The 144179-nt window shown below is 39.1% G+C and overlaps 4 protein-coding genes across 6 annotated transcripts; 3 read left to right on the forward strand and 1 right to left on the reverse strand.

Moving 5' to 3' along the window:
* Positions 1–39188: 39188 nt before the first annotated feature.
* On the forward strand, positions 39189–85251 carry LOC114314610 (uncharacterized). Of its 3 annotated transcripts, none has more exons than XM_082906548.1 (14): positions 39189–39614; positions 41215–41874; positions 42461–42664; positions 42778–43089; positions 46107–46231; positions 46745–47944; positions 62214–62355; positions 62453–62618; positions 62808–62971; positions 67397–67482; positions 69578–69677; positions 71315–71376; positions 83816–83972; positions 84505–85251. In XM_082906548.1, the coding sequence occupies exons 1-14, from the start codon at positions 39441–39443 to the stop codon at positions 84676–84678; spliced, it is 3726 nt and encodes a 1241-aa protein (XP_082762674.1). In that variant the 5' UTR covers positions 39189–39440; the 3' UTR covers positions 84679–85251. The 3 variants fall into 3 exon arrangements, with proteins under 3 accessions (XP_082762674.1, XP_082762676.1, XP_082762677.1); XM_082906551.1 differs by having other exon boundaries at positions 39195–39614; positions 46745–46861; positions 62208–62355; XM_082906550.1 differs by lacking the exons at positions 69578–69677; positions 71315–71376; positions 83816–83972; positions 84505–85251 and adding an exon at positions 68489–68675.
* On the reverse strand, positions 77767–79199 carry LOC145807757 (uncharacterized). The gene has a single exon (XM_082906552.1). It carries the CDS (start codon positions 78645–78647, stop codon positions 77922–77924), a length of 726 nt encoding a protein of 241 aa, XP_082762678.1. The 5' UTR covers positions 78648–79199; the 3' UTR covers positions 77767–77921.
* Positions 85252–130960: 45709 nt separating the features above from the next.
* LOC145806806 (uncharacterized) lies at positions 130961–132273 on the forward strand. The gene is made up of 2 exons (XM_082904623.1): positions 130961–131392; positions 131469–132273. The coding sequence occupies exons 1-2, from the start codon at positions 130961–130963 to the stop codon at positions 132192–132194; spliced, it is 1158 nt and encodes a 385-aa protein (XP_082760749.1). The 3' UTR covers positions 132195–132273.
* A 9443-nt stretch (positions 132274–141716) lies between these two features.
* Positions 141717–143986, forward strand: LOC114319648 (uncharacterized). Its single transcript, XM_082904624.1, has 3 exons — positions 141717–142074; positions 142135–142800; positions 142941–143986. Exons 1-3 carry the CDS (start codon positions 141717–141719, stop codon positions 143984–143986), a joined length of 2070 nt encoding a protein of 689 aa, XP_082760750.1.
* The last annotated feature ends 193 nt before the right edge of the window (positions 143987–144179 follow it).

The raw sequence follows: 144179 nt of genomic DNA on the forward strand, positions 1-144179 counted from the left end.
AACCATTTTTTAGCCTAGAATTACTATGTTATGCGCGCAGCAAACAAGTATAGACCAAATCGCCCAAATTGGAACAAAACATTTTATATTCGTTTTGAAAAATGGTTTGCTACTCGCAAGTAGGCTCAAATGCAGATTTTGCCACCCTCAAGTGGGCCTTTGGAAAAGATGGTTTTGCCACTATCTAGTGGGCTTAAAATTCACAGTTTTAACGCATTATCCCAATTTAAGCAATTTGACCTCCACCCACAGGCATTCAAGCAGTTTATCTCATGTAAGCACTTAGCCGCATGGCAAGCATACTATTGTGGCAACACTCACACGCATGCTGGATGCTAAAGCAAAAATACTTACATCGTACTCCGTGCCAAAATAGTAAACTAGTTAGCAAACATGCGTGTCCTAGTTCATGTTAAAAATGGCTAATGCATCACATGCAAAAATGCAATCTAGGCAGGCTCGGCTAACCCTGAAACATGGTATGTGAAAATGCACAATTAACAAGTACTCAACTTGGGATTGAAATACAAGTGCAATTAGCATGATGTGCCGAGCCCGGTGCATGTAAGACAAATGTATGGATGCACGCATGCTATCATACTGTTATGCTAATTTAAATATGCCCTAGTCTACCATCATAAGCGGGTAAATAAAAGGGAAGAAAGAAATGGGGATTGGAAGACATACACGCCACCCACACACACTTATTACATCTTTACCCTCACTCGGAGGGATCAAATAAATATTACAGTCCCAAAATAATAAACGAATAAAATTATTACAAGATTTCTAATTTAATTTAAAAGAAAAGATGGCAAAGGAAAGAAGAGGGCAGCCGCAGCCTCTGCCTTGGGATGCGCGAATGGTGTATGCTCGAATCCGTCTCGTCCGAAAAACCCGTACTGTACTCCTGCCGCCTCTATTTGTACTGCCTTGTCTTTCTGAAAATTGCCAAAGTACTGGAGCAAGTTCCTTGCATCTTGCAGAGCACCACCGGCCGGACAAAATTACCACCGGCACTTCACAATTCCCATCGGCATTTGTTGGATTCCTCGGCACTCCAGATAGTGCCGGTCGGCACTAAATTCTGCCGGTCGGCAGAAACTTCCTGCAGAAGACAATTTGACAGCAAACAGAGAACAGACAGTGCATGGCATGGAGTTTTTGGACACATGTAAGCATGGTCATACTTCCTATCATGTTTTGAACTCAAAGAAGCATGACCTTCGATCTTTGAGCCATCAATGGTGCATGATGACTCAAGGGATCAAATTTGCCACTTAATGTAAGGATGTATGCAACAAACACAATGAACTCCGAAACCTTATCATGGCGAAGTCAAAGGCCTCGGGGACCGAAAGTTAAGACGCATTACATCACTTGTGGTATGAACGCCCCTCAACTCTCACACTTGGTTTGACACCCCAAACCAAGTAATGCAATGCATGTTATGCAAAACATGGCTCAAGATGCAACATGATATCAATGTGCAAGGTATGACAAGAATCATGCAACTAGTATGGCAAGCATGCAATATTAGACATACAAGACACAAATGTGATGTAAACACGGACACTTTGAGTAATAGAATTATCATGCTACAACAACATATGAAGCAACCATGCATCAATCATGAAGCAATCATGCAAAGATGGCTTAAAATGGCAAGGGGGCAGACCCTCACCCTCCTCAAAACAGTGGCCAAAAGTGTCCGATAGATGGGCTAATGTTCATGCCAACATGCAAGCCAAAAGTCCTATGGTTAAGGCACAAAAGGGAAACATTTCACTTTCATCAACATGACTACTCATGGCATGATTAAAACAAGTAAAAACAGAATTTTTACATGCAAAATGGGACCCCAAAACCTCTTAATCTGACAGCTAAAGTACCTCCCATGAAACAAATGCACTAAGGCTCACTCCTAGGCATGAGAGGACACACCCTCAAGGCATGAAAGAGGTCATGCATGCACACATACAAACATGATTCTTGGGCTAAAATGTGGTCCTTTGTGATGTTAAAATCATGAGGGTAATCACAAACATGCATGCTAGAAGTCAACATGCTCAAAGCTTTCAAGCCAAAATACAAAGCAACCCTAACAAACATGTCAAGCATGACCAAATGGATAACCAACAAACTTTAAGCATAGAAAAACAATACTAAAAGCTTCATGGAACTAAGCCAACATGCACAAGAATCATGGCCTAATCATGAGATGTATTTCTAAGCAAAATGGAGCAATACAAAACAAGTATTACAAGCATACAAGGAGGCACAAATCCGACCAAAAACAGAGGTTACATATGACCTAAAATACCTAAAAAAATTCTGAAATGAGGCCAAGGATCATCAAGCACACATGCTACCCTTTTGAGCTCAAAAAGCATGGAAACAAACCATGAAGGGAGAGGGGTGTCCCTCCCCTATGCAAGACTTCAAACCATTTTTTTTTTACACTAAAATACACTGATTTTCAGTGGTCAAAGGACCAAAACACTGAAGTGAACAAAACCTTATGAAAGAGGCACCAAAATGGATCAAACAAGGCTTAGAAGGGGGAGTTTGCACTCAAACCACAAAATGACCTTAATGAAAGTGCTAGAGAAGGAAAATACAAGCCATTTTTATGTTATACACAAGAGCTAAAACAGCAAGCTAGATAGGTAAAAAACTATTGCAAGTTTGGGGAATATAAATCAAAATGCTCACCCTTGAAGAACCTTTGAAGAACAAATGGTCTAGCCTCCTTCTTTGGATCAAAACCAGTCCAAAAACTCAAGAAACAACCCCCCAAGTCCCTCAATCTCGGAGTAAGGTGTAATGGTGTGTGTAATGGTGCAAAAGTAAGGTAAAAACCACCTTTTGAGCTAAGAAACACACACAAAGGAGGAGAGAGGGGGAGGTATAGAGATAATATGTATCTATATCTCAAAGGTCTGGTTTTTGGTTGCAAGAAGCTAACCTGGATCAAAGAGGAAGACCCCCCTCCTATAAGACTCCCTCTTGCAAAGCTTATTCAACAAGCTTGCTTAGAGGGAGATCCCTCCATACACGTGTATGGAGGGGGAAAGAGTTGGTGCCAGCTATCACAGCTGGCACAAAATATCTCCATAAAGTGGATGAACAGTGGTCGGCTGCCCAAAAATGTCATTTTGACAAAAAACAGTGCCGACCGGCAACAAACTATGCCGACCGGCAATAAAGTGTGCCGACCGGCAAACAAAGGTGCCGATGGAAGAAAAATACCAGCCGGTGGCCTCCAGCCACTGCCGGTGGTGTGTGGGGATGCCTCATAAGGCATTCCCTGCCTCTCAAAGGCAAGATGCAAGTGTTTGGTGCAAAACCAGACACTAAACGGTTGAGTTCGGAGATCCTGAGGCAGGGCACGCGAGCCGAGACCTCCGGGAACTCTGAACGAACACATACATGGATGATCACCGAGTGTTCAAACGGTGACGTCCAAGTCTTGAGGATGGTCAAAAATGGGGTGTCTACAAGGAGGTTGTTTGCGCGGGCGGACAAGTATAAGGAGTCCCAACTGGGGCCTGCTCCGAAACCGGTCGCGAGAGAGCAGATTCGACCGCCCCCCAAGCCGTTGGGGGAGAAAGACTTAGGCAATTTTGTGCTCCGACCGCCCCCAATGGATCCTGTGAAGGAACAGGCGAACAAGAAGGGGGATGCTCTGAAGAAGAAGAAGAAGAGGGTGAGGAGGAGTCAAGAAGAGCCTGCCCAGAAGAGAATGAGGGAAGTGAGGGCAGAAGAGACCAGTGTGGCCAAGGAGGCAGAGAGGGGGGTAGTAGAGGAGACCCCAGGAAGGGTGGTCATCCCAGAAGTGGTGGACATCGCGTCGGAGGGGATGAAGGTCGTCCCAGTAGTGGTGGAGATCGCCACAGAGATAGCGGGGGCCGCCCCCAGAGTGCAAATAGAAGATGGGGCGACTGGCCCTGAGCCAAGGAAGGGAGAACAGCCCCAGGGGGTCCTTCACCCCAAGGAGGGGGAGTCAGTCTAACTACTGCGATCTACTATGCTCGTGCAGTGACTGGGCGGCTAGAGGGAGAAGAAGGCCCAACCAGGGCAGGGGCAGACCGCCTTATGGGGATTGTGGAAGAGGCAGCCTTGCGCTCAGCAGCCAGATTCAATGAGGCTGAGCTGCTGAGGGGGTTATGCTCCGCCCAAATGGAGGTAACCACCTTAGCAGGGGCTCTGCTGAGAAAGCCGAGGGCTGCAAAACTCAAGGTAGATGAGGCCAGGGCTCAACTTGCAAAGTTGAAGAAGGAGAGTGCAAGTTGGGAGAGTGCCCATGCTGATCTACAAACGGTCAAGGTGGAGCTGAAGAACACACGCCGCCAGGTTGTGTCACTCGAGTTCCAACTGGCTGGCGAGCAGAAAAGGTTGGATGAGGCCCAAAAAGCCTGCGCGGTCGCGGTCGAACGACATGAAGAGGCGATGAGCAGTAATGAAGAGCTGGTCAGGCAGAAGGATGAGGCAGATGTGAAGATTGACGGTCTGCAAAAGGAGTTGGAGGGCGAGCGCGCTAAGGTAGTGGAGGAGAAGGAGAGCCTTTAGAAGGAGTTGGAAGCAAAGAGAGCCAAGGCAGCTGCTGAAAAAGAGAGCCTTCAGAAGGAGTTTGAGGCAGAGAAAGCCAAGGCAACTGCTGAAAAGGAGAGCCTTCAGAAAGAGTTGGAGGCAGAGAAAGCCAAGGCAACTGCTGAAAGGGCAACCCTGGATAAGGAGTTGGCGGAGGAGAGGGCTAAGGCAGCCTCTGAAAGGGCGGCTTACCTCGATCTTTATGTGGCGGCAGTGGACCAGTTCAAGGGGTCTGCTGAATTTCAGATGGCAGTGGATGCCGCGATCGCCAGTAGCTTGGCGAGAGAGGAGTCTGGGGGGGCGGGTCCGTTGAGGACGACTGCTGGAAGAAGGACTGAGGCAGAAGTGATTGAGAGCTTCCAGCGGTCAGACTTTTATAAGCACGAAATGGTTGAGTTCTGGGACAATGGTTGGAAAATGTTCAAGCGTAAAGCTGAGGAGCTGTTCCCAGACTTGGACCTGAGTAATGTGAAAATCGATGACGACGATGTGGCCCAGACCCCCCTTGATGAGGGTATTGAAGAAGAAGACCTTGTGCCCAGTGAAGAGGAGTAGTTTGAAGAAGAAGAAGAAAGCCTTGCACAGACCTTGTGCGTTTGTGTTTGTTTTGTTTGTTGTTTTGTTTTGTTTGTAATGAACTCATGTACAAATTTCTGAATAAATAAAATTGCAATTATGTTTTCATTTGATTGTCTGTGCTTGTGCAACTGAAATGAATGGGGCGTGGGCGAGGCGTGTGTATAACTCATTGTGAAGTGCAAAGTGGAGTTAAACTTGTAATGAGAACTAAATTTAAAAACTCTTCAATGTAGAGTGAAATTTAAAATGTAATAAAATTATAAGTTTGTGTTTGCCACACTGCTGAAGTAGATTAGTGGTTTATTGGAGTGAGGCTTGGCTTGTAAGGAAACAGGCTGACTTGTAAGAGTTTGATTGAGAAGAAAATAACCTGACTTGTAAAGAAAACGTATAAGGACATCATTAGAATTTGACTAAGCAAAGAGTGGTGTAAAGACTTGGACCTGGAATTGTGACTAAGTGTGTCTACTAATTCCACAAGCATGAAGTTTGCATAAAAGGCTTTGAGCGAGCCCTGCACGCGTGCTCAGTTGGGGCTAAGCTATGATTCACTGACGTTGTAAGGAACTCAGTCTGAACCTGAAATTGTGGCGCTCGGTCCGACTGAGACTTGTTATGCTTAGGCTGGCTGAGGCTTGGTCTGGCCGAGTGCTTCATGCTCAGTCTAGATGAGGCTTTTCGTGCTCGGTCTGGCTGAGGCTTTTTGATGCTCGATCTGGACGAGGCTTTTAGATGTTCGGTTTGGACGAGGGTTTTTAGTGCTCAGTCTGGCTGAGGCTTTTAGTGCTCAGTCTGGACGAGGCTTTTAGATGCTCGGTCTGGACGAGGCTTTTAGATGCTCAATTTGGACGAGGCTTTTAAATGCTCGATCTGGATGAGGCTTTTTAGTGCTCAGTCTGGCTGAGGCTTTTAGTGCTCAGTCTGGTTGAGGCTTTTTGATGCTTGGTTTGGACGAGGCTTTTTGATGCTTGGTCTGGACGAGGCTTTTTGATGCTCAGTCTGGCTGAGGCTTTTCATGAGTGCTGCAATCAAAACGTCATTAAGACACCATACAAATAACTGAGATATATAATTGTTGGCAGGGAAAGTGTAACCCAGTTAATCAAAAAGTTACATTGCGTGAGGGGATATCAAGAATGTGTAGATTTGCCGAAAAGAAAATACAATAACTGAGCAATAAAAAGTAGGAGCTTATTGAAAGTAACGTTTCAGGTGTTTAGCATTCCATGGGTGGGGGAGGTCTCGACCTTCCATGTCCTGAAGTCGGTAGGTGCCCGGACGTGGTCGGGCTTTCACAACGTAAGGTCCCTCCCATTTGGCTACCAGTTTACCCTCAGTCGGATTTTTGGTGGCAAGAGTTGCTTCTCTCAAGACAAGGTCCCCTACAGCAAACTCCCTTGGTCGGACTTTGCGGTTGTAGTGTGTTCTCATTTTCTGTTGGTATGAGGCCAGTCTGACAGCGGTGGTCTCTCTGAGTTCTTCAATTAGGTCCAGGTCTGCCCGACGGAGCTCTTCGGTTAGTGCTGGATCCGGATGTAAAACCCTAGGAGTAGGCAGACTGACTTCTACTGGAATAACCGCCTCAACGCTGTATGTTAAGCGGAAAGGGGTTTCCCCAGTGGGAGTCTGAGCTGTAGTTCGGTAAGCCCAGAGTGCATTTGGTAGTTCCTCAGCCCAAAGTCCCTTAGCAGCTTCTAGCTTAGTTTTGATGATCTTTAGGAGAGAACGGTTGGTAACCTCGACTTGGCCATTGGCCTGGGGATGACCGGGGGAAGAGAAACATGGTTGAATCTGGAGGTTGGCATATAACTTCCTGTACTTGGCGTTGTCAAATTGTTTGCCGTTGTCGGAGATGATGGCCTGAGGGATACCAAACCTGCAAACGATCGACTGCCAGATGAACTTGGTTGTGTTCCGCTCGGTGATGATGGCAAGGGGTTCTGCCTCTACCCACTTGGTGAAGTAATCAATGGCGATAATCGCGAACTTGGTCTGGCCTCGGCCGGTGGGAAGTGGACCGACCAAGTCGATCCCCCATTTGGCGAACGGATAAGGGCTGCAAAGTGTGATCAACTCTGTAGGAGGAGCATGGGGGATGTTGGCAAAACGTTGACACTTGTCACATTTGAGCACAGAATCAGTAGCATCTTGATTGAGAGTTGGCCAGAAATAACCAGTACGGAGTATTTTGTGGGCTAGAGACCTGCCGCCCGAATGATTACCACAAATTCCCTCATGGATTTCCCGCATTACATAGGTTGCTTGAGCCGAATTGAGACATCGCAGGTATGGGCGTGAAAACCCACGTTTGTACAAGACGCCACTGACCAGGATGTAATTGGACGACCGGGCCCTGACTTTGGCGGCCTGCTGTTGGTCATCTAGGAGTTCCCCCGTTGTCAAAAATAGGAAGATGTCGGACGCCCAAGGGATAGGTTCGTTTTGGAGGAACTGCACTTCTTGTGGGTCGGGTGAGATGGCCGGGTGGGCTAGGTATTCGAGGCGGACACCGTGGCTGAGGTCGGACTGGTCTGCAGAGGCTAACTGAGCTATCTCATCTGCTTTGAAGTTTTCCGCCGAGGTATGTGCTTGATGTGGAAGGTATTGAAGAGGCGAACAAGGGGGAGGGCCATATCCCTGTAAGCCCGCATTGTGTCCTCCTTGGCATCGAATTTCCCCGTAATCTGGCCGACGATGAGCTGGGAGTCGCTGAACACCCGGATGTGGCTGACTCCAATGTCCTTGGCAAGGCGGAGTCCTGCTATCAATGCCTCATATTCGGCCTCATTGTTACTGGCATTAAACAAGAAACGGAGAACACATTTGAAATAGCCACCCTCAGAGGCGGTGAGAATGAGGCCAGCCCTACTACCTTCCCTGCGGGATGATCCGTCGACGTTGAGAGTCCATGAATGCGGGTCTTCTGGCTCGGTAGGGGTTGGTGGGGGTGGAGGCGCAGTGATTGGGGTAGGATTAGTGAATTCCAGGATGAAATCCGCGACAGCCTGTCCCTTAATTGCTGTTTGAGGCCAGTAGGAGATGTCAAACTGACTGAGTTCCACTGACCACTGCATGAGTCTGCCGGAAAGTTCTGGTTGTTGCATGACCTTCTTCAAAGGTTGTGTAGACGTCCCCGAACGCCCCGGGAGGAACGAGTCCCCCGTTCCGTTCGATATTGGGCTCACTACAATTCGGACTCTCAAATGTCACGGTTCTTAATTTGAACCAAAGAGTCCAAATCCGGCAAATCGTTTTGAGAAAACAGATTTTTAGAAAAGAAGTGCCAAACATGGACTGCTTTGCTAGATACAGAGTCGCCACCTAAATATTTTATTTTGGGGGAATTTAGGAAACCCTGACTCGTTGCCTAAGGCCACATGTCCGTCATCACCAAAGTTGCCTCGGCTCGAGAACTTGGGTACGATTGGGGAAGGTCACTTCGTGAGCACCCCCGCTCGCCCGATTAAAGATCGGCCTCTACTAACCATGATATCTATTTTTGAAAACATTATGTGTTCTTATTCCGGTTATTAGCCTAGATTACTATGTGATGCGCACAGCATACAAGTATAGACTGGATTGCCTGAATTGGTTCTTTGAAAATGGTTTGATGGTGCTACCCGCAAGTAGGCTAAGACGTGGATTTGCCACCCTCGGGTGGGCTTAGAAAATATGATTTTGCCACTATCTAGTGGGCTTAAAACACATATTTGATGAATTGTTCCAAACCAAATAACCCAACCTTCACCCACAGGCATTCAGGCAGTTATATCACATAAGCAATTAACCTCATGGTAAGCATGCTATCATGGCAGTCACTCACACGCATGAAAGGATGCTAAAGTATAAAACTCACCGAGTACTCCAAGCCAAAACAGAAGCTAGGTTAGAAATCCATGCATGATCCTAACTATACAGAAATGCCTAATGCAACACATGCAAAATGCAACTATAGCAGGCTCGGCTATTCTAGACATGGCATATGAAATGCTACAGCTAACATGTATTCAACTTGGAATTGAAAATACAATGCAGTTAGTATGATGCGCCGAGCCCGGTGCATGCAAAACAGATGAATGAATGCAAACATGCTATCATACTGTATGCTAATTGAAACATGCCCTAATCTAACCATCATAAGCGGGTAAATAAAAGGGAGAAAGACGTGGGGTTGGAAGATATACATCACACACACGCACACTTATTACAGTTGTACCCTCGCGCAGAGGGTCCGAAAGAATAATACAGTCCCGAATAAATATTACAGTCCAAATATGTACAAAACCCTAGTTAATTACCAAATTAACTAAGAAAACAATAAAACTGGCATGCAAGCGAGGGACTGCCTTGACTCTTCTCCGGATGATGAATGATGCATGCTCGGGTTGCTTGGCACGAAAATCCACTGCGATGCCCCAATTAGCCTTTGTTTTGCAATGATTTCTTGGAAAGCGCGCCAAGCCCCGGAAGACTGCTGATTCTTGATTTGCTGCAATAGAGAGCAGGAAAAGGGCATGGCAATGTATTTTCACAAATGTATGCATGCCTCGATCCTCGTGCCACCAATCACGCATCTCGATGCATGATGGCCGAGGAGTCGAATTGTGCAACTTAATATAGAATGAATGCACATGAAAACACAACAAAACCTAGACTCCATCATGGATAATCCAGAGTGTCGGCGACTGGGAATTGAGACACGTTCCGTCACTCGGAGTACGAAACGTACCTCGTTTCCCGTCCTTGGGCTAACTCCTATCCCAAACACAATGCAATATGCATGAGATGCATGAATGCAACTAAGATACAACCTAACATGCACAATGCTATGAAATGGCATACACGATGCACGAGGTAACATGGCATACACAATGCGCTAACATACAACCTAGCATACGCAATGCTATGAAATGAAATGGCATACACAATGCATAATGGACTTACACCACCATGAGTGAACCTTAGCCACACTCACATAAGAGGCCATTAGATGAAAATGAGACAACTCGAGATGCGTGCACGCATGCACGCAAACCGAGGACCGATCCTAAGGCACCAAATGCCACTCTAACAAGACATGGCAAGGCATGAAATATGATATGCAAACATGCAAATTTCAGAAGCGAAATATGATGCAAAACAACCCCGAATCATGGAAACATGGCACCCGATGCATGAAATGGTACCCGAAATGCAAAATTAGGCATACGCAATGACCTATAGCTATACAAAGCATGCATTATTTGATCATGAAGCATGAAGACAGATTCAAGGCAGTCACAAAACAAGCATATTTACAGTTTTAAGCAAGGCCAAATAGTGAACACAAATGGGGCTAAGCTAACATGCAAAAATGGCTCCGAAAGAGAGATAATGAAACAAGTGGCAGCTTCTGTCCCTAAACAGAGAAGGGCCCTTCTACAATGTTGAAGAGGGGCCCAAAATATGGTATTCTACAGTTGGTGGCCGAGCCGAAAACAGTACACAAACATGCTCAAAATACTATACAAAATAAGGCCTAAAAAAGAGGTCTAAACACAAGGAGGAAAAAGGAAACATCAAACAGCAAAAGACCCTTGATGAAACATGAAGAGGGGGTCAAAATAAGGCCATTTACAGTTTGGACCAAAGTCCAGAAACACAAACACAAGGGGCAAACAAATCATGCAAAAATGAGGCCAAAAGAGGGATATAAAGGCAAGTGGCAAATGGAAGCCAAAAACAGTGATGAAGCCTTCAAAAATGTTGAACAAAGGCTCAAAATAAGCTTCTTTACAGTTTGGACTAGAGCTCAAAACAGTTTACACGTAGGCCAAAAATACTACACAAGAAATAGGCACACAAGAGGGGTAATGAAGCAAGTGGTAGCTAGGCACCTTAAACATGGAAGGACCCTAAAACAAACATGAAGAAGACCTCAAAATAATGCTATTTTCAGTTAGGGTCGGAGTCCAAATATGCAAGCATGTATGGCTTAGAAAGGATACAAAAATAAGCTTAAAAGAGAGGAAATGTTGCTCACCCTTGAAGACCAAACTTTAGCAGCCTTTTGGCTTGATAAAAGGTGCCTCCAAAGCTCTGAGAAGGCCCTCCAAGCTGCTGGAATGGAGTGGTGGTGTGGTGTTAGGTGATGGTGTAGAAATGAGTGTAGGACTTGAGAGGTTTGAAGCTTGGAAGTGTAGAGGGAGAGAGATACAATATGGGAGATCAAAGGCAAATTTTCTAACCCCTAAAACACATCTGGGGGGGTCTGTTATATAGACACGAGAGGGTGGAAAAGAGGGGGAAAAATTGGGGGGAAATGAAATTCAAATTTCTCCCCAAAATTGGCCTAAAAGGGAGATAAAGGGGCAAGTGATAGTAGGAGATCTCAAACCGAAGAGAGCCCTTCAACAAAGTTGAATAGGGGCTCAAAATAAGACACTTTGTAGTTTATGACAAGCCACGAAAATAAATACAAGTAGGCCTAAACTATCATGCAAGAAAAGGCCTAAGAGAGGGATAAAGAAGCAAGTGGCAGTAGGAGATCTCAAACAGCAAAAGGTCCTTAATAAAACATGAAAAAGACCTAAAAATATGACTATCTCAAGTTCAGGTTAGAGCCCAAAAATGCAGAATGAAGGTTCGAGAGCCAAAACACGCAATTTGGAGCCCCGAAAGTGGGCTGTTAGGCACCAGAAGTGGTGTCCGACCACGAAGTTGGTCTCTCGGACAACAGTGTCCCTCAAAAGGGAGTAAATAAGATGCATGCCAAAAATTGGAGCAAACGGAGGTGGTTAAGCGGTCCCGAACCGAGGCACACGGCTAACGGCTCCGAAAAACCGAAAACCGGACTCTAAATGGGCAAAACGGCCTACGACCACGAAACGTAGCCTACGGCCACTGAGAGATGATCTACGAGACCTCTCCCTCCCTTCGGGAAGAGAAAATAGAGAAAACGGAGCCTGGTTCGCAAATCGAGGCAAAGCACAAAAGAGTCCGGAAGTCCGGAGGTAGGGCTCGCAGCCGAGACTCTGAAACTTCTGAACGAGCACAATATGCAATATCACCGAGCGCTCAACTAGTGACGTCTGAGTCTCAAGGTCGGTCAAAAATGGGGTGTCTACAGGTTGGTCGGTGAGAACCACTATGGAATGGGCTTGGAAGTAAGGACGGAGCCGTCTGGAGGCGGTGACCAAGGCCAAGGACAATTTTTCTAACAGCGGGTAATTTTGCTCTGCTCCCTTGAGAGCCCGACTGATATAGTAGACCGGCTGTTGGAGCCGTCTGGAGGCGGTGACCAAGGCCAAGGACAATTTTTCTAACATCGGGTAATTTTGCTCTGCTCCCTTGAGAGCCCGACTGATATAGTAGACCGGTTGTTGGATAGAGTCGTCTTCCCTGATAAGAGCTGCACTGACTGTGGTGCTTGAGACGGCTAAATAGAGGAAGAGGAGCTCGCCCGTAATTGCTTGTGAAAGGAGGGGGGATTGGCCATGAACTGCTTCAACTGCTGAAAAGCCTCTTCAGATCCAGTTGTCCATTCAAAAGTTTGCCGAAGAACTTTGAAGAATGGTAGGCACTTATCTGTTGCGCGGGAAATAAAGCGGTTGAGGGCCGCAACTCGGCCAGTGAGCCTTTGAACTCCCTTAACCATTCTGGGTGACTGCATCTCAATCAAGGCCTTGATCTTTTCAGGGTTAGCTTCAATGCCCCGCTGACTGACCATAAAATCCAGAAACTTCCCAGATCCTACACCGAAGGCGCACTTCTCTAGGTTGAGCTTCATTTGGTACTTGCGTAGGGTGGCGAAGGTCTCTCGCAGGTCGGACAGATGATCAATAGAGAGTTTGCTCTTGACTAGCATGTCGTCGACATATATTTCCATATTCTGACCTATCTGATTATGGAAAACGGCATTGACCAACCGTTGGTAGGTAACCCCAGCATTCTTCAGTCCGAATGGCATCACGCGGTAATGGTAGGTACCTCGGTCGGTAATGAAGGATGTATGTTCCCAATCGGACGGGTGCATCAGGATTTGGTTGTACCCAAAGAAAGCATCCATGAAGCTGAGTATTTGATGACCGGCCGTGGTGTCGACCAGCAGATCTATGCGGGGAAGAGGATAGCTGTCTTTGGGGCAAGCTCGGTTTAGGTCAGAGTAATCGACACAGAGTTGCCATTTGTCATTGTTCTTGCGGACTAGGACCACGTTTGACAACCATTTAGGGTAATCCACATTTTTGATGAATTGGGCCTCAAGGAGCTTGTCAACCTCTACGGCTATAAGTGTATTGCGCTCTGGATGGAAGATGCGCTGCTTCTGGCGGTAAGGTCAAAAATGGGATTCGATGCCGAGGCGGTTAGTTATGAAAGAGGGGTCAATGCCCGGCATGTCTGAATGGGTCCAGGCAAATACATTATTGTGCTCGATCAAAAGGGCAGTAAGGTCGGCCTTAGCTTGGGGGGATAGTTGGCTACCGATCTTGGCAATTTTTATTGGGTTGGTGGGATCGATGGGAACCTCGACGAGCTCCTCTACCGGCTCTCCTCTAACCAGCTCATCCTCATCTCGGACGTCAAGTCCTTCAATGATCATGGCCTCCTTCAGTTTGACTTCCTTGAGTGAGGCGACATAACATTCCTTGGCTATGGTCTGCTCCCCCCTTACCGTCCCGACGCCCAGGTCGGTGGGGAACTTTATGGCGAGGTGGTAGGTTGAAGTGATAGCTTGGAAGGCGTTGAGGGCAGTGCGGCCAAGGATGATGTTGTAAGCAGAGGGACAGTCGACCACAAGGAAACTGAGCAACTTGGTAGTTTGCCGTGGGTATTCGCCGATGGTAAGGGAAAGATCGATGGAGCCGATGGAGGTCACCCGATCGCCAGTGAAACCGACCAAAGGGGTTTGGAGGGGAGACAGACTTTCCTCCCCAATCTTGAGCTGGCGGAAGCAGTTGAGGAATATGATGTCTGAAGAACTGTCGTTGTCGATGAGAACCCGTCTGACCTTAAAGTTGGAGAGGAGGGCAGAAATGACGAGAGGGTCATCATGGGGATAACAGATGCCTGTACAGTCGGCGTCCGTAAAGGTGATGGGCTCTGTCCACTGCTTGGGCTGTTTGGAGGGTCGGTCTACCGTGGCAACTGCTTTGTCCGAGCCTTGCCTTATCTTCCTGAGTTCTGCTCTCTGAGCGGAGCGGGATGGTCCGCCACAAGCAAGGCCACCTGAAATGACTCGGATTTCACCAACTGGCAGACGGGGATTACCTGACGGCCGAGGCTGTTGTGGGGGGCGATCATGGCCTTGGTTAGGTTGGGCTGGCTGCCGGGGTAGGGTACGCCGGCGGTTGTTTCTGAGGGGCACGGTTCTTTGCCTCTGCTGTGGGCGGGTGTCCGTGAACCGGCTAAGACGCCCTTGACGAATTAGGGTCTCGACCTGATCCTTGAGGTTGATGCAGTCATCAGTGTTATGGCCATGGTCCTGGTGGAAACGATAATATTTGGACTAGTCTTTCCGATTGGAAGGGGTCCGTGAGGGTAGGGGCCACTTGAGGGGGTAGTCCCGTTGGATCTGGTGGAGGACTTGTTCTATGGGAGAACTAAGGGGCGTGTACCGCTCGAACCGACCAGGCGGTCGGGCTGGTGCCGACCGGTCAGCGCGAGGAGGTCGGTCGGTATAGTGGGGTGTTTGGTTGTTATACTTGGTGTTTCTGGGTTCTGAGTCTTTTCTCTTTTCTCTGGGGGTCGAGTTTTTAGGTATTGGATCCTGCCGAGCGGCTAGTGAATCTTCAGCATTCGTGTATTTCTGGGCTTTAGAGAGTAGGGCTGCCATGGAGGTCAGGGGGTTTTTGGAGAGGGAGAAGAGGAAATCGGACGATTGTAGCCCAGCCATGAAAGCCGTGAGGATGACCTTGTCATCATTTTTCGCTACTTGCAGGGCTTCGGTGTTGAAGCGGGTAACGAAACTGCGCAGCGACTCCCCCTCGGTTTGACGGATGTTGAGGAGTTGGGTTGCAGGGCGGCGTTGGCGCTGGGCTCCAATGAAATGGCGAAGGAAGGAGTCACTGAGATGCTGGAAAGTGGAGACAGAGTCTGCTGGTAACTGGCTGAACCACAGTCGAGCTGACCCCTTCAGTGTCACGGAGAAAGCCCGACACATGATCTCGTCAGGGAAAGCATGGAGGATCATGAGGGTACGGTAGCTCTCCAGATGGTCGATCGGGTCCATCGTACCGTCGAAAGAGTCAATGGTGGGACATCTTGAACTTGGCGGGCAGAGGTTTGTCCCGGATGGAGGCAACAAATGGCGAGCTTGCCGTGGTAGAGGGTTTATGCTGAATGTTCTGCATGACCCCTTGGAGTTAGAGCTTCATTGCTCGGAGTTCAGTGTCCCAGAGGGGAATGTGGTCACCATGGTCAGTCAGTGGGGGCTGGACACTGCTGGCTTCCCCTTCGGGGGCTGGTGCCCCGACCGAAGGGTGTGGGGGTGGAGGTGGTAGATTTATATGCGGGGAAGGAGGTTGCAAACCTTCCAAGTTGGGCGGATAGGGTTGCGGAATAGTATGGCTCGGGGCTCTTTTTTGGTTGGGTGGAATATCTGGAGGTGGTGGAGGAGGCATCAGAAGGTTTCTTTGGAGTAAAGCATTTATCAGGGCCTGGTTTTGTTCGGTCATGCGGTTAATGTTGTTGGTAAGCTCAATGATATACTGTGGTGGGTTGTTTGGATTGGGAGGGTCGGTTTGATGATCGGCAGCATTATGGTGAGAAGCCATGGATCTAGTCGTGACCATACGCTTGGATGGGTAAGAGGAAAAGGTTGTTAGGACAGGGTCTCCGGCGACAATGAGCATAATTAGCATCCGGATAAGAACCACTTCCACAGACGGCGCCAACTGTTGATACAGTCTGTTCCAGTGAATGGATCGGACTGGTCCAAGCTCCTCAAGCCCAGGTCCAAATGATCAAGCCCACTTGATAACCTGCAAACAAGTTCAACGGGGAACGGGGTAGTCCCCCAGTGAACCCTCTGACGAGCAAGTCAGGAAGAAAAGTAGAGTGTAGAGGGAGAGATTAGAGATAGAAAAGCTTAACCTTTTTCTTGTCTTCAACGTTTGCTTATATCCTTTGGTAATCATTTCGCTGTCCCTTCTGACTTGACCTCCTCGCCGAAAGTCTATGCTATAGCTTACCTTGTTCAGGGTAAGGGGGTCATGTTCTGACGGAGAGGTGTTGTCGTAATAAATGCTGTGATGAGCTGCATTAATGGTGATGTGCAATGGCAATAACTTTGCAGATCTTTGTCTGCTGATGTGGCTCGTCCTTCACCTGCCATGTGTCTGAATGTCATTGGCTCTTTATGCCATGTTGGATTCCAGTTGTCCTGGACCTCACCAGCTGGGTTATGTATTGGGCTCCAAGTGATGGGCTTGGGTTGTTTATAGTGATTCATGGCCTTTATGGACTTATACACGTCAATTAATAACTTTAAAGTAAAGGATTGAGTAGAGGCGTAAGAAATGTATTTTGTCAAAATTGTTGTCTAAATATATAGTTTTTTGGAAGAATTTCAAATTATCATACTTAGCGTCAAACATTATGCGAACACCACCTGAATTTCACATGCGCTCACTATATGCATGGATGACACATACCTGTAGCTAGTTTTTTGTGCTCTTCAGAGGGGTTTAGTCTCCTCGGGTACGATAGCCCTACAGTTCGGACTCTCATGGTTCTGAGTCTAGTTTCACAAGTGTAATGCGAAATAAAAAAACACAAATAAGAGTCCAAGTTCGGTAAATTTTCAAAAAATCCATTAATCATTAGAGATGCTAAAAATTGACTGCATTGCCAGATTTCAGAGTTGCCACCTAAATATTTTTAAAAAATTTAGGAAACTCGTGACTTGTGCCAAAGACCATTTGTCTGTCATAACCAAAGTGTCTCGGCTTGGGAACTTAGGTATAAGAGGGGAAGGTCATGAATTGAGCACCCTCCTCACCCGATCAAAGATCGGCCTCTACTAATCATGATGTGATTTTTATATACATTATATGTTCATGTTCTGATTATTATACTAACATTATTATGTGAGGCACACAAGTATAGACTATTTCACCCACTTTCGAATGCTTTGATTTCATGTTTGTTTGAAAAGAGTTTTGAATTTGTGCTACTTGAATGAAAAAGCAAACTCGTATGTACATTAATCAAAATCATTCCAACTTAAGCGAAGAAGCTTTCATCCACAGTCATTCAAAGAGGTATTTCAAATAAGCACGTAGCTTCATGATAGTATGCTTGACGTGGCAACAATCACACACATGCAATATGCTAAAGCAACAATGCTTACCTAGTACTCCGAGGTAAGTCAAAGAAAATAAAATAATTAGAAAAATGCATAGTCCTAAATATGCAAAGTGACTAATGCAACACATACAAAATGTAACTACTAAGTTCGGTTTATTAACATGTCACATGGATCAAGTCAAAGTATGCGGTAACACATGTATTCAAATAAGTAGAAAATGACAACAATGTTTAGAATGATGAACTAAACCCAATGCATGCAAAAATGGATACAACGCATGGCAATGATATGAAACGAAAAATATGATGCTACCATGGTAAGCATATAAATAAAAGGGAGAAAGAAATGAGGATTGGAAGACATATACAATATTACAAGTTTACCCTCTCAAAAGAGGGTCCGAATGAATGTCCTAATTAAACTAATTATTATAAACTCAAATGAATAAACTAATTAATTAACTATTACAAGTCTGAATGAAAGTAAAGCAACTAATTAATAACAACATACTAATCTAAAAGCTATTTAATCTAATGGATTCGAACGGGAGGCGAGGAGCCACATGCACACAATTGAAAACATCATTCGGAAACCTCTTTGTTTGCTGTCAGAATCTGCTCTGTTTGTAGTCAGAAAATTATTCTGTTTTGGCCTCAGATTCTGCTCTATTCTACTATAAAAATACCACTTCCAGTACAAAATAGGTGGGCTGCCGGCCTGAGATAGTGGTCGGTTGTACAGAATGATGGTCGGCCGGCCAGCCACTGCTTTTGGGGAATACCCTGCTGCAACAGAATTGAAACAGAGCAAAAATAGAGTGCTTCCAGGAAATGTTTATCATCTCTACCCTTCTCTATTATGAAGATGATCAAGGGAGGAGTAGATTCGTTTCTTAAATCATCAATTGTCGCAAATTTGTTACGTGATGATTTTTGAAACGATAGGACAAGAGCTCAATAAATTAAACAAGAGATAGACAATACCTCTTCCCTATCATGGAGTTACCTCAAGGGAAAGGGTAGATATCGCTTCATGAATCATCGAACATCACTAAAATAGTATGCGATAATTCAAGTCGCAATGAGTTCAATATAACGTCCAATTGAACCTAACCAAATTTTATTCCCTTTTTACTCCAATTTTATCAGCCCTTTTTACATTACCTTTCCATTTTCTTATATTTTCTTCTTTTTTGTTCAAAAGTGATGATTACGTCCACTAAGTCCGAAAGCAATAAAGAATAACAAGCATGACTTAACCTGAGAAATAAGCTCTTCAAGCTCGTTTCTATGAGAGAAATTACAAAGGCAGAGTCAAACTCATTTACAAGTGATAATGAATTCGAAGTCAAACCCAAAATGAGCGATAATGGCTAGTCAAACTCGAAAAGAGCGATAATGACTAGTCAAACCCAAAATGAGCGATAATGACTCCAAATCCAAACTCGATAATAAGTTATAATGAACCTTTCCTTTGTGATTTCCAAGGGTCTAATTGGAAAATTAGTCCCTTAGAAGGCAATGCACTAGCGATAAAGAGAAGTATCAAACAAGAGATTGTACTTAGTATAAGAGAGATGTAATGCCCTGGTAATGAAACTCCGAAGAGATTAAACCATTTAGCATGAGAGGTCTCTTTCTTATGCCTTAAGCAACAATCCTTTGTTTGATACAACTTTTAATCAAAGAAATAAAGAAATGAGGGAGATTGCAGAGTGCTATTGAAAGGGGAGTGATTACAATGGTGTGAACATATTTGAAAGCTATATAAAAAAGTAAGAAAAAACTATCAACTCAAATAGATTGGAAGCCAAAGCCTATGCACCAATCCATGAGGACTTACAACAACACATCTACAATATTCAAAGCATAACTTAGCACACTAAAAAGCTTTAAAATAGCACAAAAACAGTGCTGAAAATCAAATTTTTGAGGTGGGAACAGTGAGCAAAAATGGGCTAAAGCCAAAGGGTTTCAACTAACCAACAAGCCTAAGGAAGAGTGGCTAACCTCTCTTCTTTTTTGTGACTTAAAATCACATATTTTGGGCCTCAAAATACTCTGAAAATAGTGAGTAAACACCAAGAAAAGAGAGAGAAAAGATGGTTAAAGAGTTGAAAGTTTACCCCCTTAAAATGAGGAAAAGCTTTCTAGGTAACAAGCCACAAGTTTTGTGTTCAAGAATCTCAGGAAAAGGCCTCAAGTTTTTGGCTTAGGAGGTGTGTGTATGTGTATGTATATTGCAAGAGATGAGGGAAGTGTGTTTGACAAGTTATGCCTCTTGGCAAAATTTTCTAGCCCCAAACCATGAAGGGGGGCTTGTATTTATAGAAAAACGCCACCTTACGTCGAAAATATCAAAAAAGAAACAACTGGTGCAAGGCATGCACATGGGGACTGTTACCCAAAAGACAACCTAAGAGGGGAATGAATTAGGTTTTTACAATTAAAAATTAATAATACCTTAATAAAAATTATGACTAGCACAATAGATAAATATAGTTAATGAAATAAAAATAATTAAAACAAGTGTTCTAACAACTATGTCAGTTAATGATTTTAGCACAGTGAAAACGTTAAATATAGCTACAACAATTTAAATAAAATAAAGAGATAAGGGAGAGAGAGGCAAACAAATTTATAGTGGTTCGGTTTCAACTCGGCCTACGTTCACTCCTCAAGCTTCACTTGAGATTTTCCACTATGCTCTAGCTTCACGGAGGTGCTAGCAACCTCTTTACAAATGGAGCAATCCTCCACGGATTTTACACAGACTTTCTAAGTCAAGAACACTGAGTGTACTACGCTCTTACAAAGTTGAAAAGAAGGTGTTTTTGCTTTCACAGAAAGCTACAAGAATTATCTCTGAAAGATAGATATAAAAATGAAGCTTTGGTTTTTCTATAAACCTCACACAAGAAAGATGGGCTTAAAGTTATAAGGCTCAGTGTATAATTTCTGAGAGAGGATGTAAACAAAAATTTAAAAATACTTCTCAGAGAATTTTACAGAGAATAGATGTGAGTGATTATAGATCAAAGAATATTTTCAAGTTTTTTTTGTAATTTGTTTTACATTAGAGCCTTTGGTATATATAATGAAAATTATAGTCGTTTATAGCCGTTGTAGTCATCATTACTAATTTGAATATCTTCCACTTGAACCTTTTGAACCTTTTGACCTATTCATTTGAATTTATAGCCGTTGTAACTCCATTATTACTAATTTGAATATCTTCCCCTCCATTATTACAAATTTGAAAATCTTCCACTTGAATCTTTTGAACTATTTATTTAAATTTTTAGCCGTTTATAGCCGTTGTAACTCCATCATTACTAATTTGAATATATTTCCCTCTATCATTACAAATTTGAATATCTTCCACTTGAATCTTTTGAACTGCTGCTGTGCTGAGCTGTTTGAACCTCTGTTTTGTGTGGTTTGAACTCCTGATTTAATCAAATGTTAAACACATTCTAACAACATTTAGGATAAAGGTTTAGGTGAGAAATAATGGGACAAAATAAATTTTGATTCTATTTTTCTCTTTCAAATAAATTAAAACATAATTAAATAAATCATCAAAATAAATTTTAGATTTATAATATAATTAAATAAATTATCAAAATAAATTTTGGATTCTATTTTTCTTTTTCAAATAAATTAAAATATAATTAAATAAATCATCAAAATAAATTTTGGTTTTCCCTTTCAAATAAATTAAAACATAATTAAATAAATCATCAAAATAAATAAGTCTAATAGGGACAGTTGGCTGTCTCAAAATATCTGTTGTCGCTGAACATGGTCGGCCGGCCATGAAGAGGGACGGCCGGCTGTAGACACCCTATTTTGACCGGCCCTAAGACTTGGGCGCTTTCTTTTGATTACCCGATGATGACAAGTAGAATGTGTTTCTTACAGAATCCTCAGTAACAGAGATAAAATTTGAACTTTAATCCCAACCTTCACTATTATGGTCAAATTGTTTTAAAATACTAAATATTTCATTAATTTAGTATTTTTGTAATTTTGCATAATTTTGTGTGTTTGTTTGTATTTTTAGTGTTTTTATATAAATTGGTATAAATTATATATATATAAAATAAAATAATAAAAAGTTATATTATCATATTATATGTTTAGTATTTTATATATAGTTATATTATTATATTATATGTTTAGTATTTTGGTATAAATTATATATTTTAGATATTATATATATATATATATATATATTATAAAAGAAAAATAATAAAAAATTATTTTGATGTCAGTCAGCCCTCGGTTGCCGACATCCAAATCTCAGCATAACATATATAGTATATTAAATATAATATTTATATAATATCTATATTATTATATTATATGCCTATAGCTTTTTATATTATTATATTATACTTTGTTGCCTATATAAAGCCAAAGAGGGAAAGGCTCAGGGGAGCAAAAAAAAAAAAGAACATAAGAATACTTCAAGAGAGTTAGAGAGAAAATAGAGTAAAAGATTGTCTACATTTTCAATTTTGAGCCAACACTTCCAAAATTCCATAGCTACTAAAATTCCTCATTTCCATACACCAAAAACACTCCAAAAATTCTGATATAGCCAAGATGAATTGCCTTGATCATAAGAAAGAGTGTTTAGTGATTGAAAGTGAGAGAAACTAGAGAGTTAGCCACTGTCCATACCATAAACTCCATAATTTTGAATTGAGAATTTGAGAACACACTTTCTACACTTGAGGGTGATTAAGAGAGAGTTTGTGAACTAAGGAGTTCATCATTTTCTCATTTCCTTGGAAGGTGAATTTCACAAACCTTTCATTTTCTTACATTTCTTACTTATTTTGTTCTTTTGCTTTGATTTATTGTTATATTGTATATTGTTGTAATCTAATTGAAAGCGGTGAATTAATGTCCCATATATGTTGTTGTTAGCATGAGAAAGAGACCTTCCATGCTAAATGGTTTAATCTCTTCGGAGGTTCATTATCAGAGCATTACATCTCTCTCATGCCAAGAATAATTCCTTGTTTGACGTTTCTTTCCATTTAAAGGACTTAAACTCACCATTGGACTTAATGAATTAAAAAACGGATGGTAATTTAAAATTGAGTAACTAAAATTAAGGCTAAAATGGTGCAAGATAATAATTTGGTTGTGTTCAATCGGATGTTAATTGAACACATGGAAACTTAAGGTAGTTTATACTCATTAGTGATGAAATGATTCAAGTTTCCAAGGTCACCACTTCCCTTGATCAATTCATGAAAGGGAAGAGGTTAGAGTCATATTTTGTTGCATTTATGGAACTTGCACACTTTGATTCACAAGCCATCATGCAATAAAATTGCTTGAGTTAGCGATTTGTGGCTTAAGTTTACTTCTCTTTTGATTCGTTCATGAAAATGATGGGTGAATTGTGCAGACAATTCTAGAGAATACCCTGTGCATGCTCTTTTTGTCCTCTGTTGCAACAAGGTAAACTGGGCAACAGTGGCCTTAAGCCACTTTCCATGGCTGGTAGACCACCTTTGATGGCCGGCAACCCTCACCAGTGGCCGGCCGGCCACTAATGCAAAATTCAGTAGTGTGTTCTTTTTGGCGGAGTAAAGTCATTCTGGAAGTGGGCAACAGTGTATGTGTTCTATTATGCAACAGAGGCCCTCTAGAAGCAAAACAATAGCTTTTCGGGTGGAAATCGAGCATGCGCATGAGCATTCCTCACTTCTCGAGGCGGAGTAATTAGTTGTTTAGCTTACTTACTTCTTTTAATTATACTTGTGTTGTAATTATTTAATTAGCTAAAGTAGTTAATTAATTGTGAGTTAATTATTTCATTTGGTTTGTAATAATTAATTAATTAGCTTAGCTTAAATAGTTAGCCAATTAGTTTATTCATTCAGACTCTCCTTCGTGAGAGCATAATATTGTAATAATGTGTATGTCTTCCAAGCCCACGTCTTTCTCTATTTTATTTAACTGCTTATGATGGTTAGTATATGGACATCACGTTTAAATTAGCATTTTTCACGTTTGCATCCACTTGTATTGCATGCACTGAGGCTTGGTTCATCATTCCAACTGCATTGTTAGTTTAATACTTATTTGAATACGTGCTTAAACCACATACTATCAATTGATTCATATGCCATGTTAAGTAGCCGGGCCTATTTTAGATTGCATATCGCATGTGTTGCATTAGTCATATTGCATAGTTAGGAATCATGTATTTTTTCTAACTCTCCTATGTCTTTTTGGCTTGGAGTACGAGGTGAGCTTTTACTTGCTTTAGCATATTGCATGAGTGTGATTGTTGCCATGTCTAGTGTGCTTACCATGAGGCTAAGTGCTTAATTGATATACCTGCTTGTATGCTTGTGGATGAAGGCTAATTGCTTGAATTAGAATAATTTGAGCCATGCACATTTAAGCCCACTTTTCAAGTGACAAATTCAAACTCTTTTCAGAAAACAAACATGACTCAAGTGTTCCAATTTTTGCAAGTTAGTCTATACTTGTATGTGCGCATCACATAGTAATGCTAGATTAATAACCGGAACAAGAACATATAATGCAAAGTAAGATTCATATCATGATTAGTAGAGGCCAATCTTTGATAGGGCGAGTAGGGGTGCTCAATTCATGACCTTCCTTTCTCGTACCTAAGTTCCCGAGCCGAGACAATCTTGGTGATGACGGACACGTGGCCTTTGGCACGAGTCATGGGTTTCTTAAATTTCTCAAAAATAAAGCATTTAGGTGGCGACTTTGTATTTGGCAAAGTAGTCCATTTTTGGCAATTTGATTCAAAATCAAATTTCCAAAAGATTCGCTGAATTTAGACTCTTTGGTGTTTATCTATTTCACATTGCACTTGTGGAATCAAATTTAGAACCGTGGGAGTCCGATACTGTAAGAATTATTTCAACTTCTGAAATGGGGCGTGAAAAAGTCGAGCTATAGTTTGGCGACTCTGCTGGGGATAATTAGAGAACTTGACTTAAAACTCATGATGTGAAAATTTTATCTGCTTATAAATGTTCTTTGCATTGCATTTGCATTGGTGCACCTAAGTCACTGTGTTTGCCATCTGCTATTCCTGGACGGTTTGCCGGAAGCTTGCTTGAAAAGCTTGCCAAAAGGCTGACTGGTCGCGGGCTCTGCCACGATGGGAACACAACTTTTGGATCTGGATTACCGCCGTACTGCTTGATCCACCTTTCACTTCTCGGTGTTAGGTGTGAGAGGTATATTAGGTAATCTTGCCGAGGTACCCTTTTGACCATTCGACCTAGTTGCATATAATGAAGCTATAGTGACTATTCCAACTTAGGACAGGATGCCACCCATTTGTAGGATGTTATGAAACTTGTTGTTTGAAATAGTGCAGCTTAGATCATGCCAAAAATCTAGGATAGTGTAACCCTACCCACTCATAGGGGTGTTTTGGTGCTTTTACGTGATATGTGCTTTTACAGTGAGACTGTACAGAATGGTTCATATCAACATGAGTTTGAAAACAAAGTTCAGTAGGGATTACAGTTCAGCTATGTATTATGATTGTTATGAATTAGGGTTGAAATGCTGTCCAATTTTGATTTTATTCTTTCTTTTTGCTAAGTAGTTTACCAACATAGTTTCAAAAAGACCTGATATCCCTCAAGTACTCTGGACTCGTGTCAGAAGGCTTTATAGAACTGGAGATCTTGTTAGGGGACAACTTGTGTTTGCTTCGCTCCCATCGGTTACTAAAAGGAGAAGAGTTAGCCACAGTTCACTAGTCCAGTTTCTACAGCAATCACCCCTCATTTCACGTACATCTAATCAGGCTTTGTCTTCTACATCTAGTCCAGTACGAGATCATTCGCCCATTCCAATGGCACAGTATCCCCCGGTCAATATGGAAGACTTGATTCATCATATTCAGCAAATAGTTGAAACCATGCAGCAAGACTATGAGAACCCGTATTTTTGCATATTAAATTATTTTAATAATTATATTTAGCTACTTAAATTTTGTAATTAACATCTATAATCCAATTCCATAACAACATTTTGTGACGAAATTCTATAATTAACTTTTAATTATTTAATTAGTGCAATTTTTATCTTCATATTATTATTATTATTGTTGTCGTTGTCATCACTTTTATGACTACACAAATCTAATTCTTAATATATATTATTCTGTATAATCGTTTTGTATAAAGTTTTGCATTAATAATTTGTGTATAAGAAAATTAACCCATGGATATTAATTGGTTCAATCTCAAGTTTTTTAGTTACATATAATAATATTATAATATTAAGTCAATTAATAGTGACTATTAAATTATTATGTTAATAGCATCATGATTAATACCAATATAAAATTCCTTTAAATAAAATTATTTATACTTCTGTGATTAAATTTTTGTGTCTAAACATAGTTGTGGACACTAAATGAGTTAAATAAATAATAACCAAGTTGGTTAGAAAAAAAATAAAAATAAATAGAAGTCAAAATTGTTCGGCTGCCTTTCTTCCGAATAAAGCTGTTGTTAAGTCATGCTATGGCATGCAAGTATACTCTAAGCCTCTAAGCCTATTCTTGTAGATGATAGTTCCCAAGCCAAGAGAAATAAATAAATAAATAAAATAAAATAAAATAAAAATAAAGATGGCCTCCAGGCTCCTATATATAGAACAATATCTAGCCCTTTTTCTTTTATTTTGCACGGCTGAGCAAAAAGAAGCAAAGAAAGAAAGAGTAGAAAAGAAAGAAAGGAGAGGAGGGGGTGCTTGGTGGTTACCAATTCAAAACAAATTTTGGAGAATAGTTTGTAAGAAGCTCTTGAAGTAAGAATACTCAACCTCTATCCTCCCTTAGATTTTTTTTTTAACTGAATCTATATATTAAAATATGCAAGAGTGTGCATTGTTAATACACACATAGCAAGAATAGCTCAATGCATGTTTACATTTTGATGGAATGATAATCTTGTGATTATATGATTTCTATCCTTCTTGCAAACATAGATTAGATGGTTTAGCTACTGATTTTATCTTCTTATGTGCTCAAATATTCTCCATTGTTTGAAATAATTTTGCATGGGGGTAAAATGAGATAGGGTTGGTTCATTTTTACTCAAAACTTATATTTTCTTCACTGTTTCAGATTTTATCGGAGGAAAAATGCTTTAATAAATTGAAAATAACTTGTGTCAAAAAAAAATTTGTTGGTACTGGGAATATATATAAGTGTTCTATACACGTGTAAATTTTTATAAAATCATTGGACACCAATTTCTTACCGAAATAAATATTTGTCCTAAGTGTTATTCATAACACAGCAAAAACAGTGACTTCAAACATGTCCCATTTTCTCTAAAAGTGGTGTTTTTCTACACGATCACTTGGGATAGTTAGATATAAGAGTTATCTTTCATTTTCCGCTGATTTCACAAAAAATGAATAAGTCTAAAAGGAGAAATTGTAGTTTTACTAAAATGCGACAAAATCTGTCCAGTTTTCTTAGAAAAATTATTTGACCATCCTACATTGGTTTTCAGTCTTCAAACTCTTCTGGAAAAATGTTCTAAACTCAAATATCTAGCAATTTGTTCTGACCATACTTCTTTTTGACACTGTTTGAGGCCCTTTTTATTTTTCAAACACAGATCACCTGTGCTGGAAGTTTTTGTAACTCATTGTCCCAGAAAAACCAGTTTTCTTCCAATTTTTTTTTTCTCCATTTCAAAATTTTTTTTAACCTTGGTATTATTCTTGAAATATTTTCCTAACTTGATGAACTAGCACCAGTTAAAATATTTTAATGGTTGAACTTCGTTTGCTATGGGTTTCATATTTTTTTTTTGTCTGACCTTACAATGCTGAAAGAAGAAGTGTGTGAATTTCTAAGAAACTTTGTGATGAGTCTTAAGACATTCTATCATATTTATTTTGGTTTCCATACATGATTGTGTTGTGCTATATAAACATTATGACACTGTGATTTTCAAACTAAAACTTGCATATGCATCAAAATGTGAATTCGACGAAATAAAGAAACACAAAATTGAATAGATGCATTAAAGTTTACAAGTGATGGGGTGAGCCCGGTTTAAAATCTTGCGCAAGTGAGTTGTCTAACATGGCACGAGAAGATATGTCAGCTCTTATCGGTGTAGGCGATATAAGGTTGGTGGTGCGAGTGTCACAACATAGACCGTTTCCTTGGGGCAGACCGTGCTGTCACGACTCGAGTACGTAACCTTGGTGCGTGGGCATCATTGGTAGTTACAGCAAGTAACATTTGAATATTTGACCAAGGGGGAGTCAGAATTGCCCGTGGCCATTGTTTAGCGGTTGAGTGGAAATAGTGCTCCGCGATGAGTTACTTAAACTTATCTGATAAACTAAATCTATGTAAATTTAAAAGAAAAGTTGGCATTTTTCCTTATGATGAAATACTACTTCGGCTTGCCATTGTTCTTATTATCTATTGTTATTACTTCAACTGATAGCATTTCTCTTATGCTTATTAAATGCTGCTTGTTATTCTGTCAACTACACAGTATTCATTAATTGTGAGTATTATTATCGGGGTGGGTATTTTCGGGTTATAGTATCTTATTGAGCTCATCGCTCATTGCCATTCTCGTTGCCCTGGCGTTTTATGCTAGGTACCGAAGAAACCGAAGGAAACACCGAGGTGTTGGAAAGCAACATTCAACCCTAGTTAGCTTGAAGCGTGCCAAAATTCCATGAACCATTTTTTTAAGGTTTCTAGCTTTTCTCTAGTTTTTTTTTTTTTTTAAATTATATTTGTGTACTAAGACAAAGTTTTAAGTTTGATTGGAGTTGTAATTTAAGAACTTTTAGTTTCCATGTTGTTAATTAATGGATGATGTTAAATTTGGTGGCAACATAGATGAGGATTATTAATTAAGAAAATTGATTTTAAGTTTTAAACCGTATTATGATGTCCTCAAATTTTAGGGCGTCACAAAGACGCTGCTCGACAGGCCGAAGTCATAGCCCGTCAGGCTGAGGTTTTAAACAGGTTGTAACAACAACAACCACAACCAGCTGTGGCCTTTGCATCTTATGCACCTCCTGCTCATGCACCTCCTACGGGTATCCCAACACCAAGAGCCACTGCCCACACCGTTAATGTCCAGGAAAATCAGGGCAATCTAGCGGAATTGATCCCAGCACAGGCCTCTAAAGCACCTGTATATCAAACTGAGGCTCCATTTGAATTTGAGGTTGACCCGACTGTACTTAAGGTTAACAAACTGGAGAAATTGTTCAAAAAAGCACAAGGAGTCGACTCCATTCCAGACATAGAGAAATGGTACGCCGAGTTTGCAGTTACCTTACCAGAGCGGTTTAAAATGCCGTACATTGATCACTTTGATGGTTCTAGCGACCCAATGGTGCATTTGCGTTTGTTCTCGGATATTTTGCGACCCATGGGCTTGACCCGATTGCAGAAGCTATCCCTTTTTGGTCACACTATGTTAGGTATAGCGGCCATCTGGTATGCCAAGTTGGAAGATTCAATGAAACGGAATTGGAAGGAATTGGCCGAAGCCTTCATGGCTCAGTACTCGTACAATACCCAAATCGAGGTCACAACTCGTGATCTCGAAGTAACACGTCAAGAACCGAAAGAGGGTTTCTCTGATTTTTTAACAAGATGGAGAGTTAAAGCCTCGATGATGACCACGAGGCCTTCCGAGAAGGATCAGATAAGGATGGTCATCCGAAATCTCCAAGGCAAGTTATTACAAAAAATGATTGTTCTCCCGTTATCCACGTTCTTAGAGCTCCATGAAATAGGGGTTCAGATTGAAGATGATATGAAGCAGGGGCTCATTATTGATGATAAAGAGCCAACCAAAAGGCCGTTTGTTCGCAGTTCCAATACTGCCAATGGTAGCACAGTTGCGAGGCCATCAGATGTAAGTGTTGTCACCACAACTAATACCGCCAATCCCTTTGTCAATACAGCTCCGCAACCTTCAGCCAACCCTGTCCAATCCCAGAAGACCTTTACCCCACTCTACATGACCCTATCCCAAGCCATGAAAGTGCTGATTAAAAATGGGCACCTTAGACCGTTAGAACCTCGCCCACTGTTTGATCCTCTTCCACCCAAACACAACCCAGCAAAATATTGTGCGTTTCACCAACAACATGGTCATGATATTGACCAATGCTTCCAATTGCGTCATGAGATTCAAAACCTCATTGACAACAAGGTGATTGCATCACCCGAGAAACCAAATACAATTACAAACCCTCTCCCGACCCATAATCAAGTTCCCCCATCTCGGAACCTAAACCTAATCCATACACTGGCCCTTCCCTATGATCCCAGCATATATATTACCCCTTCCCACCTACCTAGACTGACGGTGTTCATTCCTAAAAGCATAGACTTATGCATGATAAACACAACTAGACTTCAACCTAAACCTGTGGTGGTGACAGGTGCACGGACTTTAGCTTACTTACTTCTTTTAATTATACTTGTGTTGTAATTATTTAATTAGCTAAAGTAGTTAATTAGTTGTGAGTTAATTTATTTCATTTGGTTTGTAATAGTTAATTAATTAGCTTAGCTTAAATAGTTAGCTAGTTAGTTTATTCATTCGGACTCTCCCTCGTGAGAGCATAATGTTGTAATAATGTGTATGTCTTCCAAACCCACGTCTTTCTCCCTTTTATTTAACTGCTTATGATGGTTAGTATATGGACATTACGTTTAAATTAGCATTCTTCATGTTTGCATCCACTTGTATTGCATGCACCGAGGCTTAGTTCATCATTCCAACTGCATTGTTAGTTTGATACTTAATTGAATACATGCTTAAACCACATGCTATCAATTGATTCATATGCCATGTTAAGTAGCTGAGCCTATTTTAGATTGCATATCGCATGTGTTGCATTAGTCATATTACATAGTTAGGAATCATGTATTTTTTCTAACTCTCCTATGTCTTTTTGGCTTGGAGTACGAGGTGAGCTTTTACTTGTCATGTCTAGCATGCTTACCATGAGGCTAAGTGCTTAACTGATATACCTGCTTGTATGCTTGTGGATGAAGGCTAATTGCTTGAATTGGAATAATTTGAGCCATGCACATTTAAGCCCAGTTTTTAAGTGGCAAATTCAAACTCTTTTCAGAAAACAAACATGACTCAAGTGTTTCAATTTTTGCAAGTTAGTCTATACTTGTATGTGCGTATCACATAGTAATGCTAGATTAATAACCGGAACAAGAATATATAATGCAAGTAAGATTCATATCATGATAAGTAGAGGCCGATCTTTGATCGGGCGAGCAGGGGTGCTCAATTCATGACCTTCCTTTCTCGTACCTAAGTTCCCGAGCCAAGACAATCTTGGTGATGACGGACACGTGGCCTTTGGCACAAGTCATGGGTTTCCTATATTTTCCCAAAATAAAACATTTAGGTGACGACTTTGTATCTGACAAAATAGTTCATTTTTGACAATTTGATTCAAAATCAATTTTCCAAAAGATTCGCCGAATTTGGACTATTTGGTGTTTATCTATTTCACATTGCACTTGTAGAATCAGATTCAGAACCACGGGAGTCCGATACTGTAGGGTTTATTTCGACTTCTGAAAGGGGGCACAAAAAAGTCGAGCTACACCGGTCAATTGAAAATGACCTGCCGACCACTTGTTGGCTAGCTATTCTCTGAATGTTTAGGCTAGAAAAAATAAGATTTTGGTTCAAACGGGGTGCAAGGTTTAGGCTTTAAAGGTTGAAACCGAAGCCTTTTGCTGAAAAAATCGAACGTTTGCATAGTATAACAATTTATCATCAAGTATTCAGTGTGAAGCGCCTAAGTCTTCAAGGCGGTCAAAACGGGGTGTCTATAATAGCAAGCCCAACTGTGAATAATGTTGAATGCGAGTTTGTATGTACTGTTTCTATTATATATCTCTCTATTATTTACTTATGTGTGTATTAAAGATGAGTTTGGGAGCTTCCTGGTCATGATTGTGGCTCACATTCTCATTGAGACAGGTCAATAATGAAAATAAAATGAGTTAAGATATTTTTTGTGCTCGTCTTCCTGTGAACACAAGCTCAACATCCAATTTCAATGGATAAGGCAGATCAAGACAACGTGCAAGGAAAGCCTCCTATGTTTGCATCACTAGATGCAAACAATAACTCAACCACTAACTGTAGACACCCTATTTTTGACCGACCTTAAGACTCAGACGTCATCGATTGAGCACTCGGTGATGACGCATGTTGTGCTCGTTCTGAGGTTACAGAGTCTCGGCTGAGAGTCTTGTCTCTAGACCTCGGGACTCTTTTATGCTTTGCCTCGATTTGCGAATCAGGTTCTGTTTTCTCTTCCCAAAGGGAGGGAGAGGTCTCGTAGACCATCTCTCAGTGGCCGTAGGCTACTTTTCGTGGTCGTAGACCACTGTTCCCATTTGGAAACCAGTTTCTGATTTTCGGAGCCGTCGGCCGTGCGCCTCGGTTCGGGACCGCTTAACTTTCTCCGTTTGGCACGGTTTTTGGAGAGGTTGAACATTTTGAACCTTTGTTTTAGCTTCTTGAGGAAGCTTGAACCTTTTGAACTCTTGTTTTAGCTTCTTGAGGAAGCTTGAACCTTTTGAACCTTCATTTTAGCTTCTTGAGGAAGCTTGAACCTTTTGAACCTTCGTTTTAGCTTCTTGAGGAAGCTTGAATCTTTTAAACTTTCGTTTTAGCTTCTTGAGGAAGCTTGAACCTTTTGAACCCTCATTTTAGCTTCTTGAGAAAGTTTGAACCTCTTGAACCTTTACTCTAGCTTCTCCAAGAAGCTTGAACCCTCTTGTTTCTCTAAAAGAGAGGGCCTCCCTCTCCTTTAGAGAGGTTGAAAAAAAAATTTGTCTAAGGAAAAGCACATATATCTCTCTATATTTCTACATTCTGGGCTTGGAAAGGGTGTTTGTTCTTGGCCTTTAACACCACATCTCATAGCCACACACCTCCACCATTGATCTAAGGTTTTTGGAGGGTCTTGAGAGGTCTCAAAGAGCTGGTTTTTAGTCTAAGAAGCTGCTGGTTTTGCTGAAGCTACAAGGGTAACATACTATTCCCTCTTTTAAGCTTTATTTTGCTCCATCTTTTAGCCGTACTTGAAAGCATATTTGAGCTTTGGTGTAAACTGAAAAAAGTCTTGTTTTGAGGTCCTTTTCATGTTTGTTTAAGGTCACTTTGTTGTTGGGGGTCATCTACCCCCTTGCATGCTTCGTTTTGCCTTGTTTTGAGCCATACATGAAGGCCTTTGTATTGTTCGTTGTTTGGCCTTTTGACCAATGAAATCCAGCGGATTTTCAGTGGTTAATAGACTGTTTTAAGAGCCAAAATCAGAGAGGGGTGACCCTCTCTCTCTTTGTCTTATTTTCTAGCATATTTGGCCTAACAAAGGAGCCTATACTTGCATGCCTCCAAGCCTTGTTTCAAGTCTTTTTTTGGTGGTTTTTAGTACCTGCGTAAGCTCTACCCAGAGCTGATTTTGTCATATTGGATGTCCACCTTGCATGTGTAGAACAATCCTCTTCATAGCTTATCAAAGGAGCATGTCATTCTTGCATGCATTGACCATGTTTCAGTGGGTTTTTGAGCTTTATTTGGCATGTTATACCTTTGTCTTATGCTGGTTTAGTGGCCTCTTGAATGCTTCACATGCTTGTAATGTAAATCCTCTTCACTAGCTTGTAATGCATGTTGTTTTGGCCTTTGATTCTAGCATATTTTGGCCATGTTCTAAACTGATTTTGTGCATGTTTTGGACTGCCTTAGCTCTACTTTTAGGCCTCATGGTCGAATGATGTTTGCTATGCATGGTTGTAGTTCAATACCCTTGCCTAGCTTTGAGTTTTGAAGCCTATTGCATACGTATTTTGAGATGTTTCCATGTTTTGACATCATTGTGAATCATATTTTAGAGCTTATATGTATGCCATATTCCCATGTTTTCCACTCTTTAAATGTGTTTGAGAGATATGCATGAATACCTCATTTTTGGACCATTGCATGAGCTTCATTTTCATGCTTTGTGAGCCATCATTTTAGTCCATATTTGCTACTGTTTTGGCCTGCATAGGGACTGTTTGGGGCTGGTTTGGCCATTTGAGTATTGCTTTGCATGCCTATAGTGTAACCCACTTCACTAGTTTCGATATTTGGTCCATCTAGCATGCATTGTGTGAGGTGTTTGCATGATGCGGGACCATCTTGTATGTCATTTTAGAGCTGAAAAATATGTGACTGTATGACATATTTCATGCTTACCATGCTATGGTGGAGTTGCACTTTGTGCCTTAGGTTTGGTCCCTTGCATTTGTGCATGTTTGCATGTGTGTTGTTGCTTCATTTTCATCATGTATGGCCACTGATTTGAGTGTGGCTGAAGCCCATTCATTTTAGTTTAAGTCCATCTTGCATTATGTATGCCATATCCATGTTGTCGAATGCTTGATCGTCGCATTGTGTATGCCTTGTTCATGTCTTTGTGCATGCCCATCTTTGTATGTGCATTGCGTATGCCATATAGTTCATGTGCATTGAGTATGCCATTCTTAGTTCATAGCATTGTGTATGCTAGTTGCATGTTTGCATATCATCCATCGCATGCTAGCATGATTAGGTTGCATTGCGTTTAGGGTTGCATGCTAGTCGTATTGTGTATGCCATGTATATTGCATTGTGTTTGGAATAGGGTTTAGTCCAAACACGGGAAACGAGGGACGTTTCGTACTCCAAGTGACGAAACGTGCCTCGATTCTCGGTCGCCGACACTCCGGATTACCGATGATGGAGTTTAGGCCTTGTTGTGTTTATATGTGCATTCATTTTACATCGAGTCGTGCAATCCGACTCCTCGGCCATCATGCATCGAGATGCGTGATTGGTGGCACGAGGATCGAAGACTACACTCCCTGGAGCTTGTGCAATGATGGGAAGAGTGGTCATGCACACATATGTTGAAAAATACTTTGCCATGCCCCTTTTTCGCTCTCTGTTACAGCAAACCGGAAACCAGCAGCAAAAACTGGTCAGCAGCCTTCTGGAGCATTGTACAGTGTTCTGGGACCAGTTGTAAACAGAGGCAAATCGGGGCATCGCGATGGATTTCCCGACGAGGCGACTCGAGCATGCATGCATCTCTTATCATTCAAAGCAGAGCTGAGGCAGTCCATTATATGTAGTTTGCATGCTAGTTCATTTGCTTATTTAGTTAATTTGTTAATTAGCTAATGTTGTGTAATAATTAGCTTGATCAGCTTAGATTAGCTAGTTGGTTGTGTATTATTCATTTGGACCCTCTGAGGAGGGCAACGTTGTAATAAGTGTGCGTGTGTATGATGTATGTCTTCTAACCCCACGTCTTTCTCCCTTTTACTTACTTACTTTCGATGGTTAGTTTTAGAGCACGTTTCAATTAGCATCTTTATGCTCGCATGTTTGCATCCATTCATCTGTCTTGCATGCACCGGGCTCAGCGCATCATACTAACTGCATTGTATTTCAATTCCAAGTTGAATACATGTTATCTGTTGCATTTCATATGCCATGTTTAGAATAGCCGAGCCTATCTTAGTTGCATTTTGCATGTGTTGCATTAACCATCTTAACATGAATTCGGATCATGCATTGATTACTAACTAGTTTCTATTTTAGCTTGGAGTACTCGGTGAGTGTTTATGCTTTAGCATCCTTGCATGCGTGTGAGTAACTGCCATGATAGCATGCTTACCATGAGGCTATTTGCTTATGTGATATAATTGCCTGAATGCCTGTGGGTGAAGGTTGGGTTATTTGAATTGGAACAATTCACCAATTAAGAGTTTTAAGCCCACTTGAGAGTGGCAAAATCATGTTTTCTTAAGCCCACTTGAGGGTGGCAAATCCATGTCTCAGCCTACTTGTGAATAGCATCATCAAACCATCTTTCAAATAAACAAACATTAAATGTTTTGTTCTAACTCAAACGATCCAGTCTATACTTGTATGTTGTGTGCATCACATAGTAATTCTAGGCTAATAACCAGAATAAGAGCACATAATGTTTTCAAAACTCGATATCATGGTTAGTAGAGGCCAATCTTTGATCGGGCGAGCGGGGGTGCTCACCAAGTGACCTTCCCCAATCGTATCCAAGTTCCCGAGCCGAGGCAACTTTAGTGATGACGGACATGTGACCTTAGGCACGAGTCAGGGTTTCCTAAATTCCCCAAAATAAAATATTTAGGTGGCGACTCTGTGTCTAGCAAAGCAGTCCATGTTTGGCACTTCTTTCTAAAAATCAGTTTTTCAAAACGATTTGCCGGATTTAGATTCTTTGATGATTCATCGGTCTTGCATAGCACTCTGCGAGATTAGATACATGATCGTGACATTGAGTCCAAACTGTAGTAAACCCCAATGAACAAAACAGGATTCCCTTCCGGGATGTTCGGGGACGTCTACACTAACTCAAACGGATAAGGTAGATCAAGGCAGTGTGCGAGGACAACCTCTTTTCGATGCGAATACCACCTGAATTTTACATGTGCCCACTATATACATGGATGAAACCTAACAAGCCCACCGCCTAAATTTTAAATTCACATTAATTTTGTACTCTCAAGCACAAAATTGTTGAAGTAGTTCAACACACTGTCGTACATCTTACAAATTTTGGCGCTGTCTGAGGTAAGATTCAAATAGATTCATATCTAAAAGAAGTTTTTTTTTATATAGATTTTTAGTTTTGTTACTAACCAAAATCTAAAACAAATTAATCAATATCGAACTGATGACTTGTAAGTCACATGAAAGTTACATATTAATTTTTGAAATTAATAGTGTTATGATGATAATATAATTTTTTTTCATACATTGCTAACATATATTTGACTTTAATTTGTTAAATAAATGTAGTTTTGATTAAAAATAAAATATAATAAAAATATTTTATTTGTTTGGTCTAAGTTTTGAAAATTGTTTATGATTTTTTTTTTTTTTTGAGATTTTGCTTTTAAAGAAATATTTTCATATTTTAATCAATTTTTTTTTAAAATAAATTATTTGTAAATAAAAATTATTTGTAAATACCAAAAAAAAATGAAAAAATACACTTGTTATTTGTATTTCTTTATATTTAGTCATTTTTTTATTTTTATAAATATTTTACTTTTCAATTGAATATAGATTAAATTAATTTAAAAAATTGAATAAAGAAAATGTGATTTTTTTTAGGGTCCCTGGTATTAAGATTTTATACCATGAATGACACCCAATATTTTTATAATGTCTAAGGTCCCTCAACATTGATCTAGAGAAAATTCGATTTAGAGAATTTCTCTGGTCCCTGAGAAATTTTGGGTTCAAAGCAGAGAAAATTGAAATTTCTCTAAGTTCAAATCAGAAAAATCCAGGGAAATTTGACTTTGTTCACAGATAATTGAAATTTCTCTAGCTTGATTGATACACAAACCTACAATCTCTTGATTGATACAATATGTATATCTTATCCCAAACCTAATCACTATCAAACACATCACACCCACCACCATTTTCACTCAAGCACTCAACCCTTCAATCCTCAACAAACCTATTAAATTTCAGCAACACAAACTCCTCAGACCCTGTTGAAATTGGAAACCTTTTTGCCATAGCATTGTAATCCAAGTAAAGAAGCAACATATGACACATACAGATACAATAAAGAATCCTAGAACGTCCAAAGAGGGCTCGAACAGTCTCAAACGCTTGAATTTCTTGAGAAAATCAAAGTGAATTGGCATTGTTTCCATGTCCTGATGATATGGGTTGTTAGACATTTGGATTTAGAATCAAAATTGCACATAAAGAAAAACAAGAAACAGAGCAGAGGGCAAAACAAAGGGCATTGGTTCTGAATCTTTTTTTTTTTTTCTTCCCTTTTTGGGTTCTTTACTTAGTGTGTGAACAAGATGGGTGTCAAGAAAGCAAGGTAGTATTTATAGAGAGGAAAAAGAGAGATTGAAATTCACACCTTCCATTGTTAATGGCTTTAGAGAGAGAGAAAGAGGAGAGAGAGGGAGGGAGGGAGAGGATTTAGAGAAAATTGAAATTTTTCTGAGTTCAAGCCAGAGAAATCCAGAAAAAATTGAAATTTCTCTTGTTTTGTTCATAAATTTCTTTGGCTTTGTTCATAGAGAATTCAAATTTCTCTGACTTTGTTCACAATTTTAAACCAAAGGAAATTGTTTTAACCAAACCATAGAAATTTGTGAGCCAATCAAACAAATTTTAACCCAGAAAAATTTTGTAAATACAGAGAAAATCAATGAAATTGAGCAAACCAAAAAATTTCAAACATAGATAAATTTTTGCTTGTAGTACTAGGGTGCCTTTTAGTACCAGTAATATAATCTCATATGAGCTTTGAGGTCTAACCACCCCTACTATCATGAATAACACACAATTACCATGAGCACACACATATATATACAGACAATTGGCCAAAAACAGAGATGTACTCTCACAAACTAGTTTTTGCTTCCAAACTTGAGAAACTGCAATAACAACCTCCACTGCTGTTGTGTATTGGCAATTGTAAACAATGGAAGTGTGATCATAACTATCAATTCATGCCCCAACACTTTTTAAAAACAATGAAATTTCAAACCAGAGAAATTTTACAAATTTTTGTGTTTTGAAATTTCATGAAGACGAAATCGAAAGTAATGAAGATCTACGGCGATTTCAAGAAGGCGAAGTAGCCGATCTCTTCTAGAGACAAACTCACAAACTTTCACTATAAAAACGACTACACTTTCTCTTTCTTTATGGGTTGAGAAAATCATGAGATTGGGAGATGAGAGAGAGAGAGAGAATTAGAGATTTTAGAGAGAGAAAGAGATGCAGAGATGAGAGAGAGGAAAAGAGGAAGAGAGGAGATAAAATAAAAAAATAGGTGTTAGGGTTCAATGGAACTCATTTTAGATGAGTGAGATATATGAGGATAGGTGAGGGACCTAAGATATCATAAAATAATATTGTGGATCTCTCCCATTACTAAAAATGGGAGAGGGACCTTAAACTAATTTTCTCTAAAAAAAGTTTCAAAAATATTTTTTGAATTTCAAAATCAATCAAAGAATTATTATTATAAAAATAATCAGCTTGTTTGGTTTTGGTTTCTAAAAAACACTTCTAAGAAAATTTTACTTTTTTATTTTCCATATTTTTTTAGTTTTCAATGAATTTTTTTTAATATTCTAAGCAATTTTTTATTTTTATTTTTTAAACAGACCTAATATAAATACACTTAAAAATTATAATATTTGTGAAAAAAATCTTTAAAAAATTTACTAAATATCAAAAATACAATAAAAAATATAAAAATTGAGTACATTTTTCAAATTTTTGTGTATTTATTAATTTTAAAAATATTTTTTCACAAATATTTACTATTTAGATACATCTAAGTAAGGTGTATAAAAAAAAAAAATGTTTAAAATTTTTAAAATATTCACTAAAAACAAAAAATATAAAAGATAAAAAACTCAATTTCTAAAAAATTAAATTAAAAAAATTGAAACCAAACCGAATATTATTTACTCAAAACAGTTTTTGAGTTTCAAAATTAATATTTTAAAATTTGAACAAAATTTATTGTTAAAAAAAAAGAAGAAGCTATAAGAAAAGGAGGGAAATAATTATTTGGTGACCTTTTTCTAAGTTGTTCCGTCCGGTTCGTCCGACCTCCATCTCAGTATTTCTTCGTCCTTAACTCTCTCTCTGTCTCTAGCTTTCAATGTGTTTGAATTTGGGATCAGAATACTACTTTCTCTCTCAAGAACAATCGGCGAACACAAGAATTGGGGATTTCTAGAACTTGATTTGAAGGGGGAGAGAGAGAGAGAGAGTGATCAATTTCAATTCGAAAGTTGGAAAGTCTCTGCAGATCTTCCAATGGCGGTCGACACGAACTTTGCCTCACTGTTCGAGAAGCTGAAGCTGGAAGATCCATGGCTTCCGCCTAGACCTTGGGAATCGATTCCTTCCGAGAGTGGTTTCTCTCACTCCAACAATTCAACCTCTCAGTCTTCTCTCTCTACACCTCTTTACGACACTCCCATTGTCTCTGTAAGTAGTTCAGTATTATTTTGATTCTTCTGCTTCAATTCTTTTACAATTCAATTCTTTTGATCTATATGTAGTAATGTGTGTGTGTGGGGGGGGGGGGGGGGGGGGGCGGTAAAACATGGAAATGTAAGTAAATTATTGGTCATTGTCGGGGAAAGTTCCATCAAGTTCTCTGATTCTGCACATGTTATCGATTCTCTCACAATTTGGTTCACTTTTTGTATGAATGCCATGCAGCTTATTCATATCTCTCCATTCATCTATATATACATATATTTGTGTGTGTGTGTAAAACCTAGAAATTTAGGGTGAATTAACAGTCAATGTGGGGAAAATACCATGAAGCTCTGGTTTTGAAAGATTTTATTCAGTACTATATTATGTTTAAAAAAAAAACTGAAAATCCAGCTTCATACAGTTCCATTCACTTTGAAGAAAGATTTGATTTTGTTTTTCCAGTTGTAATTTCTGTGATTATGTGATTTTAAAGTTCATTTAAGCCTTGATAGAGTTGTTTCTAAGTTATTAGTAGATACATAAGTAATCCCAATGCCAATCATTGGAAGTCCAATGTACGGGTGCTCAGGTACTTGTGGTATATCAAGTTGTACTAGGAGGCTACATGGTGGTTGTGCTTTGATATTTTTTTTTTTGGATAAATAATCAAACTTTATTGAGAGAGCATTAAGATGATGCAAAAGAATACAAAAAAAGCCCAGGAACGGGGAAAACACTAACAACACCTAACCAATAACAGCATCTAAGAAATCTAAGAAAACAAACAAATCCGGAACCGCCCTCCTTTCCAACCAACTATACAAAACTATTAATAAACAGCTCTCTAGCCAAGACTTGTGCTTTGATTTTTTTTTAGTATTATTATATATATATATCTGAATTTCCTTTGGAATTATATGTTTGTGGGCAACTCACCATCTCAACCCTTGTGAGCTTTATAGTCCACCAGTATGTTTGAATTTTGAAATATGGCCTTCTTCTGAAATCACAACAATGATTATGGGTTTGTTTGGTTGTAGGTTTTGCCTTATTGCTTGAATTTCTCTATTGTGTATTAGTGAATTCAAAATAACTGGATTTGTAGATGAAGTAATTCAAATTATTGTACGTGCCGACTTAGACAGATCTTGAATCTTCTCACTTTTGATTAGGTAATTCTATGTTTAAAAAGAAATTACGAATTTAACTTTTCATAAAAGCAATAATATTTGTAGATTTTGGAGTTGATTCATTGTTGCACTGGAAGGACATCTAATTGTCTAATTCTTAAGTGGGATTATTTTAAAATGGACTAATTCTTTTTTTGGGACAACTAAAAGGTCCAATTCAGTGGCAGTATTTTTGTAAGATCTAGCTAGTATTAACTCTTGAAATAGTGAAGTCCACATTGTTTTGGTCATTGCTAGTACTATAAAGGACAAAGTTCCTACACCACCATTGCACTTGACAAAATAATTCCAGATGATTTTCTTTTTTCTTCTTCTCAACTGGTTTTCTCTTTAACTTGTCACTGTTCCATTCATATTTAGTGTGGTACTTAGTTCTGTTCGTATCTCATTCTAGCTTGTTTTTTTGGTTGCAGGAGGCAAGTTTGGTGAGATTGGCAATGAATGCACTGCAAGGTATAGAATCAGCTCTCATAACCATTGAAAATCTCTGTGCAGCATTCTGTTCTGATCCAGCTGACAGAACATTCCATCGAATTCCCAGTTTATGGAAACGGTCGTCAAGCACTCTTGCTTTGGGAAAGATACTCAAATCCATAGGCCGCTCGGGTTGTGTAGTCTTTATTCTCCATAAATTTGTGGATCATTTTAAAAATTTTAATTTTGATGAAAGTTTGAGTTGCAGTAAACTTATGAATTCAGAAGCAGAGGAAAATCATAATGATCGCAAGGGTGAAGGGGGAGAACACCACCCATACAGTCTTGTTAATCAGGCATTTTCTGTTGCTGTGCAGAAGGTTTTAGAAGGTTACATATGCACACTGGATACACTTTTTGCATCAGTGGGTTTAAGACGTTCATCAAAGACTGTTGAAGTTACCCTATTGGAGGTTTACCTCCACACAAAGGAATTGAGAAGTCAGATTGAAGCTATTGGAAATATCTGCAATATTCATAATATAGCTCTTTGCTTTTCAGTATCCTCTTTTGAGGGTTTAATTGCCAAAGCAAATTTAGAGTTTCATAAGTTCCCAAGAGGTGGAGATCTGCTCACTTATTTGTATACACAACTACGGGTCAGAAACTCACCATTATTAAATTTTTTTGTTGTTTCTTCCACTTTCTTTATCTACTGTTGATGATTCAATTAGTCACTTTATTGTGCTTTTCAACTTATTATTTTATGTTTTCATTGCTAGCTTTATGTTAATAATCATTTCATGTCAATATCCTTCATGCAATGTGGATTGTTCACTCGTAAACTTCATGTTTGCTAAAATCTTCTCCTTCCTTCTAGGTAGCAGAAATATATAGGTGAGAGCAATAACCAAGTGGACAAAATCTACAATGTTATAATATTGTCTCGCTTCGAGGACATCTGGACATGCATTTGTGAGAGTCAAAAGCTATGCTGTTACCTTTCCATCTTTGTAAATAAAAAAAAGGACAAGTATGTACATATTGCGTGATGGCACAGATATAATATTCTTGACCTCAAGAATACTAATTTTTCTCCGGTGATTGAAAATTTGTGTTAGTGGAACTTTTATATTGATCTCTTAAAGGCTGTATCTGATGTTTATAGCTTTTGATTATATATGTTCCTTTCTGTAACATTTTTGAGGTTCCGCTAATCTGTGTTTTTGACATTTAACTTTGTAGGTTGCTGATCCTGCCCACACTGCTCTCCTCAAGTTTCTCTTTCTCTGTTCATGCGAACCATATTGTGAATTTATTAGATCATGGATTTACAAAGCCAAGATTAGTGATCCTTATAAAGAATTTGTAATGGAATATGTCGAAAATACACCTTATCCACCTGGTAAAGCTGGAAGCTTTAGTGACATCCGATTAGCTACTATTAGGGTAATGCTATCAATTGTATTTTCACTTTCCAATCCAGAGGTTGTTTTCTGTGTAATTTACTTTTAGCTTCCCCCTCAGGATTTCCCTCACAATCTTGAAATTTTCCGTGTCAGGAGCGAGATGGAGTTGCTGTTCCTTGTTTTCTGAAAGATTTCTCAATTCCTCTTGTAAGAGCTGGTCAGCAGCTTCAAGTACTAATGAAGTTGCTTGAATTATGTAGTCATATTGGCACCGTAAATCATACTTATGAGGATATCCTTCCCTGCTGGAGTGGTTTCTCAAGTGATCATCCATATTATGCATCTCCATTGACTTTTAATCAAGGAAGCATAGAAGCTATGGTACTTGCAAGGAACGATTATTACAAAAGGATGCTGGAAAAACTTGACACCATTTTAACAAAGTTAGAAATCAGATATCAACAGGTATTTGCATCATAAGGGTCCACTGTTCTTCAATGTTTATTGTTTTTTCTGATTTTTATATTAATTAATAGTAAAATATGTGCTTACTTCCAGGAAGCAGTTACTTTTTTATTGTTTGTGTCTTTATGTTACTGTGCTGCTTACTTTTTTATTAATAGTAATTAATTGTAAAATATGTGCTTCCTTTTTTATTGTTTGTTCTGTGTAGTAGTTTTGAGTTTGGTATTTTTGTATTTTCTTTTTTCTCTTTTTGGTTTTTTCCATCTCTCTTGTTAGAGGATGCCTTATCCTCTTTTTTCTTGGCCTTGAGCCTTAATATATCTTTGTTTGTTCCTGATCAAAAAAAATGTCACTGTGCTGCTTGATAAAGTTAAATTACCATTTTTTTGTAATAATCTATAACACTGGGAAACATGGTGTTTGCATGAAGTTGTAATTCTGTACTCTTCAGTTATGTTATGTGCTTATGTCTGCAATGCTTTAATCAATATTCATTGTTCACTGTGGCCCTATTTGCTGCAGTGGTTGGAAACAGATTAGATTTTTGTTTTGAGCAGAAGCTGTTAAACTGTTTGGTGCAATGCTGTGTAATTATGAATTTGAGCAATAGAGTAGTGTTTGCTAGAGTTAGTTGTAAAGTAGCTTTTTGCTGTGTAATTGTCCTTTTTGCCCTTATAATTTGTGAAGTAGTGGAAATTGTTTTTTTTTTTCCCTCCAGATTTTAATTTTTTAGAAGTCCTTCCATACACAAAAGTTAATGGGTACGTTTGGTTTGAGTTTTAGAGATGAATTTTAGAAAAAAAATTTCCAAAAAATTGTTTGGTTTGAGATTTTTCTCAAAAAATTTTCAAAATCACTTTCTCTCTCTTACACATCAATCAATCACTTTTTCTCTCTCCTCTCTCCTTCTCAATCACTTTTTCTCTCTCACACATCTACTCAATTACAACAAAATATCAAATCATTCCAAACTTTCAAACTCTAAAACTACTTTCAAAATATATAACCAAACAAACCAAAAAAATTTCTAAAACAACTCTCCCAAATTTTTTTCAAAAACAACTCTCCCAAAAACAAGCCAAACAAGCCCAATAAATCTAGTACCCGTATCGGTACAATTCATACTTCATTTAAGTATTAAAACCCTATAAAACACATAATTTGATTTCCAATAAATTTCTCCTAAATTGGATGAAAACACCAGCTTCAAGATTCCAAGGCCTCATTCTACAAAACGGCTTTAAAACAACGCCCAATTAGTACACATTAATGTGTGTTTGGGAGGGGAAAGATTGGATACACACCTAACCTTTGGCATAGTGCGCAAAGTGGTTGTCCTGTGACTTGAACCCATAACCTTAAAGTTATTGGGTGAAGGTTTTTACCATTGAACTGATGGCATAGTGCACAAAACGGCATATTTTTTAAAATTATTTTCATGTACAGTATAGTTGAAAGAACCCAAAAATGAGGGTTATGCATATATAATATAATACACGTATTTAAGTTGCAGCAAATGGCACCTATCATCTTATGGTAGATGGCTTTGGGTATTCTGTAGGTTTGGGTTGTGCTTTTGGGGCATACCAAGTAGTAGTTGGAAGGGGATCTCTGTGCAATTTTTCAGATTGTGGGAGGATAAGGAAGTTTGATGGTGGATTATGTGTGGAAGGAGGACGACATTTTTTTGGGATATCTTGCTTTTAGAGAAGTAGGCAATGTTGGGAGGTTGAGTAGGTGGGTGTTGTGATGCAAGGACAACCCAATATTTTTGTGCAAGGGTAAAGTGGTGGGCTTAGGAATAGAACAGGGGAATAAGGATAGAGTTTGTAAATCCATGGTTGTCAACCGTTTATTCGGATTTTGAAAATTGAAGCTCTGCATACATATTTTAAATAAAGAACTCTAGCCAATCAGAGAAGTACATGAGAGAAATAAGAACCCTGCTCCAAAAGGGTTGTTTGATCCACACCCAAAATTTTAGAAGAGTTTCACTCTCACCTTTAACTAATAGGTTTGTGTTGTAGAAAGGGACCCTCTACATAGATATACATGATAGGAAACCCTCAAGATATGAAAAAAGATATAATGACAGAAATTCCAGCAAAACAGATAGTCTCTCAACAAACAATATGTTTGGACTGCAGCCCGAGTCTACAACAGTAGGTAATGGGAATATTTTATTTTATATTATAAATAAAATTAGCCAACTTTTTTGAACAACACTGTTGACCAACTTGGGGTAAAGCTCTAAAAGTAGGAAATTCTAACCAAAACAGTAACTAATGAAATATCAAAATTCCCCAAAATAATTTTTTTTAGCAAACATGATTTTCTAAACGTCTATAAAGACTTATAATCCTAATTAAGGATCTAAAAAGTACTAACGAAGGACAAGAAACAAAAGACCTATTTATATATAAAAATAGGAACAAAAGACCCATAACCAACCAAGCAGCTGTAACTGAAAAATTACCAAATATCACTAAGCTAAAAGCTAGTGAGTAGTGACTTCTATACATGTTTTCTCCTTTTAGTTCCTGCGCCATTTATATAATGTGCCGAGCATAGAAGAGAGATAGGATGCTATGAGAGGGTTAAACTCTGAAAAAGGAACTTTCAAAAGCCTGTGGTGCTTTAATGGGAATTAGAGAATCTTTGTTTTCCTTGGAAATGGATTTGGTAGGTTTCATTCTAAGGAGTCTTTTTCTTTTTTACGAAAAAATTATTTTATTTGTTTGTTTGTGGAATGCAAGTCAATGAGAAGATTCTCACCATTGATAATTTGATTTGGAGGTGAAATGTGCTAGTTAATTTGAGTTGTTTGTCCAACTAGAAACGGGAATTGGAAGATTGGCTGTTTTTGTATTATGTTTGTAGAATGACAGCAAAAGTCCGTTTCATTGTCAAGCAATAATTATTTCTAACGGCTAACCTAATCTTTAGCAAGTTTTGTTGCTAGCATTTGTCTGATTTCCGAGCGTCCGTTTAATTTCTTGCTGTATATGCTTTCCCAGGTAGTTGCAGATGACAGTGTACCAGTCTTTGTAAATAACAATGGAGGGAATCTGAACAACCCAATTTCATTTATGAAGGATGGCAGTTTCATTTTTCCTTCAACAGATAAAACAGATTTGGATGTGTAAGCTCTCTCTCTCTCCCCTCGTGCACACATATGCATGTTTTGTAATATTTGTTTCACTTGCATATTTGAAGTTTGCCCACTCATTCAAAATCAATATTGTGGAGAGCCTGAAATGCATTTTTGGGCACCTTTCCTAACAACTTAAGCTTTTGAACTGGTGTTGATCTAACATGGTATCGGCGCTCAAGTTGGGGGAGGTCGTGTTCAAGTTGCTCTGTTTGCGTTTGTTCCCTATTTGCTTTATGTTACTCTCTATGTTTGGATGATTGCATCTCCATGTGCAAGACAGAGTTGCACTTGAGGGAGGGTGTTGTTGGAGAGTTTGTTACGCATTGTTGGGTCCCTTTATTTGAGCTTTCAGATTTGTGGTGATCTAACAAGCAAATGCTGCTAATAACTTAGTATTCATTGACATTGCTGTATTTGTTTCCTTCACCCATTTGTTTAGCCTCCTATAGGTATTTTCTATGCTTCTCGCTTCTTCATGATTTGAATTTTCTTGATTACCAGGGCTTTTAACACTATGGAGTCTGAGGCTTCTAGCACGACAGATGAGTTCTCTTATGTGGAGGATCAGTTGGAATCATCAGAATGTTCATCTTTAAATGGCTCTGAAGAGAAAAATGAGTCTGTGCAGTTGATTCAGCTTCCTAATAGTTTGGTTGTATTTGAACAAAATTATTTATCTGCTTTAAACTTATTGTCAAGAACTTCCATTCATAATTTATCACAAAAACCTTCCGAAAGTGACACGTCAAACCACATTGAAGCTGATTCATGTGAAATTTATGAAAGAACAGATCTAGATGACCATTCTGTACATCCTTGTCGTAGAGAAACAAATTTGAGTGAGAATCCTGTGTGTCTGGATTCCGGGAAGCCAAACTGGTCATGGTTATCTGAAACTCAATACACAGAGAGTCAGTTTGATACAGGCTTGCTGTTTAGTGGCCTTGTGAAAAATCCTTTTTTTGTTGACAGAAGGCCTAGACATGACACAAGGTCCCATCCTTCTGAGCATGGGTTAAAGGCTAGTACTAGAAACACAGGAGTCTTGAAGGAGGGTGCACCATATTTGAGCAATATGATTCTCACTGAAAACTCTTTAGCAGAGGAAACCAATGATAACGGTCAACTTCCAAATAGAACTTGTGCTTCATCCAGTTCATTTACTTTGCAACCATTGAAGCTCAATTACCATTCCAATCTTCTCAGTATGAACCCATTATTGTCAAAAAATGAGCTGATGAGTAGGCGTGGAGAGAGATGGTGCAGAGACCGTACAGAACCTTTTCCTTGCTTTGATTTTTCGTCTGTAAAAGACCCATATAAGGTATATGTGGAAAACTTAGTTCCCAGTCCCAGATGTCAATTTGAAGCTGACCCTATGATTTTCAAGAACTCCAATGCTTCTGCTGCAACTTGTAAGAGCAATCACCACAATAAAGAAGGCTATGATGGTCATGAGATCTTGATCGATAAGACTGAGTTTGCTCATGTTAATTTGACTTTGGAATCAAAGAATGACAAGAAAGAAGATGTGATTCTAGAAAATTTTTCTGGTGGAAGTGGTTGGCAGAGTATGCTCAGTTGTTCAGATAATGCCCACAATTTTAGTTCCAGAGATCACAGGAACAGTTTGGCTGCTATATTTGAGATGCCACTTGATTTTGTTATTGAGAAATGCCTCTTGCAAGAAATATTGCTTCAGTATCCTTATACTTTGTTCTAGAGACAGCCAATATTTATTAATCATATAACCTGTGCTTACCTGTTCTATTTACTAATTTAGTTTATAAATTTGTAAGTTCTCTCCTTGGTGTCATTCCTGATGCAAACTTCAATATATGCTTGGTGTCATTCCTGATGAAAATCTGCGCATGAATTGCCCTGTGAGAAGCAGACCACTAAAATATATGACTGCCTAGTATTTTGGAACACTGTAATTACGCAAAAGTATAATTATGTACTAGCAAGCATTTCCATTTGTGGGTTTTTACTATATTTGACACTTTGTATGAAGGGCCAATATTGGAATGTAGAGGTTTTCAAAGTAGTACCATTATTTCCATTTGTGGGTTTTTACTATATTTGACACTTTGCATGAAGCGCCAATATTGGAATGTAGAGGTTTTCAAAGTAGTACCGAACCTTATTGCATGTACTCAAAGTAGTAAAAACAAACTTGGATGGCTTTGCTTGATATCAATGATTGTGGGGAGCTCTTTAATTATTATGGTTGATTTATGGTAGGGTGAGGTTGAGCCGTTGAGGAGGATGTTGTTCATAAAATGGGTAATAGTGACTATACTTTAAATGTTTACGATACATATAAGTTGAGATGTTAATGGATATACTATGTAATCTAGACTTAGGTACGAGTATTAGGTGGTTGTGCGGGTGCATGCCCAAACATCAGACCTTCATAAACCTAAATCTTAGGATATTCGGATTGTTAGCATATTATATTATTATTTGGGTTATTAGTTTGTAATTATTCTATGCCTTAGGGCTGCCTTGTAATTATTAATCTTCATTAATATAAATAGGGGATGATATCCTAATCATTCCCGATTACTCTCTAAAATCATCATAGTATCAGAGCCAAACCCTAACACCTAAATCCATCTACCCATACTGTTCCTATTCACCACCGGAGCTACCAGCCACCACCAGAGCCAGTTCCTCTCTCTCTGTTGGCTCAAGCTAACTCCACCTTGAGGGGCTTCGGCTCAAGCCGAGAGGACCCACGTAGTTTCGGGTGGGTTGATGCCTGTCTAGGGTTTCGGCTCACCCTTGTTGGTCGAACTCAGCAACAAAGATCACTTTAGGGTTCGGAACTTACCTGGGTTGGTCATCTGTCGGTATCGACTGCTCTTGGTAGCCCCTCTGCCTTAGTCGACTTCCCCTATGCCGTCGTCTCCTGAACAACTTCAGTCATCACTCGTCACTTTGTCAATTCGTCGCTCGTCTTCAGTCATCTCTAGTATCACCTCTGTTTGGTCTTACCTCTCATATATGTTGTGTAGTGCCTCTGTTTGATTTTAAACACAGTACACTTTATGTTTTCTTAATTTTGTTATGCCTTTATAGTGGTCATTGTGTCTTTTCTTCCACCACCACCACCTTCCGGGTTTGTGATTGCCACTAGTTTTGTTGCGGGTTTGGTAGTATAGTATCCATGGCAGATTCCACCAGTGTGTCCACTACCTCTCAAACACCTAGGAGTGAGAGTTCCATTATACCTACTACCATGCTTGATAACTCTAACCCTAGTCTGAAAATCACCACCTCTCTATTTAATGGTTAGAACTATCTAATATGGTCTCAGAGTTTGACTATATTTTTGAAGAGCAGAGGGAAGATGGGGTATGTTGATGGCAGGATATAGGCACCTAGTACCACTGACTCGGGTTATGACCAATGGGAGATTACCAATTCTTTGATTATGGGTTGGCTTATTCATTCGATGGTTCTAGCAATTGTTGAGAGCTACTTGTCTATGGAGACTGCTCAGGATGTTTGGGATGTTGTGGCTGCCACATATTCCCGCAAAGGGAATTTCTCACAGGCATTTGAGGTGCACCGCTCTATTGAGAGCTCTATTCAAGGGGAGCAAACTGTTCTTCAGTACTTCACCTTCCTCACCAATGGCTGGAAACGCCTTGATCACCTGCAGGACTATAAGCTTGTTTGCACTGCTAATTCTGTCGGGTACAGGAAGTTAATCGCACAGGAATGGGTTTTTAAATTTCTGACTGGCCTAAATGTGGAGTATGATCAGGTTAGGAGTCGAGTTCTGGGTATGGACACTCTTCCTTCACTTCAGGAGGCATTTGCCTATGTACAAAATAAGGAGAGTCGCCGGTCTACTATGATGTCCCTTGTCTTCTGACCGCTTAGCATTACTGTCTACCCCTCGAAATGGCCTCAACCTGACTCTCATCCCTCCGTCTGCCGCCAAGGAGTCTGTATTCTGTGATTATTGTAAGAAGCCGCGGCTTACTCGTGAGACGTGTTGGAAGTTTCATGGGACTCCATTCGAGGGTCGAGGTGATCAGTCTGGTTCTAGAGGAGGTCGGTCAGGCCCGTCTAGAGGACGTGGCTCCTATCCCCGGGCTCATCAGTCTAGTGCCGTTGATACACTTGATTCTAATTTTGCTTCTGTTGGCTTGGCTTCTGATGATCTCTCTAGTATGGTTACTCAGGAGTTTGAGGATGTTCTGCGTCAGTTGTTGGACCGCCGGTCTTCTACTGCTCTCAGTACATCTTCCTCATCATTTGCCCGCTCAGGTAACTTAGCCTCTTCTCCTTGCGTTTTCCTATCTCATAAGGTCTTGGATTATTGATTCCAGTGCCTCAGATCATATGTCTGGCTCCTCTGATCTTTTCTCTGCCTATAAGCCCTCTTCAGGTCAGGACAAAGTTAGGATTGCAGATGGTACTGTTTCTTCCATTTCTGGGAAAGGTTTAGTCCACGTCACTCCTACCATACCTCTATCTTCTGTTCTCCATGTTTCCAATTTTTCTGTTAATCTGTTATCCTTGAGTCATCTTACTCAGGATTTGAATTGTAGTGTGACGTTTTTTCCTAATCATTGTCTTTTTCAGGACCTTGTCACGAGGAGGACGATTGGCAGTAGTAATGCAAAAAATGGTCTTTACTTCCTAGATCAACCGGACAAGCTTGCTTATTCTTCCACCACGAGTCCTACTACCCCAGATGATTTATGGTTGTGGCATCGGCGTCTTGGGCATCCTTCTTTTTATTTACTTAAGCATTTATTTCCATCTGGTTTCGCAAATAATAATGTGTCTGAGTTTCTTTGTGAGTCTTGTCAACTTGGAAAACAACACAGAGTTTCTTTTGCTTCCAGTTTTAATAAAAGTTTAGTTCCTTTTTCATTAATACATTCTGATGTTTGGGGTCCCTCTCGTGTTATGTCTGTGAAAAAGTCATCGATGGTTTGTTACATTTATTGATGATTTTTCTTGTACTACTTGGGTGTATCTCATGAAATACAAGAGTGAGGTTTTCTCTGTATTTTGCAATTTTCATAAGATGATTTGTATTCAGTTTGGGGCCACTATCAAACGATTCCGTTTTGATAATGGGGGGGAATACATCGATTCTGGGCTAAGACAATATTTTTCTACTCATGGCATTATCCATTAGACCTCTTGCACCAATACCCCTCAACAAAATGGGGTGGCAGAACGCAAGAATCGCCATCTTCTTGACATGGCTCGGTGTATGTGTTTTTCTATGAGTGTGCCTTGGTCCTATTGGGGCGACGCTGTTCTCGCTGCTGCACATCTTATTAATCGTCTTCCTACTCAGGTCTTGCAAAAACAAGCTCCTCTTCAAGTCCTCCTAGGTTCCCAGTCATTGTTTTCTATTCCTCCCAAAATATTTGGTTGTGTCTGTTTTGTTTATAATCACTCTCATACTCGTGATAAGCTAAACCCTCGCTCCCTCAATGTGTTTTCCTTGGTTACTCTCCTACTCAAAAAGGGTATACGTGTTACCACCCTTCTTCTCGTAAGTGGTTTGTGTTAAGATTTACCATCACCTACCACATACTTACCATCACCTACCACACACTCACCTACTACACTCACCTACCACCACCATCCACTACACCTACATCTATATAAGGAACCATTTGTAATAGACAGAAATAGAAGATATAAATCAATAATACATATATTTTTTCAAAAAAAAAAAAAAAAAATACATATATTTTTTCATGGTATCAGAGCGGGTTTAGAACCTAATATTTTCGCTTCCCCGGCGGGCGGCAACCTCACCTTAGCCGCCCGCCGGACCTCAACCTAGTCCACTTGTTTTTTTACACATACCTTCTTCCATAATTGAGCTCTTCTCTGCCTTTACAATGGCTGCCAACGAAGACCAAGAGTGCAGAGGGAAATTTTGTTGTGGTTGCTACAGTTGTAGATGTCCAAAGATCGTGAGTTGTCGTGATTGAATCTTCCGAACCATTTGCACAAGTGGAGTTGGGATCATCTGGCTTTGATCTTTTATTCTGAGCCAAAGAGAGTGGTTCTGCGTCAGCTGTACACGGTAAAGGACAATCATCTGACCTTTCCCTCTTGCACACAAATGACCCGTTTTGAGAACTATTTGGAAGCTCAGTTCGACACAGAGGTGCCTTGATGGAATAAGTGTGAGCATCCTGCTCAAGCTCACTCCCTTCCATTTGTGCATCATCACCATTTACCATCTCATCAAGGGAGAACCGAGGATCCGTATCGCAGGATCGCCGGCCGAAGCCGTAATCGGCGATTTCGGACTGGGTTTCGCAGTATTGCCGAGAAATCGGCTTCTCCACCGGTAATGCCGCCGATTCGCCGCCGCTATTTCGCTTCTTCACCTTCTGTTTTCGCCGCCAGTTGGACCGTTTCTTGCTGAAAACCGACGCTGCCGACCAAGCATTGTTTCACATCAACTCTCAGTCTCTCTCCTGTGCAGTCCGTGGACCACCGCTGCTGCATCAGCCGGCTCTCTTCCCTACTGCACTCGCGGTTTCAGCCACCACTGCACTACCACCGCCATGACCACGCTGCTGATCTGCTGATAAATCCTTACTATTATTTCCCATCGCTTTCTATTCTACCTTTGACCACCCCCTTCCTTGGCTTTTTTTTTTTTTCTGAGTTAACAAACAAACCCAGCTTTTCTTTCTCGACCTGAGATTGTTGATCTGATACAGTGCTACTGCAATTCCCCTCCTATAAACACGTGACGTCCGACACATGTCGGTCTGGCCAAAGCATGCCTTGAACATCTCATCAGGCTCAAAATCCTCACATGGCCTTGAACATCTCATCAGGCTCAAAATCCTCACATGGCCTTGACCCTCTTCTCTCTCTCTCCACTTTATCACATGAGTTTTGTCCCCCTCTTTTCATTTCTTTTTATTTTACTATTATCTTTCCACTCTTCTTTTCTTTAAACATAACACCCTCTCTTATATCAGACTCACTTTAATCATATCCACCACCTTTCTTTTATTTATCACACCTATCTGTTTTTCTTTTCTGTACAACTCTCCCCGGCTCACATACTTTCCTCCTTAATATATTATTCTTATTATTATTATTATTATTATTAAAACCAAAAAAAAAAAAAAAAAAAAAAAACACTTAGCACACCAAACCAAATTTCATTCATCTCAGGGCTCAACCCCGATCACCATTTTACACCAAAAAAAAAAAAAAAAAAAAAAAAAAAAAAAAAAAACCACAAACAAAACAACCACACCCACAACGAGATCTTTCTTCTCTACTCTGCTGCAGGTCTTTTCTTCTTGCATTTCTCTTGGGTGTCCCTTACCGGCGCTGCCTCCGTGTTTCCCACTCTACTGGGCACGATCACTCCCCCATACTCCTCCACTGCAGCATATGGCGGACCTCCAAATCGGAACATCACGGTGGCCTTCCGCTTCAGCTCCTTGTTTTCCGCCTTTAGCATACTTATCTCTGCTCGCGCATCCTTATACATGCGCTGGAGCAGAGCCAGCTGGGAGTTTAACTGTTGCACCTCATTTGCCCTACTCTGCAGCCGGTTCGACAAGTTTGTCACCGTAGTCATGGTTTCCACACAGGACTTCAAAGTATACTGATTGGCTTCAATGTCAGTTTGCACTGCCATTTTTTGCTCCACAGACCGCATAGGAAAGTTCAACGGAGCAAACCCTGGGGCGCTTGGTTGAGGTTCACTGGCCCCCGCACCAGTTATCTCTCTTGTTGACTCGTTAAGGTCTGGAAAGAGAGTGAGCAGACCACGGGAAGACGAAGCCATTTTCTGGACAACAGAGTGTTACAGAGTGTCTCTCTCAGAAATCTCTCTCAGAAATCTCTCTCAGAAAACGAAGAGTTTTTTCAGAGTTTTTCTAGCAGGTTTTTGTCTCTGCTTCCAAGCCTCAGCCTCCGCTTCGGTTTATAAAGACCATGACAAAGAGGCCGACACGCGTTCTGTCGATCACGTGCATCGCCGCGTGTCTGGCGCACCTTTTGATGGCACGCCTTTTGAAAACATGGGCACGCCTTTTGATGGCACGCCTTTTTATGGATTGGGCACGCCTTTTGATGGCACGCCTTTTGAAAGATTGGGCACACCTTTTGAGGGTGCGACTTTTTATGGGTCCGACAAGACTCTGTAAACTGTCCCGACATTGATTCCGGTTAGCTCCTTCATGGGTTCGACAAGACTTTGTAAACTGTCCCGACTTTGATTCCGGTTAGTTTCTACAAGGGTCCAGCAAGACTCCGTAAACTGTCACCACAACTGTCACAACATTGTCTGCTACAACGGTCCGACATGACCCCATAAACTGTCTTCTACATCGGTCTGACATCGCCATACAGTGTCCTCTACAATGTTATGACACCCCCATACAGTGTCCTCTACAACGTTATGACACCACCATCCAGTGTCTTCACCAATGGTCTGACACGACCATACAGTGTCTCCTATCCTCTTTTATTTTTATGTATTTTCTTGTTTTGTTACTCTCTCCAAACTCAAATTGGTTAGTTTCTATCCTCCTTGAGTTTGCGGGGGGCTGTTAAAATTTACCATCACCTACCACACACTTACCATCACCTACCACACACTCACCTACTACACTCACCTATCACCACCATCCACTACACCTACATCTATATAAGGAACCATTTGTAATAGACAGAAATAGAAGATATAAATCAATAATACATATATTTTTTCAGTTTGTGTCCGTGAATGTTACTTTCTTTGAGTCTCAGTCCTATTTCTTGTTTTCTCCGGTGTCACAGTCCTCCCTTGTGGGGGAGCCTTGGTGTGAAGTGAGTCCTGTGATTCCTATGGTGGAACCAGTTGTTCTTGCACCAATCTCTTCTACTGGGACTACAGACCCAATGTCACCAAGGACAAGGATAGGGAAGGGCAAGTTTATGTCCAGGACAAAGACAGATAGAAAGTTAACTGGATACAAGGGACCACTTCTGCTCCTCCACTGCCATCTCCTGCTTCTAATGAGAGTCTAGGTAACTTTAAATCTCGAGTCTATTGATCTTGATGTTCCAATTGCCAAGAGAAAGGGAGTGAGATCTTGTACTCAACATCCTATCTCACATTTTGTGTCCTACTCTCATTTGTCATCCTCATACAGAGCGTTTGTGTCAAATATTTCCTCTGTTAGCATTCCTAACCATTTTCAGGATGCTCTTGCTACCTCTGAGTGGAAACTTGCCATGATTGAGGAAATGAAAGCACTTAGGAAGAATGGCACTTGAAAATTGACTGAGATACCTACGGGCAAACGACCTGTGGGATGCAAATGGGTGTGTACTGTAAAACACAAAGCAGATAGTTCTATTGAGCGTTACAAGGCAAGACTTGTGGCAAAAGGGTTCACTCAGACATATGGCATTGACTCTCAGGAGACCTTTGCACCCGTGGCTAAGATGAATTCAGTCAGAGTATTTCTCTCTCTAGCAGCTAATCTAGATTGGCCACTTTATCAATTTGATGTCAAGAATGCCTTTTCCATTGTGACCTCGAAGAAGAGGTATATATGGACATTCCTCTTGGTTTTGAGGATCATCAGACAGAAGGCAAAGTATGCAGGCTTCGGAAGTCATTATATGGTCGCAAACAGTCTCTAAGGGCTTGGTTTGAGAGATTTATTCAGGCTATGCTTAAATATGACTTCAAACAGAGTCAGGCAGATCACACCTTGTTTGTGAAACATTCCTCACGTGGTAAGACTACAACACTTATTGTTTATGTAGATAACATAGTTCTTACGGGCAATGATAGTGAGGAAATACTTCTGTTGAAGAAATATTTATCCGGTGAGTTTGAAATCAAAGACTTGGGAAGCTTGAAGTATTTTATGGGAATTGAAGTTGCTCGCTCCAAGGATGAGATATTTATCTCACAGAGAAAATATGTGCTTGACTTGTTGAAAGAAACTGGAATGCTTGGTTGCAAGGCATGTGACAGTCCACTGGAACCCAATCAGAAATTGGGGGATGATGAAGGAGAAGAAGCTGTTCATAGGGGGAGCTATCAACGATTAGTGGGTAAGCTCATTTATCTATCTCACTCCCATCCTGATATTGTTGTTACTGTCAGTGTGGTTAGCCAGTTTATGCATGCTTCTCATCAGATTCACTTCGAGGCTGTCATGAGAATCTTGAGGTACTTGAAGTCTGTTCCTGGTAAGGGTCTATATTTTTCAAAGTATGATCATCCTCGTGTGGAAGCCTATACAGATGCTGACTGGGCTGGATCAATAACTGATAGGAGATCGATTTCAGGGTATTGCACCTTTGTTAGAGGCAACCTAGTTACTTGGAGGAGTAAAAAACAGAATGTGGTTGTTAGGTCAAGTGCAGAAGCTGAGTTTAGAGTTATGGCACAAGGGGTGTGTGAGCTTTTATGGATCAAGTTATTGTTGAGTGATCTAGGTATTGATCAGACAGACTCCATGCGGTTATACTGTGATAATAAGACCGTTATCAACATCACTCACAATTCGGTTTGATATGACAGGACAAAGCATGTTGAGATTGATTGCCACTTCATTAAGGAGAAACTCACTAGTGGCACCATTTGTACTTCTTTTGTGCAGTTTAGTGAACAACTTGCTGACATTCTCACCAAGGGAGTTGGGAATAAGCCATTTCATGACATATTAGGCAAGCTAGGCATGAGAGATATCTTCGCACCAGCTTGAGGGGGAGTGTTAGCATATGTTAAAATTGATGTATTATTGATTGATATAATGTTATATTTTTTACAATGATTCATGATTCCTATATATAGAAGAGGGTGAGTGTGTAGTAGGTAAGGAGTAGGTGAAGTGGAGGTGGTAGTGGTGTAGTGGGTTAGGTTTAGTGGAGTAGGTGAGGTGGTAGTGGTGTAGTGGGTTAGGTTTAGTGGAGTAGGTTTAAGTGGGTGAAGTAGGTGGAGAGTAGGTGGATTTTAACAGCCCCCCGCAAACTCAAGGGGGATAGGAACTAACCAACTTGAGTTTGGAGAGAGTAACAAAACAAGAAAATACATAAAAATAAAAGAGGATAAGAGACACTGTATGGTCGTGTCAGACCATTGGTGAAGACACTGGATGGTGGTGTCATAACGTTGTAGAGGACACTGTATGGGGGTGTCATAACCATGTAGAGGACACTGTATGGTGGTGTCATAATGGTGTAGAGGACACTGGATGGCGGTGTCAGACCGATGTAGAAGACAGTTTATGGGGTCATGTCGGACCGTTGTAGCAGACACTGTGTGGTCGTGTCAGACCGATGTAGAAGACAGTTTATGGGGTCATGTCGGACCGATGTAGAAGACAGTTTACGGGGTCATGTCGGACCGTTGTAACAGACACTGTTGTGACAGTTTACGGAGTCTTGCTGGACCCTTGTAGAAACTAACCGGAATCAATGTCGGGACAGTTTACAGAGTCTTGTCGGACCCATGAAGGAGCTAACCGGAATCAATGTCGGGACAGTTTACAGAGTCTTGTCGGACCCTTAAAAAGTCGCACCCTCAAAAGGTGTGCCCAATCTGTCAAAAAAGGCGTGCCATCAAAAGACGGGCCATCAAAAGGCGCGCCCATGTTGTCGTCGAGCGCCGAGCGGCGCATGAGAGTCTCGTCAGGGTCTTTATAAACTGAGGCGGAGGCTGTGCTTGAGACAGAAGCGAAGACAAAAAAACTTTGTGAAAAAAACTGTTGAAAAAACTCTTCATTTTTCTGAGAGAGATATCCGGTTTCTGAGAGATTGTCTCTAAGAGCTGCAAATCTTGAAACACTCTGTAAACACTCTGTAACCAACCCTTCTCTGAAACACTCAGACCCATAACATGGCTTCTTCTTCCCGTTCAGCTACCCAGAACATAGCCTCTTCTTCCCGTGGTCTGCTCACTCTCTTTCCCGACCTCAACGAGTCAACAAGAGAGATAACTGGTGCGGTGGCCAGTGAACCTCAACCAAGCGCCTCTGGTTTTGCTCCGTTGAACTTTCCGATGCGGTCGGTGGAGCAAAAAATGGCGGTGCAAACAGATATTGAAGCCAATCAATATACACTGAAGTCATGTGTTGAAACCATGACTGCGGTCACAAACTTGTCGCACCGGCTGCAGAGTAGGACAAATGAGGTGCAGCAATTAAACGCCCAACTGGCTCTGCTTCAACGCATGTATAAGGATGCGCGAGCAGAGATAAGTGTGCTAAAGGCGGAAAATAAGGAGCTGAAGCGGAAGGCCACCGTGATGTTCTGATTTGGAGGTCCGCCATATGCTGCAGTGGAGGAGTATGGGGGAGTGAACGTGCTCGGCGGCGTGGAAAATACGGAGGTAGCACCGTCAAGGACCGCCCAGGACGGAGGCAAGAAGAAAAGATCGGCGGAATAGGCAAAGAAGTGAGGTCGGTGGGTGGCCGTCGGCAGAAAAGAAAACAAATCTTTGGGTGTTGTGTTTTGGTTTTTTTTTTTTTTTTTGGTTTTTTTTTTTTTTTTTTTGTGTGTAAAATTGTGATTGGGGTTGATCCCTGAAATGAATAAAATATGGTTTGGTGTGCAAAGCTATATTTTTTTATTTTTTTATTTTTTTTATTGTGAAAAAGGGAACACAAAAAAGATAAGATAAATAAATAAAAATTCTATTTTGTGGTGAGAGAGTCGGTGAGGGAGGTGTAAAAGGTGATTAAAAGAAATAAATAAAGAAAGTGTGTGATGATGGATATGGGGATAGATGTAATAAAGGAATGAAAAGAAAAAAATAAATAAAGAAAGAAAAGAAGAAAAGAAAATGGGTTTGTGCAAAAGTAGACAGAGTCTGTGCAATATATTATAATAAACATAGATATATATTGATATATATTAAAATAAAAGAAAGTTGAGTGGGTTGATTAAAAAAAAGGATGGTGGGTTTGAAAGTGAAAAATAAAGAAAAGAAAAGAAAAGAAAGGGGATCATGTGGTGAAAGAAAAAGGAACTGTGGGTTTGAAAAAGTAAAGTGAGAGAGAGGAATTTCGATGCAAGTTTTCTGACTCTTCTCAAAAAACAACACAGCAGTGGCTGTCCTTTGTATTCTGAATTGTTGCCTCATACTTTGTCTTGGTGACCGACTGTTCGGATCTCTGTCCACCATGATTGAAGCTCTTCGTCGGACTTTATGAAGCTTGGATCTGGGTAGCCTCCGGTCACCACTCTGCAGTCAACTTTGGCCAATATGCTTTCGCAGGTTATTTCCCGAACAAGCCAACCATTGCCAGGAGGAAAATACCGACAGAAGATCCATCGGAGCAAGAGTTGAAGAATTTCCTGAACAAGCCAGAGGTAGAACTGATGATGAGCTTTCCTTCGCAGATTCAAGCTACCATAGTTATGGCAGTTTTGGATGTTTTGTCAAATCATTCGGTGGACGAGGAATATATAGGGAAAGAGATGGAGCCAACACGGACTGAGAATCCGGTTGTGAAGGCAGCTTTTGAGAGGTTTAATGTGGTGATTTTGTTGATAAGTTGGAAGACGGTGGTGATTTTGAACGCCACAGTGGAACTGGACGAGGAAGTGATTTCAAACGTGAAGGAGCTGGTCGAAGAAACTGGGGAACAACAACTGATGAAATTGCTCAAGTGACCGAGGAAATTGTCAATGAAGGTGAGAAAAATCAGGGTGCTGAGAAGCCTCAGGAGGATGCAACAGATGTCAACAAGGAGAACACTGCAAATGAGGCTGGAGGAAAAGAACCTGAGGATAAGGAGATGACACTTGAAGAGTATGAGAAGGTGCTGGAAGAGAAGAGGAAAGCACTGCTGGCACTTAAAACTGAGGAAAGTGAAGGTATGTGTAGAGAATTTTAGCAGACTAGGTTGAGGTCGGGCAGGCGGCCAAGGTGAGGTTGCCGCCTGCCGGTGAAGCGAAAATACTAGGTTCTAAACCTGCTCTGATACCATGTTAAAATTGATGTATTATTGATTGATATAATGTTATATTTTTTACAATGATTCATGATTCCTATATATAGAAGAGGGTGAGTGTGTAGTAGGTAAGGAGTAGGTGAAGTGGAGGTGGTAGTGGTGTAGTGGGTTAGGTTTAGTGGAGTAGGTGAGGTGGTAGTGGTGTAGTGGGTTAGGTTTAGTGGAGTAGGTTTAAGTGGATGAAGTAGGTGGAGAGTAGGTGGATTTTAACAGCATATTATATTATTATTTGGGTTATTAGTTTGTAATTATTCTATGCCTATCCTAATCATTCCTTAATTTGATTACTCTCTAAAATCATCAGGGATATGTACCCAAATGTTAGATATTCGTATGGTGACATGTCATGGACACATATATCTTACATATTGTATAATATTCTTAGATAAGATAGTAGTAAATTACGTAGAAATGTACTTCAAATTAAATAAGATTTAGGAAAAATATGAAATTTCTCTCTCATCCATGCAAGATGTTGGAAATATTTCATATTAGCAAATTGAGTTTCTTCTTGTTCATACATTGTAAAAAAATTAGAGGATCCAAGTGTCTAAATTGGGTAAAAGCGTCAGACACATCCCACAAGCTTACTCTTTCATATTCAGTGGACATGGGTACTTGGGGGAAATAGAAGAATCCATGTAACAAAGTACTCTGTCAATATATACAATTTAATAGCAGATTTGGACCTGTTCCTAGAATATATATTCCACAATTATAAAGAATGCATATTCTGATTATGTTGAGAGATGATTCTTGTGAGGCAGATTCAATTAAAGTGGTGCAGATGTGTTGCCATTTCCAGAAAAGAAGAGTACAGGATCAGTGTTATAGTGGATGGAATGTCTTTTGATGGACAGGGACACTATATCTAGTGAGGCATGCAACACATTTGGGAATGTTAATTCCCATTTGAAAGTTCCTAGTTGGTCTAGTTTGGTTTGTTTTTGTTTTCTTAAAAGAAAATTGAATATTACTCGCAATGAATTCAATTATTGGGGTGGAAAAATATAGAGGTTTTTTGGCATACTTAAATATGGATAGAAGGAATTTTGTCAACAACAATGCATCCGCTAAAATAATGCTTAATGCTCAAATTTTCAGGTGGAGAGCAACTGATAATGCACATGTATGGTTGCAAAAATATGTGTTTACAATGCTTCTTTTGAAAAATAATGCTCTTATAGATAGCTTCAAACTTTTGAAAATGAACAAATTGACAAATAGTGTTGAAAAACATATAATAGTGCTGATAATATCAATAATAAAAACTAAATAAGCATATCTCCATTATGACTAGGGATTATATCTGGACTCTGGGTCATTGCATTACAAATAACTTTGACAATGAATTTTAGTTTCATTGAGTTCCTCTGGCTAATGTTTTATGATTTATCTCTTCATGATTAGGATTATTATGATTTATGTCTTCATAATTAGGATTCTCGTTGGGGTAGTCATAAATATTGACATGCTTCAAAAAGCCTTCCTATGGTTGGGTTTTTGGGTGGAGAGTGAAAATGACGAAAAGCATCACCTGATTGATTTTTGATTATATAAAGTTTCAAACTAATAAAGAGACCAATGAATTCAAAACGCAAATCTTGATGAATACAAATAAAATTGTTTTGGTTGTCTTTGTTTCCTCTTCCAACTATTTGATTTGGAATAGACAAATATGAGTTGTAACTGATTTTTACAAGCAAGCATCTTTTAAAATGCCTGTCTCATTCTTGGAGCCTGGATATTGGTCAGCCCTCTTGAAAAATGAGGTGCAAGAAATCCAGAAGATCCTATTGGGGTGAATATGCATCTCAACTATGTGGCCTAGTAGTAGTTTTGCTTTGTCCTTTTCTTTTCAGCCAAAATCATTCCTCAAAATTTATTTGTAGTTGAGAAGTGGTTTCTGATGTTCAATTTATTCCAGTTTGAAGTGCAATCAATTGATGCCAGTTATGCCTTTTTCTTAACAGTACCAGATATCGGTATGTAAGTAAGTTGACTATTAAATTACTCGAAGAAGGATTTGATTTGCAAGAACATTTGCTGGCATTGCGTCGATACCATTTTATGGAGTTAGCAGACTGGGCAGATTTGTTTATAATGTCTCTTTGGCATCATGTATGTTTGACTAGCCACTTTAATGTGTTATGTCTTTAGTTATTTGGTTTGCTAAAACTGTGGTTGCTTCTGATCTTGTTTCTTATCTTGAAACCAGAAATGGTATGTAACAGAGGCAGAACGGAAAGTATCAGAAATTCAGGGGTTACTTGAGATGTCAGTTCAGAGGTCTTCATGTGAAAGAGACCATTATAAGGATCGGTTATTTGTGTACATGAAGGGTAACGGGAATGGCATGATGCCTTTATCGACATCAACAATAGGTAAATCTTTTAAATTTGGAATGCTAGGCTTGGTGTATTTCTTTTAAACTTGGAATGTTTGACTTGGAATGTTGCAATAACTCCCTTTGTTTGTGTGTTTGCTTTCCCTTGCTGTATTTCTTTTCCTCCTTTTTAAACTTAGAATGTTTGGCTTGGTGTGTAACATTCATTTTGTTGTGAATATGGCAGGAGTCGATTCGTTTGATTTTTTAGGGTTGGGTTACAGAGTAGATTGGCCTGTCAGTATTGTTTTGACCCCAGGCGCATTGAAAATATATGCTCAGATATTCAGTTTTCTAATTCGAGTCAAGCTGGCTGTTTTCTCGTTAACTGACGTATGGTGCTCATTGAAGGTATGTGTAGAAATTTAATGTATAAAGAGAAATGCTTGTATTATTGATTGATATATTGAATGTTACAATGATTCCTATATATAGAAGAGTAGGTGGTAGATGGAGTAGGTAAAGTGGAGGTGGTAGGTGGAGTAGGTGAAGTGGAGGTGGTAGTGGTGTAGTGGGTTAGGTTTAGTGGAGTGAAGTAGGTGATAGGTTTTAACAGCCCTCCGCAAACTCAAGGGGGATAGGAACTAACCAACTTGAGTTTGGAGAGAGTAACAAAACAAGAAAATACATAAAAAATAAAAGAGGATAGGAGACACTGTATGGTCGTGTCAGACCGTTGTAGAAGACTATATGGTTATGGCAGACCGATGTAGAAGACACTGGCTTGTGTCGGACCGATGTAGAAGACAGTTTATGGGGTCATGTCGGACCGTTGCAGAAGACAGTTTACGGAGTCTTGCTGGACCCTTGTAGAAACTAACCGGAATCAATGTCGGGACAGTTGACGGAGTCTTGTCGGACCCATAAAGGAGCTAACCGGAATCAATGTCGGGACAGTTTACAGAGTCTTGTCGGACGCTTAAAAAGTCGCACCCTCAAAAGGTGTGCCCAATCTTTCAAAAGGCGTGCCATCAAAAGGCGTGCCCAATCCATAAAAAGGCGTGCCATCAAAAGGCGAGCCCAAGTCATAAAAAGATGTGCCGGACATGATGGCGAGGCGCGTCACCACATTGGCTTGCGCGCCCGATTTGTCGTCTGGCGTCAAGGGGCGCATGATGCGCGTGTCAGCCTCGGCTATTTAACCAAGACGGAGGCTGAGGCTGAGGCAGAGGCTGAAACAAAAAAACCTGCTAAAATCCTCTGAAAAACTCTTCGTTTGCTGAGAGAGATACTTTGTTCGTTTGCTGAGAGAGATACTCTGTAACACTCTGTAACCAATCCTTCTCTGAAAGTACCAGTCGGAAATCGCTGCTTCGCTGAAACACTCAGCAACCCAAAAAACATGGCCTCTTCTTCCCGTTCAGCTACCCAGAACATGGCCTCTTCTTCCCGTGGTCTGTTCACTCTCTTTCCCGACCTCAACGAGTCAACAGGAGAGATAACTGGTGCGGTGGCCCGTGAACCTCAACCAAACACCTCTGGTTTTGCTCCGTTGAACTTTCCGATGCGGTCGGTGGAGCAAAAAATGGCAGTACAAACAGATATAGAAGCCAATCAGTATACATTGAAGTCATGTGTGGAGACCATGACTGCGGTCACAAACTTGTCGCACCGGCTTCAGAGTAGGACAAATGAGGTGCAGCAGTTAAACGCCCAACTGGCTCTGCTCCAGCGCATGTATAAGGATGCGCGAGCAGAGATAAGTGTGCTAAAGGCGGAAAATAAGGAGCTGAAGCGGAAGGCCACCGTTATGTTCCGATTTGGAGGGCCGCCATATGCTGCAGTGGAGGAGCAGGGAGGAGTGATCATGCCCAGTGGAGTGGGAAACACGGAGGCAACACCGGCAAGGGCCGCCCAGGACGGAGGCAAGAAGAAAAGACCGGCGGCAGAGTAGAGAAGAAAAAAACCCGCCTGTGGATGTGGTTGTTTGGGTTTTGTTTGTGTTTTTTTTTTTTTTTTTTTTTTTTGTTGTTGTTTTGTGGTGTAAAATGGTGATCGGGGTTGATCCCGAGATGAATAAAATATGGTTTGGTGTGCAAAGCTATATGGTATGAATGGAATTTGAAAAAGATTAAAAATAATGTGAAAGAAAAATAAAGAAAGAAATAATAAAAATATATTTGAAATCAAAATGAAAGAGGGGGGAAATAAGGAAAGTGGTTTGGAGAAAATAAATAAAAATAATGGATTTTGAAATCAAACGGAGGAAAGAGAGGGGACAAGCCCATGTGAGGGAAAGAGGGGTTTAAAGAAAGTGAAGGAGTGGGTTGATTAAAAAAAAGGATTGTGGGTTTGAAAGTGGAAAGATGAGAGAGAGAGAGTGGGGTACATGATGAAGAGAGAGGGATGTCGTGCATGTGTGTGTATGTGGCAGTGTGAATGAGAAAAAGAGAGAGAGAGAGAGCTGTGTTGGGTGACATTACTGCAATTGCTTGGGCTACAGCATTGATCTCTGAGCTGTCCCATTTCAAGAAGGATAAGAATGTTGAGAAGCCTAACAAGGCTGAAAGTACAATCACCTGCAGCTTATGGATGACTTCCTGATTCAGATTTCCACTCTAAAGAACAGCCTGAGTTGGATTCGTTGGCAAAGCAGGTGCCTTCTAATCTGGAATTGTCTGTAATGGATCCACAATCTGATGCTGATTCACTATCCTTGACAAAGCTTCGATCAAGAATCTCTACATTGTTTGAGTGTATGTCTAAGGAGCCTAACATGGAAAAGATTTTGGATGACACCAGACTTGTTGTGCAGGAAACACATGATAGTCTGCATCAGCACTCCATGGGTTGTGTTTTGGAGGAAAGTCACAGTTCTGATGCCACATGTGATAGACAGGCTTGTCCTGAGGGGTCTGAAGAACCGGCAGCGAAGGAAATCTCTATGTCCAAAGATTGTAAGGCAGATGGAGCAACAGTACATACCATTAGCGAAGATTCCCCACTGGGCTCCAGTGAGAGTTCCGATCATGACAATACGGATGGGTAAAGAGATTTTGGGTTTGCGTCGGCGAGGTGGTGAAGAAGAGTGAAGGTATGTGTAGAAAATGCTAGTGGACTAGGTTGAGGTCCGGCGGGCGGCCAAGGCGAAGTTGCCGCCCGCCGGTGAAGCAAAAATACTAGGTTCTAAACCTGCTCTGATACCATGTAGAAATTTAATGTATAAAGAGAAATGCTTGTATTATTGATTGATATATTGAATGTTACAATGATTCCTATATATAGAAGAGTAGGTGGTAGTAGGTGGTAGATGGAGTAGGTAAAGTGGAGGTGGTAGGTGGAGTAGGTGAAGTGGAGGTGGTAGTGGTGTAGTGGGTTAGGTTTAGTGGAGTGAAGTAGGTGATAGGTTTTAACAGTATGGATATATATAAGCGTATGTAGTATATCTAAACACTCATGTCACATGCATACAATGTGTATGCTATATGTATATAACAAAATATTTGTGCTGAGTGTCAAATTAAAACAGTAAAACCTGATTGTCAATGACAACTACTTTTATGAGCTCTTACTGGGATGAAAAATCATAGTTGGTTCTTTGTTACTGTGGTCTGTAGTTAGATTATTTTGTTAAATCTTTCTCACAAGAATAATGGGTAATTATATTTGCATAAATGCTTCCGAGTAATTGACTGGTGCCTTCTTTTCTTTGCCTATTCCTTTGTCTCTTTATCTTTATCTGTTTTGTGTGTGTGTGTGTGTGTGAGGTAATGGTACTAACGAATGACTGTTTGGTTAGTCTACAATGTTCTAGCCCTGGTCAAAAGATGATGCACTGCAAGTTAGTTGTTTGTCTCTTCCCCTGCACTGTGCACCGAGTTCTGGAACTGCATCAATGCTTACTTGCATCCCATGACCATTTTTCTTGTTTGTATTGTTTCCATTCAAGTTTGCTAGATTAAAATTCAAAACTCAGGTGTTTTTGGAGTTCAAAGAAGCATTTTTATATGTCTACTTTATTTCAATGATCTCGGAGTTGGATTTACTTTGTTGTGTTTACTAGCAACTAGTCAAATAATGATATAATGCCAATTAATTTTTAGTTTCTATTTTTAATTTTATGCCAATTAATTAAGTTTTGGAAGTGCATTCATGCTTCCTTTCTAAGAAGCATGGACATAGACATAGACACAAATTTTCAAAAAAATGCAGGATATGACATGTGGGGGATACATGCAGGCATATAATTTTATATATTTATTATATGTCATTTATTTGAGTATTATATATTTATTCTATTTCAAATATTTGTTCTCATCAAATTGATTAACCTTGGGTATGCTACTTCGATGAAAATTAATTAAATAAATAAATGTGATAGTGTGTTCCTAGTGTGTCTGACTAAAAAAAAGAAACTGACTCTAGCATTTCTGGAGTGCATCCGCATGTGTCTGTGTTCAATGTGTCAACACTAGTACATGACCACCGGAGAGGTGCCTGTGCTTCATAGCTTCCTTACATCCCATCCCATGATAATTCTTTTTGTTTTGCATTCTCTTCATTCAAGCTTTATGATTAATTTCAGAACTCTGGTCCTTATGGATTGTATAGTATTATTTTGACTTAGTTCTGGTGGCCATAGAACTATAGTCTATATCTAGTTTATTATGCTTACTAGCAACTAATTAGTGAGAGGTATACCACAACCAAATAAAAGGCCTACAATGCTTTGAATGTTGATTTCTGGTATACTTCTATTTACATGGGGGTAAAATTAGTTCATGGAATTTAGAAATTGTTTTGGATATTTGATATGGTTCAAATGTTTGTCAACAGGATCTACTGCATTTTGTCAATGAGAATCGTCATTCTGAAGTACACGAACCAGAAATGCGACATTTCAACATCTTAATGAGAGTGAGGTATGCTTCATATTTTTCTTGTAAAAATATTTACTGATTTATGTTAGCTTCTGTTGTCTATCTGTGGTTTTATTTCTAAGCCGTCAACGAATAACTTCCTTTCTAATTGCTTCAGTGATTTTGTTTGATGAACTAAGTAGCATGGTTCCATAGAGGAGCTGTGTTTGTGTTGGATGTTTGTTGGACACTGATACTTCTTAGACATACCAGTCACGTATCTGACCCTTCTTGAATTTGTCCATAATCTAAAATTTTTGGATGCTTGGCCAACACTTCTTGGATGGCCATCCAGCACATAATGGGAGCATTGCCCAACACTTAAAGAATAGGATGAAGACATCCCTAAATTTCCAATCTTGAAGGAAAAGTTTGATTTATGTATTTATCTATTGGTTTGTCCTACTTGTTTAGAATTTTGTAGTGTCTGCTTTTCCTTGTTGTATATGTATTTGTGTCCCGTATTGTATCTTCTCTGCTTAGATCTGAATATTTATAATGGCTTTGTAGACGGTGGCTCAGTTTTTAGAGCGTGGAAGTAGTAAAAGGCCTGCCCTTTGCGGAATCAGCCTCTCCACAAAATAGTGGGGGTTGTAAGGCTGCCTACCTCAACTAAACCCAGCTGCATTTAAGATTCTTGTGCACAATGTACAACCCATTATGTACTTGGTCTACCTTTAAGCTTTAGGGAGTAGTCCTTGGAACTTGTGATTTTGGGATCCCATAATTGAAAGATTAAAGCATCTGCATATGGATAGTAAGAGAATGTTGTAGGGTTTCTAGCTTGGAGTCTTGCTTGATTCATACTGCCACTTGATTTCTTTCTCTAGATGTTCGTCAAGTCATCCAAGGATGTGAATCTTGTTCGATACCAGCCGGTGCTGGCCGAATGTACCATTTTAACAAGAAACCAGTACAATAGACCATTTTAGCAAGAAATTGATACAATGGATTGCCAATTCTGTCTCAATTAATTTTCAGCCTGTACTGGACTATTTTGGATATGCAGGAAATTTTACGCACTTTCCAACAGGCAACAACAGTTATAGCAGTTGCAGGCTTGTAGCAGGGAAGAAAAACAGCATGGTAGAGAAGAGAAGTAGCAGCAGAAGGAGGAGAAAGGGAGAAAAGCATTAGAAGTAGGGGAGAAAAGAGGGAAGAACATCAACAGTAGTAGTTGGGAAGTAAAAAGGTAACAACAGAGGAAAGAAGAAGAGACTGAGAGATGTAGAGAAGAATAAATAGAAACTGAGAGAGAGAGAGAGAGAGAGAGAGAGAGAGAGAGCTTTTATTCGTTTTCGAAGTGTAATTTCGTTTTACATCAATAAGGCCTATTTATAGGCTTAATGAGACTACTAAAACACGTAGATATCCTCTAAAACTAAGGCTATCTAACATAGTAAGTTAATAGTACTAAAATTCTATGATTCAATCTTCTAAAAGTCTGATTAAAATCAAAATACAACTAGATTAAATCAAAGATTCCTAAAAGACGAATCCCTTAATATTTACCAACTTCTTGTGGGCCTCACATATTCTTGACTGCATCATTACCCCTGATATTAACATTTTTCGTGGGCATTATTTTGGTGGGTTTGGCAAAAGAAAGCCAACATCATTTTCTGTGCTGCATGCTTGCTTTGATTTGTGACGTTTGGTTGAAAAGAAATATTAGGACCAACCTTTGAGGATAAGTAGTCATGACGGAAGGATCTTTTGGGTCTGGTTCATTTTTTGACTTCTCCATTGGCCACGGTTTCCATTGGAGTTATGGGGGGTGGCTTTGAGTTTTGTTATCACAGATAGCGCAGTGAATGGTTCCTCTGACATCTTAATTTGCACATCTATTGGATGGACCTCTAGGAGGGAAATTTGAACTTGATTTTGACAAGATTGCTACGTGAAATCAAGATAAACTTGCTGTTCGAGAGGGAGATGTGTAAAGCTTACATTGATTTACAATTATTCTTCTGCCTCCTGTCTGAATTCCAAATGTGTGTGATGTTTAAGTTAAGAGCTTCCGAATTAAATCTGAGAATAGTTCTACTGAAATGTATGTTGAGCTGACAATGACATCATGTTACTCTTCTTATTTCAGGCACCAGGTTAATCATTTTGTATCTACATTGCAGCAGTATGTTCAATCACAGTTATCCCATGTATCCTGGTGCAGGTTTCTTGACTGCCTTAAGCATAAGGTTTGAGGCAACGTGTATTCTGATTTCTCTCTAATTTTCTACTTTTAGTTTCATCCATTACATGCTAGACTGGATATTGAGTCTATGTTTTATGTTTTGAAGTGTTTGGGTTTGTTTCAATCTAAGAAGCATGGACATGGACATGGACATTTTGCAACAAATTAGGATAAAGACACAATGAGGATACAACACAATTTATTTATTTATTTATATATTTTTATTTGCTATGTATAAAAAGGGCGTACCCAGTGCACGAAACTCCCGCTTAAGCGGAGTTTGGGTAAGGGTTGATGTACGCAGCCTCACTCCCCGCAAGCGGAGAGGCTGTTTCTGCGACTCAAACCCGTGACCACCAGGTCACCCAGGGGTAGCTTTATTGCTACGCTAGGCCTGCCCTTCATTTTTATTTGCTATGTATATGAATATAAATTTAGATTTTGGAGATATAAGAGGCAACAATGTATATGTGGGTGGGCGTATTTTTGTTTTTCCACTTTCCCCCCTTTGTTTGCATATATTCAACTTTAACTCCAAATCAATTTTCTAAAAATTATATATATATATATATATAAAAACTCATAAAGACGTCCCTATGCGTGTCCAAACACAGGATATGCATGTCTGTGAAGTATCTTGTAAAAAAAAATAAAAAATTGCCCATGCATGTACCTGTGTGTCTATATTTGATACGTGTCAGACATGGACAAGGTATCCATTTTGAAGTGTCCATGTTTTCTAGGTGATGACTCAACCATGGCCTCTTCCTCTAGAAGGGGTAGGTTAAGTTGATGATTTTGAGGCTACTTAACAACAGTCAAGGCAACTATTTGCCGTGCCAGCACGTTAAATTGATTCTCAAACAGTTGAAATCATTCCTCAAGTCATGCAATTCATGTAGCTATAGGGCGTTCATAGTAGTCTTTAATAGCAGCAGCCCAGCCACCACTTCCTCCAAGTGCCATGATCAGGACTCGTGCAAACTCAGATACCAACTGATGTAGAAAAAGCGTGTAGAAGCAGAATTTGAGCTATAAGATAACAGCTTTTTATAATTCTGTTAATTTTAAGAACACCCATAATGTAGAGCAAAAAAGAAGAGAAACTTTGTAAAATTTTATTAACCTCCAAAACTTTGATTATACCCTAGTCTTGTAAGGCTATTTATGAAAGAAAATCCTAATCCTAGTAATCCTTGGAGTGATTAAAAGGAAAAAAAAGAAAAAGCAAATAAAACCAATCCTAAAATGTTAGATTTTGGCTTGACAATAGCCTTGAAGAAAGCAACACAAAACGAGTTACCAAAAATAATAGAAGTATGCAAAATCATAAAAGTGCCCAAAACATAGTTGCATCATTGATTATGTATCTTCTTTTTCTACTCTATATTTTGGGGTACCCTTAAAAGTCATAACCAACAGAATTATGGAAACATGATCTTGCTGTGTGAGTTTTGCTTCTACATACTTTCTTGCATCAACTTGTCACTTTGTTTATCTGATATTGTTGAAGCTATTAATACTGATGGATTTGCTATAATCATGTGTCCATAGAAAGATGACATACATCTAATTTCAGAATTGTTGCTTTGTTGCATGACACCCTTTCACATTTTCTATTTTGACCCTTGGCTTTTGTAGGTGAAAGATATGATGGATCTCAAGTCTGTGCACATGGCATATCTAACTGATTCCCTGCACATGTAAGTTTTTGTTTTTCTATTTCTTGAAGTTTAAGAAGTTATTTTTTGGACCTTTTGTTTGTTTGTTTGTTTTATATGTTTTTGTTTTTGTTTCTATTTTATTATTTTTGGGTTTGTGAGTTAATGTTGTAATATTTACCCTTTTGTAGCAACATCTCTTTTTTATCCTCTCTTTCTCTCTCTCCCGCGCACACACACAAAAGCACAGGAAAGTCGGAAGAAATTGAGAACTGATAGTTGTCTTTCAGATCCCTGAATTTAATCCTTGCTACTGAATTCATAGTCAGACAGAAGTCTGAAAATTATAACTAATAGAGATTGCAGAAGACAGAAGTAAGGGTAGTAGAGAGAATAATCTCTGACATAAATATTATTATCTAACACAGATTACAATACATTAGCTGTACACCAACTTATATAGACCTAATCGTAGGATATAGTTGGCGGTACATTACATGTTTACCACCTCAAATTACATTTAATATTTCCTAGTTCCATTGACATGCAGTCAAAATTTATCATCCAGCACAAGTTTGAGATCACCAATTCTCACCTTGTGATCACAATCTTAGTTATTAGAATCATATGATTCAATTCGATTCGATTTAGTGGGTAATCAACACGAACAGGTTGATGAATAGCAAATAGTTGCAAATCGTGGGTGAATATGAGTGAACTGTGAATCGATCAATTCACTGAAATCGATTTTTTGCCCTTTTTTTTTTTGTTTTTTTAATTATTGGAAAAGGGTTCACACTACCTTTTTAAGGTTTTTAGGGTTACTATATGCCATCCTTTGACTTTCTTTCTTTGTATTTGTAAGTAAACAATGTAAAAAGAGAATTGTATTATTGATTTATGTGTATATTACAAGATTGTTGTATATATTGATTTTGTATATTACAAGCTATTATATAGGAGAGGTGTGAGGTAGGTGAGTGGTGGTAGTGGATGGTAGTGGAGGTGGTGGGTGGTAGTGGAGATGGTAAGTGTGTTAGGTTTAGTGGAGTGGATGTAGTGGGTTAGGTTAGTGGGTTAGGTTTAGTGTACATTAACAGCCCCCCTCAAACTCAAGGAGGATAGGAACTAACCAACTTGAGTTTGAAGAGAGTAACAAAACAGAAAAGTAAACTGATAAATAAAAAACAAAACAGGATAGGAGACACGGTATGGTCGTGTCGGACCGTTGTAGCAGACAGTTTACGGGGTCATGTCGGACCGTTGTAGCAGACAGTTTACGGGGTCGTGTCGGACTGTTGTAGAAGACACTGTGTGGTCGTGTCAGACCGATGTAGAAGACAGTTTATGGGGTCATGTCGGACCGTTGGAGCAGACAGTTTACGGGGTCATGTCGGACCGTTGTTGAAGACAGTTTACGGGGTCATGTCGGACCGTTGGAGAAGACAGTTTGCGGGGTCATGTCGGACCGTTGTAGAAGACAGACAGTTTACGGGGTCATGTTGGACCGTTGTAGCAGGACAGTTTACGAGGTCATGCCGGACCGGTGTAGAAGACAGTTTACGGGGTCATGTCGGACCGTTGTAGAAGACAGTTTACGAGGTCATGTCGGACCGATGTAGAAGACAGTTTACGAGGTCATGTCGGACCGTTGTAGAAGACAGTTTACGAGGTCATGTCGGACCGATGTAGAAGACAGTTTACGAGGTCATGTCGGACCGTTGTAGAAGACAGTTTATGGGGTCATGTCGGACCGTTGTAGAAGGTTGTGGTGATGTACCAAGGGGGCGACTTAGGGAGTGCGCCATGAGTGACTTATACATGATACTGTGTATAACCCCCCCTCAAACTCAAATAGGTGTGAAGATAGAAACCTATTTGAGGTTGAAACAAAGGGATTGATAAAGCTGACCGGTGTAGAAGACACTGTATGAGTGTGTATATAGGCTGCCCAAAAAAAAATATACATGGATGTAGATATCGAGCCCTCAAAAGTCGTGCCCTTAAAAGGTGTGCCCAATCTGTCAAAAGGCGTGCCATCAAAAGGCGTGCTCGATGCATCAAAAGGCGTGCCAGATATGATGGCGAGGCACGTGAGTGCCTTGGCTGGCGTGCCCGGTTGTCTGGTGTCAAGAGGCGCGCGATGCGCGTGGCTGCCTCTGTGTCATGGTCTTTATAAACCGAAGCGGAGGAGGCAGAAATTGAGACAGAAAAACTGAGAGAAACCTCTGAAAATTTCTTCGTTTTGCTGAGAAAGAGAGGTCGTTTTGCTGAGAGAGATAGTCTGTAACACTCTGTTGTGAGAGATATTCTGTAACACTCTGTTGCCCAGAAAATGGCCTCGTCTTCCCGTGGGCTGCTCACTCTCTTTCCCGATCTCAACGAGTCCACAGGAGAGAGAACTGGTGCGGTGTCCCGTGAACTTCAACCAAACACCACTGGGTTTGCTCCGTTGAACTTTCCGATGCAGTCGGTGGAGCAAAAAATGGCAGTGCAAACGGATGTGGAGGCGAATCAGTATACTTTGAAGGCATGTGTGGAGTCCATGACGGCGGTCACAAACTTGTCGCACCGGCTGCAGAGTAGGACAAATGAGGTGCAGCAATTAAACGCCCAACTGGCTCTGCTCCAACGCATGTATAAGGATGCGCGAGCAGAGATAAGCGTGCTAAGGGCAGAAAACAAGGAGATGAAGCGGAAGGCCACCGTGATGTTCCGATTTGGAGGGCCGCCATATGCTGCAGTGGAGGAGCAAGGAGTAGTGATCATGCCCAGTGGAGTGGGAAACACGGAGGCAACACCGGCAAGGGCCGCCCAGGACGGAGGCAAGAAGAAGAGACTGGCGGAATAGGCGAAGAAGTGAGGTTGGTGGGTGGCCGGCTGCAGAAAACAAACCGTTTGGTGTTTTGTTTTTTTTTTTTTTTGTTTTGTTTTGTTTTGTTTTGTTTTTTTTTTGTGTAAAAGTGTGACCGGGGTTGATCCCTGAGATTAATAAAATATGTTGGTTGTAGAAATTGGTAAATTGTTGGCAATGGGTTTGTTTGTTTGTTGTTGTTGTTGTTTTTTTTTTTTTTTTTTTTTTTTGTTTTTGTTTTTTTGAAGAATAAGAATAATAACAAGAATAAGAAAATGGGATCATGAAGTGGGCGGTGGTGAGAGGTGGTGGAATGATGGGTGCACATGGGTTGGTCGAGTGGGTTTAAAAGAAATGTAGCCGACACTGTGAGAGAGAGAGCTTCTCTGTATTGGGGTGGAGTGGGATTAAAGAAATAAAAGAAAAATAATAAATGGAGCCGACACTGTGAGAGAGGAATAAAGTGTGTTTCAAAAAAAAAAAAAAAAAATGAGAGAGAGAAAGAGTGGGTGGAGTAAAATATTAAAAATGTTTGAGTGGGTGATATGATGTAGCCAAGTTTGCTCCTCAGATCCTTCTCCTCTGTTCTCTCTTTCGACCTCTCTCTGTGTTATATCTTCGCATCCTTGTTTTATCATCTCCAGTTTGAGAGAATGGAAACTTTCCTATTCACTTCCGAATCTGTGAATGAGGGTCACCCAGACAAGCTCTGTGAACCAGATGAACTGAAGCACAGAGGAGGTCGGACATGGCGGCGTTGTCGACGGCGCATATGGTGATGGTGGTGCGGCGGTTGATCTCGGCGGCGAGGTGGGTGACGGTGAGGTAGTGGTTGAAGGTGGAGAAGTCGGGGTGTTGGGCGAGGATGCGGGTGATGTTGGTTGATGGTCTCGGCTAGAGAGAGAGAGAGTGTGAGGGTGTGTGTCTTCTCCCCTTCTAACCCGTGTGTCTATGTGTGTTTGTGCTGGGTGTATCTCCCCCCCTCGTGTAGAGGTCCGGCGGGCGGCCAAGGCGAGGCTGCCGCCCGCCGGTGAAGCAGAATGAATAGGTTCTTAACCTTGCTCTGATACCATGTAAGTAAACAATGTAAAAAGAGAATTGTATTATTGATTTATGTGTATATTACAAGATTGTTGTATATATTGATTTTGTATATTACAAGCTATTATATAGGAGAGGTGTGAGGTAGGTGAGTGGTGGTAGTGGATGGTAGTGGAGGTGGTGGGTGGTAGTGGAGATGGTAAGTGTGTTAGGTTTAGTGGAGTGGATGTAGTGGGTTAGGTTAGTGGGTTAGGTTTAGTGTACATTAACAGTATTTACTCTCAAAGATTCAAACCCTGGGGGAACAAAAAAAAAAAAGAACCTTCTCTCTCTACAAATTCTAGGCTAACATATTCAACTTCATCGAAGTGTTTGCAATTATAAAAAGAATCTTTTTAAGGAGTTAGGTGAGATTTTTGAAAATGTCTGGAGATTTGGGTTTCCTCACCTCACTTTGATGTGAGAATTCTATTACTTTAGTTGTAAAGAGTTTAAAACATCATTGTTGAGTTATTGTTACTTGGAAATTGGGAGTTTGTCTTTGTTTACTCTCCTCATTTAGAATGGTTGATAAGAAATATTTAAAAGGGAAAAGGTAAGGCTGTGATCTTACATGAGAACTCATGTTAATTTCTTACCTATTAAACCGTGTAATCATCATTTAAAATGTAAGAATTTATGTAATTTATGTATTATTGATTTATTGATTGATATTGATTCTGTTACAATTGATTGATTATATAGATGTAGGTTAGGTGGTGGTAGGTGAGGAGTAGGTGAGTGTAGTAGGTGAGTGTGTGGTAGGTGATGGTAAGTGTGTGGTAGGTAATGGTAAATTCTAACAGCCCCCCGCAAACTCAAGGAGGATAGAAACTAACCAACTTGAGTTTGAAGAGAGGAACAAAACAAGAAAATACATAAAAATAAACAAGAAAATACAGAAAAATAAAAAAGGATAGGAGACACTGTATGGTCGTGTCAGACCATTGGTGAAGACACTGAATGGTGGTGTCATAACGTTGTAGAGGACACTGTATGGTGGTGTCATAACGTTGTAGAGGACACTGGATGGCGGTGTCAGACCGATGTAGAAGACAGTTTATGGGGTCATGTCGGACCGTTGTAGCAGACAATGTTGTGACAGTTGTTGTGACAGTTTACGGAGTCTTGCTGGACCCTTGTAGAAACTAACCGGAATCAATGTCGGGACAGTTTACAGAGTCTTGTCGGACCCATAAAGGAGCTAACCGGAATCAATGTCGGGACAGTTTACAGAGTCTTGTCGGACCCATAAAGGAGCTAACCGGAATCAATGTCGGGACAGTTTACAGAGTCTTGTCGGACCCCTTAAAAAGTCGCACCCTCAAAAGGTGCGCCCAATTTTTCAAAAGGCGTGCCATCAAAAGGCGTGCCCAATCTATCAAAAGGCGTGCCGGACATGATGGCGAGGCACGTGGGCGCCTTGGCTTGCGCGCCCGGTTGTCGGCTGGTGGCAAGAGGCGCGCGATGCGCGTGGCTGCCTCGGCTATAAGACGGAGGCTGAGGCTGAGGCAAAAAAAAAACCTGCGAGAGATATTCTGAGAGAGATTTCTGAGAGAGATTCTGTAACACTCTGTTTTCTGAGAGATATTTCTGAGAGAGATATTTCTGAGAGAGATTCTGTAACACTCTGTTTTTTGAGAGATATTTCTGAGAGAGATACTGTGTAACACTCTGTTGCCTAGAAAATGGCTTCATCGTCTTCCCGCGGGCTGCTCACCCTCTTTCCCGACCTCAATGAGTCAACGAGAGAGAGAACTGGTGCGGTGGCACTGGAAATTCATCCAAGCGCCCCGGAGTTTGCTCCGTTGAACTTTCCGATGCGGTCGGTGGAGCAAAGAATGGCAGTGCAGTCGGATGTGGAGGCCAATCAGTATACTCTGAAGGCATGTGTGGAAAGCATGACGGCGGTCACAAACTTGTCGAACCGGCTGCAGAGTAGGACAAATGAGGTGCAGCATGTAAACTCCCAGCTGGCTCTGCTCCAACGCATGTATAAGGATGCGCGAGCAGAGATAAGCGTGCTAAGGGCAGAAAACAAGGAGCTGAAGCGGAAGGCCACCGTGATGTTCCGATTTGGAGGGCCGCCAGATGCTGCAGTGGAGGAGTATGGGGGAGTGAACGTGCTCGGTGGACGAGGAAGCACGGAGACCGGACTGGCACGGGACACCCAAGATAAAAGTAAGAAGAAGAGACCTGCAGTAGAATAGAGAAGGGAAAAGAAAAATCCCACTGTGGGTGTGGTTGTGTTGTTTTTTTTTTTTTTTTTTTTTTTTTTTGGTGTAAAATGGTGATCGGGGTGAGGCCCGATATGAATAAAATGAGTTTGGTTTATGATTTGTTTGTTTTTTTTTTATTTTTTATTTTTATTTTTATTTTATGTTTAAATAGATATGTGATAAAATAAATGAAATTATAAAATTAATGGGGAACAAGTTGGCAGAAGAAAAGTGTAAAAGAGATGATGGGAAAGAGTAAAAGAAATGGGGGAGAAATGATGAAAGAGGAGGTGCATGTGCGTGGTCAGTGTCTGCCACATTTTTATTAAAGTACTATTTCGACAAGCATATTTTGATGAAAGAGAGTGAGTCTGTTTGTGCCGTGAGTGAGTGTGGATGTATCAGTGTGATGATTAAAAAAAAAACTGTTGGTGTTAGAAATCCCGTGGGTGTGTGTGAGTGTGGGTCACAAGAAAAAGAGGGATAGAGAGAGAGGTTGATGCCGAGAGGTCCACAGAGAGAAGTTGATTTTCTTGAGTGCTGTTACTCAGCACATTCTGAAGCTCATCAGCAAAGATGGAACCATTCTTATCAATATCAAACACAGAAAACGCCTCTTTCAGATTCTCCAAAACCTCATTGGAATCGATGTCCTTGGTGTTGAGCTCGATGAACTCGTCCAAATCGATGACTCCATCGCCATCAGAATCGACCTCTCGGATCATGGTCTGGAGTTCGTCATCGGTGGCGGAGTAGCCGAGGCTGGAGAGGATGGATCCGAGCTCGGAGGAGGAGATGTTGCCGTCACCATTGACGTCGAATTTGTTGAAGACTTGCTTGAGTTCTTCCTCGATGGGGGCGCGAGAGTTGAGGGAAGAAGAGCGAGAGATGGCATGGGGTTGTTGTCCATTGTGGAGGACAAACATCAGATCGAGGATTGCGACGGCCCTGAGCTTGGAGTCGTCCAAATCGCACTTGGTGGAAACGTCGACGCCGCGGACAACATCGAGAAGCTTGTGGCATCCTTCAGGTATGAAGACAGCGACGGAGAGAGAGAGGCCGGTCTGAAGCACCCAGAGTCCCTGAAGGCAGAGGGAAACCCCAAGGGCGAGGTCGGCGACGAAGAGCCTGGGGTGGCAGGATGAGGGTGTGTTGCTCATCGGAGATGTACTAGTGCTAGTGGATAAACGCAACCAGTAGAGCTGTCTTTGAGTGAAATGGAGAAGAAGATGGTGGTGGGATGAAAAGGTTGGCGCCGGTGACGGCGATGCACCAGCGACGGCGAATCACGACGGTGATGGTTGGTGGTACAGGAGGGAAGGCAGCATCGCTGGAGGAGCGACGTGATGAGGACAGTGTACAGTGGCGGAGCTTTGTTGGAGAAAAAACAAGCTGGGTTTTGCCCCAGAAAAGAGAGTTGCCGAGAGAGAGAGCAGCGGAGTGAAGGTATGGGTAGAGGTCCGGCGGGCGGCCAAGGCGAGGCTGCCGCCCGCCGGTGAAGCAGAATTATTAGCTTCTCAACCTTGCTCTGATACCATGTAAGAATTTATGTAATTTATGTATTATTGATTTATTGATTGATATTGATTCTGTTACAATTGATTGATTATATAGATGTAGGTTAGGTGGTGGTAGGTGAGGAGTAGGTGAGTGTAGTAGGTGAGTGTGTGGTAGGTGATGGTAAGTGTGTGGTAGGTAATGGTAAATTCTAACATAAAACAACATTTTCATTGATTGAAGTCTAAATATTTTTTATTTGTAAGATATATTTAACAATTTAAGTGTATAGATATAATTTTTATGCAATTTAGAAAAAGTGACCAAATCTTTACGATTTACGATTCGATTTGCAATTCATCTTGATTCATGATTCCTAATGATCACAATCACTCTTGGTAGTGATTAACTAACCATTTTCCAAGTATTCATCGTATTTCTGAGGTTGATACCTGTAGAAAATCAATGTATAAAGAGAAAAATACAGAGAGAATAAATGTATCTGATGATCTTATTATTGATTGATGTACATTGATGTTATGTATTACAAATGGTGAGTGGCTCATTATATAGGAGAGGGTGAGTGTAGTAGGTGAGGAGTAGGTGGTGGTAGGTGATGGTAAATTGGTGGTAGGTGATGGTAAATTCTAACAGCCCCCCGCAAACTCAAGGAGGATAGAAACTAACCAACTTGAGTTTGAAGAGAGGAACAAAACAAGAAAATACATAAAAATAAAAAAGGATAGGAGACACTGTATGGTCGTGTCAGACCATTGGTGAAGACACTGAATGGTGGTGTCATAACGTTGTAGAGGACACTGTATGGGGGTGTCATAACGTTGTAGAGGACACTGTATGGTGGTGTCATAACGGTGTAGAGGACACTGGATGGCGGTGTCAGACCGATGTAGAAGACAGTTTATGGGGTCATGTCGGACCGTTGTAGAAGACAGTTTACGGGGTCATGTCGGACCGTTGTAGAAACTAACCGGAATCAATGTCGGGACAGTTTACAAAGTCTTGTCGGACCCATGAAGGAGCTAACCGGAATCAATGTTGGGACAATTTACAGAGTCTTGTCGGACCCTTGTAGAAACTAACCGGAATCAATGTCGGGACAGTTTACAGAGTCTTGTCGGACCCTTGTAGAAACTAACCGGAATCTATGTCGGGACAGTTTACAGAGTCTTGTCGGACCCTTGTAGAAACTAACCGGAATCTATGTCGGGACAGTTTACAGAGTCTTGTCGGACCCATAAAGGAGCTAACCGGAATCAATGTCGGGACAGTTTACAGAGTCTTGTCGGACCCTTAAAAAGTCGCACCCTCAAAAGGTGTGCCCAATTTTTCAAAAGGCGTGCCATCAAAAGGCGTGCCCAATCCATAAAAAGGCGTGCCATCAAAAGTCGTGCCCGACAGAAAGCGTCGAGCCATCAAAAGGTGAGCCGGAGACGCGGCGAGGCACGTGAGCGACAGAGCGACGTGTCGGCCGCGTCGTCTGTGTCAATATAAACCAATGCAGAGGCGGAGGAAACCAAACCAGACTGAAACCTCTGAACTTGTTATTCTGAAACAATCTGTAAATACTCTGTATCCAACCCTTCTCGGAAACACTCAGCAACCCAAAAAACATGGCCTCTTCTTCCCGTTCAGCTACCCAGAATATGGCCTCTTCATCCCGAGGTCTACTCACTCTCTTTCCCGACCTCAATGAGTCAACAAGAGAGAGAACTGGTGCGGTGGCCAGTGAACCTCAACCAAACACCTCTGTGTTTGCTCCGTTGAACTTTCCGATGCGGTCGGTGGAGCAAAAAATGGCGGTGCAAACTGATATTGAGGCCAATCAGTATACTTTGAAGTCCTGTGTGGAGACGATGACGGCAGTCACAAACTTGTCGCACCGGCTGCAGAGCAGGACAAATGAGGTGCAACAGTTAAACTCCCAGCTGGCTCTGCTCCAACGCATGTATAAGGATGCGCGAGCAGAGATAAGTGTGCTAAAGGCGGAAAACAAGGAGTTGAAGCGGAAGGCCACCGTGATGTTCCGATTTGGAGGGCTGCCATATGCTGCAGTGGAGGAGCAGGGAGTAGTGATCATGCCCAGTGGACAAGGAAGTACTGAGGCAACACCGGCAAGGGCCGCCCAGGACGGAGGCAAGAAGAAGAGACCCGCGGCAGAGTAGAGAAGAAAAATCCCACCTGTGGATGTGGTTTTTGTGGTTTTGTTTGGTTGTTGTTTTTTTTTTTTTTTTTTTTTTTTTTTGGTGTAAAATTGTGATCGGGGTTGATCCCGGCATGAAGAAATGACAAGTTTGTGGAATGTTGTTGGTGTTATTTTGTGTTGTTGTTTTGGTGAAGAATAAAAATAAAATAAAAGAAAACAATGGAGAAAGAAAATAGATAAAAATATTTGTGGAGAAGTGATATGAAAAACATCGGTGTGATTGGTTTTTTTTTTTTTTTTTTTTTTTTTTGTGTGGAATATAAAAAAAATAATAAGAAGATAATGGGAAAATGGTGATGCTCACTAACAATGGTAGGGATAGGGGAAATATATGATAATAAAAATATATAGATATATATATATTAAAAAAAAAAAAAAAAAAAAGAGTGTAACGTGGGTGGAATAAATTAAGGAAAAGGATGGAAGACAATATCTGGTGGAGAGAGGGACCAGAGAGAGAGGGAGTGGATTGATTAAAAAGGATGAAGAGTAGTTAAATGATAAAAAAAGAGAACAGAAAATAAAAAAGACCAGAGATGTTTGAAACTATATGGTGGTTTTGATCAAAAACCGTGGGCCAAATTACCACCCACGTGAGTCCCCTTTCCCATGTACCAACATCAATCAGCGCATCTTTACCAGCACAAGGCCATGTAAACTCCATGTCCTTTAGTGATTCTGTCTGCAGTGCTATAGCCTCTCTCTCTCTAGAACAGAGATAGAGGGATGATGTTTATAGGTGTGCAATCCGGATTGACGGGCTCCGATTATGGGATGTGCCATGTTCACCGTTGATGTTGCTGCTGGAGTCCATGCTCTGAGCTCCGTGATGGTGACTCGTGGTGCAAGGGGTTAGTGACGCCGTTGGGGTAGTCGGAGCGTTGAAGGATTTGAGGTGGAAAAGGGTTTGAGGTGAGAACGACAAGGTCCACGAAGACGATGAAGAAGACGACGTCGTCTCGGTCAGATGCCTTCCGATCTCCAGTTTTCCGGCCAAAAGTCGTGAGAATCATACTGGCCGACGCCGACGCCACTGACTCTTCCAGTGACGACGAACCACAGGTTGTGAGAGTGAAGAGACACATCAGAGAGATCAATTTCAAGCAATCGCCTAAATCAGTAGCCAATCCAAGCAGTAAGAAGCGAAGCCACAGGACTATACGGTCGCCGGAATCTGACGTCACTCGCCAGAAAAAAGTTCCGCGGCGTCCGCTAGAGGCCGTGGGGGCGTTGGGCGGCGGAGATCTGAGACCCGACCCGGAGAAAGCGGGTCTGGCTTGGGACTTTTGATACGCCTGAGGAAGCCGCCACGGTGTACGACCGAGCTGCCTCCGTCGGATGGGGACACCTGGGCAAAGTGGAACTTGCTCTCCCGCCATTGCAGCAGGCTCTGACCATACTGCTGATGTCCCTATGTCTGAAGTGATTTCAGATGAGTTTGCTTTTGGAAGCCACACAGTAGAGAGGATTGTGGTGATGATCTTGAGCTTACTCTTGGGAGCTCAAGGACCAGGTAAAGAAATGCTGAGCAGAAAAGATGGCGTGGGTTGACGTTGGCCAGAACACGGCGTCGGTGGCTGTCGTGTGGGCCGACGGAGGGAAGGTATGTGTAGAGGTCCGGCGGGCGGCCAAGGCGAGGCTGCCGCCCGCCGGTAAAACAGAATGACTAGGTTGTTAACCTTGCTCTGATACCATGTAGAAAATCAATGTATAAAGAGAAAAATACAGAGAGAATAAATGTATCTGATGATTGATCAACTTTTTGCAGAGGAGATGAATCTCTGCTAAAGAATATATCCTCCAAATTCATTTCAAGATGTTGAATGACATCCCTGATCTTCCATGGGATCATAACTACAACTTATTGTTGCTGTGATCTTTCCTCAATCTTTCATTTATGTGCTGCACTTAATTTTTTTATAATGCAATATAGGGAACTCAGTAGGATTGAACTTGCTCTGATACCACTGAATGCAATCCAAAACTATAAATACATGTTGGAGCTGCAAGAAAACAAGCCCTAGGGACTGTAATGAACCCTAGAAGGGTAGTAGAGAGAATAATCTCTAAAATCGATATTTTAATTCAACAAAGGTTGCCATACATTAGCTGCACACCGACTTATGCAGATCTAATTGCATGCTTACCACCTTAAACAAACATATTTAATCCTTCCTATTTCCAAGGTGACAACAATAGAAATCTTAAACACTGAACAAGGAAAAGGGGATTTCTTTGGAATAAATGAATAATTTAAAGAGGGGAGGAGAGGATTAAAACAAGGGAAATTCTAGTAGAACATAAATGATTTCATGATTGGCTTTATAGAAAAGATACGGTTGTGGGATGGCAAAATAAGATTGTGCATCCAACCAAAATAGTTATGGTTAGCATAGTTGTTAACTTCTTGTTTTCATCATTATCATCGTTAATAGATGTAGTACCATTTAATTTTTATATAAATTCTTTATGATGTTTTTGTGATTATCCAAAGATACGTCTTCTACAGCTACTCTCAAAATTTCTATTTTTTTTTTAGTACTACTATCTTGTTTGTTGTTCGTTGGTGTCATGATTTGAAGTTGATTGTTAGCATTTCCTCTTCAGATGTTTCTTGTCTGATGAGCTGCAGTCCATAGCCAGCATTATCGAAAACATTTTGCAGTGTGCACTAGAGTTCAGGGCTTGTCTGATAGGATCCATGTATGATGCTGGACTTGATGGAAATTTTTCAGATAAACTCTCTCGGATCAACATTTCCCAGGTGGGTCTCATGTCTTGATTTCTTACTTACAATTTTTAATTTTTATTTTTTTGCTTTAATAAATTTAGTATATTACTTTGGTTTGTGGAGACATACGCAGGGGTATTCTGGCATAATAATTATGAGATCTTCAATTTTGAAACTGCTCATAATCTAGAATGGGTTTCCCACAGTTGGCATTTTGAATGTAATTGTAGTGCTTTCAAATTTGTACTTTGCTTCCAATTGTACTTCCCTTTGTCAAACATGGCCCTAAGATATTGAAATATAACTTTCTTATGTACTATAAAAGGTAAAATTATTAGGAAAAATTCAGATCCAGCCTCCGCCCAAGATAGAGCAGTGTTGATATTCTATAAGCATTGGATATTGAAACTTCTTCACATGTATCATCTATTCATGTTCAAATTAATTGTAGAATTTTGTATTTGATAGCTTCAATTGATTATGGTTTTATTTGGTTTGGTTTGTAGAGTACAAACAGAGGCAGAAAGTAACCAAACTCTAACCCCTAATTGTTGATGACTTGCAGGTGCTTGCCATAAAGCGAACGTTTGATAAAAATCTCAAAGAGCTGCATTTGTGTTATCTCAAGACACCAAAACACAGGGAGTTTGCTCTTTCGCATTTCTGGAGTTATCTCAATTTTAATGAGTACTACTCAGATGTTAGTAACGAAACAAGTCACTACGCTTTTTCAGTCTAATGTTGTGTTCCACTCTGGTGATGATGAGCAGTTAAATGGGGTCAAAACTCCATTGATGAATCTCACACTATCTTCAATTTAGAGTCTCAAATTATGATTTGATCTCAACTGTTGCATCTAAATCACTTCACATCAAAACATTCACAATTCACACTCTATTCGCTTGATCACTATGCCCCTTTTGAGTAATGAAGCTATTGATAAATGGAGATTGGAGCGTGGGACTTTATGGAGGCTATTGGGTCTATGGTGTGTAATGATGTCAAGGGTGTTTGGAGCAATGATCAAGCATGTTGAAGTTTGTGGTGGGCTAAATTCTACGTATGCTTGGGTTAGAGGTTGTAATTGTTATTATTTGAGCCTTGTAACCATACGACTAAATAGAAATTTGTTTTTGGGTGTTCGGATTGTGAATCTTGCCCTATATAAGTGGCCTTCTATAGGATTTTCATGTCAAATGTGTCTCATAGTTTAGAAAGCTCTTTTCTTTTCTTTTCTTTTTTATTGAGATTTCTAGAATTGATTGTTTAATCTCCTAATTGATTGATGGATAAATTGATTTGTGATTGGTTATTTGTTGAGCAATTGTTTAAATTCAGTAAAATTCTTCACTTGACCAAATTTTATTTTGGCATTGATTTTGAGAATTTGGTCATTTTTAAATTGGCTTTTGATTGGCAAGTCCAAAAAAATTATTATTGAGAAAGTCCAAAAAGGCATTTCCATATGTTCTGGGTTATTGTTCAAAGATAATACGTTCTGGGTTAGCAGAAGGTAAATGAGCTGTGGGATATTTGGGGTGGGTTTGTGATATCCAAACTCATGAAAGAAAGCTCTTGACATGGATTTGGCTTCTCTAATATGGATCAATGGTCAAACCAAATGTTTAATGTTGTGTTTGAGTCATAAATTTGAATAGAAATTTAAAAAATGAAAAGCAAAGAGAGAGAGATGAAGAAAAATTTTAGTTTATATTTTATTTACATTTCACTGACTTTTTTTTCTTTTTCCTTTTTCTTCTTTTCTAAATTTTTACTTAAATTCATAATTCAAAATACAATCCTAATTTAAATAAAAAACAACCTAAAGAGTTGAAAGTTGCCCATCCACAACCTTTCTCATTATGATGATGAGGCTATGTGAAAGGATACAAAGGAGGGAAATGTTAGGAATTTATAATTTTAGACTCATAAATTTACTCACAATTGTGTGACGAGGGAGTTAGACTTATATAGTTTAGTATGTAACAAATCAAAAGTTGATATGTGGATCAAATTGGAGAAGTTTTTCTTAGGGACCTCAAGCATTTTCTTTTTTTATGCCATTAAAATTTATAAATGAAAAAAAAAATGTTAGAGATCCACAATGTACATCATATCATATACCACATCAATAGAGGTCAAATTGTGAAAACCTTTTTAAGGTCTCCATTATTTTCTTATCCAAAAAAGAAAAAAAAAAAAATTGGGTGCCATATCCCAAAATCTCTTTTATCTTCCTAAATTACCTTCATTCTCATAAACTATCAGTTGCATCTATTTCTTCTCTAAACTTTTAAATGCCAACTGTTTATTAACACTCTGTTTATTTTGGTGGAAAATAATTTTTAGAAAACATTTTTTTATATTTTTTGGTGTTTGGTACAATAAAAAATAGAAGTCAACTAAAAATATTTTCTATAGTCAATGGAAAGCAAACTTATTTTGGCATAAAATATTTTTTATTTTTAAAAGGCAAAAAATATTTGTTGGACTAAAATTCTACCAATGTCACCACACCACCACCACCACCACTATCACCTCCACCACATCACCATGGGCACTGCCACCATCACCACTGTTGTCGCCCCACCATCATGCCACCACCTCCACCTCCACCTTTGTTCGACTACTACCACTACCAAACATGAAAAAATATTTTCTTTAAAAAATATTTTTTTAAAATTTTTTTTTGTAGAAAAATATTTTTTGTCCAAACAAATAGAGGGTAAATAAGCTTGGTGGAGCTTGCAAGGTTTATAAAGATTTGGGCAAATTAAATTTAAAAAAAAAAAAAATCATAGTGTTTAACTCTCGTAACAAATTTGATTTTTTAATTTTGTCAATTTAAATTTAAATTTTTTACCTTGTTTTTAATCTAAATTATGTCTATTTTCATTACATAAAATTAGTAAAAAAAATGATATTTTACTTATGAAACTCAATAAAAGATGATATTTTAAACATTTCATGAGCACTCACATTGAGTTTAATGACTTAAATACTCATTTTGCATTGGTCTTACGTTACAAAAATAGGTTAATGGTTTAGATTAAAAATAAATTAAAAGATTGAGGTTTAAATTGACAAAATTAAAAATTTAAGATTTATTTTGTTACAAGTGTCACACTCTTAAGGCTTTTTTTTTTTTTTTGTAATATTTTCTAAAGATCTAGTTGGGTTAATTTCATTTTTATCCCTCCAAAATTATTGTTAGTTTTTCTATGTTATTCATAAACTATCAATCACATTTATTAAATTTCTACTAATGTGAATATGGTTATCCAAATCCATAACCGTCGATGTCTAAAAATCAATATATAAAAAACGTAAAATAAATTTTAAGAATTTTTTTTAAAATGCTTATTATTTAATAATTTTTGTAATTTTAATATTTATATTTTTTATACTTCCAAATTTTAATATATTTTAGACATAACGGTTCATTTTCAGTTCACTCGAACCAGAGACCCATCTACACAATTACTTTTCCGATTCACTTGCCAATCCAATTTTCAAAACGTTGCTGTGTATAGTTTAATATCAAAAGCACAAGTTCAAAAGGAAATGGACATAACCGTCGGCCTTTTTCGGCCCAGTAATTAAAGGTCCTTTGCAAGCCCAAGTAAGAATCCAGGCAACATTAATGGGCCCAGACCGGCCCAACGAAAAAGAAAAAATATCATGTTCCACTGCCGGGAATTAGAGAAATTCCACAGCAATTTGTGCTACGGCAGATTTAGATGCTAATGTATTGCTAAACAATTGTTTTATATATACATAAAAGGTTTGGACGATCTTAAGTTGGGCTTAGTGAGGCCGTTTCGGGGCAACAAAACCGTTTATTTTATAGGGATCATTGAATAGTATGTTCATGTAAAAAATAAAAATAATCAGATATTAATAGCTATATATTTAAATTATATTTGTTTTTAAAAAAAATAGACGATAAATATAATTTCAAAAAACTATTCATTTTTGGTAATATAAATATGATTTAAATATATAATTAACAATATACAATTATTTTAATTTTTTGCAAGAATAGTATATTTAACGAATTTTGAAAAATAAACGATTTAAATTATCGAAATCGGTCTTAAAATATACCACAAAGTCCAAACTATTCTCTTAAATTCAACGGATAACTTGAGAGAATTCAAATCTATGTTGATATTATCCAATTCATATACACACTTGAAGGATTTCGTAAGTATTATATGTCTTGATCCCTAAATTTTAAAAATAATGAAAATACTGCAAAAGGTTTGTTAAAGGAGAATTTTTTTTAAGATCCCTAGTATTAAGATTTTATAGGATAAATGATATGCAATATTTTCATAGTAGTTGGGGTTCATCAACATTTTTCTAGAGAAATTTCGATCCAGAGAAATTTCGTTGAGTGTGTTTATGCGTTCATGTTTGGAATTTCTCTAGACACATCACAATCACCTTAGAATTTCTCTGAGTGTGTTTGTGTGTTCAAGTTTGGAATTTCTCTAGGTATTTTCAATAAAATTTCTCTAGACACATTACAATCTTACAGTGTTTGAGACAATTTACACAGTGACCATAGCCGGAGAAAATTTATATAATAACCATAGCCAAAGAAAATTCACAAAATTACAAACAGTGACCACAACCAAAGAAAATTCACATAGTGATCACAGTCAGAGAAAATTCATACACTCAGAGAGAATTCACACAGTCAAAGAAAATTCACAAAATTACAAACAATGGTCAACACATTTTTAGTATCTCTATTGCAGCATTCATACACATATTAAATTAACAAATTCTTAATACATAAAATTGAGTCTCATTTTTATCATTTTTATATAATTATGCTGACTTTTCTTTTAGTAAGGTTAAAAGACCCAAAATTAATGTAAATGGTGTGACAATACAAAAATAAATAAGGTAAATAAACATTTGAGTATAAAAAAAATGATAATATCTTTTTTTCATTCATATGGCTAACAATTTTTTTTTTTTTTTAATAAAAATGGGACTAAGCATTATATGAATTAAAATTTTAAGAGAACATGTCAAACTTGTTTGACTTACTGTATTTTATCTAAACTTAAGGGTAGAGCAATGTAATTTATCCTAAATTAAATTAATAGTTTAAAGATAAAATAGAAAAAAATAAAAATAATTTAAGCGATAAAAATGAAATTAACTGTGTAGTTTAATAGCAAAAGCACATGTTCAAATGGAAATAATAATATTCCGCTGCCGGGAGTCGAACCCGGATTTATAGAAATTCCACAGCAATTTGTGCTACAGCGGAATTAGATAATGTTATATTGCCAAACAATTATTTCATATATACATAAAAGGTTTGGATTATCTCAAGTTGGGCTCAGTGAGGATCCAGTGCTGTGAGTGAAGCATAGTAGTGACTGTGGTATGGCCCGTTAAACTCATGTCAAGTCTTATTTTGATAATTTAAATCATTGAAAATTTTAAAAATATCGAGAATAATATACCTGTAAAAAATCAAGTTGATCGAATATCAATAACATATTCATCAAATAACATTTGTATTCAGTTTGATACATATATATTCATTTTTTTTTATATAAAGATGTTAATTGATGAATAGGTTATTGATATCTGATTAATTTGATTTTTTACAAGTATATTGTTCTCAATAATTAAATTTTCAACGGTTCAAATCATCAAAGTAAGACCTGAAATGAGTTCTACGGGTTGCACAATAATCACTGTTGTGCTTCACGCGCAGCAGTGACACTAGCTCCGCTTAGTGAGCCCCTTTCGAGGCCAACCTTGGTCATTAAAATTGTTAATTTTTTAGGGATCATTGAATAGTATGTTCATACAAAAAATCAAAATAATCAGATATCAATAGTTATACATTTAAATTACATTTGTTTTAAAAAAAAATAAATGATAAATATAATTTCAAGAAACTATTCATTTTTTTTGTATATATGTGATTTAAACATATAGTTAACAATATACAATTATTTTAATTTTTTGCATGAAAAGTATATTTAACGAATTTTAAAAAATGAACAGTTTAGATTACCGAAATTAGTCCTAAATAGATCACTAAGTCCAAACTATTCTCTTAAATTCAATGGACAACTTGAGAGAATTCAAATCTTTGTTTATAAACACATTATCCAATTCATATACAAAGCTGAAGGATTTCGTAACTATTATGGGTATGTTTGTTTGCATTTGAGAGATGAGTTTTAGAAAAAAAAATTTAAAAAATTATTTGGTTTGAGTTTTTTTCAAAAAATTTTCAAAATCACTTTCTCTCTCTTACACATCAATCAATCATTTTTTCTCTCTCTTCTCTCATTCTCCATCACTTTTTCTCTCACACACATATACTCAAATTCTCCCAAAACATCAAATCATCCCAAACTCCCAAAAAAATAACTCTCCCAAAATATACAACCAAACAAACCAAAAAAATTTCTAAACTCTCTCTTTAAATTTTTTTTCAAAAATAACTCTCCCAAAAACAAACCAAACAATGTTTTGATCCCCAAATTTTAAAAATAATGAAAATACTGCGAAAGGGTTATTAAATGGTCTATATAGTTGAGTCCGGATCCTCTGCCATACTTTCTTGCCATGCTTTCTGCAGTACCCCAAAACGACGTCGTTTTGGGGCAAAATTTAAAAAAAAAAAAAAAACTCACTCCCTGTTTGGCCACTCCAAAAAAAGCCCTAAAAATTTTCAACCATTTCTGTATAGCTCCACCAACAACAGAAGAAGAAGTGGAAATGGAGGAGGTCACCATCAAAGGCGTTGTTGAAGCTACAGTGCCGAAGACGAAGACGCCATTGTTGAAGCTGCAGTGCCGGAGGAGGTCACCGCCTGCAGTAACAAAAACGCCATTGTTGAAGCTGTTCAACAACTCTTATGCCCCAAATGTCGATATTCTACCTGCCATGAGATTAAAAATAAAAAATTATACTATATATATGAAACCATCCCTATATATATATATATATGTATATATATCTTTATATCCATACAAATCTACAATATATATATATATATATATTACAAATCATAGCCTAAAAAATATAATAAAAAATGTGAATGTATATATCATATTTGGGTTTTGTTTGGTGTAAATTCAAAGTAAAATCAGACTTTCAATGTCTGCACTGTTGTTACAGATAAAGAACACAAGAACAAAAAAGTCCTTTCTCTCTTCATAATTAACCAAACAAATGCAAAACACAAACACAAACACAAATTCTTTTGTATTGCCAATTTAGGGCTCATATCAACTGTGAATTTTGGAAGTCTGTCATTGTGGGGGAAACCCCAAATCAAGGATGAAAAGAGAGAAAATCAAGAGAGATTTTTGTGATTCCAGACGCCAAAAGCCCTAAGGCGGCACCTTAGTCACTCGATCTTCAACATCATGACTTTCTCTCTCGCCATACATCGAATCGGATCTCATTTAAGAGAAGAAAATCCACTCAAGCCTCTCTCTTTGTAATCATAGCCATTACTGGATACAAATCGAGAGATTTATAGACATGCAGAGAACAAGAAAAAAAGACAAGCATACCAAAGCTTTCTCAAGCCTCTCGAACCAATCTACCGGAAATGAGGCGTCTCGCCTCTCCGTCGTTCTTGTCTTTTTTCTTCCCCTTCTTTGGTTCTATTTTGTTTTATTATTTTTTTTTTTTTTTGAAATTTTGCCCCAAAACGACGTCGTTTTGGGGCACTGCAGGAACAATGGCAGGAAAGTATGGTAGAGGATTCGGACTCCTATATAGTTCGTATCATGTTGACTAACATGTCATGTCAAGTTTAGTCTTATTCAAAAGTAGAAAGTGTATATGGTATTTTTTTTTAATAAGTTAAATTTAAGAAAATTAATATCTATTAAATGAAATTATTTACAAAAATATTTAATTTTGATACAATTCTATTTTTCTTATTTACAAAAAATAATTATTATAGTTTTTTATTAGATTAACTTTAAAATAATAGAAAAAATAAATTATGTTTAATTTTAAAAAATTATATTAATATTAAAATCCTATTTTTATGTACTTCTTTTATTTTTTAAATCAACTATATTGAGTTATATAAGCAATTCAAAAAATTCATAACATCTCTTAGGGTTGGTTTGGGAAGTGGGTTGGCTTTTTAATTTTTTTGACTTTTTTTAGTATTTTAACCTGGGATAAAAAGCTTGGTTTGGGAAGAATTTTTTGACTTTTTGACTTTTTTGACTTTTTTTTGTAAGAGAAGAGTGTAATGATTATGGATTGAATGTGATGTTTTGTTTACTGTGACTAAAGTAACATATTTTGTCTTTTGTGGCTATTTTAGCCACAAATAGATTGTTCATGTTGATGTCATATTATTTCATATTATGTGGTGTCAATAGTATTTGTATAATATTCATGTTATCAGGTTATATCATATTCTTATTTGTGTTAAAAAATAATCAATTGTAAGAACAATTTCAATAAATATAAATAATGAGTTAGTTGCAGATATTAAGTAGTGCATTGTTTATGGACAAGTTATACAAATATATATATATATATATATAATAAATAAAAAAAGTTAATTGGAAATCCAAAAAACAAGGACAAGTTAACTAAATAAAAATAAATAAATGTAGAAGTTGACAACTTGGTCAAATTTTTCATAGGTTTATCACACTCATTCTTCTCCCTTCCTCTTGGTGTATTGATTCTAATGAGTCCTATTTATTTTCTACACATTAGTTCAAATGTGACTCACACATTTACTCCCGCTAAGTTACAAGATACACTTAGCCCCAAAACACATAATTCTAACACATTAAGACAATTAAACACTTAGTCACATAATCGAATTAAGTCAACGACATAACTATTCGCTTCGAAACTTTCAAGAAATTCCTATCAGAAATCACGTTGATCAGGCATATTTCAAATAGAACCTCAAAGTAAGTTTATTGGTGACAAGCATTATTCAGGAAACTTAACTCCATGCTCACACAAATGCAACATATAAATTGTCTTAACACATAAATCATCTATATGCAACGTCCTCACCAAGCATAGCAAACCCACTATGGTAAAACCACTTCCCACGAGCTCAAAGTATTCGACCCGACTCGCTCTGATACCAAGATGTAATGCCATGACTTTTATTACTTGAGTTCATTACCAAATCCTTTATAGTAATAACTTCATTTTAAATAATTCCTTCCATATGAGAATATGAACAAGAATAAATAATGACATTCTCTCACGACCATGATAATGATACGTAATTGAACATGGTACGATACCCTTAGGCTTACATTAAATAACAACAAATAAAAAGAACAAAAAGGGATTTACCCTGTTACAATACATGGCTCTCGACCAACAAATAAAAAAACTTCAGTCTCGAGCAATCTTCCAACCTTATACTTGAAAAATTTGTCAACACATGGAATGAGTACTAAGCCCAGTAGAGATCCTGAAGATCCTAACCAATCACCACATATAGATAAAAATGATCATGCATGCACCATGATATACTGTGTACATAACATGATAGTTAATATCTGAAAGTATACTCATAGAAGTGGCTTCTCTTGACACACTACATATAAAAATCATTCATTCTCGTTTTACTTCCAAAACCAAACATTTCAAAACTCCATTTTTTCTTTGATAAAACTTTTCACTAAACATCTGTTTTGAAAACACAACCCCATATATAAGTCATAACCCAACCCCATATCTTACTGCGCCACACGCATCTACGCCCAATACATCCACTCTCTTCCTCGACCACAGGCCCAAGGATTAAAAGGCAATCACAATATGAAAACCAGTAACACATGTACGTTCTAAAGGAACATTTGAAGTAATACATACTACCAATTCCATCTCCACCGGCCTACAACACAGATGGCAGATTCAACAACACAGATAATACATAACACTTTACCGACCTCACCCAGAAGGGGGTGCCTCTTAGGTCATACGTTATTGGGTGCAAACCGAAAGGGAATGAAGAACCTATTACAATGCGCCACGCTTTTCCGGCTAGGATACGGCGGGAAATGGACCCTCTTTCACACTTTATCGGGCGCTTATCAGAAAGGACGAAAAAACTTCTGTCAAAGTGCCACCTTTGCTGGCTCAAAGCGGCGGGAAACGGACCCCTAAACATTATCACAATAAAAACACAATCACGTTAACCAACATCAATAATACACGGTGTAATACATACACCTAGTTCGATCACTACCATAATAGCCACAATCAGTTAATTACATTAACTCATTTCTTTTAAAATATACTCCGTGAACTACCGTTCCACATGGGTTTTCCTTTATTTCTAACATTCCCAAAACACATCTTGGAATACTAAACGTCAAAACCATAACTAGTCAACAACAGTCTCATAACGGAAACAACATTTATAAATGTTGCAATTACCTCTTTAACAACATAATTCATAACACAATTATGGAATTGTGTATTCACAATGTCCACTTACAATCAACAACATATCACCTCATATCACATAGGTCATCCTACAATAGTACACATGGCATATATCTAACAACAATTAATACCATCCTCCACCGATGGCCAAGGATAAAACTGTAGATGCCAATTACATAATCCAAAATAATAAATACACCTTTAGGTAATTTCGTACTCCCGTCATTGCAACTCTCATGTTTTATAAAAAGGGTAATTAGTTCCATTTTGTTTTGAAGATAAAACCTCACTACTCCAAATCCCAACAAACACCACAATGGCCACATCTACCAACATTAATCCAAAATCCCAATCATTCATAAACAACCACATCATAGCCCCATTTCTATTTAACAATAAACTTCTCTTTAATATTCCAAATTTATAAACGAAATACCAAACCTTTCCAACTTATATCCAAAATGTGATTTATAACACACAACCCACAAACTGCCAATTTAAACCCAAATCCACCCATATCCATTTTAACAAAAACCAACAATAAACTATGTTTTTAAATGCCATAAAAATTACCACAAGTCTATCTATAGTGAGGTATTGAAAAGAAGCTCAAAAACCTTACCTCTTGAAGTGAAGAGAAGATAAGTCGAAAATCCACCGGCGATGAAAACACCATCCGCTCAGATTAAATCGAAGCCTTCGCGACCCTCTATGCTTTAATCTATAGGACTAGGGGTAGAAAATGGGTATAACTAGATGAAACCCAAGCTTTAAGGCCAAAGAAACCCTAAAATGGTGAAAAGAGGAAGAGAGGATAAAAAGAAAAGCAAAAAAAAAAAATTGACCTTTTCAGCGCACTACGAACTTTATATACGCGCAGCTTGCTCGAGCACAAGATCTATCGCTCGAGTGACCAGATACAATAAATTTCACCGCTCGAGCGCAGAATACAAACTCCCAATAGTTTTACAAACAAAAGATTGTCGCTCAAGCGAAGGAACAAAATTCTGGACAACAACAGTTTGAAAAACAAACTACCAACCTATTCCAAATGTAACCAAAACATTCCAACCACCAAACTCAAACAGGAACAAAGGGAAACAAGACATGAATGACCACATAAGACAATGAAACCTGAATCTAAAACATCAACGGGTCAGGTCCAAACCAGAATCGCTATACCGGGCCTATGTCCACTCTTCAAGGATTCTCCTAGAGAATTTTTTTCACTATCAAAACAAATCAATGCACCACCAAAGCTTCACCAAGCTTGTAAATTTTACATAGGTCTTACTCTTATCTATTAAGTCTCGCTCAACAGTAAATGTCTCACTTTCACAAAATTTTCTCACAAAATAATAAATAAAGATAAGAGGTATTTCAACCATCTTTTACAATGATTCTCTCACAAAGAATAGATATAAAAGTGTAAGAATAAACACAACACTTAACTGTAAAAATGAAAGAACAAAGCGAAAAATACAGGGCTTGTTTGGTTTGAGTTTGGGAAATGAGTTTTAGAAAAAAAAATTCAAAAATTTGTTTGGTTTGAGATTTTTCTAAAAATTTTTCTAAAATCACTTTCTCTCTCTTACACATCAATTAATCACTTTTTCTCTCTCCTCTCTCATTCTCAATCACTTTTTCTCTCACACACATCTACTCAATTCTCCCAAAATATCAAATCATTCCAAACTTCCAAAAAAAATTTGTCTCTCAAAATATACAACCAAACAAACCAAAAAAATTTCTAAAACAACTCTTCCAATTTTTTTTCAAAAATAACTCTCCCAAAAACAAACTAAACAAGCCCACAAGCAAAATTTTTGAATACACAAATTTTTTTTCTCTTAAAATTTTTTATTTTTCGCCGAACAAAACAATTTTATTTAGAAAAATGTTTCGTAGCTCGAAAAATTTGTCCCGAATGGCTCGATTTCGAAGTAGAGGGGAAGAGAGAAGCAGAGGGAGAGGGAGAGAAAGAGAGAAGCAGAGAGAGAGGGAGAGAAAGAGAGAAGCAGAGGGGAAGAGAGAGAGAGAGAAGACAATCATCGCCTAGCCACCGATCGTCGCCCCGCCCAGCCGCCGATCCGCCGATTGTCGCCCAGCCCAGCCCCGCCGCAGCCTCCGACCGCCGTCACCCCGCCTCCGCCTCCTCCTCTCCCGAATATTATGCCCCCTCCAGTCCTCCTCCTTCTCCTCCTCCCTCTCTTCTTCCTCCTCCTCCTCCTCCTTTCTTCCTTCTTCTTCCAGATCTTCATTCTTCTTCTGCAAAAAAAAAAAAAAAAATCGAGCCATTCGGGCCCCGTTTTCGAACTACGTAGCGCGATCGTTTTATTTATACTAAAAATCTACTAGTTGAAAGAGACATACACTTTTCTGTACGAAGCAACAGACGCTCCTCTTTTTGACTTATTATCACGCGACGCTTCATGGAAAAGGGAGATGTGAAATGATGTCCAGTTCATCCATTTCAAATTATTATATTAATATATATATATATATGCAAATCTCATTTTAATATATATATATATATAATATATTTAGGTAAAGGTTGAAAAGTCTCAAATAATCTATCTTTTTATCTTTTTTTTATTACATCATATTTTTATTTTTCTGTACATCTTTTCGTAAAAAGACAAAAAGTATACTTATTTAGGTCATTCCAAACAACCCCTAAGATATACAGTATGATCAAATATTTTTAAACACAAAAAAATCTAATATTTATATCAGATTTGAAAAATATACTTCCCTTTTTTAATCTTCAAAAGTTTATAACCACCTCATAATATTTATAACACACTGATTTTCAGTTTTTCAAAAAATGTGAAGATATTTTCTTTTTCAAAACAGGACTGCTTTTATAATCAATTAAAGATTGGTGAAGAATACTGCATCAATCTTTGTTGGTGGATATGCCCGCACAAAGTAATAAATTTACGTAGCGTTTGGTGGGCCATTTCCTAATATAAGCCATTTTTGTATTGTATTTCCAAAACTAGGCCAACTTCTGACGGTATTCCAAAACTAAGTTAAAACGCTATTACTATTCGCGCTTTTACTGTTAGGAGCGTAAAAGTAGGTGAACAGTAAACTCGCTATTACAAATAGCGACTTTGATTAATAAGTCGCTATTACAAATAGCGTTTCTAGTGTTTGTTAAAAACGCTTTTCCTAACAGCGCTTTTTTTAAAATTGCATAAAAACGCTATTCGTAATAGCGATTTTAAGAAAAAATTTTCCCCGAAAAAAACGCTATCTCTAATAGCGATTTCAGTTCAAATTTTGTTGCCAAAAAACGCTATTTGTAATAGCGATTTCATTTAAATGAAATCGCTTTTTAGATCAGCGTTTTCAAAGTCCTCATATATACGAACAAACCCCCCCCCTCATTTGCATACTCAGACTTAGGTTTTTGGCTCTCTCTGCTCTCTGCTCTCGCTCGCTCTCTCTCTCTCTGCTCTCGCTCCATCTCAGCTCGCTCTCGCTCTCTGTCTCTGCTCTCTCTCTCTATCCGTGGTATGACATTAACCCTAATTTTATGTATTTACTTTTTGTGTTTGTAAATGTGTTGTATTTTTTTGTCAATGTTAGGGTTTTACTTGTGAATTATTAAATGTGTTAGGGTTTTTATCATTGTGGTTATGAAATTAGGGTTTGGAATTTTTTGGCATACGGGTTAGGGTTTTTCTGTCAATGTTAGGGTTTTGAAATGAAATTGAATTTTTTGGAATCATGGTTAGTTTTTGAATTTGTCTGAATTTTTTATTGGTTTATCAAAATAAAGTATTTTTAATTTGAAACATATACTGTCATTATATAATTTTAAATAAAGTATTTTTATTTATTTGGTTTTTTATTTTTATACTGTTATGTTATGTTATGTTTATGTTTAAGTTTATGTTTATGTATTGTGTCTGTCAAATGTTACGGCTATTAATATGCAATATTAGGTCATGAATTAGGTGTTTCTCTATCTAACTGTTATGTTTATGTATTGTGTGTTCAGTTAAGAGTGTCCAGGATGTATGTAATGTGTGTTCAGTTCATGGTGTCCATAATGTATTTTTGTGGGAGAATTATGTCTGTACTACCTACGTAACTGAAAACTATTACATTTGCAACTTCAGTTATGTTGTTTTCATACCCGTAAGAGTATTTTGTAAAGTACTGACTTCGTATATTATGTATTAAGTATTATTACAAAAATGTTGAGAAAATTTATTTTAGGAGCTCTCGCTGTGGCCTTTGTCTTCTTGGCCTACTCCGCGGTGGTCTTCGCGTCTCACCCTTCGTCGTTGCTCGTCGAGTTGCACAATGTGTGGGTGTGCTTCGAACTGTACAGCATGCATATCACATTCTAACCCATAACAAAATCAATTTAAATGAAAACGGGTACAAAACGGTTTTACTAAACTGGTTTACTAAACTGATTTTCTGAATTACATTCTCACCTTCTAACCCAAAACAAAAGAATAAATATATATTTATGTTTAAATGAAAACGGCTTTCGTAAAGCCAAAATAATTTTCTAAATAACACCTTCCAACCCAAAACAAAGACAAAAGAAAAAAAAAATTACATGAAAACGACTTTAGTAAAGCGAAAAAAAAATAATTAATTACACAAAACAATAAGCAAAAAAATATTTTACATGAAAACAACTTTAGTGAAGACGAAAATTTTTTTTTAATTACATTTTCTAAAACAATAGCGATTTTAACAAAAAAAATGTAATTAAAAAAATGTAATTAAAGCTCATTTAACTTGAAACAATTCGCTATGAAAAAATGAAAAATCGCTATGTAAAATTAATATACTATTGATAATAGCTAAATGAGCTTTAATTACATTTTTTATAATAGCTAAATCGCTATGTAAAATTTTCCCAAAAAAAATTCAATAATCTACATGAATATGATTTTGAAATTATATATATGAAAAATAGTATGTAAAATTAATATATGAGAAGAGGTTTTTTTTCATATTATGTAAAATTTATGAATTACACATTCTAAACAAAAGCAAAAGAAAAAAAAAAACATATTTTCACATGATAATTGCTTTATGTTTTTTTCTTTTGTTTTATCTTGAAAATAGCGTTTTATTCCAACAAAGTTTATGGAAAAAAAAAATTTCTGTTAAAATCGCTATTAGGAATAGCGTTTTTTTGAAACAAAATTTGAACTGAAATCGCTATTATGAATAGCGTTTTTTCTGCAAAAAATTTTTTGTTAAAATCGCTACTATAAACAGCGTTTTTTGGGAAATTTGTTTTTGTTAAAATCGCTATTGATAATAGCGTTTTTTTGCAACAAAAATTTGTGTGAAAAGCGCTGTTAAGAACAGCGTTTTTTATTTGGAAAAAGAATAACACTAGAAGCGCTATTTGTAATAGCGACTTATTAATCAAAGTCGCTATTTGTAATAGCGAGTTTACTGTTCACCTACTTTTACGCTCCTAACAGTAAAAGCGCGAATAGTAATAGCGTTTTAACTTAGTTTTGGAATTCCGTCAGAAGTTGGCCTAGTTTTGGAAATACAATACAAAAATGGCTTATATTGGGAAATGGCCCGCATTTGGTTAGAGAATTTAAGAAGAAATTTAGAAAGAAAAAATATATATATATATAAAATGTGAATAAAATATATTTATATTTTATTTAATTTTATTTTTTTTTATTTCTTTTCTAAATCTTTTCTCAAATCTCTCAACTAAATACAATATATAAAAAAAAAAAAAAAAGGAACAAAGAAAGTTTGGCAAATTATTTCAAAAGAGATAGCCATGTGATGTCTCTCTTTCCTTTTAATATTATATTGTATTTATTTATTATTATATATAATCAAACCATACACAGTTATTTATTTTATATTGTATGTGGGAAATTATTTATTATTATATTGTATTTTAATAATTATTTATTATTATTATATATTGTCTTTATTTATTATTATATATAATAAATACATTATACAACATATATTTTAATAAATAATATTTTGTGTCAAGGAGAATATATATATTTAAAAAATAATATATTTCATAATATTTTAGATATCATCAAAATTAAATTACATGATTAACAATTAATATGTTTGAGATGATTTTTTGAAACATGCAAACAAAATAGAAAAATATAAATCTTTAACTTTTTTGTATAAATCTCTCTTTTTTACTTTTTGACTATTATTTGATATTGTTGGAAATGATTGGAAAATTCTGGGTAAAATTAAAAAAATTTCCTAAGTCTATTATTTAGGTGAGACCCGTGCGTCAAAGTTGGCGGGTCAAAGTGGTAATGCGTTCTATGCCGCGTTGTGATTCACGTGGTATATTTGGTTGCTCAAAACCATTACTGAGTGAATGGAAAATTGAAACCAAATTGTGCTCCATGGAAATGAAATTTTGGTAGAAAATCCTTAAAGGTTTGAATAAAGCTTGTCCCACATTGATTTGGTGGGAAGTTTTGAATGGATTTATAAGGCATGAGATGGAAACTTGGGCCCCGTTTGTTTTCAAAGATAGAATGGAGGAGATTGATAGTGAGGGGATTAAGTAAAATTGTATTTGTTTTGATGATAATTGTTAGTGTGGGGATTGTTAAATTATTTTTATATAAAATAAATATAAAATAATAAAAAAATACAAAAGCATTAAACATTAATGTTTTAAAAAAAATGCCCAACATATAAAAAAAATTTAAAAAATAAAAATAAAATAAAAAATTTCAAATAAAATAAATAAAATAATAATTTTTACTTAACAAAAAATACAAAAAATTAAACATTAATGTTAAAAAAAAATACCCGACATGTAAAAAATAAATAAAAATAAAAAATTTCTAGTCTGTCAGACTATTTTTCTAATACCAAGTCTTACAGGCCTATTCTAATCCCCTCCCCAAGGGGATTCGTAGTCCGGAGGGGATTATGAATCCCCTCTCCATCTCTCAAAACAAACATAATATTAGTGGGTTCTACCTCACTATGAATCTCAATCCCCTCCCTATAACCCAAAACAAAAGGGGCCTTGGGGTGTGTCTCAAAGGATACCCAAGTGTTTTAGAGAGGGAGGTTATGGGCAAAATGGGCTAGACCCATTAGACCCAAAAATCACCATGCGCGCCACCGCCATCCGTCCGGTCGGGCGGGCTAGGCTTGGGGCACGTGGTGTGTAACGCCCTCAAAATAATAACATTAAACCCATCAAATAAGACATGCATTGAGATGTAAAAGTTCCACATTCTTCCATTTTATCCGAGTTTTATTACATAAGTATTACATGTTAACAACAAAAGCAAAATGCCCTACGGGTTTACAGTTTTCCAAGTTAACACTTGGTTACAACAAAAGAGTACTAACTCATACACGTTAAGCCCTTGGCTTGAGTTTACATGTAATACATCAAAAGTAAATCAACAAAAGTGTGCGCGCCTCTAGCCTCCCAAGCTATGTCCTTGGAGGTGGCATGCTACCTGTACCTGAAAATGATATTCCCATATAGGGTGAGCCACAGCCCAGTAGAAATACACTAAACCAACCATGAACAATGACTAAAAGATTAGCAATTGATAGATGGCCCACACTGATACATTCACACAAATCACATATTTATGTCATACGACTAATGAGTCCAAGTTACTTTTCATTTTCCCTTTTTCAACGGATAGGCATATAAGCACCAGCCACATTCTCAACAGATATGTATAACAACAATATCCACATTCTCAGATAAGCATATAAGCTATGTCCACATTCTACAACAGATATGTATAACCACAATATCCACAGATAAGCATATAAGCTATATCCACACTTCACAAAGATAAGCATATAAGCTCTATCTTCACTTCTTTAGACAAGCATATGAGCTGTATCTACGGAGTTCATCCCCTATCTTCTCCCAACACTATCCGGTTTAGAGGTACATCCCCTATCTTCCCCTAAACCGCGGAGTACATCCCCCATCTCCTCCTCTACACATAACGTATACAAACACATTGGTTCTATATACAATCACTCAATACATACAGTTAATGTATTCTATCAACCGTCAAATTCCATGACACATTCCATTGATTAGTTTCCGTTTGCCTAATCATCATGCATTGTCTACAACAATCACGACTATCCTCCACCGATAACCCAAAGCAGTTATTTCTAAACAGAAAATAAATGCACAATGGATATTCAATCAACATTTCATTTCCTCATTTCTCACAATTAATTATCCCAATTAATTAAACAATGTAATTAGGTTGTTATCCATAATTACCAATTCAACCCTTAGGTCCCATTTTCATCAATGATTCAACATTTATTCCATTTCTCTACTCCAATCATGCATCTAGGTTTATTATGAATAAAACCCCAATTTTTGTAAAATTGCACAAAAGCCCCAAACTTTTACCAAATTACCAAACCAACCCCAACATCTCAAAATACTAAAATTTAAAGACAAAATCTATAGAGAGGAGTAGGATATCCCTACCTCAAACCCGGAGCCCCAAAGGAGAAGACGACAAAACCCAACGTGCTCCAAAACCTGAGATTTTCAGATTAAAATGCAGCCCTCGACGATCAACAACTTTTTTGTAAAGGCCAAAGGTGAGCAAATCACTCCTACTAGATCAAAACCTAGAGAGAAGGTAGAGTCTAGAGTGAGAGGCTCAACAATGGTGTTTTTGGAAAAGTAGGAGAGAGAAGAGAAAGTAAAAAGTGATTTGAAAAGTCACAAATTTCGGGACTTAAACCCAGTCTCCCGCTTGAGCGTAAAGCACCCCGCTCGAGCGTCACTCACAGACTCCCGCTCGAGCGTCCAAACTTCCGCTCGAGCGCCGGATGCACTCTCCCAGCATTTATACAGAACCAGGCCTCCGCTCGAGCTTCCAACTCTACGCTCGAGCGGCACTCAGACAACCCCGCTCGAGCGGCCAATCCCATGCTCGAGCGTCCAACACTGCACAGGAAATACTGGATGGGTGTATTCCCCGCTCGAGCGCCCAAACCCCCGCTCGAGCGGACAGGCCAAAATCTGGGCAACTAGTTTTGGTTTCCAAACTCAACCAACCTGCAACAAACCTGCCCAACACATCCTATAACTCAAAATACAAAGTAAAGAGGGATGTAAACAAGATAATAAACAACTACCCTCAACCACGGACACATGTCCGGATCACTGTACAACAAGGGTAAAAACCCGGGATCGCTATATGGTGTGTGTGGTTGGGCTTGTTCGGCCCAATACCTATCTTTTTGGGTTAAAAACATTTGAATTTTATTTTATTTTTTGGTAAAATAAAATCCAGAATTCAAATTAATTCCGGAAATAAACTGGTCCGGTTAACATATTCAAATCTCTTTAAATTCAAAACCAAACAGGTTTCATACCTGTTCAAACAGGTTTGCACCTGTTTAATTCAAAACCTGCAGCCACCAATCCATTTATAAATAGGACATCCCTCATTTGATGTTTTACATATTCAGAAATTTCGTACTTCACCTTTGCAAATTTCTTCTTCATTTTGCTGCATTTAGTTTTTGTGAGAAAGAGTATAAACACTTACTGTGTTCGTTAGGCAAACAATTTGCAGTACTGCTATTGTTTGTAGTTGATCATTTTATTCTGGGAGATAGGCGTCCACATTCTGAAAGTACCATAGAGATGACGAATCTGTCTTAAGGACACAGTGTCAAACACTAGACTTGATCAAACATTTATTAGAAGAAATTAATCAAGTAAGTTGTTTAATTTATTATTCTGTTTTATTTGTTTATTAAATTTTTAATTTTATTTTTTGTAATAAAATAAAATCTGTTTTTATTTATTTATTTCTAGTTTGATTTTTGTAATCAAACAAATTCACTCGTTTTCTTTTATTTCTTTATATTCTTATTGTTGTTTTGTACACAATAGAATTTAATCTATTTAAATACAGTGAAGATTGTCCAACAATCTTAAGACAGATTCTTTTTTGGTATCTTCATTGTATTTAATTTTCTGTGTTTTCAAGGTAATATTCTGGTTGAAAAATACAAATAGTATTTATAAATTATTTGACGGATAGTAGTAATATACTGTCTATTTTCTTTGACAATTAGTAGTAATATACTGGTATCATTAACAATTGCATAATATTATTTGGTGATACAGAAAATTATTTTGGTATTTTATTTTTCTAGTTTTAGTAACAAGGAAAATAAAATTATTTTGTATTATAATTTATTTTCTGGTTTTAGTAACTAGAAAATTAATTTGTGGTTTGTTTTTCTGATTTTTGTAATCAGATATTATTTTGGTATTTTATTTATCTAGTTTTAGTAACAAGAAAAATAAAATTATTTTGTGTTATAATTTATTTTCTGGTTCTAGTAACTAGAAAATTAATTTTGTTAATCGATCATGTAACTTTGTGTCTCGGTCACAATCTGTAAATTTTGTACGTGACTTACGGTTTCATTTGGAAGGCCACTTAAATTGTGAAAAAGTGTTAGTTCTTTTGACTTTATCATAGTTCCTCGTAAGTATACATGGAAGTATTTGATTCTGGAGTCAAATATTAGTTTTAAAAACTAATTTTATTTTTATTACGAAGAAACCTTTGTGGCAAGTTTATTTTCTTTATTGGTTTACTGATTCATTCTTTAATTTCTGTGTATGGATCCGTAGTCGTGAATAGTTTCTGCACATGAGTCGGAAAATATATATATATATATATATTCACAAGGACATTTTAATGTATATATGATTAGTTTATTTATGTACAAATCAAACTAATTAAATGAAGGTATGTTTTGTCATTTTTGGAGTTTAAAATTTAAAACGCGTTGGATTTTATTTACGGATTGAGAATCTTTTTATCTCATGATGCAAATTATGGAATCATGCATGATTAATTTATTTTGTTAATTCATTATTCTTAGTTGATGCGTTTGATATGCATGTATTGATATCAACACAAGTTATTTCTTAAAAAATAATTTCTTGTGATTTGGAATGATAAATTGATATGTTGACTTTGCATATAAGCAGATTAATTTGAGTATTTCTAATTAATTTAGAATGGGTGTTTAAACACCAGAGAAATTTAAAACATGAAGATGTATGTAGTTATATCATTCTATTTAATTTGAAGTAAATTTAAAGAAATCTTTTATGTTGATTATTAGTTTGTTTTGAATTTGTGACATGAGATGTCGTTAATTATTATTTTACTTGCGTAGTAGAATTTATTAAACCATAAACCATTATATTAATATAGGAGTGTATCTCTTGCATTAGATGAGATAATGTAATTTTCTTTTGTCACAAATATTTGATTGTATCTCTTACAATAAAATGGGTTTTTTGAATTGTTTGATTCTTAGGCAAAATTTTTATGAGGATATGATTTTGTCAAAACATTAATTCTGATTTGTATAGTCATAATTATTTTAAAATTTTTTATTTGAAATTTATGAATCAAACACATCATAGACAACAAGTGATGAATGTTATATTTTGATTTATATTAGAAGTGATAGGGGTGGTGAATATGTTGTACCATTAAATGAATTTTGTGCACAACATGGCATTATTCACCAAACTACAACACCTTATTCTCCACAACAAAATAGAATTGTTGAAAGGAAGAATAGAACCCTAAAAGAAATGATGAATGCCATGTTACTAAGTTCAGGTTTACCACAGAACTTGTGGAGGGGAGCAATATTGTCTGCTAATTATCTTCTTAACAGAATACTCCACAAAAAAACCAACAGCACTCCTTATGAATTGTGGAAAGGTCGACCACCTTTCTACAAATACTTAAAAGTGTGGGGGTGTTTGGCAAAAGTTGAAGTTCTTGTTCATAAAAAGACTAAGATTGGACAAAAAATAGTAGATTGTGTGTTAATTGGTTATGCTCAGAATAGTAGTGCATATCGGTTTCTGATTTATAAATCAGAAATACCTGATATAAATGTGAATACTATTATAGAGTCAATGAATGCTGTGTTTTTTGAACATGTCTTTCCTTACAAGAAAGGACATGAATTAAGTTCACAAAAAAGAACTTTTGATTGTACACAAAGTCAAGAGACTAATGACAATCAAACACAAGAGACTAGTAATGGTCTCGACCAACAAGATTTAACTGATGATGAACCAAGATGAAGTAAGAGAGCGAGAACATCAAAATCCTTTGGTCTAGATTTTCTGACGTACCTGTTAGAAAATGAATCTCAAAACTTTAAGGCAGCAATGACATGTTCTAAAGCACTTTTGTGGAAAGAGGCTGTTAATAATGAAATTGAGTCCATTATGCAAAATCATACTTGGGAATTGGTGGATCTTCCACCAGGTTCTAAACCTCTTGGTTATAAGTGGATATTCAAGAAAAAAATGAAAATAGATGGATAGACAAGTATAAAGCAAGACTTGTAGTAAAAAATTACAGACAAAAGGAAGGTCTGGACTATTTTGACACATATTCCCCTGTGACAAGAATAATATCCATTCGCATGCTTATTGCTATAGCATTGTTGTTTAATTTAGAAATACATCAAATGGACGTTAAGACAACTTTCTTAAACGGTGATCTAAATGAAGAGATCTATATGGAGCAACCTAAAAGGTTTGTAGTATTGGGGAAAGAAAAAAAAGTTTGTCGGTTTGTAAAATCTCTTTATAGATTAAAACAATCACCTAAGCAATGGCATGAAAAATTTATTGAGAAAATACTAAAACATCTGGCGGATATGCATTATCTCAATCACATTATATTGAGAAAATTATTGGTAAATTTATCAAGGATGATATGAATTTAGCTAGAACACCTGTAGAAGTCAATCTTTATTTATCAAAAAATAAAGGTGATGCGGTGTCTCAGTTAAAATACTCCAAAATCATTGGAAGCCTAATGTACCTAATAAATTGTACTCGTCCTGATATAGCTTATGCTATCAGTAAATTGAGTAGGTACACTAGTAACCCCAGAGAAGACCATTGGAAGGTGATCATTCGGGTTCTTAGATATCTAAGATTCACCCGTGATCATGGTTTGAACTTTACTCGATATCCAGCAGTATTTGAAGGTTATTGTGATGCAAATTCGATATCGGATACTAAAGATTCAAAATCCACAAGTGGATGTCTTCACTCTGGGTGGCGTTGCTGTTTCTTGGAAATCCACGAAACAAACATACATTGCGCGATCCACAATGGAATCCGAGTTCATTGCTTTAGACAAAGCAGGAGAAAAAGTAGAATGGCTTCGTCACTTCTTAGAAGACATTCCAATGTGGCCAAAACCTGTGCCAGCTATTTGCATTCATTATGATAGTCAATCTGCAATAGGTAAGGCACATAATCATATGTATAATGGTAAGTCACGACATATTTGCTGTCGACATAATACCGTAAGGCAATTGTTGTCAAATGGAATAATCTCAATAGATTATATAAAATCTAAAGAGAATATTGCGGATCCGTTAATAAAAGGTTTGACAAAAGAGCTAGTGTATAGTTCATCGAAGGGGATGAGATTAAAGCCTATTACATAAGAGTCGTCATAATGGTAACCCTACTTATGTGACTGGAGATCCCAAGAACTAAGTTCAAAGGGACAACTAAGTTATGTATGGCTCGCCAGAAATCATCAAGGGATTAAAATTCCTTACCCATTCCTATGGTGAGAGTGATATCTGCAACATATGTTGTCTGCAGAGGTATAAGAATAAGCTTTGCTTTTAATGATTACTTATATCTTGATTGAGGCATAAAATCAAGACGAGTATAAGGAGATACTCACAATAAGAATCACCTATATGAGTGTCGAACTGGGACCGGCTCTATGAGAATGAAGAGGCTAAATTCTCTAGAAACACTTATGAAAACCAGGAGCGTTCAAGGCCAAAATGAACACAACAGTGAAAATCACGATGTGTTAGAAGATATTTTGTGTGAAATCTATTGTCTTGGCTTACACAAACGGCTGAACAATTCAAGGCATCGCGTTCATTGGTTAGCTAGTAAGTCCGATAGGTTATCACTAGGGAAGGTTCAAGGCCGAAAACTACCTATCCTGATGCAATATATTTTCGACTTATACTCTTTCGATAAAGTCTGCATATTGTTGCATTTCCGTTGTCATCAAATTCCATTCATGTGGGGGATTGTTAGAAATGGTTGGAAAATTCTGGGTAAAACTAGAATTTTTTCTTAACTTTGGTCTATTATTTAGGTGGGATCAAAGCGTCAAGGTTGGTGGGTCAAAGTGGTAACGCGTTCTATGCCGCGTTGTGATTCACGTGGTATATTTGGTTGCTCAAAACCATTACTAAGTGAATGAAAAATTGAAGCCAAAGTGTGCTCCATGGAAATGGAGTTTTGGTAGAAAATCCTTAAAAGTGTGAATAAGGCTTGTCCCATATTGATTTGGTGGGAAGTTTTGAATGAGTTTATAAGGCATGGGATTGGAACTTGAGGTGTGCCCCAAGGGGTACCCAAGTGTTTTAAAGAGGGAGGTTATGGGCAAAATGGGCTAGACCCATTAGACCCAAAAATCACCACACACGCACGCGCGCGCCGCCGCCATCCGTCCGGCCCAATACCTACTTTTTGGGTCAAAGACATTTGAATTTTATTTTATTTTTTGGTAAAATAAAATCCAGAATTCAAATTAATTTCGGAAATAAACTGGTCCAGTTAACATATTCAAATCTGTTTAATTCAAAACCAAACAGGTTTCATACCTGTTCAAATAGGTTTGCACCTGTTTAATTCAAAACCTGCAGCCACCAATCCATCTATAAATATGACAGCCCTCATTTGATGTTTTACATATTCAGAAATTTTGTACTTTACCTTTGCAAATTTATTCTTCATTTTGCTGCATTTAGTTTTTGTGAGAAAGAGTATAAACACTTAGTGTATTTGTTAGGCAAGCAATTTGTAGTGTTGCTATTGTTTGTAGTTGATCATTTTATCCTGGGAGATAGATGTCCGCATTCTGAAAGTACCGTGGAGAGGACGAATCTGTCTTAAGGACACAGTGTCAAACACTGGACTTGATCAAATATTTATTAGAAAAAATTAATCAAATAAGTTGTTTAATTTATTATTCTGTTTTATTTGTTTATTAAATCAGATTTTAATTTTATTTTTATAACAAAATAAAATTTGTTTTTATTTATTTCTAGTTTGATTTTTGTAATCAAACAAATTCACTCATTTCCTTTATTTCTTTATATATTTGTTGTTGTTTAGTACACAACAAAATTTAATCTATTTAAATATAGTGAAGATTGTCCAACAGATATTGCCAAACTTACCCTAAGGAACACATAAGCTAAATTAATAGTTTAGAGATAAAATAAAAATAAAATAAAAATAATTTAGGAGATATAAATAAAATATTTTACTTTACCTAGTTTAACATGGAAAGCCCAAGTTCAAAAACATATGGACATGTCGGTGGCCCTTTCCGGCCTGGTGCTTAAAGGGATTCTATTTGAATCTAAAATATATTTTAGTATGTCTAATTTAAATTAATAAATTTTAATTTTATTATATCTTAATATGAATTTACTAATAAGAACAATATATATTAATTTTTATTTTTTTTTCTCATAGTACACTCTAATCAGTTATTCCTATTTAAACTCTGTATTTTCTTTCCCAAGAGATCAAAGTTATTTCTTCAACTTCTTCTTCTTCTTCTTCTTCTTCCTCCTTCCTCCTTCCAAAACTCCAATCCAACCTACAAACTTACCATCATCATCAATATCTTGTTTTTTATTATTTTAAAGCCCTAAACAGTAAAAAAAAAATTGAACAAAATCAATAATTGATGAGAGTAATAATCGAAATAGTCTTTTAAAACAACCCATCAAAAAGGAGGTAAGTATTTATATACAAAGTTTCATAATTTTTGTAAAGTACCATCTGTTACCTAAAAAGCAGCCTAAGAGGGGATGAATTAGGTTTCTACAAATTAAAATTAATAATACCCTAATAAAATTAACTACTAGTACAACAAATTATTGACAAGCACAATGATGAACTTAGCAGTAAATGATCAAGCAAAATAATAATGAAATATAACTAACATATAGGGTAAATCAAATGATTAACACATGAATATTAGATAGTTATAGCAGTAGTAGGAAAGTAAAGAGATTAGGAAAGAGGAGACAAACAGATTTATAGTGGTTCGGCTTCCACCAAGCCTACATCCACTCCTCAAGCTTCACTTGAGATTTTTCACTATCTTCTAGCTTCACAGGGGTGCTAGCAACCTCTTTACAAATTGAGCAATCCTCCACGGATTTTACACAGACTTCACAAGCCCAAACCCTTACAAATCTTAGGTGATTCACAATCACTCTCAAGATTTCAAGAACACAGTGTTTGCAACACTTTTACAAGATGAAATGGTATTTTTACTTTCAAAGAAAGCTTACAATAAATATATCTCAAAGATAGATATATAAAATGAAACTTTGATTTTTCTGTAAATCTCACACAGGAAAGATGAGCTTAATGCTATAAGGCTCAGTGTATAATTTCCGAGAGAGGATGTAAACAAAAATTGAAAAATACTTCTCAGAGAATTTTTCAGAGAATAGATGTGAGTGGTTATAGATCAAATAATATTTTTTGATTTTTTTTGTCACTTATTTACATTAGAAGTTTTGGTATATATAATGAAACTTATAACCGTTTATAACCGTTGTATTCATTTGAATTTATAGTCATTTATAGCTGTTGTATTCATTTGAATTTATAGCCGTTGTACTCTATCATTACTAATTTGAATATCTTCCACTTGAACCTTTTGGCCCTTTTGAACTGCTACTGTTCTAGGCTGTTTGAACCTCTATTTTGGGCTATTTGAACTCCTGATTTAATCAAATATTAAATACATTCTAATAACATTTAGGATAAAGGTTTATGTGAGAAATAATAGGACAAAATAAATTTTGATTCTATTTTTCTCTTTCAAATAAATTAAAACATAATAAATAAATCATCAAAATAAATTTTGGATTTAAAACATAATTAAATAAATCATTAAAATAAATTTTGATTCTATTTTTCTCTTTCAAATAAATCATCAAAATAAATTTTGATTCTATTTTTTTTTCTTTCAAATAAATTAAAATATAATTAAATAAATCATCAAAATAAATAAGTCTAACATGTTTTAATATTATATTAAACATGTTTTAATATTAAACATGTTTTAAACTTATTTATTTTGATGTTAGACTCGGCCAAGCACGTTTAGCTCAGTCAGGCTGCTTCTATTTGTAGTCAGGTCACATTCCATACGGCCATACATCTCGGTCCAACCTCAAAGCTCGGCAAGGACTCGCGCGCATCTTCTTTAGCTCGGCCAATCCTTATTGGGTTTGCTCGGCCAATCATGGAATGATGATCTTAGCTCGGTCCATTCTGTTCAGCCACAATTCCCCTCTCAATTGCCTCTTAATCCCATCTGTTGCAACATGATTGGGATTACTTCAGTCTTGCATAACTTAGCTTCAGCTCGGTTAGGATAACTCAGTTCATTCACTATTCATCTTTTCTGATTTGAACTTAAATTTATTGAGTGGAAACCATTGTTGATCTTGGTTCAAAATTTTTATTTATTTATTTATTTTTGGTATCTCGGCCCACCCACATACCGTATAGCTTGGCCATGGGGGTGTTTGGTAGGGTTTTTTTGAGCCTGCTTATGGCTTCTGACTTTTAAAAAGTTATTTTGGACTGTTTGGTTAAACTTATTTCAAACAGCTTCTGATTCTACAACTTATTTTAAGTCAAAAAAATTGATTCTGAGAAGCTGCTTACCCCTTACTTTTGATTATCAGCTTCTACTGTAGACATGTTAATTCGCAGTTATACTCTTAGATTTTTTTTATTTTTTATTTTTTTAAAAATAAAAAAAGACCCAAATGGACTATCAAATATTATTATTATTTTTTATGAAAAATATAGACAAATAGTGAATAATAAAAAATAAAAATTAATTGAAACAGTTACTTTACAGCTTATTTAACAAGCACTACTCAGCAACTTAAATCTATAATCTAACAACTATACCAAATAAATTAACAATTTCTAATTAAAATCATAATGTATAATCTATTAAGTTATAATTTATAATCTGCTTTAATAGGTGGAAAATGCTAGAGGTCCCAAATTTTCTACCAAATAAATGACCAAATGTCTCACATGGGTGTGGAGCCCACAAAATTGCGGACCCCACACCCATATGAGACATTTGATCATTTATTTAGTAGAAAATTTGATATCCTTAGCATTACTCTTAATAGGTACAGCGCACAGCAGCCATCCATCTCGGCATGGCATTTAATAAACGCAATTGATTCAGCTTTGCACTTGGTGGAATGGGTGTGGGGCATAGAGACTTGATTGCCATGCATGATAATGACATGCATTAAAATTTTGCTGGGTGTTTGATGCTGGATTTTGCTTGGATCTAGGCTTACTTTTTGCTTGGTCCCACTGCCTAGAAGAAGGAATATGCCTTTGGGAGATGGCATTTTGGAGATATTTCTTCATGCATGGCACAATTCAGTAGGCCCCAACTTCACTTAGCTCGGCCCACCGTTGCTTGTTATTGCTCAGTTGGTTGGCCAGGCCTTTATCTCATATGAAGAAATATTTTCAGTGCTTGTTTGGACCCACCACCTAGAGGTTAAGTTGCTTATTTTATTCCATTTTGCTTGGACGTGATTGGAGCTGTAATGATCCTAATCCGTAATCTGCTCTCAATCAATAATTAAGGATGTAAATTAAGAGATTAAAATAAATTATGTGTTCGTTGTGTATTTTGAATGCTATTTGACTTTCTATTTATTACCCGTAGAAATATCTGTCTAGAATTCCGCTTTAATTTGAAAATTGAAAATCTTATTGGCATCCGAAACCGAAATTGGTTACATGAATAAATTATTTGAAAGTTTTAGAACACTATTATAAGTTTAATAAAAAAATTGATTTAGTTTGACAAATTAAGATGTATTTAATTAACCAAATGTTCTAATGAATGTATTAAGCCAACCTAACTATATAAGTGTGATAGAAGCTAATTCTTGAGCTCATTCTTCTCCATTTGAGTGCAAAAATATGAAAATTCATTCTAGAGAGAGATTAAGTTCACTTTTAGAGAGAGAAAGCTAGAGAATTGGAAGATTAAGGTTTGATTCTTGAAGATTAAGAAGATAAGCTCTAAGAGTGACGTAAGCCGAAAGGTACCACATTAAGGCCGCTTGAGTTATATTTATAGTCTTTGAATTTTGTTTATTTGGTGGAGATGATGTGTTTTGTGCACTTGTACAGATTTGGTAGGCAACACGCAAATTCAAGCAAAAAGTGACGCAAAAGTAGATTTTTCGTACTAGTAGTGAAAAGTCCCGGCATGCCACCTCATTGCACGTGCGGCCAAGCTCCACCGTATGTACGGTTCACCATCGCTCGAGCGGCCCATCTAGGGTTACATGCGTGAAAATTTAAGACTCTTCTGTTGGGAATAAAAATGAGAAAAAGATGTTGTAACCAGGTTCGAAAAATATTCTAAGAAAAAAGGAGGCTAGGGTTTGAAGAGAGGGATTTCTCAAGCTTCAAGGGCAACTTTCATGGGGGCTTTTTCCACCTCCACCTCTTCCACCTCTTCCCACTCCTCCATGAGTGACTAGTCTTCTAGTTTTAGGGTTTTGATGAAATCCTAGCCATGTAAAGAGGTTTTTGTTAGGCTTTGATTGTGAAACGGTTTGAATAAATGTTGTGGGGATATATTTTCTGAATACCAACACGTGGCATGGTGACGCCGACGTGTCAGCCGAGGTGCCACGTGCCCTGGTAGTTAAGCCGAGGTAATCTCGGAGAAGCCGAGGTCATCTCCGAAGATATCGGAATCCGAGATAAGGGGCAAGAGTCCTAAGGCAAAGAGGGGACTTAACCAAGATAAGGATAAAGCTCTTAGGGAGTTTATCTTTATCTCTTAAAAAGTCCAGAGTAAACAGTAAATTGGAAGTTCATAGAAGTCATACTTCTAGTGGGACTTGGATTGAGTATATTATAAAAGAGAGGCACCCCCGTGGGTCTAAGGTATGCAATTTATGTTTTGAATATTCAGTTTAATACTTGATTATCTTTGAGAGATATACTGACTTGATCGTCGGAGTGCCCCCGGGTGGAAGAACCACCGCCGGAGCTTTTCCTTTCTGTTACAGGTTGCTAAAGCCATCTATTCTACCTGTGCTCTCCAGCAGATCACTAAACGGGCAGTGTGGTCAGATTTTCACCCACACAATTTGGCGCCGTCTGTGGGAACGAAGGAAGAATAGATAGCCAGTAACGGACAGCAGGAAAATATTGGGGATGACGCCCCCACTGGGAGTGGCAGACCAATTGACCTTGACATAGAAGGAGACAACCACAGTGCAGAAGCCTGTGACCAGGGTCACAGAGAGAACGACGTCATCCCAGAAGGCGACACGTCAAAAAGAACAAACCAAGGAAAGTACTACAATGAAGACAACCTCCAGGTATGGAGGGACAGGTGCTTACGGAGGGATGAGGAAGTGAAAGAACTAGCAAACAAGTTGGCAGACCTTCAGTCAGTCGTCAACTTCATGATGCAGAATAACGTTATGCAGCCACCATACCCGCTGCAAGATACGCCGATGCCGGCGAACAACACTCAGAAGGGTGGAAGAAAAACAATCCCCGAGGTCCCTCAGCATACCAGGAGCGGAAGGCATTCTCACCGGCCTTCCAGGGAAGTCGGACGGGAAAAGCCGAGGCAAGAAGAGTCCCGAAGGACACACCACATGAAGAATCCAGACCCCAAAGAACATCGACATGTTCAGGGGCAAGTACTCCATTTTGACACAACCCATGACGAAAGATCCAAACGGACCCACCACGAGGCCGAAAGCAGTGTACCGAAAAGACTAAAATCCAAAGACAGCCGAGCTCCAGGGAGGAGCAAAGAAGACTTAAGGGACTACCTCAAGAGGAGGCAGCAGAATGCAGAAGCCGAGGTAAACTCACCAGTAAAACCGAAGACAGCCTTCTCGGTGGAACTGGACAAATTCGAACCGCCCAAAAGATTCAGTATGCCGAGGTTTCAAATCTATGATGGTAAGTCAGATCCAAACTTTCATGTTGGGCTATACCTGAATTCAATGGCATTATATAGCGGAAACGAGCCGTTGCTCTGTAAAGTATTCCCCTCATCCTTTGGGGAAATTGCATCTGATTGGTTCCATAAGTTACCAAAAGGAAGCATAAAGACATGGGAAGGCTTGGCCGAGATGTTTGTGGCCAGATTCGTGACCAACAAGCTGCAACCCCTGAGGGTTGATGCTTTGATGGCTCTACGAATCACCAAGGAAGAAGGCCTCAGGGCCTATGCGAAGAGGTACTACGAGGTGTTCAACCGAATACCCGAATGCAACCAGGAAGTAGCAGTCGTGTCCTTTAAGAACGGCCTGAAAGATGACTGCCCTCTACGGAAGTCTTTGGCAAAAACATTGCCAAAAAGCATGGAAGAACTCATGGCAAGAATTGAGAAATACGCCAGGGCCGAAGAAGATACATCGGGAAACAAAGAGGTGAAACAAGAAAAGGGAAACGGCTCGCCAAAGCGAGGCCGAGTCAACAATGGGCCGACCAAACAAGAAATAGAATTAAGAAATAAACAGGCAGTAACCACGGTATTCCGGATCCCAATCCATAAAATCTTAGATCGGATTCGAAATCAACCTTATTTCAGGGCTCCGGCAAGAGCACCAGGGGAATTCATGGGAAGGAACGTTGGTAGACGTTGTGCCTACCACAATGAAGAAGGGCATCCAACTCAAGGTTGCAGAGCCTTAAAAGCACACTTGGAGGACCTGGTAAGACAAGGCCTTCTGAGAGACCTGGTCGATGAGGCCAGAACAAGGGAAGAGCAGGCAAGGTTGCCTCAAGCACCAGCAGCACCCCCTCCCCCAGCACAGCTACCACAAGCAGGAGAACCGAGGGTGGTTAATGTGATCCACTCAAGGGTCAACGAAAACGAAGTCAGAGGAGAAACCCAGAGGGTAAGACATTTGCAGCATATCTACCAAGTCGGGGAAAAGAGACATCGGCCAGAAGAATGCCAAGGGCCAATGATAGCCTTTACTGAAGCCGACCTAGAACTGGTCCAACATCCGCATAATGATGCCTTGGTAGTATCCCTCCAGGTTGGGGAGTGCCAAGTAAAACGCATCCTAATAGATCAAGGCAGCTCCTGTGACATCATGTATGTCAGATGTTACCAAGAGCTAGGCCTTCACCCCGATGACCTAGAACAATCAAGCGGCCCGATGGTCGGCTTTAATGGAACACCGACATGGCCACTGGGTGCAACAAGCTTAGAAGTACAAGCCGGCACTAAGAAGATCAGGACGAAATTCCTAGTAATTGATACACCCTCACCATACAACATCATCTTGGGAAGGCCGTGGTTGCATGCAATGGGGGCAGTTCCCTCGACGTTGCATCAATTACTCCGGTTCCCAACAGAGCATGGGATTGAAGAAGTCAGAGGGGATCAACTACAAGCCAAAAATTGCTCCATGGCAGCAATAAAGTCCACCTGTAGTATACGGGAGCCAAAGAAAGCAGAAGTTGAAGATGAAAACATGGAAGTCCTAGAAGACGTCGGGAAAGAACCGGCCGAGAAGAGCGAAGAGGCGCTAAAGAAAATCCTCGTCCAGGAGGGCGACGTAGAACGATTTTTTCTTCTCGGCTCAGGCTTAGCTAGAGAAGAAGAAAAAGAACTAGAAGATTTTTTAAGGGCAAACATAGAGGCGTTCGCCTGGACACCCTATGAAATGCCTGGCATTGACCCCGAGGTCACTTGCCACAGTCTGAATGTCGACAGATCGGCAAAGCCAGTGATTCAACGAGCCAGAAGGCCGACATTAATGCACGTCGAAGCAGTAGAGGAAGAGGTAGACAGACTCCTTGAAGCCAGGGCCATCCGAGAAGTTCAGTACCCAACATGGCTGTCCAACACAGTAGTAGTAAAAAAGAATAATGGCAAGTGGAGGGTTTGTGTAGACTTTACCAGCCTCAACAAAGCTTGCCCCAAAGACAGCTTTCCCCTGCCCAAAATCGACCAACTGGTAGACGCCACTTCGGGACATGAAAGGATGAGTTTTTTAGATGCATATAGAGGGTACCACCAGATTGCTATGTACCCACCAGATGAGGAGAAGACCGCATTCATCACCCCGAAAGGCCTGTACTGTTACAAGGTAATGCCTTTTGGACTGAAAAACGCAGGAGCAACCTATCAGAGGTTAGTGACAAAGATGTTTAAACATCTAATTGGCAAAACGGTAGAAGTTTACATCGATGACATGGTCGTAAAAACCAAGAAATCAGAAGGTCATCTTGCCGACCTAAAAGAGGTCTTTGACATACTCAAAAGATATCGGCTCCGACTCAACGCCTCGAAGTGTGCCTTCGGAGTTGGATCAGGTAAATTTCTAGGATATCTGGTAACAAGAAAAGGCATTGAGGCCAGCCCAGACCAAATCAAGGCCATCCTGGAACTACAGAGTCCAACATCGGCAAAACAAGTTCAAGTGCTCACTGGAAGGGCCGCAGCCCTAAACCGATTCATCAGCAGAAGCTCAGACAAGTGCAGACCCTTCTTTAACCTGGTGAAAAAAGCCACAGACTTCCTATGGACAGAAGAATGTGAAGCTGCCTTAGCCGACCTAAAAAAATACTTGACCACAACCCCGGTCCTTTCTAACCCAATTCCAGGGGAGGAATTGTTTTTGTACTTAGCAGTCTCTGAGCACGCAGTCAGTGCAGTGCTAATCCGTGAGGAAAAAGGGGAGCAGAAGGCTGTCTATTATGTAAGTAAGACTTTGGCTGACGCAAAAACAAGATACCTACCACTGGAAAAATTAATGCTAGCCTTGGTAATGGCTTCAAAGAAATTAAGCCATTACATTCAGGCACACAAAATTGTGGTCCTAACAGAGCACCCGCTGAAGTCCTTATTACATCAAGGAGACTTAACAGGAAGGATAGCAAAATGGGCAGTAACACTGGGCCAGTTTGACCTAGAATTTAGGCCAAGAACAGCAATAAAGGGCCAAGTTTTGGCCGACTTCATCGCAGAACTCACACCTGAAGCCATCACACCTCGGGCTCCGTCGAGCCAAGATGAGCATTGCCCCGACAAGCAAAAAGAATCCCAGTCAAAGACAAAAAAGCAAGAGAAAGAAAAGCTCAGACCATGCAGCATCTACATCGGCGATTCATTCAGACTATTCGTCGATGGAAGTTCAAACCGCCAGGGAGCAGGAGCAGGAGTACTGCTGATATCTCCAGATGGAGAAATTGTAGAACAATCCATCCGTCTGGGGTTCAAAGCCTCCAATAATGAAGCAGAATATGAAGCATTAATTGCAGGGCTAAAGCTAGCAGCAGAGGCAGACGAGGTAATTGTTTTTTGTGATTCACAACTGATTGTTAACCAGTCAACAGGAGAATTTGCAGCCAGAGACGAAAGAATGTCCGCATATGCAAAGGAAGTCATCCGACTGGCAGCCCTATTCCAGAACTGCAGATTACTCCAAGTTAGCCGAGATGACAATACCCACGCCGACGCGTTAGCCAACCTGGCCAGCTCAATTCAAACTGGAAAAACAAGGACAATTATGATCGACTACATGTCGGCCCCGAGCATAGATAAACAGAGCACCGAACAAGAAGCAATGTGCGTGGGCTTTGGACCAAGCTGGATGGATGCAATCATTGCATTCCTAAAAGAGGGGAAGCTGCCAGAAGACCATAAAGAAGCACATAAAATAAGGCTGAAATCAGCCAGATTCAGTCTAACAGCGGAAGGTCATCTCTACAGGAGGTCGTTCACTGGACCACTTTTAAGGTGTGTACACCCTTTGCAGGTTGAAGATTTTCTTTACGAGATTCATGAAGGAATCTGTGGAAGCCATGCTGGGGGCAAATCGTTAGCCCACAGGGCCATTACCCAGGGGTATTGGTGGCCCTACATGCAAAAGAATGCCGAAGCTTATGTAAAGAAGTGTGAACAATGTCAAAAGTTTGCACCTTTGATACATCAGCCAGCTGCCGACCTAAACCCAGTATCCAGCCCTTGGCCGTTTGCCCAATGGGGCATGGATCTGGTCGGACAACTTCCCCAGGCAACTGGGCAGAGAAAATACTTGCTGGTAGCAACATACTACTTTACAAAATGGATAGAGACAGAACCTCTTGCCAAAATCCGAGATGTGGACGTTAAGAATTTTATATGGAAAAACATTATCACAAGATTTGGGATTCCAAGAGCAATAGTTGCCGACAACGGAACACAGTTCGACAGCAAACTTATCAAAAACTTTTGTGCAAAATTCAAGATCAAGAATTATTTCTCAACACCAAGTTTTCCTCAAAGCAATGGGCAAGCAGAGGCATCCAACAAAGTAATCCTGGATGGAATAAAGAAGAGGCTCCAGGCAGCAAAAGGAAAGTGGGTGGACGAGTTGCCCAACGTACTTTGGGCATATCGGACTACGCCGAGAAGATCAACAGGAGAATCCCCCTTTGCCATGGCCTATGGCACAGAAGCAGTCATCCCATTAGAGATTGGCATCCCAGGGATCAGAACCCAGGGAGTAGAGAATGGTACCAATGACATACTCTTAGCCCGAGACCTGGATTTATTGGAAGAACGAAGAGAGAAAGCTGCAATTCAGCTCGCAGTATACCAGCAACAGCTTGCCAGAGCTTACAACAAGAAAGTTAATCCAAGAGATTTTCAAGTTGGCGACCTAGTCCTAAGAAAAGTCGTCGGGAACAAGAAGGATCCCAGGGAGGGCAAGCTTGGCCCAAACTGGGAAGGACCCTACAGAATTACTTCCGTACTAGGCAATGGAGCATATCGGCTTGAGGACAATGAGGGCAAAGCATTACCCAGACCTTGGAATACTTGTAATTTGAAATTTTTCTATCATTAGATAAACATCATTGTTTGGCTGATTTCATCAATAAAGTCTTTTCAGAATCTTTCAACATATATGATTGATAAAGTTATGCATGGATGTTTATTGAAGACATATCAAACTCAGGCAAAGATAAGCCGATGTTATTCCTTATCTTCACTTGTTGAAATTTGTAGCAATTTACAAGTTGAAGTTAAGCCGATGTTATTCCTTAATTCACTTGTTGAAATTTGTAGCAATTTACAAGTTGGAATTAAGCTGATTCCTTATCTTCACTTGTTAAAATTTGTAGCAATTTACAAGTTGAAGTTAAGCCGATGTTATTCCTTAGTTCACTTGTTGAAATTTGTAGCAATTTACAAGTTGGAATTAAGCTGATTCCTTATCTTCACTTGTTGAAATTTGTAGCAATTTACAAGTTGAAGTTAAGCCGATGTTATTCCTTAATTCACTTGTTGAAATTTGTAGCAATTTACAAGTTGGAATTAAGCTGATTCCTTATCTTCACTTGTTGAAATTTGTAGCAATTTACAAGTTGAAGTTAAGCCGATGTTATTCCTTAGTTCACTTGTTGAAATTTGTAGCAATTTACAAGTTGGAATTAAGCTGATTCCTTATCTTCACTTGTTGAAATTTGTAGTAATTTACAAGTTGAAGTTAAGCCGATGTTATTCCTTAATTCACTTGTTGAAATTTGTAGCAATTTACAAGTTGGAATTAAGCTGATTCCTTATCTTCACTTGTTGAAATTTGTAGTAATTTACAAGTTGAAGTTAAGCCGATGTTATTCCTTAATTCACTTGTTGAAATTTGTAGCAATTTACAAGTTGGAATTAAGCTGATTCCTTATCTTCACTTGTTGAAATTTGTAGCAATTTACAAGTCGAAGATAGGCCGAGGTTATTGCTTAAGTTCTCATAACAATATGTGGGTTGTTTAAACCCTAGGGAAGATGCTTAACACTTGTTGAAATTTGTAGCAATTTACAAGTTTATGTTAAGCCGACATATGATCACCCGCTGAGGTATACAGAAAGTTACAGGTTAAAATAAAGGCTAAGTATATTGTTCATTACTTGTTGAAATTTGTAGCAATTTACAAGTAGGTAAGACTAAGATTACCATTTAATACTTGTTGAAACTTAAGAAGAAGCTTGCAAAAGTTTACATTCCGAAATATATGTTCTATACTTGTTGAAATTTATGAAAAGATTGCAGGACAGTACCTTGCCAAAGTAAAAGTTTTATGGTTATACCCGAGGTATGTAACCCCGAGAAGATTGCACAAAGGAAGCAACATACAAAAGATTTTTTTTAAGTACAAGACTATGCAGAAGCAGTCAACAGAATATCACAAGATCAAAACATCCAGAGGAAGAACTATTGCAGTTACATATTAACGAAACCACGTCGGCCAAAAGAAAGAGTTTTGCATTACCCAGAAAGTAAAAAAGTACAAAGTGCAAAGTACAGAAAAAGAAGGAAAAAATATAAAAAGCAATTTGGTCAAGCTTCTTCAATGTTAGCCACTGCAGGGACTGGGACCTCGGACGATTTTGGAGGAACCTCGTCGGCCACTTTTTCCGCTTGTATCTCGGCATCAATCTCTGCTAATGATTCTTCAACACTTCTTTCTATCAGGAGAAGATTGGACGATAGCTCCCCAGTAGCAGTTTCCCTAGTTGCCTCCTTGGCCTCATCACCCTCCTCATCCAAGGTTAAGTCCATAACCTGCTCAGCAGGAGGAGGGGACTTGGCTACGACGGCATCCTTGGGTTTTCTCACCAAGGCTTCTTCATCTTCATCCTCAGCATCAGCATCAGATTCTGATCCACCTTCAGGTAGAGGAGGAGGAAATGGCAAAGGGATGGCATCAGCATTCCGAAGGGGCGAGTCAACAGGGAGATCAAGCTTCTTTATCAGGGACATCCAACCTAGGGAAAATCCCCTGTTGCATGCCTGCCTGACTTAAAGCTTATAATCTTCTGCGACATCGGCCATACCTTGGGCATAGGCCTTTTCATCGGCCTCTTTGATTTCAGCCTCTTTGGTGGCCAGAGCTTGCTGGAGTTCTTTCTCCGCTTGGGCCTTCTGAACCTCGGCCTCTCTTTTCTCGGCCTCAGCAACTTTTCTAACGGCCTCAGCAGCTTCGGCCTTCTCAAGAGATAAAGTTTGAACTTTAGTTGCAGCCTCGGCTTGATCCTCCAGTTTTTTCATTTTTGCTTCAAGAGACTTGATCTCTCTCTTCATAGAAGATGCTTCCCTTTTCATATCAACCAACCTTTGACAATTTTCAAAGGATTGCATGGAAAATGAGTGGGCATGCTGAATGGCCTACAGAAAAACAGAAATGTGAGACAGTACTCTCAGTAAAGAGCGGAAGAAAAAATCACAAGTACAAATAGAAATACTCACTTGGACGGAGTGTTGGAGCATGAGAGCGTAATTCTCATACTCACTAAGCTTAGCATTTCGCTCCAAGTCGTTCGGAAGGAGAAGAGCAGTGCTGAGGGCGACACCAATGTTAATGTCGTCAGCACTTTCACTAGCCATAATGGGCCTATCCTCCAGGGATAGATCAGGGGCCCAGGGGACATCGGGCTTCTTTGAAGCCGAGGTCGTCGCGGACGATGACCTCGCCTTCTTCGATTGTGTAGACCCTGAGGGTTGGCCCTCAGCAGACCTCTTGGTTGAAGTAGAGGCTGATTTTTTGCTTTCTGCTAGTTTAGAAATTGGCAGAGCATCCTCAGCCTCGGCATCTGTAGCCCTGGCCTTAGGTTGAGCCTTTTTAACTCTCTTTGGTTTGGGTGGGAGCATTGATTGCGTTGGTACGGCTTCGGCGTCAGTTGGAAGATCGGCGAGAAGGTCTTGAACTACAGGCCTTGGACGAACCATCTCGGCAGTCTTTACAAGCCTTCGTCGACGTTTACGCTTAGGAATTGGTATTAAGTAGGGGGCCGAGGTTGATGGAAGATCGGCTGGGTCAGATGTGGACTCTTGATCTGTTCGGGATGTGGAAGCAGTTAGGGTCGTGGCTGTGGGTGGAGAAAGACTCTTCTTTCTTTTTCTTGGGACGTCGGGTAAAGTGGATTTGTATGTAGGGATGAAGTATAGTAACAGTGGGGCCTTTCGTTTGTGGATTGGGAGGTTGAGGAGTGTTTTTAGATCTGTTCCTGGGAAGAAGGATTGACGAAAATTTTTCGGTGGCTGATGAAGATCTGCAGGACAAAGAAACAGACGTCAGAAACAAAAAAGTATTAAGGACTTAAATAAAAACAACTAAGTGTTGACTCAGGGCTCTTACTCTTGCCCTCTGTAATTGTTCGAGGAAGAGGGTAGAGGTGGACATCTTCATCAGGGCCAAATTCCCAATTTCCAGAAGCAATGAGAAAATCATCTCCAGCCCCCTTGTTGGAGTCTGGGAGGTCGGCTACGATTTTGTACTGAGTGGATCTCGGTTTAAGGTAATAAACGAAACCCCTATCCTTCAGGTCAAGAGGGCACATGGTATAGCAGTATTGAAGGTCGGCCAGGGTAATTCTAAGGTTCTCTTGCCTAGCTAAGGCTATAATACCATTGATCACCCTATAGGAGTTAATAGTAAGTTGCATGGGGTTCAGCTTATAGAAATAAAGAACATGACGGAAAAGGGGATGAAGTGGGAGTCGGAGTCCACATTCGGTGAAAGCTACTATAGGGAAGGGCATCGTATGGTCTGTGGGCATGATGGTATCACTGTCCCCAGCCAGTTTAAGATGAACATCGGCTGGGATGGAGAATTCCTGCCTAAAGTATTCAAGTTTTGTTGGGGTATTTACCCTGTGCCTCCACATACCCATTATGACAAATTAAGATATGTTTCAGAAGATGGGCGTTTTTAGGAAGGGTTACAAAAACCTCGGTAAAGATCTAAGAAACGGCTGATAAGGCTTATTTCAGTTTTCCCTAAATTTGAAGGTTCTAAGCACAAATCCCAAACCTAAGAACTATAAAGATCAAGATTAAAGGCACAGATCTGGGGCAGAAAAGGAAAAAAAAGAGAATCAAGAACAGTGGCAAAGAGAATGGTGAAAAAGTATAGAAGTTCAAGGTATAACCACAAATTCAAGATACAAATAAATCCAAGGCTTCGAACAAAATCAGTAATGGCAACAGGCAGACAAAAGCACAGAAAGAGAAATTGACATTGAAGGGAATGAATCTTACCGGAACAAGTGAAGCCGGGGCAATATTCGCCGAGCTCAGAAATTGGTTGCAATAGCAGAGAAGGCTTCGCAAGAATAAGGGATTAAGAGCAGTTCCAGAAGAGAGATTAAAGCGATGGTAAATTCGGAGAAGAAAGAGCTTTCAGAGAGAGAAAGAACAAGAAGACAGAATAAAAAAGTGAAGGAAAAGAAGAGGCAAAAAAGAGTTTTGTCAAAAAATTTGAAACGGCGGCAAAAATAGGGCAATTATTGCGCCTAGAGCAACGCACGCGTCAGACGGCGCAGACGAACGGACAGACAGCTTCCAGGCGCATCACAGAAACGCTCCAATGAGAACAAAACACGTGAAAAGGAACGGTTAGATATGCATGACAGCTCATGCGCGTGGGAGAGTACGACCAAAGCCTTGTTCTCCGAAGAGAACACGTCGGCCGAAAGTAGATAATCTTGGCTAATCAGTTTTCGAACCATTACTCAGAAAAGAGGTGACAAAATATCGGAATAGGTTCCATCACCTCAAAATGCCGAGGTAATAGAACCTAGGGGGCAGTTGTGGGGATATATTTTCTGAATACCAACACGTGGCATGGTGACGCCGACGTGTCAGCCGAGGTGCCACGTGCCCTGGTAGTTAAGCCGAGGTAATCTCGGAGAAGCCGAGGTCATCTCCAAAGATATCGGAATCCGAGATAAGGGGCAAGAGTCCTAAGGCAAAGAGGGGACTTAACCAAGATAAGGATAAAGCTCTTAGGGAGTTTATCTTTATCTCTTAAAGAGTCCAGAGTAAACAGTAAATTGGAAGTTCATAGAAGTCATACTTCTAGTGGGACTTGGATTGAGTATATTATAAAAGAGAGGCACCCCCGTGGGTCTAAGGTATGCAATTTATGTTTTGAATATTCAGTTTAATACTTGATTATCTTTGAGAGATATACTGACTTGATCGTCGGAGTGCCCCCGGGTGGAAGAACCACCGCCGGAGCTTTTCCTTTCTGTTACAGGTTGCTAAAGCCATCTATTCTACCTGTGCTCTCCAGCAGATCACTAAACGGGCAGTGTGGTCAGATTTTCACCCACACAAATGTATAGATATTTTAGAAGTTTATAATCATTTTTTTTAACATCTCTTCAAGTATTTTATTCTCTGTAATTGTTTAATACTTTTCATACATTGGTTTTCTTTGTGTTTGTGTTCAAAGTATGAGACGAGTCATGCTATAAGAGACCCGGGTCGGGTTACTACTATAGTTTAGAGCAAACGACTTGTGCTACTTGGGATGATTCGTGCCTATACGTTGAATGCAACAATCCTCTTAATCAATGTTTCAAACTTGTAGTTGTGAAATATTGGGTAGTTCAAATTGGATTGCAATTGATGGCTGATGTTAAGTCTTATTTGTATGGTTAGTGGTGAACTCTTTGCCTTAGGATTTTCTCAAAAATCAATATCTCAAACCCTGCTTTTAATTGTCAATTCAATTTCTCAATTTCATTTAATTCTTGTTTAGTCATGATATCCCTCAATCTTTTTATCAAAATTAATTTAGAAATTTAACAATTAAATTAGTTTAATTTTCCGTTGTCTCTATGGATTGATACTTAGATTTACCGTTATTCTAAGAAATTTGGTATAGTTTAGTGTTTATTTTTGATGTGTGAAACGACCCATCAAAGATTTACAAGAATCTGGCTTATTCAAGACTCTAGGTGAGAATTCAAGACTTAATTATGACTTTAAGCCATCAATTAGATCAATTCAAGAGGAATTTGTGATTATGTACAAGAATTGAACTAAAGATGATGATTTTAAGGTCAATTCCATACATGCATGTTGAATTTGTCTTGAACTCTTATTATAAGTTACATGCATGCATGTGTCATGAAGTTTTGAAAGTGATTTCTATGTTTTTGAAGTTTAACAAAGAATTTTGAAAAGGATTTCCACATACATGCAAATTTTGAGTTTATTTTCTAAGAATTCACACATGCAAGTGTATATGTTTGCTAAGACTTGAGAGCTCACCATGATTTTATACTTAGACATCGCATTTGTCTGTGTTTTGGAAGTTTGGTTTTCAAAATCATTACATCCATGTGTTTTAAAGTTTGGTTTTGGAAGAATTGACATGCTTTTAAACCCTAACCTTGCGAAATGATCTTCAATTCAAGATGTTCTATGAGTTTCTACATGTTTTCTCAAGTTTTGGCCCATAGAATGTGTTTTGGTGCATTAGAATCGAGTTTTGAGCATGAAACCAAAACCTGAAAATTCCATAATTCTGTCACACCGCTCGAGCAAACAAAGCTTCGCTCAAGCGCACATTGTGAGCTCTCAGAAGTTTTGCAGTCGAGATAGTTGGCTCGAGCGATCAAATTTGTAGTCTTAATTAAAAAAATTTAGTCTTAGTTAAAAATATATTAAATAAGTTTTTTTTAGTCTTAGTTAAAAATATAAAATATATGGATTTTTTATTCACAAGTTAAATTTAAAAAAATTAATATCTATTAAATGAAATTATTTATAAAAATATTTAATTTCAACAAAAATGTATTTTTCTATTTACAAAAACTAATTATTATAAATTTTTATTAGATTAATTCTAAAATAATTGACAAAAAACACATTACCTTTAATTTAGAAAAATTATATTAATATTAAAATCCTATTTTATGTACTTTTTTAATTAGCTAGATAGAGTTATATGCGCTAATCGAAAAATTCATAGCCCTAAAGTTGTTTGTGTCTATTACATATTATGCGGTGTGAACGCCACTTTAATATTCATGTTATCAATTTATATCATATTTGTATTTGTGAAAAAAAATAATCAAATTAAAACATCTTCAATAAATATAAATAATGAGTTAGTATAAGATCTTGGGAAAATTACACACCAATTGCAAAGTTAGTTACACATTAGTGGTAAATTCTATAAATATTAATTATTAGAATTATAATTTTTTTAATGAATGTGTAATTATTTTTCTAAAATTACACTAATGGTATTTTTCCTAAAGATATTTAAGTAGTTTATGGACAAGTCAACAGAATTTTTTTTTTTTTTTTTTTAAAAAAAGGGGGACTACTTAACTCTATAAAAATACCATCTAAAAAAAAATCTATAAAAATAAATACATACAGAAGTTAACAACTTGGTCAAATTTGTCATATGTTGCACTCCCTTTTCCCCCTTGGTGAAATTGGGCTTTGTGAGCCCTAATTATTTTATTTATTTATTTTACGCATTCAAATAGTTTTGATTTTTTATTTAACATACACGTCAACACATTTTTAGTGTCTCTATTGCAGCATTCATACACTTATTAAATTAACAAATTTTTAATACATCAAATTGAGTCTCATTTTTATCATTTTAATATAATTATGTTGACTTTTCTTTTAATAAGGTTAAAAGATCCGAAATTAATGTAAATGGTGTGAAAATATAAAAATAAATAAGGTAAATGTACATTTCAGTTTTAAAAAAATGATAATATTTTTTTTTTCATTCATGTACGGGGAGGAAATAATTCTCCTCGTATAATCCTGTTGACCAAGTCCACGCTCCTCCGTACGACGTCGCTTTGTCACCTGAAAACACAAACGTGAGCTAGCCGGCGGGTGTATGCCGGAAACCTCTCCGATGCCTAAGTCAGAAAACTTGACAAATAGACAAAGCTCAAAGTTCTCAGAAAGATTTTGTTCAATTACCTCCTCCAAGGTGTTGCTTGTGAGCTTTTATAAGTTTCATATGGCACAATCCTAGTAGGACTCGTATTTCTCCATGCAGAGTCCTCCTAGGATTCAATCTCCTAAGGATAATGCTTATCCTTTTACACCCTCCCCCACTGCTTAAACCAAGTGGGATGGTTTCCTCCACGGCCGAACTTCCATGTAACCGAAGTAAATTGGCTATACCGAGCCACAGAGGGCCGAACCCTCCATAGCTCGGTCTTCTCCTCTAATTCCTTACTTCGGCTGTCCCTGTTCAACCTTGGCGAGCTCAAACTTCCAAGTAGCAAGGTCTGACCGACCTAACCATAGTAAGTCACGACCGGACTAATTCCAAAACCGGCCTTCCCAGAACATACTGTGGCCGGACTAACTCTGAGACCGGCCTAATTCCGAGTTGCCTACGGACCGGAGTAGCTTTACTTCTCCTTGGACCAAAGCATCTATCTCTTCATGAGCCGGAGTAACCTCACCTCCTTGGGCCGAAGTAACTTTGTCTCCTCAAGACCGGAGTAACCTTGTCCCCTAGGCCGAAGTATCCATTACGGCCTTTTTACTTAATCCTTCGTGTTTTGGGCCTTAAAGCCCAACTCGAAGCTCGGCCCAATTTTTCCCAAAAATTACCCTCTCAATTGCCCCTTAATTCCATCTGCGCAACATGATCGGGATTTCCAGTCTACTGGCCGAGCTAGAGTTTATTAAGCTTTTTCAGCCGAGCTAAAAACCCTTTAGCCTCTCCAGCCGAGCTAACTTTACCTCGGGCTTCTTTTCGTCCGGTCAAAAACGTCTCTTCAATCACGACTGTAACGCTTCCCTTTCCATAGACACGTGGCAGGATCTGATAAGCCGTGGCCAACTGTTACGCCGCCCTGCAGAAATTTCGTACTGTTCCCGCCTCTTTTTGCCGCCTTTTTCTCTCCCTTCTTTCACAAAACAACCCTTCATCTCGTATCATTCACTCACACCTTGCTGTTCATCTTCTCTCTGTGTTCTTGAACCTTCGAGTTTTCAAAATTTTGAGCTTGCTGCGTCCGTGTCACTATTTGCTGCTACTGCCTCCATCTTTAGCTCCTCTTTCAATCTGGTAAGTGAATCCATTTTCTTCCTCTCTTTTTGCTTATGTTGCTTTTACCCTCGTTTTGTGCAACTGTATATCTTGTTTTCGTATGCTTTTTGCAAATATTTTCTCCATGTATCTGCTCTGCTTTTGTACTTTCTATGAAGAAACCAGTAGAACTTGTATGTGTATGAACTATTTTGTAGGAAGATAGTCTTAGATCCAAAATCACCTAGCAACCGGACTAGAAAACTGTTTGTGTTATGTATGTAGACAGATTCAGAACATAACCGAACTAGAACTTGTAGAAACATCAGTAGTTTCTTCTGACCCACTCTAGCCAATGATAAGTTTGCCGTTACCGAACTAGGTACTTCGGTCTCCAACCGAGCTAAGACCTTGGGGCCAAGCCGGCTTTCTTAGTTCTGAAACCGAACTCAGAAAGCTGCCCCTAGGCGTTAGACCGGTCTAAAACTGCTCAAAACCGAGCTAAGAAACCTTCTGATTTGTAGACGGGGTAGAACCAGCCCTTTAAGCCGAAGTAGGATTTGTATATCTTGCTTATAATTTGTAGCGCGGTCCAACGATCTGTGCTTAACCCCCTTGCTTTCTACTTTGCAGACTTAGGTTGCCCAGGCACTCCTACGTGTGCTCAACCGAGCTACTGAGCCAAATTTTTGTACCGAAATAATTTATTCGTAATTTATACAACAAATGGGTAAGTATAGATATTTAGTCGAAACCCCTGGTGGCATGGCCGAATTCAGGCAGGACTACCAGATTCCTGATGATGTCCAACTGGAGTTGGCCAAGAAAGATGCTACTCCCTGGGACAATGAAGGCTCCGTCCCCTTTACCCTTCAGTCAATAATTGAAACCGGACTACGGTTTCCTGTCCAACCGCTCATCTGCGAATTTCTTAGACAGACTAGGTTATGTCCTACCCAACTGTCCACCAATACATACCGTATTATAATGGGAATAGACGCATTAAACCACCAAACCGGACTAGATCTCGGTCTAGCCGAAATATTCCATCAGTATTCCATCGGCTCAAAGAATGCTGGGTGGGTCTACTACCTCAGAATTCGCCGCCGCCGAGAGAAGATAATTAAGCACACTCCGGACAAAGATCTTAACGATGATGATTTCCTTTGGGTCTCTGGGAATTTTGAGGATTTTCAAGCTCAAATTCCTGGCCGACCTATAAATTGGAAAATGGGAGAACCTGGTAATTTTGCTTCGGTCTTCTGTCTTGTTTGTTATCTCGGTTGTTTAGTTTATTAGCCGGACTAACACTTCCCTTTACTGCAGATTTCGCCCATCTCCGTTCCCTGTACAGTTATCCCAACCTTGGGGTTCTGCGAGCCGCACTACGGGTTAAAGAAAGAAGTTGGTCAAAACTTCTAAATTTTCAGCCGACCTACCGGTATAGCGGTCGCCGCAAAGCAAAGGTAACTGATTTTCTTCTCGAGGAAGCACCGGAGCCGGACCCAACTCTGCCCGAGATAAGACTTGTCCCTCTAACAGCAGAAGAAGAGATGGCGAAAAGGAGCAGAGTTAGGGCCCTTCTTACCGAAACGGCTAGGCCCGAAGTAACGCCTCTCAGTCAATCGCAGCCTGCCGTTGTCGCCCTCCCTTCCCAACAGCCATCCTCTTCCCGCCGGACCAAACGTCCCCGGACTGCCGAACCCGAACGAGTTTTGGTTGATGAAGACCCTGTCATTCAGCCGAGCTTACCACCAAGCCCTCGACCGGAGTCTTCCGACCGGACCATCAGTTGCTGGGCACCGAAGCTATCTTTCAACGACCGAGACATTCTGGAAACAGACTCGGTTGTTGCTGAGAAGGACCACCTGTTGGCCATCAATTTGGCCAAGAGTGTGTGTCTGCCTAAAGATATGGAACATCACCACAAACAGTTAACCACCGAGCTGAAGTCCATCCGGTCAGCCACGAAATCAATGATTCTGGTAAGTAACTTCGGTCGTATTTCTGTTTTTCTACTTTTCTTTTTCTTCGGCTAAATTGAAGTTGTTGCTTTGTCAGGCTATCCAGAAAAATCAAATCACCCATAGGAAGGTGCTGGAGCTGAGGAAAGTGACAAGGCAAGCTGCGGCAGAGGCAGAGGCGAAATCGGCCGAACTAGAGGAGGCCAGAAAGGAAATGGCCGAACTCCGAGGTGAGGTCGGTCGTCTGACCGGAATGGTTAGTTCGGCCGAGGCCGAAAAGCAAAAGACTGCCATTGTGCTGAAGGACAAGTACTTGCGCGAGTTGCTAAAACTTGAAAGAAAGAAGGATGCCGAAATAAAAGAGAAGGTGAAGGAAGCCGACAAACAAGGCTTCAAGAGGGCAGAGGATGCTTATGCCCAACAATGCAATGCGGCCAAGGATCTGTTCTTTAAGTGCGGCTGGAGGGGAGCCGTTGAGAAGCTCGGTCATGATCCTCAGACCGAGGTTTTCAACCCTCCAGCCTACTTTATACCGAACTCCCTGATGGATTATGCCACGGCCATGCAACAGCAGTTCCTTGAGGGCTCAGATGATGAAGATTCTGATGAAGACTCTGCCCCTGAGGATACTTCGGTTGTGAATGCAGATCAGGTAGTTCGGTCGGAGCCCGTGGTGGAAGATCTAACTCTTGATCAACCAATTGAAGCCGTGGCTCCAGCCGAACCCGTTCTTCCTTCTGAAAGTGTTGTAGCGCCCGAAACCGGTCTTCGGGTTGACGCCGATGCTGCCTTTGACGCCGAAATAGATGAACTCTTCTCTTAATTTTGTAATCTTTTCTTTGTAACCGAACTAAGCAGCCTTGTAATGACTTCTTTTTTGAATGAAAATTTGACTTCTCTTATTCCGGTTATTGTGTGTATGCTTGCATTTGTAATGTCTTCTGTTACTCCATGTGTTATTTCGGTTTTTGGTTGGTTAAACTATACTTACCAGCCGACCACTCCTTAGCCGACATAATTACTTCGGCTGAGGAGTACTAAGTGTTGGTTTAATCCAGCCAACCATTCTTCAGCCTTATACTTACTTCGGCTGAAGAGTAACAAGAGTTGGTTTATTCCAGCCAACCACTCTTCAGCCTAACACTTACTTCGGCTGAAGAGTAACAAGTGTTGGTTTATTCCAGCCAACCACTCTTCAGCCTTGCACTTACTTCGGCTGAAGAGTTACAGGTGTTGGTTTATTCCAGCCAACCACTCTTCGGCCTTGCACTTACTTCGGCTGAAGAGTTACAGGTGTTGGTTTATTCCAGCCAACCACTCTTCAGCCTTGCACTTACTTCGGCTGAAGAGTAACAAGAGTTGGTTTATTCCAGCCAACCACTCTTCAGCCTTGCACTTACTTCGGCTGAAGAGTAACAAGAGTTGGTTTATTCCAGCCAACCACTCTTCAGCCTAACACTTACTTCGGCTGAAGAGTAACAAGTGTTGGTTTATTCCAGCCAACCTTTAAGTTAGTTTTTCCGGCCAACTTATAGTATTTGGTTATTCCGACCAAATGTCCTGCAGCCTGGATCCTTATCCTGGGCTTAGGAAGGGTGTTGGTTTAATCCAGCCAACCTCTAAGTTAGTTTTTCCAGCTAACTTAGAATAACATGTTTGTAATATACTTAAGTCTTGAAAGCTAATTTTTACAAAGAGTAATTTGTGCCAAAAAGAATTTCTTATTTTATTGAAGGAAGAGAAAATTACATGTTTGGAAAGGAAAAACTAAAAGTAAAATAACTTGAGATTGGCCGTATTCCATGGCCTAGGGATTGCCTTGCCATCCTTGTCTTCTAGGTGGTATGCCCCTTTGCCGGCTAACCCAACCACCTTATAGGGACCTTCCCAATTTGGGCCTAACTTGCCGTCTCCTGGGACCAAGGTGTTTCCCATTACTTTGCGCAGTACCCAATCGCCAATTTTGAATTGTCTTGGATGAACCTTTTTGCTGTATTTTTTGATTAACTCTCGTTGGTATGCGGCGATGTGGACCAACGCTCTTTCTCTTCTTTCTTCTGCAAGGTTGAGTTCTAAGGCTATGGCTTCTCCATTTAAGTCTGGGTCAAAATTTTCGCTTCGAATTGTGGGAAGGCCAACTTCTAGTGGGATCACTGCTTCCATGCCATAAGCTAAGGAAAATGGTGTTTCTCCAGTTGATCGCCGAGGTGTGGTGCGGTAAGCCCATAAAACATGAGGAAGTTCATCCGCCCACTTGCCTTTTGCTTTCTCTAGCCTTTTCTTTAGTCCATCCAAGACGACTTTATTTGAAGCTTCAGCTTGCCCATTTGCTTGAGGATATGCCGGTGTGGAGTTGTAGAACTCTATCTTGTATTCTTCACAAAAGCTTCTGAAGATTCTGCCGTCGAACTGAGTGCCATTGTCTGAGATCAGGGCTTTTGGAATGCCAAACCGAGTGATAATATTCTGCCAAACAAACTTCTTCACATCTTTTTCTTTGATTGACGCCAATGCTTCTGCTTCCACCCATTTTGTGAAGTAGTCTGTTGCTGCGAGAAAGAATTTTCTGCCCCCGGGTGCTGTTGGAAGCGGTCCTACTATGTCCAAGCCCCACATTGCGAAAGGCCATGGGCTAGTTAAGGGCAGGAGTTCTCTTGCTGGTTGATGTATTTGGTGCGCGAATTTCTGGCATTTTTCACACTTCTTCACATATTTCTCTGAGTCTGCTTGCATATATGGCCACCAATATCCTTGCGAAATAGCCCTGTAAGCGAGCGACCTTCCCCCTTGATGACTTCCACATACCCCTTCGTGTATTTCGAACAGGAATGCTTCTACCTTGCTGGGATGAACGCACTTGAGGTAAGGCCCAGAGAATGACTTCTTGTACAATGCCAAAGATGGAGATAGCCAAAATCGCTGCGACTTTGCCCTTATTTTGTTGGCTTCTTTTTTCTCTTCTGGTAGGATGCCGTTTTTTAGGAACAGGATGATGGGATCCATCCAAGAGGGCCCTAATTCTGCGCAATACACTTCTTCTGCTTCGGGGTCTTCTATGCTTGGTTTTGGTAAGAAGTCGACGAGTAATGGATGAGGGATTGATGTATCTGCCATTGAGGCAAGGCCTGCTAGCTCGTCCGCTCGGCTGTTTTCCTCCCTGCCAATTTGTTCTATCCTTACCACATCAAACTTCTTGATCTCCGTTCTGACTAGCTCTTGGTACTTGGCCATTCTGTCATCCTTTGCTTCGTATTCGCCAGAAATTTGGTTTACCACCAGCAGTGAGTCACTGTACACCATTAGTTCGGTTTCTTTCATGAAGTGTGCCGACTTGAGTCCTGCGAGAAGCGCCTCATACTCTGCTTCGTTGTTGGATGCTGGGAAGCCAAGGTTGATTGCTTGCTCTATAACCAGGCCGTCTGGAGAGATGAGGACTATGCCAAGCCCTGCACCATGTCGGTTGGATGCTCCATCCACAAAGAGCTTCCACATCTCCCCAACGAATAGTTTCCAGCAGGTGGAAGGGTCAGACGATGCCGTGGGGTCAAGGATGGTGATTTCTTCAAAGTCCATATTGGCTGTCTGCCCTTCGTCCTCTGTTTGAACTGCTGGTGAGCCTTTGTTTGGCTCCTCCTTGTTGTCCTTAATGTGGTCTGCCTTTGTGCTTGATGGACTACCTTCCACTAGGGGTTGCGCTATTCCGGCGTCAACTTCTGTCCCTAGTTCGGTTGATGGACTACCTTCCACTAGGGGTTGCGCTATTCCGGCGTCAATTTCCGTCCCTAGTTTGGTTGAGTCAGTCAGGTCGACTGGGCAGATATGATGACTTCCAGGAGTAAACTCTGCGACGAAGTCTGCCAAAGATTGAGCTTTTATTGCGGTCTTGGGTTGGAACTTGATGTCGAATTGTCCCAACTCTACTGCCCATTTCAAAATTCGCCCACTGAAGTTCGCCCTTTCAAACAGAGCTTTTAGTGGAAAGGCTGTGAGGACGACTATGGTGTGGGCGTGAAAGTAGTGCGCTAATTTTCTGGATGCCATCATTAATGCTAATGCTAGTTTCTCTAATGGCAAGTACCTTGTTTCGGCTCCCAATAATGTCTTGCTGACATAAAAGATGGGCAAGTGTTGTATTCCTTCTGCACGAACCAACACCGCGCTGACTGCGTGCTGAGAGACCGCCAGGTACAAAAAGAGTTCTTCACCAGGAACTGGAGTTACAAGAAGTGGTGGGGAAGACATGTACTCCTTCAAGCTTTCCAGAGCTCGGTCGCATTCTTCATCCCACTCAAACTTGGCTTTTAAAGCTTGGAAGAATGGTCGTAGTCTGTCTGACGACCTGCTTATGAACCGGTTTAGCGCAGCCGCCATACCAGTGAGATGCTGCACTTCTTTGACTGAGTTTGGTCTCTCCAACTCCTGGATTGCTTTGATCTGAGAGGGGTCTGCTTCTATACCTCGGTTGGTTACCAGGAAGCCCAAGAATTTGCCAGATCCAACTCCGAATGCGCATTTGGATGCGTTGAGGCGCAACTTGTGTTTCTTCAGGATCTGGAACATCTCGCCCAAATCTTTCAGATGGTCATTCTTATCCTTGCTTTTGACCACCATGTCGTCGATGTAAGCCTCCATTGTTCTGCCTAACAATGGTTCAAACATCTTGGTGACCATCCTTTGGAATGTCGCCCCTGCGTTCTTTAGGCCAAAGGGCATGACCTTGTAGCAATATAACCCCCTTGGTGTTGTGAAGGATGTGACCTCCTGGTCTGGTTCATGCATGGCGATCTGGTGGTAGCCTCTGTATGCATCCAAAAAGCTAAGTCGGTTATGTCCTGCTGTTAAGTCCACCAGTTGATCTATCCTTGGTAGAGGGAAGCTATCTTTTGGGCACGCCTTGTTGACTGTTTTGTAGTCGACGCAGACGCGCCATTTACCATTCTTTTTTGGCACTACGACGGTGTTGGAGATCCATTTTGGGTAGTGCACTTCCCTTATTGCTCCTGCCTCCAGCAGGTTGCCCACCTCTTCTGCCACTATTTCGGCGTGGTGGAGTGCCGATCTGCGTGTACGTTGAATGACTGGTCTGGCGGATGGGTGGACATTGAGTTGGTGACTGATGAAGTTTGGATCAATGCCTGGCATGTCGTACGGTGTCCAGGCAAACACTTCGATATTAGAGGTCAAGAATTCCATGACCTCTAATCTCTCAGCGCTGGACAATGATGAGCCAAGCAAGAAGAACTTATCCGGGTTCTTCTCATCTATTTTTACCTCCACCAAGTCTTCCACTGCTTTCTGATCAGCTTCTTTGCCGACGTCAGCGAATAGTTCATTACTCTCTGGTTCTTCCACCGAATGAACGTATCCTTTGGCAGCTCGGCTTCCATTTGCTGTGGCGAAGCACTGTTTTGACATGATCTGATCGCCATAGACTTCTTCAATTATACCGGCGTCATTGGGGAACCGCATTACCTGATGGTATGATGACGCCACCGAACGCATGGCATGCAGCCATGTTCTGCCCAGGATGATGTTGTAGGTGGAGGGGACCTTCAATACCCAGAACTCCACCTGTTTTGATACACTTCCAGCTCTGACTGAAAGGATTATTTTGCCGACAGGCCATTCTGGCATGGAGTTGAATCCAATCAGGGGAGAAACTGCAGGTGCCAAGTCTTTGTCTTGCAGCTTTAATTGTTTGAATGTGTCGTAATACATGATCTCACATGAACTACCCTGGTCAATCAGAATCCGCTTGACGTCAAAATCCTTGACTCGGAGAGTGACAACCAGGGCATCATTATGGGGGCAGTAAATTCGTTCCAAGTCCTTATCCGAAAAGGACATGACGTTTGTTGCCTCTGTCCTCCCCTTCTTGATGGCGGGTTGGGAACTTAATACTTCCCTAAAGTGTTCAGCCTTCTTGATTGAACCTCTAAGCTCGCATACGCGCTCAGGTTCAAAAACTCCATGAATTACATTGATAATGCCTTGCGGTGGTGCGTCGTTTGGCATTCTGTTGGGTTGGTCATGATCTTGGGGGGCCGGTTGCGCTCCTTCTTCAATGTATTCGTCCAAGTGGCCTGCTGCCACCAATTCTTCTAAATGCTGTCTTAGGGACGTGCAATTCTCAGTTCGGTGCCCCTTTTCTTTGTGGAAGGTGCACCGTGATCTGTCGTCGTAATTCTTCTGAGCTTCCCCAAGCTTGGCTGGCCACTTGACAAAAGGCTCATCCTTGATTTCGCTCAGAATCCGATATATTGGTTTTTTGAACACCGTGGTTATGGCAGTGCGAATTCTTAGCCATCTTTTGTCTGGGTCTTCTCCGTTATCTCGTCTGCCACGTCCATTTTTGTTACTTCGGTCCACCGTATTAACCTTTGCTGAGGTTTTCTTTTCTGGTACCGTGGCCGCACTTGTTTTGGCTTTGGAACGTGCGCCATCTTCTTCTACCCTGATGTGCTGATGCACTCTCTCCATCAGGGCTTCCATGGTGAGGGGTGGCGTCATGGTAATTGAATCCCTTAGTCGGTTCCCTACTGGTAGGCCTCTTTTATATTGCGCAATGGCTAGATTGGTGGGGCAGTCTCCAATCTGGTTGAATGTCTCCCAGTAGCGACTGTTGTAAGATCTGAGGGTTTCTTTCTCACCCATGTCGATGGAGAGTAGCTGGTCTATCTCCACCGGTGTTTTAGTATTTGTCCGAAACCTTGTTACGAATGCTTCTGCCAATTGGGCCCAGGAGGCTATGCTGCCCTCTGGGAGCTTTTCGAACCAAGTCAAGCCTAAGTCGCCCAGGCTTGATGGGAAGAGTATGCACATTAGGGCCTCGTTTCGCCTGTACACAGCCATGACTTGGCGAAAGTGGCTCAGGTGAGAATACGGATCCGTCTTCCCTTCATATGTATTGAACTTCGGCTGAAGGAAGCCTGATGGTAGGGGTGCGTTTTCGATCGCTGGGACAAACGGCGAAGTCTGTAGTCTTGCCAATGCTTTGTCCGCTGGTTCGTAGGCCGGTCGCGGTATTGGCATTCCAACCTCGACGCTTCCATGCGTTCGAGGAGCCAACCGTTGTAGGGCCGAAATTCGGTGTGGATCCCTTGCCCTGGCATCCTCCTTGCATCGTGCTTTTTCTTCTAGCACGGTTCGTAAGTCGGATGACCTGGGTAGCTCGGTTTGTCTGGATCTGGTTTGGTGTGAATGTGAAGGCCAATACGTACTTCCTTCAGTATATGATCTTTCGGATCTCGTCCTCTCAGACCTGGAGTGACGAGTTCTTGAAGATAAGGAGTGAGTGTCGCCTGTCCTGAGGCTTCTGCTCTCTCCTTGGGAGGGCGTAGTATTCCTACTACGATTCTCTGAGTGGCGAGGGGGCGTTTTATGCTTGCGCCCCTCTCCTGTCGCCACATCTTTGGTCTTTATCTGGCGTTTTAAAGTCTCCATGTCCGCCGCCATCCTTCGAATTAGTTCATCCTGTTCCTTTACGCGATCTTCCAGGGCTTGAGGATCAATCCTCCTCCTTTGTCTGTCAGGACTCTGAGAGTGACGAGGGCTGCTATTCCGCCTTCCCCTGCCACTCCTCCTGGAGTTATGTTGTTGGGGTTCCAACTCTGCCATGGGGGGGACGGAAGGTAATCCTTCTCGCCTTGCGCCCCCCTCTGGAGTTAGTCCATCGACGGCGGACTGTGGTAGTTCTTCAATGTGTGCCATTGACTTGAGAAAAAGGAGAAGCTTAGTCAAGAGGTTTTGTTCTTGTCTGTTCTTCCCACAGACGGCGCCAATTGTACGGGGAGGAAATAATTCTCCTCGTATAATCCTGTTGACCAAGTCCACGCTCCTCCGTACGACGTCGCTTTGTCACCTGAAAACACAAACGTGAGCTAGCCGGCGGGTGTATGCCGGAAACCTCTCCGATGCCTAAGTCAGAAAACTTGACAAATAGACAAAGCTCAAAGTTCTCAGAAAGATTTTGTTCAATTACCTCCTCCAAGGTGTTGCTTGTGAGCTTTTATAAGTTTCATATGGCACAATCCTAGTAGGACTCGTATTTCTCCATGCAGAGTCCTCCTAGGATTCAATCTCCTAAGGATAATGCTTATCCTTTTACACCCTCCCCCACTGCTTAAACCAAGTGGGATGGTTTCCTCCACGGCCGAACTTCCATGTAACCGAAGTAAATTGGCTATACCGAGCCACAGAGGGCCGAACCCTCCATAGCTCGGTCTTCTCCTCTAATTCCTTACTTCGGCTGTCCCTGTTCAACCTTGGCGAGCTCAAACTTCCAAGTAGCAAGGTCTGACCGACCTAACCATAGTAAGTCACGACCGGACTAATTCCAAAACCGGCCTTCCCAGAACATACTGTGGCCGGACTAACTCTGAGACCGGCCTAATTCCGAGTTGCCTACGGACCGGAGTAGCTTTACTTCTCCTTGGACCAAAGCATCTATCTCTTCATGAGCCGGAGTAACCTCACCTCCTTGGGCCGAAGTAACTTTGTCTCCTCAAGACCGGAGTAACCTTGTCCCCTAGGCCGAAGTATCCATTACGGCCTTTTTACTTAATCCTTCGTGTTTTGGGCCTTAAAGCCCAACTCGAAGCTCGGCCCAATTTTTCCCAAAAATTACCCTCTCAATTCATATGACTAACAATTCTTTTTTATAAAAATGGGACTAAGCATTATCTGAATTAAAATCTTAAGAGAACACAATATAATTATGTCAAACTTGTTTGACTTACTGTGTTTTATCTAAACTTAAGAGCAGAGCAATGTAATTTATCCTCAATTAAATTAATAGTTTAAAGATAAAATAGAAAAAAATAAAAATAATTTAGGAGATAAAAATGAAATTAACCTGTGTAGTTTAATGGGATTTTTGGTGGAACCCCCCTTTTGGGCCTTTTCATTAGGGTAAAGGATAACCCAATTAATTTTCTTTCAAAAAGTCCCTGAGTAAGAAATGCTTAACTTAATAAGGACATTTTATAATTTCTAATTTTTTTTATCACAATATTGCCCTTATATAGTATCATAAGTAAAAATTTGAAATCTGAGCTCCAAATCGATCATACTTCACAAAATCGATGAAGATGATTTTCAGATCTGAAGATCTCGCAGCCGAACATCTCTCACTTGTTCAACAATAGACGATCTCGCAGCCGAACATCTCTTACTTGGTGGCCGATGATCAACACTCTCAATTAAACGAAAGTTTCATTGAGATTTGTGATTGTTGATCGAGTTGTAGAGGTTTTTCTTCTCAATTAGGTATGTTGATTTGTAATGAATTTTTTTTATTTTTGTTTGTTTGATTTATTTTTGTTGTGTTTGATCTGATTTCGTTTGACAGAATCAGAGTAAAATTTTACTCTGGTTCTATTGCTGTGCCTTTTGTTTCAGAGAATCAAAGTAAAATTTTACTCTGGTTCGAATCCTCTGTTTACAATGAGAGTAAAATTTTACTTTTATGCAGAGTAAAATTTTACATTTATACAGAGTAAAATTTTACTTTCAAATTCAGGCCGCAACATTTTTACTCTTAAATTCAGAGTAAAATTTTACTCTTATGCAGAGTAAAATTTTACTTTTATGTACTTTTAGATTCCTTTTGTAACATTTTACTCCTATATCAGAGTAAAATTTTACTCTGCTTGATTGCTCTGTTTACAATGAGAGTAAAATTTTACATTTATACAGAGTAAAATTTTACTTTCAAATTCAGGCCGCAACATTTTTACTCTTAAATTCAGAGTAAAATATTACTCTTATGCAGAGTAAAATTTTACTTTTATGTACTGTTGGATTCCTTTTGTAACATTTTACTCCTATATCAGAGTAAAATTTTACTCTGCTTGATTGCTCTTTTTACAATGAGAGTAAAATTTTACATTTATACAGAGTAAAATTTTACTTTCAAATTCAAGCCGCAACATTTTCACTCTTAAATTTAGAGTAATATTTTACTCTTATGCAGAGTAAAATTTGACTTTTTTGCAAAATAAAATTTTACGTTTAGATTCCTTTTGTAACATTTTACTCCTATATCAGAGTAAAATTTTACTCTGGTTCGATTGCTCTGTTTACAATGAGAGTAAAATTTTACTTTTATACAGAGTAAAATTTTACTTTTATAGTGAGTAAAATTTTACTTTCAAATTCAGGCTGCAACATTTTACTCTTAGATTCAGAGTAAAATTTTACTCTTATGCAGAGTTAAATTTTACTTTTTTGCAGAATAAAATTTTACTTTTATATTCCTTTTGTAACATTTTACTCATATATCAGAGTAAAATTTTACTTTTATGCAGAGTAAAATTTTACTGTTAATTGATTGCAGATTTGTAAAATGGTTCCACCTCTTATGTTGTTATGCAAGTATGGTGATCGTACCATTGTGTTCAAGGTTGTGTCAAACTGCACGTTGAAGGATTTAACTGATTTCTTAAGTTGTAAATTGAAGAAGTTTGACAATAGTGGTTGCACACTGTTATCGTACTGTTTGCCTGGACATTCGCAATGCATGATTGATGATGATTCTGATTTTCAGAATATGTTGTCGCTTGTTTATCCCCTTGGTGTTGATCGGGTTGATGTGACTATTACTGAAATGGGCATTTCAAATGGAAAACATGGAGTTGGAGAATCAGGGGACGCTACTGGATCCAACATTACTGATGATGAAATGGATTTACTCCCTATGTTTTGTCAACATGAAGAAAGGATTTTGTTGTCTTGTGGATGAGTGAATGGAATTACTCATGTAGGTCAAAGATTTATTGGAGGTGCAAAGGATTTTCGGACTGCATTATGTAAATATGCCATTGAGATAGGATTTGAGTTTGTGTATGTGAAGAATGAGAAGTGTCGGGTCACTGCTGTGTGTTCAATGCGGGAGTCGAAAGCTTGTTTATGGCGAGTACATGCATCTCTGGAAAGTGCTAATAATTTTTTCTACATTAGGACTCTACATGATGAGCATACTTATGGAGCTGCAGTTCGTACTTCTAAAAACTCAAGGATGAGTTCAAATTTGGTTGCAAGTTTGATTGTTAATGAAGTTCGTGGGAATCCCCAAACTCGTCCAATTGATGTTGTGCGTCAATTTACAGATCAATACGGGCTCACCATTACGTACAATCACGCTTGGTTGGGAGTTGAGAAAGCTAGGACTACTACTTTTGGAGATTTCTCTATGTCTTATGATGAGATTCGATGGTATATGGATATTGTGATGAGCACAAATCCTGGTAGCTATTTGCGTCTTGACTATAACCATCAAAGTGGACGGTTCAAGAGGTTTTTTGTTGCATTTAATGCTTCCATTCAAGGGTTTAGGCATTGTCGTCCTCTATTGTTTATCGATGGAACTTTTCTGAAGGGGAAATATAAAGGCACCTTGTTAATAGCTACAGCGAAGGATGGGGATCAAGGTAGATATTACTATAGTTTATTCCAAAGTAACAAGTTACTTATTCTCAAATTAACATGTTATTGTTATTCAGAGTAAAAATCTACTTTATTTGTCCTTTTCGTTTAAGATACTTACTAATTGTAAAATGTTATTTTTCAGGTTTTTTCCCGCTTGCACTGGCAATTGTCGATACAGAGACTACAGACAGTTGGGAATGGTTTTTTATGCATTTGTTGAATATATTGTTGGATGAAAGACCAATTACCTTCATATCTGATCGGAGCGCTGGACTTTTGGAGGCTTTACCCAAGGTTTTACCTACTGCTTACCACTATTTTTGTCTCCAACACTTGAAGGCCAATTTGAGGGATAGGTTCTCTGGTCCAAGTTTCAGCAATACTTTCAGGAGTAGAATAGTTTTTTTGTTTTCTTTGTGTGCTTACGCTCCGATAGTGGGATGTTTTAATCAGTGCTTGAAAGAATTACAAGATGAGGGAAAAAGGATCGTTTGTGGGTTTCTATCCAATTTGCCCTATGACAAGTGGAGTAATGCATATTTTAAAGGACAAAAATACGGTGAAATGCACTCGAATGTGGCAGAGTCTTTCAATTCATGGATCCGTCAAGCTCGCCATTTGCCCACTACAAAGATGATTGATTCAATTAGGTTGAAGATCATGGATTTGATGTCGAGAATGAGAGAACAAGCTAAGAAATGGAATACTTTTCTTTGTCCGGAGATGGATTCAACATTAGTAAATGCTCTTAAAAGTGGAAGAACTTGGCTGGTTAGTTGTTCAAGTGATCACGTTTTTGAGGTTCAATCCCAGCCATCGGTTAGCGTTGACCTCTTGAATAGAACTTGCTCATGTTACCAATGGCAATTGAATGGATTTCTTTGTGCTCACGCGGCGACTGCTATCCAAAAGAGCGGAGGTGATTTGTATGCACATGTGGAACCATTTTATTACACTAGCAAGTTCAAAGATTGCTATGCTGAGTCCATTTATCCAATACCCACTGTTGAGAAACCTCTTGTAGCTATGGATGATCTTGTTGTCCTTCCTCCAATTTGTAAGAAGCCACCTGCTAGGCCAAGGAAGAATAGGATCCCATCTAGGGGTGAGAAGATAAGACGAGTACAGTGTGGTAGATGCAAGAAGTATGGTCATAATAGGAAGACTTGCAAGGAGGCATTGCCGTGAAAGACATTATTGATTTTATAATAGAAGTATGAAAATAATGCAGTTCTTCTGCAATAAGTAGTCCATAGCAATAATAGTGTAGTCTTTTAGACTAGATTTGTCAGGAGACATTGCAATAAAAGACATTTTTACTATGTTCTTGAATGGTTGTCTGTTCTAGTTTCTGATTTGTTTTGTCGTTAAATGGTTGTCT

Source organism: Camellia sinensis, chromosome 14 (genome assembly GCF_055761805.1).
Source record: "Camellia sinensis isolate YWXY chromosome 14, ASM5576180v1, whole genome shotgun sequence".
In the NCBI taxonomy this organism is placed as follows: Eukaryota; Viridiplantae; Streptophyta; class Magnoliopsida; order Ericales; family Theaceae; genus Camellia; species Camellia sinensis.

Excerpts from the sequence above, each read along its gene's own strand:
- LOC114314610 (XM_082906548.1), top strand. The coding sequence starts at position 39,441 with ATGGCGGTCGACACGAACTTTGCCTCACTGTTCGAGAAGCTGAAGCTG. Across the intron at positions 47,945-62,213 it reads TTGCAAGAAATATTGCTTCA|ATATCGGTATGTAAGTAAGT; the intron begins GTATCCTTATAC and ends TAACAGTACCAG. Across the intron at positions 71,377-83,815 it reads CTAACTGATTCCCTGCACAT|ATGTTTCTTGTCTGATGAGC; the intron begins GTAAGTTTTTGT and ends TTTCCTCTTCAG.
- LOC145807757 (XM_082906552.1), bottom strand. The coding sequence starts at position 78,647 with ATGAGCAACACACCCTCATCCTGCCACCCCAGGCTCTTCGTCGCCGAC.
- LOC145806806 (XM_082904623.1), top strand. The coding sequence starts at position 130,961 with ATGGCGAAAAGGAGCAGAGTTAGGGCCCTTCTTACCGAAACGGCTAGG. Across the intron at positions 131,393-131,468 it reads CCACGAAATCAATGATTCTG|GCTATCCAGAAAAATCAAAT; the intron begins GTAAGTAACTTC and ends TTGCTTTGTCAG.
- LOC114319648 (XM_082904624.1), top strand. The coding sequence starts at position 141,717 with ATGGTTCCACCTCTTATGTTGTTATGCAAGTATGGTGATCGTACCATT. Across the intron at positions 142,075-142,134 it reads GGATTTACTCCCTATGTTTT|GTCAAAGATTTATTGGAGGT; the intron begins GTCAACATGAAG and ends TTACTCATGTAG. Across the intron at positions 142,801-142,940 it reads AGCGAAGGATGGGGATCAAG|GTTTTTTCCCGCTTGCACTG; the intron begins GTAGATATTACT and ends GTTATTTTTCAG.